This window comes from Aythya marila (genome assembly GCF_965140915.1).
Source record: "Aythya marila genome assembly, chromosome: Z".
NCBI lineage: Eukaryota > Metazoa > Chordata > Aves > Anseriformes > Anatidae > Aythya > Aythya marila.
This window is the reverse complement of record NC_139080.1, coordinates 25,320,455-25,464,633: the sequence shown is the minus strand read 5'-3', so window position 1 is coordinate 25,464,633 and position 144,179 is coordinate 25,320,455. Positions and strand designations below refer to the sequence as shown.

The 144,179-nt window shown below is 40.1% G+C and overlaps 2 protein-coding genes across 2 annotated transcripts; one reads left to right on the top strand and one right to left on the bottom strand.

The window, feature by feature from the left end:
* Nucleotides 1-33,827: 33,827 nt before the first annotated feature.
* On the top strand, nucleotides 33,828-76,048 carry PDE8B (phosphodiesterase 8B). Its single transcript, XM_082783712.1, has 21 exons — nucleotides 33,828-33,884; nucleotides 39,398-39,588; nucleotides 40,719-40,778; nucleotides 41,877-41,934; nucleotides 46,596-46,684; nucleotides 50,548-50,626; nucleotides 51,106-51,246; nucleotides 51,633-51,721; nucleotides 52,375-52,435; nucleotides 60,142-60,193; nucleotides 63,232-63,309; nucleotides 64,195-64,271; nucleotides 65,196-65,360; nucleotides 66,180-66,225; nucleotides 66,653-66,788; nucleotides 68,763-68,961; nucleotides 69,570-69,787; nucleotides 70,198-70,333; nucleotides 73,293-73,460; nucleotides 75,060-75,189; nucleotides 75,746-76,048. Exons 1-21 carry the CDS (start codon nucleotides 33,858-33,860, stop codon nucleotides 75,856-75,858), a joined length of 2,313 nt encoding a protein of 770 aa, XP_082639838.1. The 5' UTR covers nucleotides 33,828-33,857; the 3' UTR covers nucleotides 75,859-76,048.
* A 4,937-nt stretch (nucleotides 76,049-80,985) lies between these two features.
* Nucleotides 80,986-102,362, bottom strand: WDR41 (WD repeat domain 41). Its single transcript, XM_082783014.1, has 13 exons — nucleotides 102,242-102,362; nucleotides 98,758-98,873; nucleotides 94,870-94,918; nucleotides 92,939-93,070; nucleotides 92,515-92,577; nucleotides 91,911-92,022; nucleotides 91,047-91,109; nucleotides 89,734-89,844; nucleotides 88,401-88,585; nucleotides 85,777-85,898; nucleotides 84,730-84,818; nucleotides 83,148-83,281; nucleotides 80,986-82,501 (listed from the first exon to the last, which is right to left on the bottom strand). Exons 1-13 carry the CDS (start codon nucleotides 102,290-102,292, stop codon nucleotides 82,349-82,351), a joined length of 1,380 nt encoding a protein of 459 aa, XP_082639140.1. The 5' UTR covers nucleotides 102,293-102,362; the 3' UTR covers nucleotides 80,986-82,348.
* Nucleotides 102,363-144,179: the final 41,817 nt, after the last annotated feature.

Sequence of the window (144,179 nt, the reverse complement as noted above, 5' to 3'; positions counted from 1 at the left end):
TTCTGGATTCTCCTTCTGTAGTTTCTTGTGACAGCTTCCCTGAAATCCATCTGTTTGCAAAGAGTCTTGTCCTGATGAATCATTAGTGTCAGAAAGAAAAGAGTGACCTAGGCAGCTGTTTAATTGTATTGGAAAATAACACAAGCTTTCTGGAAAAGGTGGTATGTCCCACTTCTGAATGAAACTATTCACCATGTTAAATAGTTAGGGCTGTGTTTATGTGCTGGGCTGTGTTGTGATGGATAGAAGAGCTGAGTAAATGGCACGTAGGACACCTTGTCACAGCCTTGTAGAATCATAGAATATCCCGAGTTGGAAGGGACCCAGAAGTATCATTGATTCCAGCTCATGGCTCCACACAGGACCACCCAAAAAATCCAAACCATGTGTCTGAGAGTGTTGTCCAAATGCTTCTTGAACTCCGTCAGGCTCAGTGCCATGACCACTGTCCTGGGGAGCCTGTCCCAGTGTCCGACCCCCCTCTGGGCGCAGACCCTTTCCTTAACCCCCAGCCTGACCCTCCCCTGTCCCAGCTCCATGCTGTTCCCTCGGGCCCTGTCGCTGTCCCCAGAGAGCAGAGCTCAGTGCCTGCCCCTCCGCTCCCCTCGTGAGGGAGCTGCAGGCTGCCATGAGGCCTCCCCTCAGCCTTCTCTGCTCGGGGCTGAGCAAACCAAAGGGCCTCAGCTGCTCCTCATATGTCTTCAGATTGGTGGTGATTGCTAAGCTCTCTCTTTTCTCAAGATCTCTATGCAAGGCCTCATCCCTCAATGAAGTCAACAGTTCCTTCCAATTTAATGTCATCTGCAAACTTACTTCATATACCGTCAAGTCCTGCATCCACGTTATTTATTAAAACATTAAAGAGACCTGGCCTTAGAATGGAGCCCTAGAGAACCCCATTAGTGACAGGACACCAGCCTCACCAGCCTGGTGTAACTCCATTACTATAACCCTTTGAGCCCAACTTGTCAGCCAATTGTTCACTCATTGAATTATGTATTTATCTAGCTGTGTGCTGAACATTTTGTTCAGAGGGATACATGAGAAACCATACTGAAAGCTTTACTGAAATCCAAAAAGATTTGGTTTCCCTTGGTCAACTAGATGGGTGACCCTGTCAAAAAACGAAATTAAGTTGGTTAAGCGGGATCTTCACCTTGTGAACCTTTGCTGACTGTGACCAATGACTGCATTGTCCTTTGGGTGTTTTTCAATAACTCCCAGAATTATTTTCTCCATAATTTTACCAGGCACTGAAGTGAGACTGACAGGTCTATAATTACCGGGGCCTTCTTTCTTGCCCTTCTTGAAAATTGGAACAATGTTTGCCAGCTTCCAGTCAACTAGGATCTCTCTAGATTCTCAAGGCCAATGAAAAATAATTGAGAGGTGTTGCAGTGACATCAGCCAGGTCTCTGAGTGCACTGGGATGAATCCCGTCAGGTTCCATAAACTTAACATGCATCTAGCTGGAACAGGGGGGTCAGCCACCAATCACCACTTCACCCACGAGACCCTGTCTGTTCACAAACCACAGATCTAGGAGGGCACCTTTCCTAGTCAGCTTCCTTAGTACCCGCACAAACAAGTTATCATCAAGGTGTTTTAGGAATCTCTTGCACAAGCACAGGGGTGGCTGGGAGTTCATTGTTACTACAGCCACAATCCTCCCACGCATGGCTCCAGGGTTCCCAGAGCCCATCATTTGTGTTGAAGATGGGCAAAGAAGGCATTAAATGTCTCTGCTTTGTCTATATCCCTGTTTGTGAGATGACGATCCTCATCAAGTAAGAGACCAGTATTTTCTTTGGTCCTCCTTTTGCTGTTCACATATTAAAAAACAAAACAAACAAACAAAAAAAAACCCACAGTACTGGTCAGCTTCCACTCTAACTGAGCTCTGGCTACATGAATTGTCTCCCTACAAAGGCAAACAGCATCTCTGTAGTCCTCCCATGTTGCCTGACCTCACTTGTAGTGGCCATACGCTCTTTTTCTACCTAAACTCTAGAAGATCTCTGCTCAGTCAAGCCCCTCCTTGTTCACCTGCTTGACATCTGACATTTTGGAACTGCCTGTCCGTGTGCTCTTAGGAGGTGGTATTTAAACATCGACTGGCACTGGTGGACCCTGATTCCTTCAAAAGCAGTTTCCCAGGGGACCTTCCTACCTGAGCAGCCTGAAGTCTGCTCTCCCCATATCCAGGGTTGAAGTTGGCAGGGTTGGCAGTTTTCCTCCCATCACCAAAGAGTTTATACTCCACTACTTAATGGTCACTTTTGCCAGGTCAGCCACCAATCACCACTTCACCCACGAGACCCTGTCTGTTCACAAACCACAGATCTAGGAGGGCACCTTTCCTAGTCAGCTTCCTTAGTACCCGCACAAACAAGTTATCATCAAGGTGTTTTAGGAATCTCTTGGACCTATTTGTATCCTCTGTGTGGTACTCCCAGTTTATATGTGGCAAGTTGAAGTCTCTCATAAGGACAAGGGCAGGTGATCTAGAGGTATCTATTAGTTTCTTAGAGTATATTTCATCAGTGTTGTCATCCTGGCTGGGTGGTCTATAGTAGACTCCCATGGTGACACCCCCTTTATTTACTTGTTCCTTAGACCTTACCCAGAGGCTCTCACATGTGTGAGACAACTACAAGCTCCATACAGACCATCTCCTCCATTACAGACACTGCCACCCCTCACCTGCCCTGCCCTGCCCATCTCTTCTGAAAAGCATGTAACTCCAACACAACACACCAGTCGCAGGCCTCTTCCCACCAGGTTTCACTTATGCCAATGATGTAGCTCTCGGACTGAGCCAAGGCTTCCAGCTCCTCTTGCTTGTTCCTCATGCTGCCTGCATTGGTGCAGAAACATTTAAAATGTACTTCATTGTAGCCAGCACCTCCTGGAGCGGAGTGAAGGATCTCACTAGCATGCAGTCCCTCAAATTTTGGCATACCATTTTGATGGTACTTTGGCTTATCATTGGTGTGCCTGTTTTTATCCCTTTCCCCCTTCAAATCTATTTTAAAGCCCTATCAGTCAGCCTTGCTAACTCCTGCACAAAAATCCTTTTCCATTCCTCTCAGAGAACACAGCAAGAGAGACCAGGATGACAAAACATCTCAAAAGTTTTGATTTTCTAAGTACTTTCAAACTTGGTGAGGTGGGGGCTCTCAGAGGCAGCAGCTGCTGGCCAGCTCACACATCTCAGTAGTACTCCATAGGGCAGCCATAGTGTCCTGTGAGTGCTGCCTTTAGGAAGACTGAAGAACTTGCTTAGATACCTTTGTGAGGTTTGCAAGCATGGAAAGATCAGCTAAAGCACTAAAACGTATGAGGGTGCAGTAGGTGATTAGAAGAGAGAGTGGAGATGTGAGATGTTCTAATTCTTTAATGCCTTTTATTGCCTCGGTATTTAGTGGTAACTACAGATTGTGTGCTGCCTGGATCTTGAAGTTGGAGGACCATGACTGGGGAAACAGTAACTTGCTTTCAGTGGTTGTGGAGATTGTAAAGGAACAGTTCAATGTTCATAAGTTGTTGGGGCCTGACAGGATTCACCCCAGAATGCTGAAGGAGTTAGCAGACATTATAGCGTGACCCCTCTCAACAATTTACCAAAGGTCATGGGAGCCTGGGGAGATCCCTGCTGACTGGAAGCCGGCCACCAGAACACCCATCTACTGAAAGGGCCTGAGAGAAGACCTGGGAAACTACAGACATATTAGTCTAACCTCAGTCCTTGCAAAAGTTATGGAGAAGCTTATCCTGGGGGATGCCGAAAGGCAGCTAAAGAACAAAGCTATTATCGGACACAGTGACAGTTCATCAAGGGAAAGTCCTGCCTTAGTAATCTGATCTCCTTCTGTGATAAGGTCACCGCATACTGGATGAAGGGAAGGCAGCAGATGTAATCTTTCTGGATTTTACTAAGGCCTTTGATACTGTCCTGCACGGCATCCTTATGAACAAATTTTGTAACTGTGAGATAAAAAGGTTCATTATACACTTAGTGATGAACTGGCTTGACAGTAGAGCTCAAAGTGTTGCAGTGAATGGGGTTACATCTGGCTGGCAGCCAGTCACCAGTGGTGCTCCCTAGGGCTCAATTCAATGGCTAGTCCTGTTCAACATCTTTATCAGTGATCTGGGTGCAGGAGTGGGATGCATCTTCAGTATGTCTGCCGATGAGACTAAACTGTGAGGTACTGTTGGCTCCCTGGAGGAACAAGAGGCCTTGCAGAGGGATCAAGATAGATTGGAGCATTGGATGATCATCAACAGCATAAAGTTCAGCAAAGGAAAATGCTGGTTTCTGCACCTGGGATGCAGTAATGCCAGACAAAGGAACAGTTTTGGAGAAAAGTGGCTGGGGAGCAGCTCAGTGGAAAGGGTTTTTGGGGTGCTGGTTGACAGCAGGCTCAGCATGAACCAGCAGCATGCCCTGGCAGCCAAGACAGCAAACCACATTTTGGGGTGCATTTAGTACAGCATTGCCAGCTTGCAGTTCTGGGCTTCACAATATAAAAAGGATGTCAAGTTACTTGAAAGCATCCAGAGGAGGGTAACAAAGCTGGTGACACTGTAGGAGGGCGTGTCCAGTGAGGAGAGGTTAAGGACACTGGGGTTGTCCAGTCTGGAGATGAGGAGTCCAAGAGGCGGCCTCACTGCTTTCTGCAGCTTCCTGAGGAGGGGACATGTAGAGGGAGGTGCTGGCCTCTGCTCTTTGGTCACCAATGACAGGACACATGGGATTGTCACAAAGCTGTACCAGGGAAGCTTCAGACTGAACATTAGGAAAAAAATAATAATTACTGTGAGGATGGTCAAACACTGGAACAGGCTTCCCAGTAAAGTGGTCGTTGCCCCATGCCTGTCAGTGGTCAAGAGGCATTTGGATAATGCCCTCAATACTATGCTTTAACTTTTGTTTAGCCCTGAAGTGGTCAGGTAGGTGGACTAGGTGATCTTTGAAGGCCCCTACCAACCAAGCCATTGCATTCCATTCAAAGCAGGGCATAATTGTACAAAAGAAAAGCAAGTAATCCATCTAGTCTGGATTGGGACACTTCTAAAAGGAGCATCTCTTACAGGGTGGAGGAGGCCTGGATCGAGAAGTAAGTCAGAGGGAGTGAGGCTGAAGAGGCACATGGGTAGCAAAATGTTTTGGGAAAAGAACTTGATGGCACAGAATGCTGATGACACTTGGAAGTCCAATTCAGATATTCCTGTACAGATCTTATAGCTACGCAACACAAATATAGTTTGTGACTTGGTGCTAAAAACTCTGTGTTTTATAGCAGTCTTCTTGAAAATACAACTTCTGAAATCTATTTGTGGTAGTCTTAATGAGCTTCTAAAGCCATACAATTTTACACCTGTTTCACTGCAACAGGGAATGCATACATGGGTCCCACTGGTGCCTAAAGTCATCTAGTAGTCTGTGCTTTTCTTATTTTTTACACACTCCACAACAATATAAGACTACACAGGCTGTATCACCTTATATACATGTATGAGAGCAAAAGAGAAGTATCTAATATTTATCCAGACAAGTTCAAGTCTACTAACCAGTCTTTTTGCAAGCTGTGCACTCTTGAAAGGCAAGTCTTCTCAGCTTCACATATTTTTTCATTTGTCTGGAGTGCTTTTCCAGACAAGCCATACTTGGTCATGATACCTGGGGGAAAAATGTTGGTAGCTGGATCACTGCTTTTATTATAAGACAGGGAATGGAGCTTGCTGGGAGGTCTGTAGACCTGAAGTGAGCTTTGTCAAAAGCGGAGGTGGGGGAGGGAGGGGAGAAGGAAAGAAAAAACAAACAAACAAATAAACAAACAAACAAACAAGTCAGGCGTAGGAATCAAAATTGTTGTAAACATGAAGATACTTCTGGTACTTATGGTACAACTTTGCGAAATGATGATATGGACTCCTGTGTTCCATCCCAAAGGGGATATTCCCAAGAAACCACTAACACGATCTATTTATTAAATCTGTGGAAATTAATTTAATTTTAATGGCAGCTTTTCTTTCAAAAGTGACTTTGTATTAATGTTGCTTTATCTGATGCAAGAGTTTCTTTTGTACATTCTGGCATTACTGCTCATTCAGCAGCAGAGCTACATTTTACTATTCTGGTCATTCAGGTTAGCTTGGAGTGAGGAACAGAACTTGTTTATTGCACCATTAGTACAATTGTTCATATTCCAAAAAGATTTTCTTTTCAAACATGATTGAAAACCACAGGTTTGATTATGAAGGAAAGGCTGGAGACAAGATTTGTTCCAGTCTTAAAAATATTATACTTAAATTTTCATAGTTTTAAGTTAGATTTTTGCTTTCTGGTTTTGGAATCGTCAGACTTTTCCTTCAGGCAGGCGGCAAGTTTAGTTATTTAACTGAAATATGCAGGTGTGAAGTCAGATAATTAAGGAATTAAAATATCTTAACATTAGTGATAAAATAAAAACTAGTGAGACTAATCAGTGTTACACTCAACCAGAAGGCATGAGGAGATTGTATGGCCTCTAGTAAGTTCTTGCAGTGGATTATATTTATACACTGCTCTTGGGGTTTAGGTCCTCACCACTTTATGTGGAACAAAGTTTTGTATTTCTCTGTGTTCTGGATTTCGTCCTAATATTTATTGATTTGTCCTAGCACATCTTTACAGACCTGAGGGGGGAAAAAAATAGCAGGTGGTGAGAAACTCTCTTCAAAAATAGCTCAAACCAACAGTTTTAGGCTTTAGGCTTAAATTTGTTTATTTCTTTCCTACCCTATCAACTTAGAAGGTTCCTTTGTTGTCTCTTCATAGATATGCATTAACTGAAACAGCTGATACACATCCAGATCTTTTTTGGCCCTCTGGCATTTTAGTGGCTTAGGGACTATCCATATAGTTCAAAGAGTTCAGTAATGAATCATCTTCAAAGAAAGGAATCCTTTTCATGGGTTCCACCAAATTCATACAAGAGACTATTTTTAGATCAAGGATTTTTTTTTTTTCCCCTTGGAACTTTAAGGCATCTGTAGCCTAGCCTTAGGTTTGAAAAATCTGCTGTGCTGAAAGTAACTTCTTCAAGGCCATCCTTTCATGTTCACGTTATTGTTATTTTTCATTTAATTGAAAATAGTCTGCAGATAGCTTCAAATGATAAAGGGCTCTGTATTACTATAGCGTGCATGTGAAACCGTATCAGACTAGTTTCCTGTATGGTTAATGTGGATGTCTGCCTTTGAAAGGACAATACTTAATTATCATGCTCATATTTATTTTCTGGTGTCAGTGTATGATGCATTTAACTATCCAAGTCTGAGATACATGTATGTTTACAACTTTGTGTTTTATGATACACATACAGTTTTTTATAGCTTGTTAAATACCATGTGAGTAAAGAATGTCTCAAACATAGCTTTGTTGCATTTGGGAATTTAAATAATGCAGCTGCACAGGATCATCTGGGACAAAACGGAGAAGGTTGCAGGCAACTTCCTCACAGTTGCAGGGTGTTTCATTTGTGTTAATGATGTTTAGAAAAGTATAGTGGAGATACACAGTTTTTGAATTTGGGCAGGAAAGCTACTCCCACAAGATACTGCCATCTTGCACATTTAGAAGTATCCCAACAGCAAAGAAGAGCAATGCATCTCTGTGCTCTTCAGAAAATTAGGAGAGAGATGAGGTTAGATTTGATTGTGGACATACATTATTAAGAACATTTAACATGAAACAGAGCTAACTTTCTAACTGAACACTAGAACATGAAGATGAATGTGATTATTTTTTTAAGGTGCTTACCAAAGAGTAAACTGGAATTTTTGTGTGTCACTTCTATCGTTTAAGGAAGAACAGTATTAAAAAAAAAAAAAAAAAAAAAAAATTGAAAGAGCTTAATATATGAACTAGCATTCAGTGATACAACAGTAAAATCCTTGTGCCTTTTTCACTTCTTGCCCAGTGCAGAAACACGCAATTCACACATGTAGTCTGGAAAGAACAGACAAATATGAGGTTCACCACATATTGGGATACAAATCTTGCTTCTGGAAAGACTCCACTGACATCAGTGAGATGGAGATGTGGTCTTTTTCAGATAGGAAGACAGCAACAAGTGAAAGGCTATCTATATTCTCTGAAAATGTCATTATGTTTTGGTTTTAGTTCAATGGAAATAGATGATGGGATCCTGGTATCTCCTCTTCTGGTTAATGGGCAGTCAGGGTTCAAAACCACTTATCTCCTTAGCTGTTTTAACTGTAGCTAGTTGTTGGAATGGGCAGTTCTGCATCCCCAGACATGTTCCTAACTCTCCCTGATAAGTGTTCTGCATTTGCTGATGAGGCAGTGGCATGCTGTAAGGGGCAGCATTCTAGCTTTGCATTGCTTGGAGATGTCAGCAATACTTCTAGCCACCACTTCCTTTTGTTGATCAGCCTTATAGGATTTTTATTTTTCACTCATTCTTTCAGTATAGAATTACTGGAGAGGGTAGTCTGCCTTTTTTGGATGATGGGAGGTTCTTTCATATGTTTGTATGCAAGCTTGTTTTATGTTTTTCTGAAAGCTGGGTGGGCCATCTTCTGGTATCTCCACTCCAGTTTTTGTGTTTTTTATGTTGTTATTGTTGTTCTTTGTTGGCTTCATTTGCCCAGTTGCAGAGGTGCTTCTCTTGCTGAGAATGGAATCAAAGTTGGATACGTTTAAACATATGGATTTCTTGGTTCTTTCTGGACACGGTTCACATCCTGTACCTACTAGCCTCCAAGTCTTTTCATTCATTCTTTGACAATCAGTCACTTTCTCACTCTGGAGAGCAGTTCTTTCTGTTTATTCCAAGTGTTGTGGAAACCAATGAGTATTTGACAACAATAGAACCAACGAGTGTCTGAAAACAATAGGAATATCTTTTCTCCCACCAGCTTCACACTGGACAGCATCAGACAGGAAAAAATCACGTTACAGATATGTGGCTTTAAAAAGTACTTTCATTGCTAGCCATCACTGGATTAAGCATAAAAGAGGAATGATAATCTTCCATGCATCCTGTCTAAACTCCTTCCAAATTTTTGGTGCTAGTCTGCTCAGAAATTTGCTTGGCAACTGACTTGTGGGCTAATGGGACGTTTGTGGTAAATGGATTTCCTGTGTGTTTGGAAATGTCACTTCAAAAAGAGACATATTTCAAAGATAAAATCCTGGAAATATGTTTCAAATTGATCAGAACTTACTATAGTCAGTCTTGAGTTCAGTTTATATTTTGATAAAAATTCTACCTGAATTACTGCTTCTGCAAAAGGCTTTACTTCTTAGACATGAAAATTTTCTTGTGGAAAAACTTCCAGGTGTCTGGTAATGCTAACTTCACTTCATGCTGCAGCTGGGAGGTCCAAAGACATGTTACAATAGAGATACCCACAGTAATTTTAAACCAACTTTAAATTACTAAAGCTTGAGGGCTAATGACTAGAGCCACATCATCTGCAAAACACATACTGGGAAGCTGATACCTAGCTGAGAACCTGATATGTTTCAGCACCTGGCTGCCCTGTGTACAACAATCTAGAGCCAGCAGTGAGTGTTTTGGAGCTTGGAAGCAGAGGATTGAACTCGTAGTTCTTGCTGGGACACAATCAGCCTTGTGCTAAGGGGTCTGACCAGATGCCTAAGTATCTCTGTTGTGCTACCATTGTGGAGGACAAATGGTATTTGACAAATAGTTCAGATCTACAAAGGCCCATGAACTCCAAAGATAGGATTGCATGACTTGCTGCTATTCCTTTTAATTTGGTAAATAGCTTCATTTTTTATCTTTTGCCATGATGTACCCTGCATCTTTGGTAGAGGTTGAGCTGTTAGATCAAAATTCAGAGTGAAAAATAAAAAGAGTGATTATTTACTCTTCTTACAGTCTGCCATAACATCATTTGTGTTGTTAACAGATTTGGCTTCACTTCTGCGTTTAATGCTATGAAAATATGCTCAGTGAGCAGATATGGGAATGACAAATCCTTCCCTTTGAAAGAAAAGACGAAGTGGAGCACTAAGGTGAAGAATTTAGCAAGCTATCCTTAAATAAATACACTTTCTAACTTGGTTTGCATCTCAGTCTAAATCAGTCAAAAGAAGCCAGCCAAGGTTTTAAATTGGCCTGCTAGGCTTCTGCTCAATCCATTGTTGTTATGCTTCTTTCCATGGAGAACGTAGTCATATAAGGAAGCGTATGAATGAAATGGTTATCTGAAATTACTGTCAGCAACAAAAATGTAAAGTGACTGACAGTCAATGGTGTGTGTTCTGCTGTACATAAAAATTCATGGAGACTTCTGTACTGCTTCATGCTGTACACATTTCAGTGATAAGTAATAATCTCAGAAGGAAATGTCTGCAGTCTACCTTTCACCAGTAGCATAGACAATCATTAAACCAAGCCATCTTAAATAAGATAGACGTTCTTGCAGCTGTTTCATTTTCTCAGAATGAGTCTTTTCACTAGAGCTCATTTATAAGCCCTTGCCAAGTAGAGTGTATTTATTCTGCTTCTGTACACAGTTGCAGCATCTTTACTAGTCTTCCAAGAATAATAAAATAATTTATGGTGGCTACCAATGAAATTCGTTTGTTCATAGTATATTCTAGTTACTTGAACCTGCATACATTTTCATCACAATTTATAGCAAGTGTCTTATGCAACAAAGAAAAACTCAATTGAAGTCACTGCCATGTTTGAGAAATGAAGGAACAGTTCTTATTTGCTGAGACCATAGGTAAGGTTTCCACTCTAATGTCATATTTTCACTTTCTTAATCTTATATGGTGACCAATAACTACAAAACCATAGGTTTTATTAACTGTAGAAATATGGTAACTTTTCACTCATTCTGACATATGTGAAGTCAGATCAAGAATTGTGTGTCCAAAATTCTGAGATGGCCCAATGTCTTTAATGTTGGGGCTTTTGCCTCCTCTGAGATGGCTGGCTGGAAAGAGAGTTCCTGATTTACAGTGAGGATTCCTGAACCATCATAGAAGTGGGAGGAAGATTTTAGCTCACTCCTGCTTGGACGAAAGTATAGTTCCCAGTCCAGAGATGAGGAGCCCGCTTTGGAGAAAAGTAGGAACTGTGGCTAGAGTTGCCTTTAGATATCCTCTGGAAACTTCCAGATTTAAATTCTGTAGCTGTCTCATGCTAAGTGTTTTGAGTCATATTTTTAAAAGTGTGTGATAAGATTTACTGAATCGATAAAAAGGGTATTTATATGTGCATCATAACTGAAATGAAAATATCTGAAATGGGTCAAAATCACAACCTTCTATAAACTCTCTACAGTTCTTATCACCAGGAAAATGACTTCTCACCTTTCTCACCCTTGGTACTAACTGTTTTTGGACTTCTTTCCTAAGGCCTTCTTAAAATCAAGTAATGATCCTAATTTGGACTTGAGCAGCAGTATTCACATTCCTGTAGGGAAAAAAATCACTGGGCAAGATGCACATAAGTGGTGTATCAAGGCCATTTTTAGATTACACCAGGCAAACTCCCATTTCAAGACTCCCACCTCTGCAAGCTAAAGTAATCATTCTGTCTGTTAAATTGCCTTAAAGGCGATTAGAGCTATTGTCTTAGACCAGATGGAAATCTAGAAATATGTTGATTCACACTAACTTTGAAAATATGACTTTATCTACCTTGAGAACTAAAAATGGCTTTGCCTTTTTTTTTTTTTTAATGGAAGTTTTCTGAGTAATCTGTGCCCTGTATATGGTGGTTTCTGTGAAAAACATAATGATTGCAAATCACAAAATGTGCCAGACTGTGCTTTGCTTTATCCCTATAAATACAGAAAGGAGGTAGTATTCCACAAAACACATAATTTGAGTTCATTGGAACACTGAGAAAATAAGTGAGATATCTTCTGAGGATTGATAAATCAAAACTGACTTTCGTATATTTGGGAAACCTCTATGATTTTTGCTGGGGATAGATGCAGGAGGATGCACATGTGCTTGCCCCCATCTTACATGATTATCCAGTGTTGACCATTCTCAGAGATACGATATTAGTTTGGTGGTTTGATCTGACCCAGTACACCTGCTGTTAGGTATTTGCAATCCTGGCCTCCATTGAAGCCTGAAGTAGTAAAACATTCAAGTATGCAAGTGGAAGCATCCAGCTTGACTGGAAAAACCAGAGCACTTGGTGGACTTACATTTCCACAGGGTCATTGCACTCAGAAGAAGCCTAAAACAACCTTGGAGTGGTTATAACCTGTGTCCGGCAGCTAAATATAGAACAGCCGGTTAGCTTTGTGTCACTACAAAGGTCTAAACAGGAGCAGTGTTGAAAAGTGTTATTTCCCTACAAAGAGTTGCATGCGTGAAAATTTCTTTTTCAGATAATGCAATGTGGTTCTGAAGACTTGAGGCTTAAATTCTGTAGTGAGCAGTACTAATATATTTGTAATGCCATAACTGAAATAATCAATGACACTCTTGTTACTCAAAGCCAAGAATACGGCTATCCTTACTGCACTATCAGTTAATCACAGGGCTTCCACAGATGTGACCAATGAGCTAGTCAGACTGTTTTATGTATGGCCACAAATGGGCTTTTTATGTTCAATGACTGTAACGATTACAGATATTTCATTACAGATGTATCTTGTTAGGAGGCCCCCAGCTCAATGTCTCATTTATTTCTGGAGAAGCATTTAAACTTTAACAGTAGCTTGCTATGTGAAGCCAAATGCAATTTCTGGAAAGGATTATCAGGTCAGAGAGCAGGCCCCTGCAGTTGTCAGAAGTCACCTTCTATAATCCCTTTAATTTTGTTAGTTTTAAAAAAGTTTACTTCTGGTCTTCTCTTACTTCACTGATAGGAGTCCTGGAACACCATTTTGAGGAACAGAAGCTTTCTTTCACTTTTTAAGTCTCTTTTTCTCTCCTTGGGTTACCTCTGCTTTTTCTGTTATGTTCAGCTAAGAGGCTTCTGACATACAGCAGCAAACCTAAGCACACAGTGCAGCACTTCATGTTATTTGTATTTCATCCCATTTCTACTACTCCTGCCCTCAAGTTTCTCTGCTACCCTTTTAACTACCTTACCATTCTTCTACCTCATTTTCTGTAGCTTTTTGGATGCCTTTGCCATCCCAACAAAAGCCTTCCTAAGTCTTGAACAAGACCAGTTCTATTAACTTTCCTTTATTTAGAAAAATCACCTTGCTTTTATCAGCACTCACCTTAGACTGACCCAGTGAGTTGAATTGTGTCTTCTGTTCAGTATAACTCAAGGACTTTGGTCCTCTATACAACTCTACACCATGGTATACTCTGCATACTCATTACCGTGCATAACATTATGATGGGCCTATGGTTGCACAAATCGCTTTCCCAACTCTCTTGGCAGCTTGTTTCCCCCAGGTTATGTCAGTGAAATATTTTTCAACTTCTCTGAAAACTGACTTGTGACTCAGCAAGAAATTTACAGAAGTTACTATTTTCTGTTGTCATATGCCCTTGTGAATAAGTAAAATAATAAGAGGGAAAAAAACATTATTTCTCCTCAGAGCCCATCCAAAGACAGCTATAAAATGAAGAGATAATTGAGAAATTTGGCAGTATAATTTTTCTGTAGTAATCTCATGGACTGTAGTGTTAGATTATGGGTAATTTATGCGTAAGTAGGTCTTCAGTGGAGCTGTATGTAATACTGAATCTAATCCACTAAAATGAAGAAAGGATGCTTGAATAGAAGGTTTTTTATTGGTGAAAACTTTGTCAGTGAATTGGAATTAAAATCTTTCATGACATGCAGAGACAGGATTTCTAGATAAAGGTGATTGGAAAGTGTCAGAATTTGAACTGATCTCTTGGAGAGGAAATTAATATTCTCCTATAGTTCATTATATGTATGTAGTTTATGTAGTTCCTGTTGCTTAATAGTTGCTTTTTTAGTTGCTTTGCTAATTCTGAAAAAAAAAAAAAAAAAAGAAAAAGAAAAGAAAAAAAAAAAAAGGATGACCATTTGGATCACACTACCTTTAACCATACCAGAAACCCTTTTTGTCTACAATGATAAACCTCATAAAGAAAAAATAAACAGAATTGAATCTGTGGTGCATAGAATTAAGCTTCTGCAATATAAAGTGCATTGAAAATAGCAAGCTGTAAGTATTGTTTAGGGAGAGGAAGTGTGGTGGTTGTCATTGCATTCAGCAGCCAGAACTTTGTCTTTCAACTCATGAGCATGTAAGTTCACATGATGTACATGTGCTGAGTCTGTGGGAGGAGATAGCTGCTGAGACATATGTTAGAGAATTACGTTTTGCTCTCTGTGGATAATATAATAGTGTAATGTTTTATTTTCTCAGTCTTGCACTGATAGTGAGTTGGGTAACATCCTAATGATGTATTGTGGCATCACTAGGGAAGTGACTATAGTGAAGTGACTACATTCAGCTCAAGTAGATGTGCCAGTGAAAACTGGCACAGCAGTAAGAACTCTCTGTGGAATGCTTTCATGGATTTGTAATGCTGGTTGTAGAAAGTGACACCTGAACATGGTTATGATTCTCCTTTTTAAAACTGGGATAAAATGTCCAAAAAGTCTTTTTCCAGTAAGTTTTTAATGATTTCCTCCCACTAAGGGGAAATACTGCTGGATAATACAGAAACTGTTACTGTTTATTGCATAAGTAATTATTTGCTCTGGTGCAGCAGGCCAGCTCAGGAACTATGTACTGCCTTCTTTCCATACTTTTGCAGAGCTTATTTGGATTGCAGCTGCATGCAAAAGTTAGATCCTCACATTAGATGCTAATCCTACCAGTATTTGCATGAATAGAATAGGGGCAGTGAAATTAGTATGACTGAATTCTGGTGTGTAAGACCAGGTAATTAAGTTTCCAGATTTGTAATACTGTGTAATTATGTTTCCAAGATGATCAGGGCAGTTCTTACTTTTGCAAGATATGAATACTTCAGGTATATCTAACATCTGCTACTCTGTGCTCATCTGGATGAAACTTTCCCCTTCATCTGACCACTTCATTTGCACCACTAAACCCACCTTGTGCAAGTATTTCTTCCACTCTTACCCACGTTTCATCTTTGTTTGGGTAGTGCTTATAGGATCAGTCAATCTGTGTGCACTACTGTATGAGGTATTATAAAAGTTAGAGGTGATCTTTCTCTCTGAGATTTATAACCTAAATAGATGAGACAAACTTCATAAGCACTTTAGTCTTGAATGACAAAATAGAGAGGTTAAAAAATGCTAGTTCTGGGTAACATCCAGGCAGCTCAGTTGGATGATTCACCAGTGAGCAAGGCATTGTGCACTTCCCAGGAGGTGATATCCAGATGTAGGTATCTTACTCTCTTAGATTCATATACTACTGCTACTGTCTGGATTATCTGCAATGGCTTTGTCAAACTTAAAATAGAAACTTAAACTGAAATAAATGTGATCATGAATTATTCAGTCAGTCAAAGCCTCTGAGTTGTTCACTTTGATGAACATTTGACTTTGATATTTGTTGTCTGCACAATTTTTAGTGTGAGACAAGGCAGACTTTCATATTGATAACTTGTAATGCATAATAGAAGGAAGTGTTGAGCTGGAGATTCAATTTTTATGTGAGAGAACCTCACTCTTGATACTTTAGATGATAGAGTCTACCCTAGGAATAATTCTTCTATCTGTATTTCTGTTAAAGAATCAACAGCAAAGTAATTGATTTTGACATATATTTAAATTATAGAATCATAGAATCACAGAATGGTTTGGGTTGGAAGGGATCTTAAAGATCATCTAGTTCCAACCCCTCTGCAGGGACACCTCCCACCAGACCAGGTTGCTCAAAGCCCCATCCAGCCTTGCCTTGAGCACCCCCAGGGATGGGGCATCCACAGCTTCTCTGTGCAACCTGTTCGAGTACCTCTGAGTAAACATCTCATCTAAATCTACCCTCTTTTAGTTTAAAGCCGTTACCATTTGTCCTATCACTATCTGCCCAAGTCATTCTCTGTCTTTTTTATTGCACCCTTTTTAAATAATGAAAAACTGCAATGAGGTCTCCCTGGAGCCTTCTCCAGGCTGAACAGCCCCAGCTCTCCCAGTCTTTCTTCATAGCACAGGTGCTCCAGCCCTGTGATCATCTTTGTGGCCCTCCTCTGGATATGCTCTAACAGGTTCATATCCTTCTCATGCTGGGGCCTCCAGTCCTGGACACAGCACTCCAAGTGGGACCTCACAAAGGCACAGCAGGTGGGGACAATCATCTCCTCCATGTGCTGGCCACTCCTTTGTTGATGCAGCCCAGGACACAGTTGGCCTTCTGGGCTACAAGCACGCACTGCTGGCTCATGCTGAGCTTTTCATCCTCCAGAACCCCCAAGTCCTTCTTTGCAGGGGTGCTCTCAATGAGTTTGTCTCCCAGTCTGTGCTCATGTCCAGAATTGCCCCGACCCAGGTGCAACACCTTTCCCTTGGACTTGTTGAACCTCATTAGCTTCACAAGCTTGTCCAGGTCCCTTTGGATGGCATCGCCTCCTTCTGTCGTATTGACTGCACCACTCAGCTTAGTGTCATCTGCAAACTTGCTGAGGGTGCACTTGTTTCCACTGTCTGTGTCGTTGGTAAAGATATTAAACAGCACCAGCCCCATGATGGTCCCCTGAGGGAGACCACTTCTCATCAGCCTCCACCTGGACAGGGAGCCATTGACCGCTGCTCTCTGGGTATGGCCTTCAAGCCAACTCCTTTTTCACTGAATTATCCCCCTTTCAAATACATCTCTCTCCAATTTAGAGTTAAGGATTTTGCATGAGACCATGTCAAAAGCCTTAGAGAAGTCCAGACAGATGACATTGGTCAGTCTCCTCTTGTCAACTGGTGCAGTCACTCCATCACAGAAGGCCACCAGATTGGTCAGGCACAATTTGCCCTTGGTGAAGCCATGCTGGCTGTCCTGGATCACCTCCTTGTCCTGCATGTACCTTGACATTGCTTCCAGGAGGATTCATTCTGTGATCTTGCCAGGCACAGAGGTGAGGCTCACCAGTCTGTAGTTCCCTGGGTCCTCCTTTCTACCCCTTTAAAAAATGGGGGTGATGTTTCCCTTTTTCCAGTCACCAGTTTCAGACTTCACCTGACTGCCAGGACTTTTCAGATATGATGGAGAGAGGCTTGGCAACTCCATCAGACAGTTCCCTTAGGACTCTGGGATGCATGTCATTGGGCCCCATAGACTTATGTCCAGTTTCATCAGGTGGTCTCTAACCTGCTCTTCACTTACTTTGCTCCCCAGCCCCTGCCCAAAGTTTCAGGGAAATGAGAGACGTGGGAAGCCTGACTGGCAGTGAAGGCTGAGGCAAAGAACCCAGCCTTCTCCATCTCTGTTGTTACCAGCTGTCCCTTCTCGTTTATCAGAATGGGTACACTCTCTTTGGCCTTTCTTTTCTGGTCAATGTACCTATAGAATCTCTACTTGCTACTCGTTACATCCCTTGAAAAATGCTATTTCTAGATTTTAGAGTCAATGTTAGATTGTAATGGAAAAAGTGTACATACACTTTTACATGTGTATATTATCATGGAAACTCAGGAAGATAATGATTTTTGCTTTATTTGGTGATGGTATTATGATTTGAAATTTGGAGGTTTGGATTTTTTTGGAGGGTTTTGTTTATTTGCTTTTATTTTAATAATATCTAGGTATAATTTCAGGGCATACCTTTTGGATGCTGAAATTTGGATTACAAGGCTGAACTAATTGACTCAATCTATCTGTCCCCAAACTCAAACAAGCAAGACAGAGGAACTGCAAAGCAAACACTGCCTGGCTTCATGACAGAGTTGAGAAGAGGGACGAGACAACATTATGTTTTTGAAGAAAGTGAGGAATACCCTATTCTTTAATTATGTTTATTTTGATATTTTTGTACAACTTAGATCAAAGTTCCTATCTATGTTTTCTAAGGGAAAGAAAATTCAGAAAGCTTCAAGAAGTGACCAGCACTCAGCACAACATCTTTATTCCATTTTTGTGTTTTCTGTGTCCCAGCAAGAGGAATATTGTGTTGACTTTGGTCTGAGATAATAAGTGGATGCCTTTTGGTAGCTGGCAAAAGAAAATAGAAATGGACCTTGCTCAACCTGGAAGGTGGTCTTTTCAGCTATGCCCACCTGAGATATGAGATAAGTGGAGGTGATACTAATCAAAGTTCTGATGCTGGTGTTCGCCATGCGTCTCTGAAACAATAAGTCTGCTAATTGCCCAACCTTAATATTGATAGATAGTAGCTAGTATCTGCATTGAATAACACTGGAGAAGAGGTAGACTAAAAGCCATGCATACCTTAGGGGGAAAATGTTGTCTTCCTTTTAGCCTTTGATGTAGAGTTCACAATACCTGTGTGTGCATTTGCAAACCAGTACTTGAGGCTCTGCTCCCAACTGCTTTCCGTATACTGAGAGGCATAATCTTAGTGATTTTGAAGGGAAGAAAGAACCTGTGAATTCTGGTTAATCTGAATTTAATGATTTTCAGTAAAATACTGTATAGTTTACAATAGATGAATAGTGGAAGCCAAAATAGCTGAAATTTTCTCCTTGGGTAAGAAACAAGGTAGGGTATCTACTACTGTAAGAGCAGGGTTAAATTGTTTAAGAACACACTTGTCAAAATACTCTTAAATTAAAAAAAAATCCTCCAACACCAGTAGCCAATGGCAGTGTTACATTGAATTAAGAGAAAAGAGACAGATTTCTACTTTTTTCGTAAAAGTAGAGTTGTGGAAAACCCCTGAATTATATATCATATTAAAATATTTAACTTCCTTCTTTGCTAACTTACAGGAGGAATTTCAAAATGATATCTGTCTTCCAGCAAATTCTTACAGACACTGTAGAGTCCAGTAACACAGCACAGAAACTTGAAATCTGTTTTGATAGTTCAGTGGGAGATGGAGAGAGCAGAACAGGCTCTGGAGCAAATGCTGAGCAGACCACACTTCTAATGTATGCCTCCTGATGTTTTTATCTCTTGGCCAATCTTTGGAAAATTTTTAAAATAATTCTGAGTTGTGGTTATGATCCTACTGTCATGTTTCTTTCATGGCAATACAGGGAACTACCTTTGGTAAATTTTGATCAATTGCTTTTGAACAGCACCCTCTCCACTGGCCTAATAATTGAAGTGAAAGTTTTGTATTTATTGTATTGCGAAGAATATTGGTGAGTCATTTGTCATACAGCTCTACAACATTCATGGTTTTATAGATGCCTATTGTGTTCCTCCTTGGCTACGTTTCCTTCTGGTGGACAAAGACTTGTCTTTTTAGTTCTCTGGGGATGTCTTGGAATGTCCATGGTTATTCTTGTTACTTTCTCTCTATTTTTTTTCTATTTTTTGTTAACTTAAGGGAACAAAAGATGACATACAGTATTGAAAGTGTGGGTTCGCCTTAAATCTAAGTGGAAGTATGAAGTTGTTTGGTTCGGTCCTTTGTTTCCTCGTGGTGGGTGCTTTTTTGACTAGCTGAACTTGCAAAGGTGAATATAAGATTGATTTTAAAATCTTGCTGTGTCTATACTTCTGGAATTTGCTCTTGTCTAAACACCAATGTTTCTCTTAAACATCAGTATTTCATATCATACTATATCATATTTCATATCATATTTCTGAAACAGTTCAGACTTAGTTGCTGTGGTGTTCCGCAAGATTGATGTAATGAGGTTTGACTGGATATAATGTGTGTAACTCATTTTCTTACTAACTTGAGAGTGGACAGTAATAACAAATCAAATTACAGCAAGAAGTCTCTTCATGCTGAGATCCACAAGTCTTGGGCGATTTCTACTTACTTTGACAAACATTTGAAAAAGTTTGTTTTTCCTGTGTCTAGTATCCCCCTGCAAGCACACTAACATAACCTGAAATGTTATGTGCTAAGTACACTGTCGGAGAAACTTATGCTGACAAAGTCAGCATTCAAAATAAAAATGTGATTGTGAACAGTATTCTGTAATTGGTTTTATTTCCACAAGTCTAAAAACTATGCTGTTTGTGAAATGAATTTATTACTTGTTAATTCAATTTATTACTCTTTATTACTTGTGTGCTGCTGGATTAAAGCATGGAATTGTATTACTCTCAAAGAAGGCATCGTCTGTGAACTTGCCCCAGTAATTATACTAAGAGTTACTGAAGATTCATATCTCTAAAGGAATCCATAGAAGTTCACTATTCATTTTTAAAAGGACTTTAAAATGAAATTTGTTTTCATTTTTTGCTAAAGAAAGTGCAAATTTGGTCAATGTTATAGGTAGGTAGAAGGAGTGAAATACAGCGGGACTACATTATGATAGCAGATACTTCTCTCTTACACAGTAGTTCACAAGTTAATGAATGCCGTGTTAGTTTTACCCTGCTGGGCAACTAAACTGTGCCGTAGCTGCTCCCCCACTCTCCTCAAAAGAAGAGGGAGATAAAATGTAATGAAAAAAGACTCAAGGGTTGAGATAAGGACAGGGAGATTGCTCACCAATTACTGTCACAGGCAAAACAGACTCTTATTAGGGAGATTAATATAATATATTACCTATCATTAACAGACTAAAACAGTGAGAAACTAAAAGAAAACTAAAAACATTTTACCCCCATCCACTGTCTCCTACTTCCTCCTGTCAAGTAGCACAGGGGAATAGGGAATGGGGGCTGTGGTCAGTCCCTAATGTTTCGTCTCTGCCGCTCCTTCACAGTCACCCTCTGCCCCTGCTCCACCGGGGGCTCCTCCACCCATGGGGGGCTGCAGCGTGGAGATCTGCTCCATGTGGGACCCATGGGCTGCAGGGGGACAGCCTGCTCCACCAGGGGCCTCTCCCTGCACAGCCCGCAGGGGAACTGCTGCTGCCTGCCTGCAGCACCTCCTGCCCTCCTGCTGCACTCACCTGGGGGCTGCAGGGCTGCTTCGCTCATACTTTCTCACTCCTCTCTCCCAGCTGCTGTTGCACAGCAGTTTTTTCCCCCTTTCTTCCATCTGCTCTCCCAGAGGCTCACCCAGTGTTCCTCCCTGGCTCGGCTCTGTCCAGCAGCGGGTTCCTTTTGGAGCTGTCTGGAGCTGGCTCTGATCTGGCATGGGGGCAGCTGCTGGGCTCTGCTCACAGAGGCCACCCTGCAGCCCCTCACTACCAAACCTTTGCCTTGTGAACCCAATACAAATGCTCTTGGAGAGTCTATGGATTTTAATTCCTTTCTCATCAGTACAGTCTAGGAGGTGATGGCCTGAGCAGCAGTCATGCTGAGAAGGCGTAGACAAAGGCATGGTTGACCTGATCTAGTGTTATGATAGCACCAGTTGAAGCAATTTGATAACCTTCAAAGGTCCCTTCAAGCCAGTGATTCTTTACTCGTTGGGATTACATCAGGCATCTCTAAGCATTAGTTGAGGCCCTTCATTCTATTCAGGTTCTGAATACTGCAAAGGAAGAGAGGAAGTTTCCTCCTGTTGCAGACCTTGAGACCCTGTAGATAGTCAGTGGGGAAAGGTATGCTCCAAATTTTTGTGCTTTGCTGCTCTGTGAACAGGAAAACCTAGTCAAAATTCTTAGTCAAAATACTGTTGGAAAACAAGGCATTAGATTTTTGCCTTGACTTATTCCCTGATAAAAATGACTTGTGCCCGACTCTGTTGCAGGGTAGAGTTGTGGTTTTTTTCTGTTGCTGATGTTTGTTTGTTTGTTTGTTTGTTTTAATGAATTAACAGCATCTGTAGTAAGTAGTACCTTGAAATGACACCTTGTCACAGTCAATTTGGTTTCTCAAATATTGTACTTCTATAGTACAGATATCTAGCCAGTTCTAAGTAAATACACCTTTAAACTTCTACTTAAACAGATGACTAAGAAGTTTGCAATAGCTAAGATCAGTTTAATGTAAGAAGGAAGCTTTCTCATCAAAAGTTAGTAAATTAAACATTGACTTGGAATCCCATTAAGGAATACGATTATTTTTTTTTTAAATCAATGCTGAATTTAGAGCAAGAAAGATAGGATCCATCAAGGATAGAATTTCTTGAAAGAAAACTATTTGGTATCAGAGTGTGATACAATAGTTTGCATTTAGATGTTTTCCTGGCTGGGTATTTTACCTACTAAAATTTATTTATATGAGGGGTAGGTCCTGCCTAACAAATTTGATTTCCTTTTATGATAAGGTCACCCATCTAGTTGATCAAGGGAAACCAGCTGATGTGATTTTTTTGGACTTCAGCAAAGCTTTTGACACTGTTTCCCATAGGATCCTACTGGACAAACTGTCCAGCATACAGCTAAACAAAAACGTCATCCGATGGGTGAGCAATTGGCTGACAGGCAGGGCTCAAGGAGTGGTGGTTAATGGGGCCACATCGGGCTGGTGGATGGTCACTAGTGGGGTCCCTCAAGGCTCCATTTTAGGGACAGTCCTCTTCAATGTTTTTATAAGCGATTTGGATGTAGGACTAGAAGGTGTTTTGAGCAAATTTGCCAATGACACCAAACTTGGAGGAGTTGTAGACTTGGCTGAGGGTGGAAAGGCCTTGCAGAGAGATCTGGACAGATTGGAGAGTTGAGCAATCACCAACCACATGAAGTTTAACAAAAAAAAGTTCCAGGTCCTGCGCCTGGGAAGGGGCAACCCTGGCTATACGTAGAGACTGGGCAACAAGATGCTGGAGAGCAGCCCCGCAGAGAGGGATCTGGGGGTTGTGTTTAACAGAATGTGGTTAGCAGGATATGAGCCAGCAGTGTGCCCTGGCAGCCAGGAAGGCCAACCATATCCTGGGGTGCATCAAGCACAGCATTGCTAGTCGGTCGAGGGAGGTGATTGTCCCACTCTACTCTGCGCCAGTGCGGCCTCACCTTGAGTACTGTGTGCAGTTCTGGGCACCACAGCACAAGAAGGACATTAAACTGTTGGAGAGTGTCCAGAGGAGGGCGACGAAGATGGTGAAGGGCCTAGAGGGGAAGACGTATAAGGGGCGGCTGAGGTCACTTGGCCTTTTCAGCCTGGAGAAGAAGAGGCTGAGGTGGGACCTAATTGCAGTCTACAACTTCCTCGTGAGGGGGAGTGGAGTGGCAGGCACTGAGCTATTCTCCATAAACACCAGTGCTAGGACCCGTAGGAATGGTGTTAAGCTGAGGCAGAGGAGGTTTAGGCTGGACATCAGGAAGAGGTTCTTCACTGAGGTTGCACACTGGAACAGTCCCCAGTGAAGTAGTCACTTCATCAAGCCTGTCTGAATTTAAGAAGTGATTGGACTGTGCACTTAGCCACATGGTCTAAACTTCTGGGTAGACCTGTGTGGTACCAGGAGTTGGACTTGATGATCCTTATGGGTCCCTTCCAACTCAGGATATTCTGTGTTTCTGTGATTTTTGTTATAGTTGTTATGGCATTGGTATAAAAACATCTCTGATAGTGAGTAAGCTGATAATGATAACTACATCTTTTGAGGCCGTCTCCTTCTCAAGCAATGCACATGACTGCTGACAAGTCATCTGAGCCAGCTGTCTTCTGGGCACACTGCTCTTGAGAGACATTGGAGTAGCAGATCTAGGGATGCAAACCTGTTATTGTTCTGCTGTGGGGAGGAGGAGAAGGAGGAAATATTGCCAGGCATATTACAGAATCACATATTTACCCAGGAATTCAGAAGGAACATAAATCTGAAATTGCTGAACTACTAACTACTAACTATGATGTGTCATCTGTTCTTTAAACTGGTGTCAGTGACAGAGGAGTGAAAATTGGATAATAACATGTTAGCTTTCCATAGAGGGTTCAAAAAATCATGTAGGAACTACGTTATGTTTCCATCTGAGCAAGATGCTATGTCTATCTATAAACTGTAACACAGGTAGGTGTCATAGGTAATTGGATAATACGGTGTGCTGGAGAAGAATAAGCATGGCTTTTCTGTAAGGAAAGCATAAGCTTAGATGAGCTATCAGTATTGAGCTTAGAGGTATATAAGGCACAGTGTCATTGTGCTTGCCCTGTTCTCCCTTTCTTCAGTTTGTCATCTCCTGTTGGTCACTTCTAGAAATAGGATGTTGGGGCAAGATAGATTTGGTAGGACCAATATTGGCTGTTCCTGACCAAGCCTTTAAAAGGACAGGGGTATACGTTTAGAAATCTTCCCCCAGATATTTGTAGGTTTTCATTAAGGTATGTCCTAATCAACTGGGTTTAACCGACTGCGGAGAAGTTGAGTCTTTACTTGGACAACAAATCTATTTTTTGCTAACATCAAGAACCAGCATCATGGCGTTAGTAGGAATAATGTGCAGACAACGGGCCTTCAATCCAGAAAGAAAAATGTGTGTGGTAACACATTTTATGTACAAACCTGGGGGATTGGTTTCAGATTCTGATGAAAGTATTAATTTACAAATTATTGTAGTAAATGTGACACAGGACAGTATGGACTGTGGGATTTTTATATCTTGCCTTCCCTTGACAGATCTCAAAGCAACTATTGCTGTGAGCAGTATGTGCTCACATACTGCTGTGAAGAGGGCAAATGGTCAAATTAGCAAAGTAATCACCAAGCTAGGGTGATTTACACTTTATACTTACATGTTCTGCTTCCTCCTATGATAATGTATTTATAAAGAAGCTGCTTACCAATATCTGAACAGAATGCAGAAAGTCCTAATATAATATTCTTGCTTCAGTTTTAATTTTATATCAGTTGTACATTTGTTCTATTAAAGCCCACAGAATTATATCACTAGTGTCACCTTGCTTGTTCAAGAGTTTGGCTAAAATCACTAGCAATTTGCTGCTGGTACATTTTGTCTTCCTCAATTCTTTTCCTCTTAAGGATACAGGTTTTGTGACCTGTTTATGCCAGCTGCCCTCATCCCCCCCTCTCTTCCATGTCTTTCATAGGTTTAGTGCATCTCATTGGTTTGCTTTCCTTCCTTTACCTTGCCACTGATTTTAGATTGAAACAGGAAGATTGTGCTCTCATGATTGTCCATAATTGCTTCAAAATAGATGAATTATTTTGCAGGGGAAAAATAAGCTGAGAGATAAAGAGGAAACAAATCTCTGTTTTCAAATCCTTATTTTCATAATTTCTTATTTGAGATACAAGCCAGGAAAACATATCAAGTGGAATGAGGATGAAGGAAGAAAGATAGAAATCTTAACATCTGTTCCTGAAACTGCCTCTGATCAGACAGATCTTTGTAGCTTTGCACAGGATCAGTTTTAGGAGCAGACTTTGGGAACCAAACTCAAAAAAAAAAAAAAAAAAAAAAAAAATAAATAAAAATCTTAATCATCCAATATATGTAATTCTACAAAATTCTGTTGTAGACATGGGACATGCAGGGACAGCAGCGGGCTGGTGTATCTGGTATATGGTAGCCAGTGCCCAGCCTAGCTTAAACATTTCAAATTCCTCTCTTTGAGATGAGTGCTCACCTGCAAGGCAAGGTGAGAGGGAGGTGAGAGAGAAAGTTAGGCAGTGCTTAAGGTCTCTGTTCAGGCACAGGTCACTGCAAAAAAGGAATGCAAGGATTATGGGTGAGGGAGAGGATGCAGTGAAAGACATGCTGTGTATCCTAGAAGAGTGGTCATGGAAGGGAAGAGTTTTTAATAGGAGGCATTGAGAGGGCTTCACCCTAGTTATGCTTGTGTTGGGAAAGCAGGAGAACCAGCTGCACATTCATGTTCTCTGTATTTGAGCAGGATGCATGAGACTAAGAGAGAGCCTGCCAGACCTACCTGTCTTTGTGGATTTGGGTCTCATTTTATTGCCTGGGTACTGAAGTTTTTTAATGTTGTATGCCTCAGTTTGTGGAGTCCCGAGCTGACGATTTGCCCCACTTGTCACTGAATAGTTGTATGCATGATAGCTAAGTAAGTAAAATATGCATTTTTTTATTTTTATTTTTTTAACTAAGGAAATTTTGAGCTCTGTGGCTTATCAATAAAATCATATATAGTGTCTGTAAGAGGTCAATATATTGTGGATCATGAGTGCTTGCATATATGTGAAGAGTATGTTCAAAACTGCACAGTAAAATGTTCCTGACTTACAGATAAGCTTTATATGATTAAATCATTAGATGCATGAAACGCTACACTATGTGAATTAAAACTAAGTTGCCTTAGTTCTCAGGCCTCCTAAATAAGAGCTAAATTAATAGTAAAAAACTATGCTTATGTTAGTGTTGTGTTGTGAAACTGTTTAATACTACTTTTCATGGAGTATATTGTAAAACAGGTGTTGATATGTTGTTTTTTTTTTATATAGCATTAAGTTATAGGAGGTACTACATTTTAAATAACACCGTCTTAAAAACAAGTGGCATTATGCAATCTAACCAAAAGAATCAGAGGATGGCTGAGGTTGGAAGGGACTTCTAGAGGCAGCATGGTCCAACCCCACTGCCAAATAGGATTGCCTAAAGTACAAGGCACAGGATGGCATCCAGGCAGGTTTTGAACGTCTCCAGAGAAGGGGACTCCACAGCCTCTCTGGGCAACCTGTGCCAGTGCTCTGTCAGCCTCACAGTATAGAAATGCCCTCTCATGTTCAGCCAGAACCTCCTGTGCTTCAGTCTGTGCTCCATCCTCTTGGCACCCTTCCCTCAGCTATTTATACACATTGATGAGGTTTCCCCTCAGCCTTCTCTTTTCCAGGCTAAACAGGCCCGGCTCTCTCAGCCTGTTCTCATATGACAGGTGCTTCAGTCCTCTCATCGTCTTCATAGCCCTCCTCTGAACTCACTCCAGTAGCTCCATGTCCTTCTTGTGCTGGGCAGCCCAGAACTGGACACAACACTCCAGGTGTGGCCTCACCAGGGCTGAATAAAGGGGGAGGATCACCTCCTTTGACCTGCTAGCAACACTCTTCTGAATGTAAAAGTTTTGGGAACAAAAAAACAGACCTGAATTTCAAACAGAAAGATCCCATTTGCTGCAATGTGGAAATGAACAAATGTGAATAAAAAAGGAGATTGTTTCCAAAAAATTCACAAATTCTCTTAAAGAGGTTCTGATTGTATTTTCTGTAGTAATAAGAGCTGAACTGATAACAGAAATCATGGGAAATACCACTTTTGTAAATATTCAGGGCTTTAGTATAGAGTTTTAGTATATCTATGTTTGAAAAAAGTTGGTTGTGTCTTCCATCCTTAATGCTCTATACCAAATATATGTGAATATGGGTTTTGCCTTTTTTTTTTTTTTAACTATAAATTGCATTAACATTTCCTTGGACTGAAAAAGCATAAATTGGGATAATAAATTTCAGTGAAGAATCCAAATATGCAGATACTATTTGAAGAAATAAACCTCCACCAAAAAAAGATGTTACAATAAAACCTTTTTTTTTTTTTTTTTTTTTTTTTTTGGCATATACTGACTCTGGGTGTGTTTGTTTTTCAACAAAGCAAAAAAATACAGCCATAAATATCTGCTGTTATCCTTATATTATCTGTGTGAAAGACCAAGACACCATTGTTGAAGCACCACACAACACAAACTGTAAATCGTATTGCTGCCTTCAACAGAGTATCCTGCAGTTGTGACAGAGTGTTAACAGAGCCAGAGATGAGAGGAGTGAGACATTATTGTAACCTTGTGAAATCTACAAACAGTCTAGCATTTAGGGACATTGCTTTTTGGGTTACTTTCTGTTGTTGTTTGGGGGCATTGTCAAAACACAAAGATCATGAAAACCTGTAAATTTGCAAACTTACTGGTAGACTCCACTGTCTGACATCCCAAGCAAAGGGCAAAGATAGGGTGAAGGATGGGGTGGTAAGAAGTAGAAGGGTTTACAATTACAAGGAGCTGTGTTTTTGAAGATTTTTTCCTTTCTTGTGATCAGGGAAAAGGAGAAAATCTATGTTTTCTATTCCAGTTAAATGGACCTTTTGGTCAGTATTTTTAAGGTACGATCCCTGCAGTGATATGTATGGAGGCAAAAACAGCCTGAGACTCTTTGCCAGAGTTAGAGGGAGGACCTTCTGTGAGGTGGAGAGAAAAGCAGAAAGGGTCTTAGGGTAGTGGAGATTTCTGAAAGCCAGGGTAGGACTAGATTTCAAGCAATACAGTGACAGTGGTGTGAAAGGCAGCAGATGTGGGCTTCAAAGAGGACTGTGGAGTACTGCTGACCTTTGACTCTAAAGAGAGACAGTTAAGAGATTTCTGCTTGAGTGGAGCTCAAAGAGAAGCTGAGCTCAAAATAGCTGAGGAAGGAAAGGCATGTGAGTCTCTTTATGCTGAAATGAAAGCCTGGACAATTTAGTGGTCATTGCAGTAGATGCATGAATTTGTAGTCATTGATCTATACCAACAAAAACTATGGCATACATCCAGTTATTTCCACAGCATTGCCACAAGCAGAAGCCTGTGAATGGGTTATTGATAGATTGTGGGTATACAGTAGCCTTGGTTTCTTGGTTTCAAATACATCATGAAAAGTTGATGCTTGCTGTTTTTGCAAATATTTGTGACTTATGCAAAGGTTATGTCATATATGTTATTAATAGATTAGCTGTACAAAATGTGTATGATTTTTATTTCTTTTTTTTTTTTAACAGTTTCTGTGTATCTGCTGCTTAACACTGAAAAAGCTGTTCATGACATACTGATGTCAGCCATTAGCATCTCTTATGGATGCCTGTAGAGTTTGCAGTTTGAAGTGGCTAATCAGCTAAGTCAACAAGGATAAAACCTAATTTCTTCTAAGTACTATATGTGTTTGGTCATTATTTTCTCTTAATAAAGTGGCACGACCTTACCATTAACCTTAGGGTTGTGCAATCCAAACATTTAATGCTCCTCTGGACTCCGTGGAAAGGTGGCAGCTGGCTGGCACTGAGGAAGGCAGGTTGTGGAGCGGAGCGGTTTTGCAGCCCTCTAGTGGGAGCCAAGGAAGTGCAGGGTGTAAGCACCTGGGGAAGCCAAGCCGCTAATCAACTGGAAGCCACAGAAAAGGAAGAATAAAAAGTCAAGTGGGAGCACTCTGAAAGGCTGTGGGGAACGTAACAACAGAGGTAGCAACTGTGTTGGTGGGAAAAGGAAATTAACTGAGGCAACTGATTGAATGAATGAATCAGGGAAGAATGGTGCTTGGGAAAGCCATGGAGGTCATGACAAAAATCATCTAGCTCAGGACCAAATCTACAGCAGCAGGAACCCTGGGAGCAACATGTTGTGATCTATCCTGTTTATTCTCCCAGCCATTGCCAGCTTATGATTAAGGGACTTCTTGAATCAGAGGCAACATCTTAGTGAAAACAGCTCTTCATTTTTCTCCTGTAAGTTTGCTCCTACTTCAATCCACATAAATTGCTCTGCAGGTCAAGTAATATCCCCTGTAACAGTTGAAGCTCATAAAGGAAGCACATGAGAGAGTCCAAACAGAGAAAGAGTAGCCTAAACTACAGGAAAAAAAAAAAAAAAAAAAAAAAAAAGTGAATGAACCAGAAGAGATTTGAAAAAATAATAACGATAATAGAAGAAAATTTAGGATGTAGTTCTTCTAAAGAACAGACAGATAAAAGAAGAGAAAGAAGAGAGATACATAACACTGGTGAAAAGCAGGAGAGGACCTGGCTGCCCCTCTGTCTCTTAAGGGAATTCAAGCCTCTGAGAGAATTTAAAGATGAGACCAGTGCAGAGGTCACATTTGATTGTAATCCTTTTCAGGGCCAGTGTTTGGACAGGGGGGGAAAAAAAAAAAAAAAAAAAAAAAAAAAAAAAAAAAAAGATTGAAAATAGTGGTATAACAGATTATGGAAATGGTAAAAGCCAAAAGACAGGCTGAGCTATCAAACCTCACCAGAGATATGGATGGGAAGTGAGCTGGAAAGAAATGTAAAGGAGCCCTGATGAAGGGGAGATGGAAACAGAGGGTTGAAGTCATGTGGTAAGAGCTAGGCCTGAAAGAGAGGTCAGTTGAGTAACTCATTAGAAACCAAAGGGACAGAGGTGTGAAAATGAGATGTGAGGGAAGGGCTGTATCAGTATGCAAGTAGGTCCAGTGGCTGATAACGACTGTCAGTAAGTAAAAGTGGAAGAAGACGTAGTGGGTAGTACCTTCAGGACACAGTGTCAGCAGCCCCTAGTGTCTGTTTGATGATATAGGGCATCTCAAGCAGTGCATCCCATGCCTTTCCAGGAGACTGGACTCCCAACAAATATGCTTCACAGCTTGGCTGGCTCCAGCTGCTGTTGTTTCTCTGGAACAATGAATAATTATCCAAGAAGATTTTAATGTGCTAATTAGTTTTTATCTTTACGGTAGTTGTGTTTTTAATTATTGATGATTCATAAACTGCAGGGGCTGTTGGTCTTCAGTCACATGAGAGGTAAAGATTTTTGTAGTGGTGATATAAAAGGATGGACCTTTAGTAAAGTGGTCTGTCCATTTTGCTTAATGGTACTGCTATGATAGTAAGGTAATTGATGATCACTAATTTACATGAAAAGAAAGGATTTAAGAAAATACCATTGACTTTCTTTAATTCTTTGTTTAATATAATTCTTTGATTAATAGTTGGTTCCTCTGGAGGTTACCTAGGAGGTGATAATCATACTGGAAAAAAATATTGAACTGTTTAAAATGTTAGAACAAAAATTTCTTCACTGTTTTTAAGCTCTTGTCATTCTGAGATAGCTGATTTATAATTTCTTTGCTTCCAATCCTGTGTCTGTTCCTCTGCTCACTGAAATTTGGATTTTTTTCACTGACCTCCTTGGAAACAGGCTCCACATGTTTTACCAGGAAAGTTTGTCATGAAATTCTGTACTAATTGATTTAGGTTGCAAGTCTATTAGTAGTCCTTCCTGCCAGTCAATAAAATAATGAGAGATTTATTTAAATTGGAAATCATCAGCAATAAGATACTCACTTAAGCCAGGAAATGAGCGGAGGTATGGTCTATGGTCGTGGAATCGTTAACACATGTATGCAACATCCACATGGTCAGACTCTTCTGGGAGTTAGAAAGTTGTTAAATAAGTTCTTTCAGGCCCAGGAGAGATGTGTGCTACTTTACAAAGGCTAGGCACTCATGTTACATTCCTGCTGCCTCCTCTAGCTGTATTTTGAAAGACAAAAGTGAGCCAGTCATTTGTACCAAAAGCAATTCAGGCATACAAATCTGGGGGGTTGAGTGAGCTTGTAGAACAAAACTCAGAACTCAGAAAAGAAAGTCCAGAAAGGAAGACATACTCTGCTCTATCTAAGGTGAAGGTTCATTAATCCTTCCTATGCTCGGGATCATTACCATTCTTCATCTGAGGGTCCCCTCTGTTTCTATGTTTGGTATAAGGAATGGCTTAAAGGTTATAGATGTCAATCTAGATAGAGCAGCACCATTTCTGCATCCCTCTGTGGTAGTGGTTGGAAGTAAATCATGTCTGCATGGAGCAGGACTGTGACAAGTTCACCTATATTGGGAATCTCGGATTTTCTAATCCTCAGGAAGCTTTCCTATCATTAGCAAAGACAGGAACATGCTAAAATACTGAAGTGGGGGTGGAGAAAAAAATAGGACTCCTTGATTTTCAGGTCCGTCCATCCAAGTATTTTCTATTTATGATGCTGACATGGATGTAGCACAGGGAGAAGTCCCAAGTCACAATTGCATGGATTTTTATTTTGGCATTTTAAATACCCATGTTAAGAGATATGAAGAAAAGAAATCCCAGAGTCAGACGGACTAGCCTGCATAGATCTATCTATTAGGCATAGTTATTCCATCTTGGACACAAAACTGGGTAACGAAAGCTGGATTACCCCTGAAGTGGTAGCAAAGCAGAAAACAGTAATTTACAATGTCAATTCATAAGTAGCATTAATAAATGGATTTAAAAAAATGATATTGGTGTCCTAAGCATCCTTTGTGAAGAATCCCAGGCTCTTGATCAATACATTTGGGAACTGTTGGAGTTGTGCATTTTAAAAAATAAGCTTTTGAAGTGATATAGACCCAAGCCCATTGTGTACCTGTTATTATTCAGCTCACTAGAGATTCTTCAAGTGAGACGACTTAAAAAACACTTATCTAAATCAAAGTAATTCAATATTAAAAATATATTTATATATTTAAAAGTTTCCCATATAATACCACTGGAATGTGAATGTGTGTTGTGGTTTAACCTGTGACACACTTTTTTTTTTTTTTTTATTTTATTTCTGGAGGGAGGAAAGAGCAGTTGGGAGTTTGGGGAGAATTCTGTTTCTGTAACCTCATTCATTAGTTCATGGCCGATATTGTGATAACCCCTACTTGCATAATGTTGCCTTCCAATATGGCAGGAGATCAAGTGGGAAGTGAAGCTTTTGTGTGAGGAAGGGAGAGGTTAACTATGCTTATACTGGAGGCAGTTTTTGCTTTGGAAAACCATGGCATGCTTTGTGGTTTAGTTTTCTGGAGTACTGCCCGCTGCTGCCTTCTGACGTACATTGGGCTCATAAGAATCAGTACTTGGAGATGAGTGAAAGTCCAACATATCAGCTGTATCTGTATGTAATTCCACTGTCTTATACGCAGGCAGTGTTAAGTATTAACACGCTATTGTATTCTCTGAGGAAGAAACATCATCCGTGTTGAACATTTATCCACGGTCCTTTAGAAAAATAATAAACTGAAGAACAAGGAAATACTCGGGTAAAAGGCTTGAACTAACAAGCAATGCAGAACAGAATGGTGCAGAAACAAGGGTCCAGGATTCCTAGGAGTTGAGGAAAGTCCTGAGAACATGCCTGTAATTAGGTTTTTGTTCCAATTTGTAACCTGCAGGGCAACTGTTTTAACTCACCTACACCAGTTTTGTAGAGTAGCTAGCATCAGGAAAACAGAAAATCTGTCCCTACAGAGACTGAGAAGTTGTAAGTAATCTTCTGTAGGGTGAGAGGAGTGATATTTTAAGGGGTTCAAAGACTTTTCCTTAAGTACATACATCTGTGGGAAAGCACAGGTATTGTTCAGTTGCCTGACAACAGTCTTTAATTAATTATCTGAAGTGAAACAAATCAGCTGTGTATAGGAGGAGTGTATTGAAATATATCAGTACACAGAAAGTATGAAGGTAGTCCAACTCTTAGGAAATATGGCAACAAAGCAGCTAAAGCCAATGTTTGCTGACTTTCTTGCCATAGCTTTAAATTACTGTGTGGTCTCAAGTCTTCTGAAAATGATGTGACTCACGTGATAGCAACGTACTGTTGTGTTGTTTTGGTTTTTTTTGTTTTGTTTTGTTTTTTTCTACAAACTAAAAGCTATAGTTCTGGAAAACCATTTTAAATCTATATTCCAAACATGTTATCTTGTATGAAAAGCCACTTTTTTCTAACCGACACAAGTAAAATATTATTACCAAATATCTGTTACAAAACCTTGGAGGCCTGCTTACATTTAAATTAATAAGGCCATTTTTGGTTGAAAAAAATATTTCTCCATAGTCTTAAACATAATACAAATCCTTTTTAATGAAGGTGCTCTGATCTGGGGAAAGAGGAGAAAGGAAGAGTTGTTTAGATTTTTCCCTATCTAAAGCCCTACAATGTTTAACTTAGGGGCAAATAGAACAAAATTGTGAGTTTGGTAAAATATGTTAATTGAAGATACATTTAACCACTTGACAGCAATGAAATAAAGGCTGCTGGTCATATGGCCTTCCTTTGACAGTCTTACTGGCTATGTCTGATCTTTCATTCTTGCTTGCAAAGTGCTACCTTGATAAGAACCAGACTGAAAAAAAAAAAAAAAATCTCTATTACTCTTACTTTGCAGGCTTCAGCTATAGAGGTACAAATTGGGCCCATGAGACTGACACAAGATCCAATTCAGGTAAGATGTTCTTTCAGCTTCTTGATACAGTCAATTCAGTGTTAATGGGTGAAGAAATTAAGGTTCAGCATTAGGAAATTAAGGTTCAGCATTAACTCATTGTTAAGTATAATGTTTTCATTTTACTTGTGTAATGGCAGTGAGATGGATAATTGGTGTTTTGGTTTATCTGAGTGCCTTTGAAGAGACCTGTGGGTAAATTAAATTGGCAAACAAGGTGCTCAAATTTCCATTAACATCAAATCATTTATTTTATATGTCCTGTCAGTACAAGTGTGTGTGTGTGCATTAGCAAGTAAAACAGCTGCCTCTGAATGTTAAAAACTGCCGAGTTCTGATATGGCACAGCTGAGAGCACCATTGTAAAGTTTAGGTACCAGGTGAGTTTCACTGGGTTTTGCACAACAGATCAAAGAGCTGTGCTTTTATAGGTCACAGATGCAAGAAATCACATGTTCCAACAAGAACACTGAACTTTGGCTTAGCAAGCAACAGCTCTTACCCATAGTTGCTACTGTTTCTGTACAACTTGTTCCTGTGTCCATAAACAGATGGATGCCAAGAGTTATTTTTTAGCTTATAGTGTGTTTTAGAGCTCTCAGATGATAGGAAATGATATCATCTTAGTCTTTAATATTTCTCCTGTGAGCAACATTAAAAGTTCATTTGAGCTAACTTTTTGCCTTGGATCAGTTAACTCTCTAAATTACAGAGAAATTTAGTCAGCAGTCACCCTTTCTGTTTTTTGTTTGTTTCTTCTTCTTTTTTCTTTTCATATTTGGCTACAAAAAGAAAAACCTACATGTGGGATATATGCCATTCCTGAGGTCAAAAAATAGTGTATATATATATATTATAAAGCTTTTAAAATTTTCTTTCTGTTTGATAATACAAAATAAAGATTTTTTTATAAAACACTGTATAACGGTGACTTCAGCAAACAAATTTCTTCATTTTTGAAGGAATTTCTAAATAAATATGTGGAACATTTCATGGAAAAATGTTCCATAGACTGTGATCATCATCAGTAAGATGGTCAAGAAAATAATTAATTAAGAATATTCACTGTTTATGGCAGCATTGGTTTGCCTTGTATAAATTGGATTTGCCAAAATATCACAGTATCTGTGTTAGCTATTATGATATGAATTAAATGAAGATTCATCATAGAAGAAGGGGGATAGTTTTGTTTTTTGTTTAGAAACATGGTTGACATTCCTCTTTTTATCTAGTTAGGTGTGGATGTTATTTTGTCCCAGCATTAGTAAAGAGACAAACTGTGCTACGGAAAGCAGACTTTAAGTAAAACTTCTACCTGAAGAGCTTTTCATAAAGACTTTGTCATGCATTAACTAAAGGGAAAATACTTTATATAAAATTCACTTCCTATGTGGAACACATATGTGCAAGGATTGCACATATCCACTCATTTTAAAAATGTGTGCTAATCTTTTTTTTTTTTTCCAGCTTGAAGACAGAGCTACAGCTTTCTCTGCAGTGCAAAGAGCTACTAAACACCACATTTTAAATATCTATTTGTTGGTGCTTAATTGTGTCCTTAATTGTCTGATAAGTTAATTCAGTTTGTTAAAACAATTGTCACCAGAGTTTCTCTTAGCAATGTTCATTCTATGCTGGTGCATGTTTCAAACTGTCATTTGGGACTGAACTTACGCCAGCCAGTAAATCGCCTGTATTTTTTGTCTGGGAGGTGACCTTTGTTGTGACTATGACTTGACATAAACCATTTAATAGATTTCACCCTAGACTTTATGACCATTTGTGTTAGAGGACAAACCTGTTGTGGTTTGTATTAGATCACGACCCAGGTGCTGCAGGACGTAGGAGCGGGGGAGGAGAACAGTCCAAAGCAAACATACCAGCTCCTACCCTGCAAACGCCCTCGCAGTGTGCAGCTTATGTGTCTGCCCAGATTTTGTACCAAGGCTAGGGAATGGGCACAGTCTGGTTGTGAGACCTTAGAAATGACTCTGAAGGAAATACATATAAGAGTGCTGTTTCTCCCAAAGACACAGCAGAAAGGTGTGTTGTAAACAGTCAGTGCACATAAAAAAGCTGTTTTACCCTTTTGCAGAACTGTTTACTAGGGCTGACAGAGGTTTGTATGTGGGCCTTCTTTATACAGTTTTTAAGCCAGTGCCCTACATCATGTAAAGATCAGAAAAAAAAAAAACAGTAAAACAAGCTAGATGATAGCCAGGGAAAACGAGTAGATATGAACAGTCTTGAATCATCTCTTGTGTTTGGCACTTTGATAGAAGATGGTCTTAATGGCCAGGAAGATGACTTGCATGCCATTCAAGCATGCAGTCAAATGGATTGAAGTGAAACCTTTTCTGCTTTACTTGTGAACCAGACCAAAGATTTAAAAAATAAAATAAAAATAAAAATAAATTTTTGTGGAGAACCTTGCAAAACAAGAAAACAATCTATATCTGCAACATTAATAACTGTTAAAATAAGGCCAGAGAGAGAAGGGCAGACTAGGTCATGTTTCAACATCCAATCAAGGTGTTTTTTAAAGCAATGACCAATGGAAAAGCTACTGTGGTTTTATTTTTATGTTGTATTAGGTTGAAGCCATGGATGTGCTGTTGATTTCCCTGACAACCAACAGGTTAGGGGTTTGGAAAAGAAGAGAGAGGTGAGGCAACGCACAGAAATTTAGTGATGACCATTCCTAAAACTTACGTTAGCATTTAAGGTGAAGTTTGTCACCATCTCCTTGCAGCATTTAATACACTGGAAGTGAACTAGATTGTGTATTAGAGTAACTGAAGCATTTTTCTGCATTCATGGGTTTAATGATGAAACTGAGATGATTACACTTCTTTTTCCACTGTACTTGTCTTGCATATTAGTAAGTGCATTTCCTTCTTGTCTTAGCATACACTTCTTGCTTTCCTTTGGAAAACATGTGTAGAATCTGTCTGCCACCTGTGATCATTTGCTCACTTTGTTTTACCACAAAACGCTGTCCCCCAATCAAATACTGTATTCTCTCCCCTCTTAAGACAACCATTGGTCATCATTGCAGCACCATGTTTGTTCTGATGATGATTGTCTTATCTGTTGAGCTGCAACCAAAACATTAAGACGCCCAACATTTAACCATTCGCCATGCCAATTTTAGGTGTCACAAGAGCAACCCCCTGACTATTAAAATTATTTTGCTAGGATGCCTGCAATAACATAGAAATGCTAAGATAACTTGTTTTATGACTACTATTTCTAATTTTCTCCTTGTCTCCTTCTGGTACCATGGATCTGTACCCAGCTGTTGTCTCTTGGCTGTATTTTGAGATATTTAAAGTAGATCTCTGTCCATTTTCTTTGTTTGTGTGATAATGTGGGAACAAGACGTGCAGCAGCTGTGCAAAACAAATACTCAAAAACACTGTAGGAATTCCAGTACATCACCAAAAATGCAAATATCTCATCAGCACAAGTCCGTGGTACTCCTAAGACAGAGCAGTGCTTAATAAAATGTTCAGTTTACAGTGAAACTGACATATTATATGCCAAAACAAAACAAAACAAACAAACAAACAAAAAAAACACTGGTATGTGATTTCCATCAAGAAACAAAAATTAAATTTAATCTTTTCCTTGACAGTGTGTTTTATGTAGATTGTTATATTTTTGTATTGATTTGGGAATATATCTTGCATTTTTTTTGCATATAGTTATGTTATATAACTATATAGTTATTGCTGCTATATAACTATGTTGTTACTATAGTTAATTCTTTACTTTCTATATATTTCTATATATTCTTACTATAGTTTAATTCTTTACTCTAAACTTCATAAAATTTTCCTGAGGAAGTATGGTAGTAATTCATCAATGTTACTTTTTAAAGTTAATATTCTCTGAAGGATTCACACACTGATATTTAGCTGCTGATGGAGGATCAGGTGGTTCAGTTAAGCTCCTTTATTTTACGTCTGGTAAATGACTGAATTTTGTAGTCCTTTATTTCCAAACTGAGAATGCTGAGAGAAGAAGATATCAAAAAAAGCACAATGAAAAACCTGTTTGCTGACCTCATTGTACCAACTAGGAACAAAATAAAACTAACAATAGATGGAAACAAACAGAAGATTGTATCAGGGTAAAGATTTTGCCCAGGTGTCTGCAAAGGTCTACAGCAGAACCATGTAACTGCTTTTGAACACTCCGATAGCTGGAAAAAGATAGGGATTAGATTGAGTGACAACTGTCACCTTAGATGGCAAGTGGCAGAAACCCAAATCTGCTTATCATTGAATGCAATTAAGAATACTCTTTCTAGTAAACTAAAAGTTTCAGATGTATTTCTTAATACCTATGGAAGTTCCAAGCACATAATTTTCTACCACTGCTTAATGAAAACTTGAGTGGTTCCTGCCACGGTAACATTAATGGCTCTGTTTACTGTTTAGAATTAAACAATGTAGACAGCTCAAGATAGAAGAAAAGTTATGGTCACCTTGTATAGCTTCTAGGCCAATGGTACTATATTTCACATGGTAACATCACAGATACACAGAACAGCATAAATAAAAGGTTATTAACCTTTTTCATGGACGTTTTGGGCAACATTTGCCATATTCTACTCAGACAGATTATTTCAGTGAAGTCAGGGATGTTTCTGATTTGTGAAATTAACATAGATTATAAATTATTCCAAGGCTGCAGCTTTTCTGTGCAATGCAAATAGCTGTGGATAAACTTTTGACTTCTTGAGACCTTTCCTTTTCACAGCATTTTTGCATCAAAATAATCTTTTTCTTTATCTGTCACATAGGGTGGCATGGTTAGTGATCAACTGTGATGTTTGAATAATTTTTTCTGCAGCCCAGCCCTGTCCATTCCTGTTGTTCTTTTCAGTTTTGAAAGAATACAGCTTAACTCCATTTTGGTGTACATTGAAGGTGGGGTAGTGAGTAAAACCATATTATGTTAATTGGTTGTCCCTGAAGAGTGATAATTAAGGCTGATACATTTCAGGAAGCTCCTCCTTACAATTAAAAATATGTGTAATTAAAAATATGAGAGTGGTGGTGGTGTTTGAACATTTACTCATCCAGTCTGGGTACTGATGGAATTTGAACACGAGTTAGAAGAGACTCATCATCTGGCAGCTACTTGGATAGCATGCATGACAAAACCACCTTAACATAGGAGTAATGTTCCTAAAGCTGTGATGCTCAAAGAAGGAGCACGGCAAGGTAACCTATCATCACCTAACACATTTACATCCAGAACAATCACAGCTTACTCGAAAGCAGTAAATATCAGTCCTACACAGTTAATGCTCTGTTGATAATTGCGCCATTTATTAATAAAGTTGTCCTACTGTGTCAGTTGTTTTACAATCTGTAGTCCAATATTTCCACTTTCAATGCAGACTCAATCATTCTTAGAGAAGTATTAGTTAAGATTTGCACCATGCAGGGAACTATTTTGTGTTTTTTCAAATTGATTATGCTGTTTTTTGTACTTCTCAGGTTTTGCTGATCTTTGCAAAAGAAGACAACCAAAGCGATGGTTTCTGGTGGGCTTGTGACAGAGCTGGTTACAAGTGCAGTATTGCCCGGACTCCCGAGTCAGCACTTGAATGTTTCCTTGATAAGCAACAAGAAATAATTGTTATAGATCACAGGAACTCCAGATATTTCGATGGGGAAGATATATGCAGGTAACCAAAGGATCTTATGCTTTTTTTGAACTTCAAAACATATTGTACAAAACTGACCCTTACAATTATAAAACCAACCTCCCCCTGGGAAAAAAAAGAAATAGTACAGTGGAAATTTGGACATTGAGAACAGGAATTTTTCATACATCAGTAAGTACATACATAAGTAGATAAGTTTGTACATTAGTACTGCAGCAAGGTTTTAAGCTGCAGGACTTCAAAGTAATGCTATTGTTTGCCCACTAGGTCAGGTATGCTGCACTAAGAGCTCTTTACAGAAGTTCACATCACTCCTCTGGCACACATGGAAATGGAAAATTAGCATGCATTTTGTACCATACACCATACTGTATTAGTCCTTCATGAACTAACAGTTCCAGTCCTTATGACAAGCTCAAATGCTTGTGCTTATGGAAGTACTTCCAAAAGGCAAAAAATGAATATGAAGACTCTTCACTCAGAAAAGCATGACATGTTTGAAAAATAATTATCTTTTGCCAATGAAAGATAAGTGGAGTGATCTTCAGGTGGTCATGCTTTTTTCAGTTCATCAGTAAGTGGTGAAAGTTGTAAAATTTTGTTTGCTCAGCATTTCATAAATGTCTGTTGTAGAGATGTACATTTGCTATACCTTCTTTTCTTTTTACATGCCCAAAGGCTACATTTTGTAGCCTTTCAAAAAAATGTTACAATATCTAGAAAGACAATGGTAAATATGGTAGAAGATGGAAAAGATTCTTGTTTAAATTAGATAATGAGTACTGAAAATGCATTGTATAGACATTGTGTCTCTCAGCCCATGTGTTCAGGACAATCTGCTGCAAATGAACTAGGTAAGCAGGGCAAACCTGTATTAGGTAGACATAAGGAGTTGTGGTTCCTGCCCTATGCTTTTGGAGCTGTTGCCTCTGAGCTGCATTATGTTGTGCAGTACAACATAGGAAGAATCTGGTAGCAAAATGGAAATGGAATGTCGAAGTGAAGGTGGGTAGGTTTTGGCAGCGTGACATCCTATTTTCTAAAGTCAGCAACATCCTTCAGTCCTGGTTTGTGTTTATATTGTCTGCAAAGGTGTTGTGAGTAACATTGAGAAAGCATGTGGTGTAACTGAGAAAATTTTGTTTTCTTAGGTCTATTCGTGCCACAAAGCCATCAGAACACACTGTAATACTTGCTGTGGTTCCACGCATGTACGTTTTACTCTGTTTTGTGAAATATTTTTATTTTACTCCATGAGAACGTTACATAAAATAGTTATCTAATAAGAGAAGGTATATTATTATTAAGCCTTATGGAATAAGGTTATTAGTTATTTTTACCTAAAATGGGTAAGTGATGTATGTGGCCTATATAAGTATTAAATAACCTTCCAATTATATAGAGAAATATATCACCTTGTCTTCAGGGGATCATAATGTAATGGCTTGGATACTAAGGAAAAATAGACACCTATGTGTTAGTTTCTAAAATGAAAGAATAGAAAAAAAATGTATTATTTTCTAAAAGGAATACCTAGATCATGTAACACACTGTGATTATTAGGGAACTTCATAATGGAGTAAACTTCATTAACTTCATTGTACTTAACTCAGCAGAGTGTGGTCCTAAAATCCTGATTGGATAATTCTCACCCTATGTATTCAAGGCAGAATTCTTCCTGATTTAACTACATGGTTTATCAAATACCTTAGAAGAAGAGAGCTTTCCCATCTTTGTTAAAACTCCTATGCACTGCTGAATCCATCCTAATTTTGTTAATTTCCTAGTTAAATTAAAGTATTAGCAAATTGAGTGGCAGAAGAGGAACTATTCCTGCCAAGATTAGGAAATGGATTCAGTTTGCTGCTGAACAATGCTTTACAGCTCATTTCACATTTTACTTAATAACACTATTTTAGATTCTTTCTTGTAAGATATGACAGCATGTCTTTTATTGTCTTCATGCTTTTTTTTTTTTTCTTTGTAACACCTTTTTGCATCTGTGAAGAGACAGGTGTTCTGTAGAATACCTATCAAGTTTGCTATAGGAATTGTTTTCAGGTTGTAGAAACAGCTGCAAAAATTTACAAAAGAAGATTGTGTCATCTTTGACATATTCAGAAGATCAACTTCTGTTTTATTATGCTTTATATTATGCTTTTATATTATGCTTTATATTATGTTTTATATTATGCTTTTGTATGTGTATTTTATATAAGACTGTTATTACTACCTTATGTTTAAATAACTGTCAAACTGATACCATCTAGGTCTTCCACGTTGAGTGACCAACATGTTTTATTTTATAGATCTGCTGATCAAGAAGAGACTTCTGTTCTTCCCCTACTTAATGCAGGCTTTGATAGGGTATGTCTTCTTTGATAAATTACATGTTTAATGTAGTACCTATAAATGCTTTGTAAATTACAGACACTTCTTTTTCCTCAAACTTGAAATGAATCCTCCATGTGAACTAGACGTTTGCTTCTATTCCAGATTTACTGATGAGAAAATAGTGGCAGCTGATTGGGTATTCTTCTTTTCAATAATGTTTTGGAGAAGCATGTGAAATAAGAGACTCTGTGATCTAGCTAGTCCTTCCAGAATAAGCAGGAATGTCAAGAGATTAATTCCATGTGGTCTGGGCAGATGGTGGGTGGGTTTTGTTTATGAGTGCATTGGAAAAAACAATGATGTGGCTCCCTGATTAATGTATGCTGCATGTAACAACATGCTGCCTTGTCATCTGGACATCTCTGTGTCTTTGTGACTGCTAGGATTCCTCTTCCAAAAGGAGTACTAGCGTAGTCGAGCACCTGCTGAAGTGAAAAAGGATTATTTATTTATTTATTTATTTATTTATTTATTTATTTTATTGAGGTTTGAATTGGGTTGTTTTGTTGGCCTGAACCCTCTCTTTTCAAGAGAGCATTAAAAGTTGTTCTGTACAGGAAGCAGAAGGGAACTGTTTCATTCTCTTTCGTTGAACAGCTTTGTAGGTGAGAGCAGGAAGGCAACACTGTAAATATAGCTTCAGTTGCTTACCATCTTCTAGCTTCTAAAGTCTTGTTTTCTCTTTACAAAAAATGCAGGACAATGTATTTAGTGGGCTGTATTATGACTTCAAGTGCAGTATTGAGTTCAGACATGGGAGACACTGTCCTACTGAGGTGTGTTTTAGTGTCATGCTTTCTTCAAAAAAAATAAGTTTGTTGGATCTTTTTGCACCTGACAGCTGTTCTGGCAAGTGAAGAGAGAAGATTCTGTACAGTCTCTAACCATTCCCTCTAGCTGTCCCACATATATCGGGGAGCTTGCAACATATAATAATCCCCTACTTAAATTATTCTCAAGCCTTTAAAACATATCTGGTGTCAGAGATCCTGTTTTCACAGAGGGGAGGCTGTAGGATATTTTTCTGCTTGGGTAGAGATTTCTAGGGCCTAAACTCACAAAACAAGATGAAACTTAAAAATATAAATTGAATAATAATAATAATAACCCCCTTCTCGAAGTAGAGAAACATTACCTCCAGGGATCTTCTCCTCAGAAGTATAATAAAATTGATAACTGATTTTTGTAAAATCATATCTGCTAAAATTATATTGTTCTCTTCACTAATGCTATTTTTACAGTCCATCTTTTCTGGAAGCTTTATTTTGCATTATCACTATTCATTGTATTGGTGTTTGTCATGTTATTTCCTCATCTTCCTCCACCCCTTCTCTCAACAAAACATGGGTCTGTCTGGTGGTATCTGTCTTCTAAATGCATCTCCAACTTGACTAATAAAGTGTCTGATCATGCAGCCAATTAGTCTGTCACTTTTTTCTAGAGTTTTGTAGAAAAAAAAAAAAATAATGAATTTTTACAGCAGGTTTAGGATCTAAAGATTCCCAGGGCTCCTTTAATGTACTTAGGAGATATGCTTGCAAATGCATCAACCCTAATGTTTTTTTTATGCTGTGAATAGCTGATTATTTTGCTTTAAAATGTTCTGTTAACTTTTTTGTGTATGTGTGTTATGGAAATATCTTTCTATGTTTATGTGTATATACATAATATGCCGTAAGTATGCTTGAATAATCACTTCATTACTTCTAATGAAATCAATGAAGATTGATTGCCATCCGCATCTGGATCACTAAAAGATCTTATGACCACTTTCCAGAGAAAGATTTCAGGAATCTTTTGACTTTTTTTTTTTTTTTCATGCTGAGTTTGCCATGTTTTTTTTTCTTCCTTTTTCTCAAGAAAGTAAATTATTACATGTCTTCTGAATGTTTTTCCAGTATCATTAATAGCTTTCATGTTTGCATATTAATGGTCTTGTTAATGCATTACCTTCATTATGCTGATCTTTCCCCCTAAGTCTCATGAATATAATAGAAATGGCCTCTTTAGGATGGACTAAGTTAAGTAAGTGATTTGACTTCCTGACTGATTTTAAACAGTGACTTAAATCACTAAAGGAGGAAGCCTTGATTTCTGCAGTTGCTCAACTGCAAATTGTTTTGCATTTTGAACTTTAGTTCTTTTTCTAAACAAATGTTGATTCTGTTGACCTGTTACTCTTAAAACTTGTTGGTTTGCAACAAAGCAAATCTTTAACACTAAACCTGGTACTTCTTGCTAAGCAAGAAGAATGATGCATTTTTATTTCCTGATTAATTTTGTGGCTTGCATCAAGTTCTGTATGGGATGATAGTGGAATCTGATTAAAATGAAGTCAATGTAATTTAAAAGTAAATGTTAGTTAAATAAAAATGTACTGTATAAATAAGAAACTTTTTAAAAAGAAGGTATTACTGTCAGCATTCTAGTATTTGAGAGGTAATAGATCTTCCTCTTCTAGTGCCTTGTTTATATGCACAAATTAGAAAAAGGAAATGTTTTCTGCTTTTTTTCAGGTCCAAGCGGGTTTCTCAGGTTTGAGTGAACTAGTACGTTTATAATATATTAATATTATAAACTTAAATAAAGAGATTCTATGCACCTGCAGAAAAATATATGCAGCAGTTAAGAGCAGGCTTAACACTTCAAACAAGCTGCAATTCTTGGTTCCTTGGCATTGAATCATACCAACATAATGTCTTCATTTTCTTTTAAATTTTGTCAGTAAATGACAATATGTTAAAAGTCAAACTGAAAAGACCTTTAATATGTTCTAGGAAATTTAGCTTGTAAAATCAGCAGCCATCAGTGCTTAAATAGTATGTTATTGATAGATTTGTATTTTTATTGTTTTAATTTTCCTATAAGTATATTTGAATCTTTAAAACAGCACTCTAAAAGTGAAAATCTAAATCTTCAGTGCTGTAGAAGAAAAGTTTGCAGGCAGTTTGTTTTGCAAAAAACACATCTTCATCTGAACCCTAGCTTCTACCAGCTTTATATTGTGCCTTTGGGTTTCCCAGACATTCACTTAATAAGCAAAGTGACAGTTATAGGAATATTTTAATATCTTAACATTATAGGGACAAGATAGACCAATGTTAATAGTTATTTTTAAATTTAATTTTTACATTTTGCTGGCTACTTGGGATTAAGCTGTTGATCTCCAAAACACAATTTTTCAAACAGGAGAGAAGCACAGATTCCTCAAAAACATTCTTTGTTCTTCAGTTTTGACTGCTGGCTCTTGACTCAGCATGCAGCTGTACTGTGAGAACTAATGACATCACAGAGTATTTTCTGTGAAAAACAAAGTCTGTGCATGTATTTATAAAGCAGTGATTTAGCTCCTTAGAGCAGAAGCTTACTGATGAGCAGTAAACTTTAACTGAAGTCAGAGAATCTACTAGTACTTTTGTGATGAACATGAAGTTTCTGATTTCAGCCCGACCAAGCACAATACCTTTAAGCTTACTGCCTTTGCCTAACAAGTAAAGGACATTCTTTCCATATGAAGTATATAAAAATCTTGTTAGCTGCTGCCAGCATGTTACTTACTTTATATAGTTTTCTGCACTTCTGAATTCAAAAGTGGTGACTCGGTGAGATTACTTGTGGATCAAAGTTACTACAACTTGTGCGTTTTGGATGCAATATTTGCAGAAAAACAAATGAAATGCCAGATGTCATTACATTTTTTCCTTTTTTTTTTTAGCATGAAAGTTTTATATCTCTAAGGTATTCCTTTTCTGTTCTGAATTAAGACATAGCTGTTCAAAAGGAAACATCCAAATTATACCTGTTTTGTTTGAGACTGTGAGTTTTTTTTTAGATTATCTATTTCTAATTGAATACCAAACACCAAGTGACAAAATTCACAGTTGTGGTTTTAGCATATTTTCATGTTTGCTTTGTGTTTAACTAGTGATGTTGTCATAATGACTAGTAATCATTCCCATGGAAAAGATGAGTCCTGAACAGAAAAGGTACAACTAAAGTTTTTTATTTGTACAGGATCACAGAATGGGTGAGGCTGGCAGGGCCCTCTTGAGGCTGTCTGGTCCAACTCCCTGCTCAAGCAGGGACACCCAGAACAGGGTGCCCAGGACCACGTCCAGGTGGCTTTTGAAGATCTCCAAGGAGGGAGACTCCATAGCATCTCTGTGGCAGTGCTCAGTCATTCTCACAGTCAAGAAGTGCTTCCTAGTAGAATCATATAATTATTTAGATTGGAAAAGACTCTTAAGATCATCAAGTCCAATGATCAACCTAACACTCACAACCTAACACTCACAGTTAGTGTCAGGAGAAACCTCTTGTGTTCCAGTTTGTGCCCATTGCCTCTCGTCCTGGCACTGGGCACAACTGTACAGAGGCTGCTTCTGTCCTCTTTGCATTCTCACTTCAGATACCTTGCAGAGATCTCCCCTGAGTCTTCTCTTCTCTAACCTGAACAGTCCCACCTCTCTCAACCTTTCCTCAAATGAAAGAGGTTCTGGTCCCTTAATCATTTTTGTGGCCCTTTGTTGGACTGTTGCCAGATCTCTTTATCAGGTTAGTTTTAGAAACAGGAACAGGAATAACAGATTTAAAAGCTTCCAGTCTATTTCATGCACTGTTGATTTGTTTTCCAGCGTTTCATGGAGAATAGCAGCATAACTGCTTGTTACAATGAGCTGATTCAAATAGAACGTGGAGAAGTGCGATCTCAGTTCAAATTACGGTATGTAGAAGTGTAAGAAAGTGTGGGAAACATAAATTGTTTGGTGTGCATTCCCAGATATGTATGTATATGCTTTGTATCTGTATGTTAGCCAATTCCTATAGCCTTATTTTACTGTTCAGTTAGTTTGTAACAAATGTAAGTGCTTTAGTAACTGGTACCCTCAAAAAGCTTCATTGGTGTGCTTCATTCATTGGTGGTTTAAATTACAACTTTCCTTAATGCAAAAATCAGTACATGTCCTTTATTCTGATACTTGCTTCTGTCCGTATGTCTTGAGGCACATATATTGAATTTGGCAATGTTACAGCAACCATTACTGGTATCACCGCAGTCACAAACTTTAGCAGAAATATTGCAGAACAATTTCTGCTCACTTAGTTGCAAGGGTAGCATTCCACAAATTCTGTCCTGTGTAAGATTTATGGGCTGCAAATGTATAGGACAGGACATTTTCAGGAAATCATTCTTGCTCTCAGATGTGTGAGATGTCATATCTGACAGTTTGAGCTGAGCACCATCTTAAGCTGGCTCTTCATACCCCAGAGTTATTACTTTCCTGTCCGTGCAAGACTAGACAGACCAATATCACAAATTTTTATCTTAGTGAGAAATATCTAATTGTCTAATTATATGTTTCACTAAGGTAAGAAGAAACTAAAGACTTTCATTCCATTATCACTTTAATATGACTAATTTTATGTTTAATACAAGTGCTTATATCTACATGTAAATATCTTTGCAATTCAGCTCTATGAAAAAGGAATCCTTGAAGCTGTCATACCAATAAATTGTAGTTCTCTAGATCTCATGAGTTCCAGTTCCTTTGACATAAAAAACTATTGTTTGTTTACAAGATTCAGTGTTTCTGGTTAAGCAGTAGATTTTTCTATGATCCTGTTTGCAAACCAATATCAAAGAAACTTAATGTTCAAGTGAACATGTTTGTGTATACAAAATATGACTATAGTAAAATCTGTGGAAAAAAAAATAGGATTCAGACTTATACAATGTTTAATAGGTGTTTTCCAAGGCTCAGCAGAAAAATAAAACAACAGTGAAATTTTAGAAGTTAATTAGATGTTATGGTGGTCACAACTTGGTTCAGTAGTAAACACAATGTGAAATGTGTGACTTCTGAATTAAGTCGTCATTGATGAGAAACACCAGTTTATGTATAAGATTAAGATGTCATTCATACATGCAAAACCTGTAGCTTATGTTTAAGTCCAATAAACCAGATTTTGTAATAACAAGGATACTATGGAGAGAAAGGAAACTTTTTCAAGATGTTGGATCTAGTTTTCAAGATTACTCCCAGTTTAACCAGTATTCCAGTTGCAGAACTTTGTCATCTGACAATGTCCAAAGTCAGACTCCTAAGACAAATCAGGTCTGTGCAGATAGCCTCCTTAATTTCTTAGCTGAGAAGTGTTACAGCATTCATTGCTTTTTATTCTGTATGTAGAAGCTTTTTGGCATTCCCATCACTTACTGTTTACCAAAACATACAAGAATTGAAATTATCCTTTTGTTTCTTTAAAATGTTGACAAACGTATCAGTGGTGTCTTGTGGTACGTTTTGTTTTCATTTATTTATTTTTCTAATAAACTTTATGTTCTTCTCATTGAAAGCTTCCTGCTTAAACACATGGAATAATTCATTTCAAGAACTGCATGCCAGTACAGTTTGAACATCTCTATATGAGTGATACTAATTACAAATGCAGATAATTAAAATTCAGAGAACATGATTTGTTATTGGCTGCCATGTTTTGCTATGAGTTTATTTGAAAATGCACTCCTCCAAACAAAACAAAACAAAACCTTAAAATTTGAAGGAAACAGTGTCAGTCCCCAGAAGCATTTCATCTACTGATAAGGACAATAAACAAGTAACATTTATACTAGTGTACTACAATGGTATAAGTAGCGTTTTGAAAGATAAACCTTCTGAAAAAGAATACTTGTAACCTGGAGAAGCTGATATTTTGCAAAAGAGGATTTCTTTCTATTTTTGCCCAGTTAGGCAGAGGCTCTAAATGAATTTTCCATAAAAAAATAACACAACTAGTGTTGCTATTTGGTTACAATTTGTTCTCATCTGTGTGGTTTGATGAAATGGGGGTGAAGAAGTGTTGCTCCTTATGTTTACCCCACTGGGTTCCTAGTCTCTGATCTGTTTGCTGTCTCAATAGGTCTTCAGTACAGCTTTGTATATGTGGAAGGAAAGAGATTATTTAATCAATAGGACTAAAAACAGGGTATTTCAGGTGTTCACATACAAGAGAAACTCTGTGAGAATGTAGGACCAGCCCAAGAAAGCGGTATTTAAGGTCATTTCAGTGGACCAAAGTGTCTCCTATTCCACGCAGAAACTGCTTCTTATCATAGCTTTTCTGCTTCTTCTGTTAGGCAGCTTGGTTGGGCATCTGTAGGAGATGCATTAATCAAAAACAGCATGGCCCATTTCAACTTTTAATTTTGATGGCTTGGTTGCCAGATCAAATGATAAAAATAGGGCTTTAATAGTGCAAACATTGCTGTGTTTCCTTGCAGGAAGTTTGCTTAATGACTGTTGTTAGCTGTTGGTATACCAGATGAGTATCTATCACTGAGGTAAATTAATTGTTTCATACAGCACAAAATCACACCATGGAGCTGGCTTGGACTGCTAGAGCATCCTTAGTAAAACTATACTGAGAGCTCCTTTTATTGTATGAACTGAAATACTACTGTTGTATTCTGTACACAACACTTCTTCCTACAAATCTTCATCCACACAACTGCACGAGTATGTCTTTGTTTATAGTTTTTTTGTTTTCTGTTTGTTTCTGTGTTACTTCCATGATAAGCAAAGCTGGCAATATCCTATATTTCTTAATAAAGAGGCAGAATACTTCTCTGTTAATGATTCACTGGTCATCAGTATTAATTCAAACCCCACTATGCAGTCTGTGAGCAAGATGTTCCTTTTAGGTAATAACAAGGATGTTTATGCATGATGCACTTTATGCTACCTGCAGCAAGAAGTACATAGCAGATAATTTGTTTGTGTTTAGTCCACATCAAAGATAAAGTACTGGCATCTATCGAAGCAGGTATATCTGAGTTGTCTCTTTTTGTATATGCTATATATCCATAGCTTCCTTTCTTATGCTAGGAGCCTACATCAATGTTAATCCCATTCTGTGTGAATTATAAGCAATTTGAATGCTGTAGCAAAAGGGCAAGATTTTTGTTTCTCCTATGTTAGATGATAGTCCTGAAAAAAAGGGGAAGTAGAGCTTAATTCTGCCCTTAATTAAGATCAGGATGTATGGAGATCAAATTTCTGAATTATTACTTGGAGGCAAGAAAAGTGATGTTTTTCTGACTAGGATTTTGACATGGCTTAAATTGTTTCCTCTTACTATGTTGCATTAAAACTTCTTTGACAGCAGAGATCTTTTTTCAGTAACTTTATATGTGTCTGTGCTGTGGTGATTTTTTTGGTTCCCTATCTTTAATGATCACAAAACTTTCTATTGTAATGTAACAGCCATTTGCTATTTTTACAGCTAATTGTTAGTTCCTGCTGTCTAGAGCATGTCTAGAAAAAGCAACATACTATTAAGTTGATGCAGTACTCATGAGCACTGCAGAACACAAGTTACACTGTGAACTGCAGAAAAACACGTGAACAACAGGAATGTCTGAAGATGAATTGCTTCAAAAAGTTATAAGGGAGATGGGTACTTGGTTTAATCATAATGACATTCTGGTTTGTGATTCATCTACTGATAAGTACAGTGTAATAATGCATTTATGGTAAGCAAAATATTCTAACAGTAAAACTAACGTGAATCATTTACTAATTTCAGGGCATGTAATGCAGTGTTTACAGCATTAGACCATTGTCAGGAAGCCATAGAAATAACCAGTGAAGATCATGTTGTTCAGGTATGGAGAAAAAAAAAAGTTAATCATTTTGTAGAATTTGAAGACAGGAACCCCAAAGAGATCTTTTCTCAGTAGTTTCTCTTCCAATTCTGTATTTTAATTTTGTTGCTGCAGTAATTCTGGATGCTGCATGTTGACACTTGCTGAATTTTTAAGACTTTTCTTTTTGTACCTTTATTTAGATGACCATTTCCAGTGAAGTAATATTACTTATAGTAAAACAGCAAAGAAATCCATAGCAGCACTAGATAACCTGTTCAGTAAGGGGTTTTTGTGCTTTCTAATAACAGTTTGTATATCCCATTCTGTGTTCAACTCCTCATGTAAATTAAATGTTTCTCCATTTGCATAGTATTTTTACGTGACAAACACCAAACTGTAGGGCTGTGTGGTTATGGCTTTGGATGTATATCCTGAAATACTTAGACAGTTATGTGCAAGTAACTGTCTTTTAAAAGTGTGCTCTTCTTGTTTGACAGTATGTTAATCCAGCCTTTGAACAGATGATGGGGTATCACAAGGGAGAGGTCATTGGCAAGGAACTCATTGAAATACCAAAAAGCGTTAAAAACTGTGCAGATCTTTCAGACAGTATCAATACATTTATTAAAAAAGGAAAGGTGAGTAAAATTAAGCTTGTGCAATTTTGATTTGGATTTCCAGACTGCTTTGTTTTTAATACTCCAGGTTTAAAAACACAAGATACTGCTTTCATGAGTTGCATATATTTGACCAGAATTCTGTTCCTCTGGTTCCTAAACTTCTTTGTAAATATTGGGTACTCTCTCACAAGAGAAATATATGAAAAAATTTATCTGTCCTTTGGTAAGCAAATATCTGTTAAAGATGGTACTATGTACATGTATTACAACATTTTACACTGTTTTAAAAATACAACCATGAAATAATATGTATTTATTACATAAAATTTATGTAATAGTAAATGAATATTTGACTGCAAGCTAAATATTCTTAGACACTGTCTCTGTTATGTGTGTTTGCTTAGGAATGGCAAGGGGTTTATTACACAAACAGAAAATCAGGAGACAGTATTCAGCAGCATGTGAAGATAACGCCTGTGATCGGTCAAGGAGGGTAACTAACTTGTACAGAGCACAGTTACTTTCTGTTTTTTGGGGGTCCTTCTTTCTGCTTTCTCTACTGGGGAGTCTGGTATGGACCTCTATGTATTTAGGAGCAGGGTGGTGATAGAACTACTGATTTTAAGCAATGCAGAAAGAATAAGCAAAATTAAGAAGGCCATGTTGTTTACTGACGTTTGTCTATTTTGTTGTCTTCCTACACTGGCTAAAAGGACTGTGAATTCATAACAATTGGTAGTGTTGCTCAACTAGGTACCTAAAAAATGATGTTTAGGTTGATGTTACAATACATTTTTTATGAAGTTATTCTACAGTATGCAAACTGTTAACCAGTCAGTTGGAAAGATCATCAGCTACATGATTCTCTTGTGATCATGCTTGTATGTGCTTGCACTTTTACAGTGTATTGTGTGTACGTTGCCAAATTATACTCCCAGATGTGCAGGTGAATTCCTGCAGCAGCAAAAGAATCATGTATCCTAGGACAAAAACATAGCTGTAACACTGGAATGCTTGTTGCTCAATCAGCCATTTGGTGTTGGTTTTGGTATCTTGTTTCTTAAAAGCATCAAGAATTCAGCTTTAAAAAAATAGCAGTGTGTGATACCGTTTGGTGTGGTAACAATAGATTATTTCTGTTGCTAGGAAGATAAGACACTTTGTGTCCCTAAAAAGGCTGCAATGTACTAATGAAAACAACAAGCAGGTAACTGTTTTCCTTCCATGTCTTAATTTTCATCACTTTTACTGATTTTTTGTTTAAGAAATGAATATAGATCACATCCTCTTTGAAAACCATTCTCATATTATCACTGCATGTTGGATCGAGCAAGAAAACTTTTTCATTTGCTTAGCCTTTTTTTGCTGGACTGTTTTCCTTTTGTAGGACTGCTGAGTAGAGAACGCCTTTTATTCACTGGAACTTAGATATGACAGTGGATTTTGTGATATTGTGGAGCAGCACAGACTATAATGCAAAGGGAATTCAGGGTATTTTTTTCTATAACTGCTCTCGCCAGTCTTATCTGACGTACTTAGAGCTGATAATGACCTATGCTCAGCTGTCACAAGGTTTGCAAATGCATGGTTCTTGAATAAAGTATAAATTGAATAAAACGTTACCTGCAAGTAGGACCTGAGATATCATGTACACCACAGAAAGTGTGCTGTGGAGGGGTGTAATCCAAGCCATAGTTCAAAACACCCTCAGTGATCCTTGGCTGCATTAGGCAAAGTGTCAACAGAGGTGATCCCCTCTGTTCAGCACTGGTGAGGCCACACCTGGAGTTCTGTGTATAGTTCTGGGCCCCCCGGTACAAGAGGGAACTGGGCACACTGCAGAGGGCCACCAAGATGATAAAGGGACTGGAACACCTTTCCTATGAGATAAGGCTAAGAGAGCTGGGACTGTTCAGCCTAGAGGCTCAGGGGAATCTCATCAATGTCTACAAATACCTGAAGGGAAGTCGGTGGTCTCCATTAATGGGATACTGCTGTAGGTGTCCCTGCCTGAGCAGGGGGTTGGACCAGGTGATCTCCAGAGGTCTCCTCCAACCTCAGCCATTCAGTGATTCTGTAACCCCAGTGTCTGCAGTCCAGGCACATATCCACCTAAGCAGTTTCTGAAACAAATCTGGTGGCATGAGAAGCCGTTCGATGTGATCTACTCCTAGTTCACTCCATCTGAAAGTGGCTCTGAAGCAAATGGTTATATTTCATGTTTTGCCTCAAAAATACTGTAGTACATGGCTTGAAGGAATTCTGGGCTTCTCTGAGCTGAAGAATGAATTCTATGGTCTGTAGAAGTAAGAGGTAGAAAGCAGTATGAGGTCAGAGCATGAAGAGTAGCTGGCAGCATTTTGTGGAGTGAAGATGTACTTGTGAAACATGATAAATTTCCTATCGTTTCCATTTTCCTTAAAACAATTTTTTTTAGGGATGGAGTTATGTATCTTGTTTTGTCTAGAATTTAAATGTGCTTTTATCTGTCATGGGGGTAAAGGCATTTGTGCATAAAAGTATGTGGAAAGTCACTATAATTCCTAATTGTCCTTTTTTTCGGTATAACAAACCTATAATACATTATTGTAATACATTATTGGAAAACTACTCTTGGAAAAAGTTAACAGGTAGTATTCTGTTAGTTGAAACCATGTCCTTGGCACTGTTTTTTGTGTGGGCAGGTAGGATCAAGTCAACTGAGAAATCTTAGCTTCTGGAAGAACTGAAGCTTTACCACTTAAAGACAAAGCTTGAAATGTTTTAACCTTACCTCATATTTTGATCAAAACATACATTTTATTATTGGCAGCAACGTATCGTTTACAGTAGCAGGATTTCAAAAGTGCTCAGCCTGGAGTGCAGGAGATTTTTGTAAAAGAAGTAGTGTCAATGTTACATTTATTTCTTTTTTTAAAGTCATTAATAAAACCACATAGTTCATATTGTTTCATTTACAGCTGCTTTGACATTGATTTGGGATTGAGATAGCATTTGATGTTTTTTCTGTAACATATACACAGCTGAAAGACTGGTGCAGGACAGTGTAAATGTCATACTGTTTATACAAGATCATCAGTACAAAACAATTGCAGATTTTCAGTCATCTAGGAAAAGCACCAATAGGAATATAGGTAAAAGTGCTTTTGTTTTCTGTTTTTAATCTCCCAGTACTTTGGATTGCTTAAACCAGTAAGCTTAAGACCAAAATTATAGGAACATGTGTCAAAGGCCACATTCACACTCTTCATACTGTTGCACTGTTGGAAAGCACCATCAATAAATGCTTTTTAGTACTGAATCATGAGCATTTATTAGGAAATAAAGCCTGAATCCAATGGGCGTGGGCAGCCTTAGAGTTCTGGGGAGCCCAGGTTGTATGAACTCTGAAGGGTTCTGAACAGAAGTAGAGATCTGCTACAAAGACTAAAGATCACAACCTAACAGAATATATGGTCTATGAAGATTTAAGATACTTAACAAAAATAAAAAAAAATAAAAAATAAAGTGTGGCCAACAAAACTAAGTTTTTGCATTTCTCTTCCATGGTGGAAGTCTCTCCTGCGTATAGCAAGTACAGTATCAGGTATTTCAGCATTGAACAACAGTGTCTTGAGGCTTTGGTTTGGTTTCTTACTCATTTTATATGGGTGGTATTGGTGACATATAAGAATATCTATACAATATTCATAAGACTCTGTACGGTTATTTTTGTAGAGTTACTGTTATGATGGTATTAGTTGTGATCAGCATGTGGACACTGCAGGTTACACCATCTGGTGGCAAAGAGAAGTTCAATCAAAGAGAAAACATTGTGTAGCTGCCAAGCTCAACCTGAACTTTGCAGAAAAGCTTCATTTTCTGTAGCAGTTAATAGAACAGACTAAATGTCCATTAAAGCTTGATTAAAATTAAAATGAAATTTATCGTTGAATTAGTGACAAAATAGTGTTAATAAAATGGCTCCTGGGGTTTTACATTAGCTATTGAATTTCGTTCAGTTAGTTTTGTGGTAGCCTCTATATTTCTAATTCTCAGTAAACTGCAGTATTTTAAGACACAGTACACCATCCTGTTGAAAAGTAGAGAAAAGAGGGCAAATGTCTCACTGTGTAGACTTTCTGCATTTGTGCAATTGAAATAAATGTTTTTAGGGATTGAAGAATTAAACAGTTAATAGCACTCTGTCTGCATCTAGAGAGTTGAGGTAAGGACCATTATTTGAGCATTTGCTGAGATGTAGCCATTTTCCCTGTTCCTAATGCATTGAGGATGTGCTGTCTTTGGGTTAAACGAGACTTTATCGAAGAATAATACAGAACAGTCCCAGAAGTAGTCAAGCCCATCACAGACACTCCTGTTCTTTGGTTTTGGAGCTAGTAATCTCTTTCTTCTATTCATTTAGACCTTTCTGAAGTCATCTTCATGTTCTGCTGTAAGGCAGTCCTTTTCTTTCATCTTCCGTTTTGTATCAGTATGTTCCTGAAAAATAAATTTACCTCTCCCTTGACAATACAGGAGCTGGGTGAGATGATCATGTGCCTTCAGGCACTGTAGATTGCTTAGGGTGCGACAGGATGCTGCTTGATTTTTCCACGTGGTAGGGCTTGAATAAACCAAATAGTTCAGGCTTGACTTGGCATCTCTTCAGGAGACAGGCCACCTACAAACCATGAGACTTCAGCATTTCAGCCACAGCTTCTGGTAGTTGAAAGCCTATTGGAAATATCAGAATATCCTGAGCTATTGCATCTTGCTGAGCCATCTTGTCCTATCCAGATGGTGGTGTCAGTGCTCTTCATGAAGTTTTAACCTTTTGGCTCTCTGTGGTGTGATCCCATGCACTGGTGGGGGCACAGACTCTTTGTGTTGATGCACTGAAATAAGCCTGTCTGCAGGTAAAGTTGAGGACTAAATGCATGGAAGGAGTAGCAAGGGGGAAGAGGAGGCAGTAAGACTGCAAAACCTGTAACCCAGAAGGAGTTGAGGGTGATGTTTGTCATCCTGTAAGCAGTACTTGCTCTGCTCCAGGAACATTTGTTCATCCCCCACAGCCCACTCATGGTCATACTGTGCAATTTCCTAAGTAAAATACCATCAGGAGTTTGAGTGATTGAATTCCAGTGTCAGTTATTTCTTTTAGAAAGCTGGCATAGGTTCACAAGTCAGCATGATGGTGTTATATATTGAATTCTGTATGTCTGTGGTCTTTATTGCCAAGAGATCTGAAGATTAAATGAAGCTTCAGTTCTAAAATAAATCATTTGTTGCATTTAATCACACTTTAAATAGAAAGTGTTTTGTTATAAAACTCCTTTTGTTTTTGTTGTTTTTTATTATTTTGTTATACCTCTAGCCATGGGGACATCTTAAGCAGTGGAGCAAAAGATCACCACATTTCTTAACACTTTTTGTTAACACTTAATATTTCTTATTTTGCAAAATAAATCTGGAAAGACCTTTTTTGTGACAAATACAATGTTTGCAAGGTGTTTTTTTTTCCTCCATCATATTTTTCCTCCACTTCAATTTGTATCCAGCTTTTGCTGAGGATTTTTAAAACTTATTCTCTCAAAAGTACCTTCTGGGGAACATTAGCCCATATGGCAGTCATATGCTTGGTAAATCCCGGAATCCATTTCCGAATACTTGCATCCTAGAACTTTCCTCCACACTAAAAAAAAAAATAAATAGGTTTTTCTTCAGATCAACGGTAATTCTTTATGTAATAATAAAAGGAAAACAAACTAACTATGTATTTAGTTATAGGGTGGTAAAATCTGATACGATTAAAATTTTGATCCAAATTTCTGTTTCACTTCATCAGTGTAATTATAAGTGGCTTGATCTCAATATTCAGACACTGTATACAGGCTGAAAAACATCCTTACATTACTGTATATAGTTTCATAGTTAAAAGTGTAGACATGTTCTTTGGCATTACTGACAGACTCTCTAAGGAATATCAGAGTATTAGAGATTACAGTATAATCAGAAACCACTGTAAAGAAATTTTCATGGATTTCTGTGCCAGATTTATTACATACAAAAATCAACTAGATTTATGTACAGAAAATAATACATCTGAAACTGTAGTAATTTTTTGTACAGAGGAGATCTATGAATGCGAATTGACTTTCATGTGACTATTTGCGTGTGCTGAAGCCTGGCTAATGATTAATTCTGCCTTTATGAATTGAGACCTGGAAGGATAGAGTCCAGTGTTTGCATGTATGTAAATTTATAATGGAGGTGTTGTTTCTCTTCTTAAGAGCATACCAGTTCAAGATAAACCATGTAACTGCTCTTATAACTTATCCTACATCTCTCTTTCAGGTCATGGCTACAGAATTAGTAAGAAAGTATTCATGGATTTATTTATTTATTTATTTATTTTATTGGCGTACTTAGAGGAATGTGCCAAGGTTTTCTTACAGCTGGGGAGCAGAGGTGGATATCCAAGGACTAAATGCAGATCCAGTTTGGGACCAGAATGAGCAGTTCAGATGAGTTGTATCAGTTCATAGAATCACAGAATGGTTTGGGTTGGAAGGGATCTTAAAGACCATTGAATTCGAACCCCCTACCATGGGCAGGGACCCCTCCCAGGCAGGGACTAGGCTGATCCAAGCCCCATCCAACCTGGCCTTGAACACTTCCTAGGATGGGGCATTCACAGCTTCTCTGGGCAACCTGTGCCAGTACCTCACCACCCCCGAGTAAAGATTTTCTTCCTTATATCTAACCTAAACCTACCCTCTTTTAGTTTAAAGCCATTCCCCCTTGTCCTATCTCTACACTCCCTGACAAAGAATCCCCCCCCCAGCTTTCCTGTAGCCTCCTTTAGGTACTGGAAGGCTGCTCTAAGGTCTCCCCAGAGTCTTCTCATCCCCAGGCTCAACAGCCTCAACTCCCTCAGCCTGTCCTTACATGAGGACAGCCATGTGTTCCAGCCCCTTGATCATCTTCGTGGCCCTGATCTGTACTCATTCTAATATGTTCATATCCTTCCTGTGCAGGGGGACCCAGAGGTGAACGCAGGGCTCCAAGTGGGGTCTCAGAAGAGCAGAGCAGAGGAGCAGAATCACCTCCCTCGCCCTGCTGGCTATGCTGCTTCTGGTGCAGCGCAGGGTACGGTTGGCTTTCAGGGCTGTGAGCACACATGGCCGGCTCATGTTGAGCTTCTCATCAACCAACATCCCCAGGTCCTCATCAGGGCTGCTCTCATCAGCCCCAACTCCTCAGGGCTGCTCTCCATCCATTCTCCACCCACCTGTATTTCACCATGTTCACCACATATGACAAGCTTCCACAACCTTACTCTACTGAGACTTACTTCTCTGAGAATTCCTGCTTGATTTTAAGAGAGGTGTTTAAGCTTTTGAAATGAGTTTTCTGAGGGAGAGTGGTCTCTTCTAGTGCTTTGAACAACATTTATATGGAACATTAGTGCATAATTTCCCTTTCCTTTCTTAATTCTTATTCAATACAGTAAACCACTCCTGAATTCTGTTTGCTTTTCCTTTCCATTCACTTCTCTTTCTTTTTCACCCTCTTTATCTCCTGTCCCCAACAGCAAAAAGGAAAACAAGATGGAAGGGGTTCAAGATTGATGGAAAAAAGAATTTGTATGATTTCTTTTCTATCTTTCGTAAATAATTCCTGTAGCAACTCTACAGCATACTGTGTCTCATATGGACACAAAGACTGCACAAGTGCAATCTTGCTTTTCTTTGCTTTTAACTCACTTGTTGCAACCACAGTTTTGCAATCTAGTGCTTTGCTATAGGCAGACAGGCAATGGATTTGGTCAAAGGAATGATCCACCATAGGTTAGGTGACTGTACTGAATTCCAAAATGTTATGTGTAATGTAAAACCTGCAAGTGCAGTACTGCACTGTGCTTATTCACCTGAAGTAGATGATAAATATACTTTCTCTAGAGACTACAATAAAAAATGAAATAAGAGTGATGTGTTGTTTTTAGTCCTTTTCGGTGTCTTTATTAGCTCTAAGTAAGTAAGTCCTGTACTTTCAGAGAGAAGATTTGGGGAACCAAAAGTTCTGTTCAGTTTTTCTATTGACAGCAAAATACTTTATTGTAATCACAAAACAAAGGAATGGGGTAAAGTGATCAGCATGTAATAAACTATCATGTATTGGGCAGACTGTGCTTTGGTTTCTGAGCAGGATGGAAAAGCAAAGAAGCATTTAATCTCCTGTTGTATTACCAAGCAGTAGGTGTAAACTTTAAGATGATGGAAAAGTCCTACTTAAATTTTAGGAAAGACTAAAGTATCTATCAAAATGTTCAGGTGTTTCAGAAGCACAAGATAATAAGATTTTATATTTAACTTCTTCATTCATGGGAGCGATTAAAATTTACTTAGAAACAAAGATCTGATGAATAAGACCTGTCGTCCCCTTAGTGGCTGGAGTGTAGCTTTTGTAACTGCCCAGTGTATCACTATTTCATGAAAGAGTGCGTGCAAGCTTAGCTTAGAGAGAACCAAGGAAATGGTGTTAAAAATACTTGCAGAGTGCAAAAATGAGAAACATCTTAGGATTTTTTTTTTTTTCTTTTTGCATTTATTCATGGAATCATGTGCAATTTGTACTTAAAACTTTATCTAAAATGGAACATCAGTTCTCTTACAGACATGGGTATTAAACAGCAACATGCTGTTAGTATTTAAAAGAACTATTGTTTCTGTGATTTCCTGCATTGAATGTCTGTTTACTTTCATATTATTTCTCCATGTCTAGTTACACCCAAAGAAGAGTCTTTGAGATTTTTTTTTTAATAACTGAAGAGAAAATGTTGGTTAAGGACAGTGTTGAATGTAGCCCTTTTTTAAATCTTTTTGTGTTCTTTTCCCTTACAAACATGTTTTACTCTTGGTGCATCTTCAGCTCTGCAAGAGTCACCACGATAAGAAGTGTACAGGAGACAATTCTCAGTCAGGTTAGACTACTATCATTTACCTTTATACACTTGAATGTTTGAAGTTGTGACTAGGTTCTTTGCTGGTATGATATGTTGTCTCTACCCTCTGTTGAGTCTGTGGTCAGAGAAGATGGACAGTGACTAATGCCAGCTGCTCAAATGTTGCACAATGATTCAGGCTTGTAGCAGGCAACAATAATTTGATCTACTGTAGAGATCTCTTGCATTAAGATGCACTGCTCTTCATTGTATTAAAATACCATGTCTGAACTGAAAGCTGATGTGTCTTGTCACTCCTTACTGTTTGAAATAAATGTGGAACTGTGCTGATTTATGCCAGCAGATCTGCCAAAGTGTTTCAAAGTTTAGGACCTGCCAGCAGGGGCTGTTAGTTTTGGCCCAGCATGAGGCTAAGAAATGTGTCTGTAGTGCCCAGGCTACAAGTAGTCATAGACAGTCAGCATTGAGCATGATGGTGGTGTTGTGAGGTGTCTGCACAACCCTTTCTCTTTGTCTCAGGCAGCTTTGCTTGCTTGCAGACAGCACATTTAAGATCTTGATCGAAAGCTACCTGCAGAAGTTACTAAAGATAACTTTGGGAAGGAACGTAAGGGGATAATTACATCTTCCAGTGCTGTTTGGAGTAACAGTCTTCCCTGAAGAAAGAGACACTAAAGGCCAATTTAAAATTTGTAATGGTCTTCTATTGATCTGACCTAGATGCAGCACTGCTGTCTCATTCTGAGAGAGCATGTTCTTTCAGTCTGTTACCTTTTAGCACCCAAGATCCTTCCCACAATAAAATACTGGGCAACGTTGCTGTGCATTGTTAATCATCTTCTGATTTTCACATACTAAGGGTGTGGGATGTGACTGCTTGACACCCCTTGCTTTTGAAGTAGCATAAGAGTAAGAAGAAGCATTGGAGAACTTTGTGGTGCAGAATAATAACCACCAGAGAGGGTGGGAGTGGGGAGAAGAGACAAAGTTTGCAACTTACTACCCTCATTGCCAGTGTTGCCACTAGAACTGACCCATGGTGTGTTAAACTGCTCCTGTGTCCTTGTAATAAATGCATTTCTTCCTTCCCACTGTTTCTTTTCTGGCAGTGGAGTCCGCTGAAAGGGGAAGGAGAGAATGCCTGTGAATTAAGTTGCAGAACACTTGTTACTAGTTAACATGTTGTTATTAGTGTACTAAGGTGCTTTACAAGTTGTGGTGAGGCATTTAGATTTGCTCATTATTGTGAGGGATTTCAGCAGGACTGGGAAGCCACATCACATGAAGTGAGGTTGATGATTTCAGAGGAGGCAACCTTTAAGTCACACCTATGTGATGCTGGTTATCCTTCTCTGGTGTCCATGGTTATGCTTCAAGAATAGATTTGTAGAACCAGTTTGTGATGAGAGTAGAAAAATAGCCCATGTATATTGTTCTGTTTGTGACGTCGTTTGTAACAAATCTGGAATGGGAAACACTCCACTCATCCAGTGAAGGGTAAATATTTATTTAACTATTTCCAGCAGAAACTAGTGTGATGTAGAGTTGTAGGGTTTTTGTGCCTGTGACTCTCTAGGTGGCACTAGCAAAGTTTGAAACTGGCTAGGCTGGAAGTTTAGGAAGTAACAGAAGGAGAGTTATCCTGTCTGCTACTGCCACTTGCAGCTATGTTAGTGTATAAATGTTTTCTCTCACTCAAGTGCTTTATGTTAAACTTCTGCAAAAGTTAATGCAGAAAAGAGGTTTAAAAGAGGAGTCCTACTAAATAAATTAATAAAATAATTTATCATGCCTTATTGATGCCCAAGTGTCATTTATCAACATCAAGAAATCCTTCAGTTTCTCCAATATGACAATAACAAAATTTAAAAAATCCAAACTTCCTTGTAAATGTGTAGTAAATAATTCTTAAGACAGAAACTGCATTCCAGTCATTTTTAAGAATAATCTATTTTTAATTCTGGAAGACTCTATACTAACATTTTGTTGTGTTACAGACAGGTTGTCTTGAAAAAGGTTATGTGAGTTGGTCCTAATGTTAAGAATATCAGTTTTACAATATTTCTGATTCTTCACGCAGTGGTTACCTCCCTTTGAAAGCTTTCAGTGATCTCTGACTTTTGAGAGCCATATTGTGTACTCTATGAGTAGACACTGTGGAGATTTTCACAAAGAGGTGCATAGATACAGGGTTGTTGTTTTGAAGCATAAGGGAGAGTGCAGACCATAATGTTTTGGAGAAAAACGGATTTTTACTGAGCCTTTTTTGTTGTTTAATCGAGACACTGTCCAGGCATTTATATGGGTTGGTTTCATTTCCCTTTTGCATTTGTCTGGATATTATGATTTCACTTGTTTTTAGTAAATGGAAGTTTCAAGAATGACAGCTTGGTGTGTGGTTATTTTTCACAGCAACTGAATGGATTGGTTCTCAGTATGTTGGATTTTTCTTAAACAGTGTACAAATAATTATTGAAATTAAAAGAAAAAGTTGTCTGAGCATGAAGAGGGAAGATTAAACCTCATGCTGGCTTTTTAAGAGTGTTGACTGAGATGGGATTTCTCCTCCTTAGCTAAGTTTCTGAGCAGCTGAACTGACCTTGTTCAGTGGTCAGTGGAGAGCAGAGGGAACTTGCTGCAGGGGTTCAACCTGCCTGCCTTAGGCATCGCTCCTAAAGCAGAATGACTCATTCTGCCCCTCTCTATCCCCATTAATGGGAAGGGATCTTTGTCAGCTCCCTTAGGCAAACACAAGCTGAAAGCCTGCTGCTTTTAGGCAGCTAAGGCTAGGTGAAGCAAGTTCCCTGTTCCATAAATTGTTTTGCCTTTCTTCCAAAATAGCTTCCCAAGTGACCTTAGGCAAGTTGCTGTAACTTGATGTACTCTGAATTTATATCAAAGTCCCTTATTCTGACACGTAGAGATTACAATATTTCCCCCCACTTACACGGTATCATGAAGATTATTTTATTAATGTTCAGAGTTTTGGATGGAGAAGACTCTGTAGAAACATTTATTACTGACACATTTTTAAAGCTTTTGTTTTATATTTACAGAATCCCATTCCTTCAAATGCAAGAACAGAAGGAAAGATTCGGTTGATGTTAAGTCAATAACTTCTCAAAGTGGTGATGGTAAGAAAGTAAAAAACTGTCAAGAATAAGGTTAGAAATAAAGAACAGACTTACCACAGGCAATGAAAGCAGAGAGTGAAAGAGGAAGCAGACAGGTTCACAGGTGATTAAATAGAGATTTCTTCAGTGTGTTATAACTTCTTTAAAATTTCTTAATTCTGAATTGCAAAGCAGTGCCCCAACAGGAGCATCCATGTAGCTGTGTGATGCATGGCAGAGCTTGGTGCCCTCACGGGGAGGAGCAGTGGCTCTGCCACAGGATGGAGGGCAAACTGTTAAAGGCGTGTGTGATGAAGCATCAGGCCCTCCACTAGCAGAAAGCTGCAGGTTCTGTTCCCTAACCAGTGTTTTGGCTTCATTAGTTTGGGACATGATGGGATTTGTTGCTGTTGGTTACTTGAGAGCAGTACTTCTGTGCCTAGTCCTGCCTGTGACTGCCTGCCAGGCCTGGGATGGTGGTGGCAGAGATTTCTTTCTGCCGCAGTAAGCAGTGAGAAGCACAAGTTACAGGGTGCAGTAACGTGTTTCCTCAGAGCAGCAGCTCTGCTGAAATGAGAGGAGCACGTACAGTCACAGCAGAAGCTGTCTGACAGTAATACATTGGCAAGCAAGAGGGCAGGGGGAGGTGCTGGGCATGAAGTTCAGTACGGCTTAAGTATACAGCAAATGGACAGTAGCAGTGAGAGGTGGCTGCAAAGCAAATACACAGTGCTGCAAGAAAATAATCAGTAAAGCAAGAATTTGCAGGAGGGGAGGTACAGGAGAAATGGGAGTCAAGGTTGGGGTCTGTCATGCTGTTCCCTAATGACAGCCTTTGGCGCTCAGTAAAGAGGGTCGGATGATTCACACTCTGCAGCATGTAATCAGTGCTCTCTTTAATGACAGCTCCAAGCTTACAGACCCGATGGTACTCCTCAATGGCAAGGATCCACTCAATGACAATAGAAGCTCCTATCACAAAGGTGAGCCCTGAGCCTTTTGCACAGACTCAGGATTTTTTGTTGCGCTTTTAGGGAAAAACATAGCTTGTGGCAGTACAGCCAGGAGTTTACTTTCTATTTAACAGAATATTTTAAATCAGACTTTTTTCATAAAACTTTATGCATCTCATCATCTCATTCCAAGTCCTAGTCATGAAGAAAAAGGTAAAAAGGGGAAAAGGGTGTCCTTGCTTGTGGCAGGAAGAGGACCCTACTTTGTTGGTCTGTGCATGTATTTCCAGTCTCACCTTGGCTCTTGACATTGGTATTTATGAGATAGCATGCAGAAGAGGTAACATCTGCATCACATTTTGTCTCTTGCTTTCCTGCTTCACTGTCTGTGTTACACATATTCTGCTATCACAAACCAGATGCATAATCAGTTGTACCACAAACCATGGTGTCCGCCAACTCCCATCCTCAAACCATTTTCTCTTCTCTCCCCATCTTCTCGTCATCAAGCTCTTCACTTCCCAGCACTATCTGCCCATTACAGCAGCTGACTCCTTTCCTTTTCCTTCTCCCCAAGAATAGCCTGTAGTGCCCCTGCAGAAGCTTGTGGATAAAGCAAGGGCTTTAGCCTTCTCAGTCCTGGCAGTGCCAGGAGCAGTCCGTAGTGCTGCCTTAGTGTCATTGCTGCTTTCCCAGATTGCAGCTGAAACACATTGTGGAAGGCAAAGAAAAGCCATCCTCTTCTCCCTCAGCCACAGCCCAGCTGTTGCTGCTCTCTGCCTTTTTTTTTTTTTTTTTTTTTTGTATTTAGAAAATGAATTGCACAGGATTTGGGGAAATTACACAGGATTTGGTACATGGGAAGTAACAAAATCTAGCCAATAGTGTTTTGTAGCAAGAAAACAAAAATGTGGTATTCACTCTACCTTGCCTGCCTCCCTACACTGCTTTCAGGTTATTAACATAATTAATGCTGCCCAAGAAAACAGCCCCATCACAGTAGCAGAGGCCTTGGACAGAGTTCTGGAAATCTTGCGGACAACAGAACTTTACTCCCCCCAGCTAGGTACCAAAGATGAAGATCCTCACACAAGTGATCTTGTTGGAGGTCTGATGACTGTGAGTAAAATTAGTAGAGATGAAATTACTGTTACCAGTGTCCTGTATCACAGCTCAGTGCTCTGCTGAGCTAAAATTTCACAAGGAATGGGAAGGGGAATTGTAATTCATCATTGTTTCACTTAAGTGTTTGGCATCTCTACCATCAGTAAGCACTGAGATGTTGTAAGATATGGCTATGTCTCAGTCCATTGCATGCATTCATCCTCATATATAAGTGAACGTGGTCACCACTAGAAACTATATCATCCAATCTGCTTTGTCTCAAGGAGGTACTTTTTAGAAACCCTAGAAACTTAGATGGAATTAGAGGGATTGCTCTACAGCTACTCTACCTGACAACTAGATGACAATAGCAAGAGTAAGTTTTACTTTCATTGGGTTATGACTTTGGTCCCATAATGGTAGCAAAACTGTCTGCCAGAGACAGATTACCCAGATTTCATCATGGATTACCTCATTTTTTTAACAAACAGTGAGCTAATTCTTGTCAAAATAATGTAAAGGAAGTGAAAGATAAATGGTGGTGGTTAATGTGAATGATGAAATGGTGCAGGTACCAATAAAAGGGTCAGGGAGGTCAGAACACTGTATGGTTAGTAATATCCTTTCTGGAGATCTCATACTAGTGTCCCTTGAAACCTTTCGCATCTGTTTTGAAATACTTTAAAATATGGATGGTGTTTATGATGCTACAGTAGGAGCAGTACTTTCAGTATCCAGGAATAGGACCTACAGAGAAACTGTAGGTAATATTTTTACAAATGATGCACAGGTGCTGTTTTTGCCTAAAGCTTATAATAGACTTGTTTATTTCAGGATGGCTTGAGAAGACTGTCAGGAAATGAGTATGTGTTTTCTAAGAGTAAGCCACCATTTTAAAATTTTCTTTGCATGTGTTATTTCATTTGTAGATGCTAGTGACATAGAACTTCATGCTAATTTGCAGTGAAATATTTGTCTTTGGAAATAGTCATCTAAGTGACTGGAGAATAAGTGCTGTACTGCCTCAATTTTGGACCTGAAGCAGATCCAAATAATTAAAATAATGCATTTCAAAAGGTAGAAAATCAGACCAGAAAATAATAAAATTGTCATTCAAAGAGCTGTTCACTGATCTTTCTGGTTTATTTCCAAACCGTTGGTAGTCATATAATATTACAGGCTTTTACAGACTTTTTCATGTAAGAGAAAGAATTGTTTTTCTTTAAAAGAGTTGTTTTCTAAACTGAATTCTGCATGTTAAAAAATAAATCCATAAATGTTGTAATTGTCAAATTCCATTTCAACAGATATGAACCTGAGCCATAGTCACCTTTCAGTGCCAAACACTATCAGTGATGTTCCACCTTGTATTGCACAGCTCCTGGATAATGAGGAAAGCTGGGACTTCAATATTTTTGAACTGGAAGCTGTTACAAATAAAAGGTACCTGACTCCTTTTTCTGGGTGCTGGTAAAAGTGTTGCTGAGGCTCTGTAGCTGAAAGTGCTCTGCTCTAGAAAAAGTAAAGAAAGACACTGAAAGTCTGTGAGAGCTGCCTTCCTGGCTTTTGTTGTGTGCTCACTTCTATGCCTTGATAGCCCACGTAGAAAGAAGCCAGGCACACACCAGGGTCAAGATGCATGTGCAGGCCATGGAGAACCCTGTGCAGTCTGTCCTCTTCCCTGACAGCATCTCCAGCCCTCCAAGATTGCTTCCTGTTCAATTTCTACCTCGTTTGACTCCCATCTGCTCTACTCAGGTCACACTGTTTGGCACAGTCCACTGTTGTTACATTCTGTACGTCCCAATGATGCCCTTTTTCTTAGTGCTGCACAAGTGGTCAGGCTGGAAAAAACAAACCTCTTCCCTCCATCACCTCAATCACCCTGTGATTTTGTAAGCTGTGAGGCAACTGTGGCTTTTGATTATAGCAGTAAAAATCTGGGATAAAGGATAAACCAGCAACAGGATCAAGGATCAACAGGAAAGACAAGGATCAACAGGATCTTTCAAGATTTTGAAAGATTTAATGAAAGAAGGCATCAGGAGATTTGATGTCATGTAGCCCACAAAAATAAACATGTTATTCAGAGAGAAAAGTGATTTTCATTCCAAGATGCAAGTGAGTGGGAAGACTACTGATTCTCTTGTACTCTGTTTAAAGAAAGTAGCCATTGTCTGAATTTGCATTTGCCTGATTTTAATTTGCAGATGTTGGCTTTACTGTGTCACACACTGGCTCATCACTCCCCTGCTCAGCATTAATTCACTAGACCTCAAATTCCCTCCCCATCTGGGAGATGGCTGCTGGTACAGGGGAGGCAGGCAGAAGGCTGAGTTGGTTGCAGCAGCACGGTTACCAGCCTCTGCCATCACTGTCCCTGGTCCCCAGGGACATCCTGTCATTCATCTCTGCACTGCTCTCTGATCTCTAGCATCTTCCCCTGCTTCCAGGATCTTTCCTCCAGCCAGATTCTTCACCCACTTCTTTCCAGACCCCCCTTCTTCTTTCGAGACCAATGCTATTTTGGGGGAACCACAGTCTTTCATCACTAGCTCTTTTTTTCAGCTGCTGTTTTTCCCAGTTTACATAACCTATATGTGGAAGCACAGCCTCCTAACTGGTGGCTTTGTCTCGTGCCTCTTCATTAGCTGAAGGATTCAGGACATGACACTTCTGTTTCGTCCATCCCACACAACTTGGAGCTAGAAAGTGTGAGGCTTTTGGTGTTGTGTTTTTTTGGAAAAAAACTGGCAGGCTCCTGTCTATTCTAGAAAGTGCTCCAGTCCTCCTAAGCTGGAGCAGGTTATGTGAACTAGTGACCTGATGCTAACACCTTCCCCAAGAAGCGCTGACATGCTTTGCGTATTGCCAGCTCCAAATATTCAGGAAGTAGGAATCTGTACGCCAAAAGTCCTAAGATAATTTGAACCTGTAAATGTTTGGCACTTTGTCATTTGTGCCTTGGTCGCCTTTAAGATGTGCTTGTGTAGTGTTCAAAGTGTGCTGTTTCTCCTCAAAATAAAAGATATTTTTGAACGGTTGACAGATAATCAAAGCTCAAAAAAACCGTGCTTTTAAGCTTTTTTTTTTTATATATATATATTATTTGTGGCTTCTTGAAGGCTAAGATAAAATTATAGGAATTGGTGAAGCTATAATGGAACTGTGCCATTTCTGCAAAATGTATTAAGTCTGAAAGGATGGTAAAAGTAGTAATTTGTAACCTTGACTATTTAGAGACTATGGAGTCTGGCCAGGCTATTTAGAGATTATAGATGTGCAATAAAGATGTTTAATATTCCTCCCACCCTTTATTTCTAAGGTCTTGTTCATTTCTTTGAAGAAAACATCATTCTTTAAAACTGTAGAAGTTCCTCTTTCGCAGCAGTGCTATTTTCTAACATTGTTTTCTAGGCCATTAGTCTATTTGGGCTTGAAAGTTTTTGGCCGGTTTGGGGTCTCTGAGTTTTTAAACTGCTCAGAAGCAACACTGCGAGCATGGCTGCAGGTGATTGAAGCCAACTACCACTCCTCCAACTCCTACCACAACTCTACGCACGCAGCCGATGTCCTGCATGCTACCGCCTTCTTTCTGGGGAAGGAGAAAGTGAAGGTAAAGCTGTCACCTGGGAGCTCTTTGGGCTGGGATTTTGGTGTGTTTGCTCAGGTGTCACTCTGGAGTGCCATTTCATATGTGTCATCCAGCAACGCGTTTGCTTAAATAATGGCCCTGGCTTCATCAAGTTGCTCTGGCCTTGAGGTCTTTTCCTGTCATGCCTGCAGCCCACACAGTTTCTCTGAAGTAAGGGATTTGCACTTGTAGCTAGCAACAATAGGGGAAAAAATCTTTTCTATCTGTTGGTAATTGACTGTTAGTTCTTTGTAAGCTTTGCAACACACACAAGGTCTGTAGAGTGGAGTCAGAGCAGAGTCATTCAGAAAAATGCACCAAGTGGAAGAACACCTACAAGAGGACCTAAAGCAAAGACAATGCTTAGATGACAGCACAATAAAAAGCTGCATTAATGAAGCAGGTTTTGGGTGAGGTTGGGAAGGGGTTTTGTACTAGGTTATCCACATGCACAGTGAGTGGAAAATGATCACAAGGAGGTAGGGTCCCTACACTCAAGCTTACAGTTGCATATTTGTGGGTACACAGAAATGAGAAGAAATTGGTTTATTTTATTTTTTCTGACATGTCATGATCTCTCTCTTCTGTAGGGAAGCCTTGACCACTTAGACGAGGTGGCTGCATTAATAGCAGCCACCATTCATGATGTAGATCACCCTGGACGGACCAACTCTTTCCTGTGCAATGCAGGCAGTGAATTAGCTGTCCTCTACAATGATACTGCTGTGTTAGAGAGCCATCACACGGCACTGGCATTTCAGCTTACAGCTAAAGACAGCAAATGCAACATTTTCAAGAACATTGATAGGTGGGTTTGCTGGAGAGAGGGAGCACGTGTGTGTGTTTGTGTGAACTGGTTGCTTCAGGACTTCAGTTTGGGGACGATCGAGAGCCTACCTTCTAAACCAGGAAATATAATTTGAATTGAGACATTAAATATTTAACCTCTTCCGGAAAAAGGCTGTGATATTTTTCCCCCATCCTCTGTTCTGTGTTTTGAGGCATCCAAGTTTTGTATTGCTAGGAAGCATATAAAGATAGTTGCTAGTGTTTTATGTACTGCATTGGCATGGTCTGGTTGGCAGCCCCTCCTCCAGCCAGACCTTTCATAAGATGCCTACTCCATTGGGTGAGTCCACGAGCTGTGTTTTGCAGTGCTGCCTGGGAAGGAACAAGGAAAGGATAGGCTGGTGAGCAAGAACTGTTTTTCTTTCCTAGAAATCACTATCAGACGTTGCGCCAGGCCATTATTGATATGGTTTTGGCAACAGAGATGACAAAGCACTTTGAGCACGTGAACAAATTTGTGAACAGCATCAACAAGCCAATGGCATCTGAGGAGACCAGCTCACATGTAAGTGCCTTCAGGACTTTACGCCTCTGGGCGTTTCAGTGAAGTTTTTCCCCGATAACTTTAAGTATCATTTTCATTTGCATTATGGTAATGCCCAACGCAATCCACAATAGGATTTATGACCTCACACCTCAACGTGTGAAAAAATACTTCCTTAAACTTTCCATGTCTGGGCTCTGCCTTTAGGTCATTTAAACACCTGTCCACCTTGTTTTCAAAGCTATTTTGTGTTCATAAAACGTGGAAGTAGATGTTTTTGTATATGCAGTACTCTGTGCAGGGAGCCAGGTCAGCACCTGTGCCTGCAGTTATGTCTCTGAGCAGTGGGATTTGCCTAAGCTTGGGGCTCTGACTGAGGAAACCATGTAGTTTTGTTCCTCTATGATCGGGAGGAACACCTCTGTTGTTTCATGAGATCTCTCCCCATTCCTGGTGGTGCCAAAAGATATCTCGGCCATTATTCCTGTCAGTTACATGCACCCTAGTGCTGTGTTTCCCATCCAGGCCCCTCATAGCCTTCTTTTTTTTGCTTCTCAAAGTCATCTCAAAGCTCAGCATCTGACAGGGTTCTCTACAGCAGTGTTACCTAAACAAAGGTGATCTTATCACTACTTAGTGATAATAGTGCTTTATTGCAAGCGCACACACACACAAAATCAGACCAAAGTGAAGTTCAGTGGTACTAAAAAATAAAAGTGTCTTCTGTTACTTCTCCACAACTCAACCTTTTGCTCTGTAGACTGACATGGATACAGAAACCAGTCAGGACTGGTGGGGCTTACGACTTCTGGGGCAGCATCATGTTGGTTTAACTGACCTGCCCTAGGGACTGCTGAGCTCCATTCTCCCAGCATTTTGAGCTGGAAATCACAAATGCAGCAGAACTTCACCGGCTCTGTGGGCACTTTGTGTTGTTACTGCCCAACACTTCCATCTCTGGAGGGCTTGCTGGAAGTGGCACTGGATCTGAATTTGCCTGATCTATCCTCAGTGCCAGCACTCCCATGGGACAGAGGGATGTGATTTGGGCACCAGTGGGGGCCTCTGTTGCTGTTTCTGCTCTGTGCTCCCATCCTGACACCTCAGGAGAGTATTTCATGGGTTTGCCCTCATATACTGGCAAAAAAAGGACAGCAGAGATCCTACTTCAGTTTAAAGCATGCAGGAAAGTAACATCCACACCAGCATGCCTCGCTGTGTAGGATTAGCTGCTTTCAGATTTCCCTGCCTGTACTTACCTGTGGGCCAGACAGCCACTTGCTCTGGACCCAGCAATTACTGAAATGCCCCCTGAAGTGGCACAGGGAAATCTGTGTTCTCAAACATCATTTCTCCCTCTGACAGGTTGTCTTCTGAATTTCTTCCTCCACCTCCCCTGTTTTGAAACCTCTTGTGTTCTGGTATCCCTGCCTTGTGCTGTAGGACTTAGATTCACGAGTGTCACTGAAACCACAGTGTTTCCAAGCTCTGGATGTATTTTTGGGGAATCTCACTTTTATCACATGCATTTCTTCTAGCAGTTGCTAAAGAGCTTTTAAAAGTTCTCCATACGTTTTGTTGCAGCCAATATTTTTTAAGCTACAGAAACCATTTTCTTTGATTCATTCTCCTTTATCTTACCATCTTCTGGCAGAGGCTATTTCAAAACTTACAGGAGTTGGAGAGTAATAAAAGTGCAGCACAAATCACATGTATTACAGATTTGTTTTTTTCACTAATATGAGGTTATTCTGTTCGCTATTGTTAAAGGTGGCTCTTCCTATTTTTGATCTTGAACAGCAGTTTAGGAGCAAGTCTAATCTGGCAGCTCATTGTGGGCTACCCATGCTGAAGAAAAATTAACTGTTAAACATAAAGTTGGAAGATTAATGCCTGAATTGGCAAGAGTCACTGCGAAATATCTACCCATAAACCTTCAAAGACATTAATTTAGCAGTGGTGGTAAAAAGTATTTATGTTCAATTTTTGACTCAGAGTTGAATTTAGCAGTGAAGGGAGGCCGTAATTACACAAATATATTATTTTGAGAATAGTGTTAATGCCATGTTGAGCTGAGGTGGAGGCTTTTTATTACTCAATAAGGAATATAATATACCTGTGCCCTTCTTTAAACTACTCAAGACCCAGATGATGTCACAGCAGACTTGTCACAAATACTCTGTTCTCTGCACCCATTCTCCATAGTGGTGAGTAAGTAGTTCAGCATTTGACTGCAGAGCAAGCAGAGACATTCTGGAGTCAGTATGCCACTCCTGTATTTTCCTACTGTTCATCTCCTAGATTAGCTGATACTTAATTTTAGCTGGTAGCAAAGACCAACAAGTATTCCAGGCCTAGGGTACAAATCCAGCACAAAAAAAAAATGGCAATCTTAATTAAAAACATAATGGAACCGAGTGGCATATACTTGGTTTTCTGCCTCTGTTAAGAAATTTCAATTGTGCAAATCAAATCACCATTCTGTTCCTGCTTCAGTTTTCTCATCTGTGAATGAAAAAGTGAAAACTGCACTGTAAAAACTCACCTAAATCAAGCAGTCCCCTACCACTCCTGCACCAAAGTTTTAAACACTTAGCAGAGATGATGCTGGTTTATCAGCTTGTAGTTTGTGGATGACTCCCCCATCCTGGTCCTGTTCCCTAAAGGCAAGGCTGGGATGCAAAGAAGGATAACCTACCCGAGCTGATATGGAGCCGTGACTCCTCTGTTTCACAAACTTGGCTATTAATGCTGAGAATCTCCCCAGCTGCCATGTGGTGGCTCTACCATTACCTACTTCACACGGCTGCTGTTCTCAGCCATCCCTTTCTCCTCCAACTTCCTGGAACACTGCGTGGAATGAGAAGGCATCAGGCTGGGTGCCCACTTAGTGTATAAGCACTGCAGAGCTAATAATGATGCATTTACTTCTGATAGCAGGGATGCTGGCCACCAGCCCTCATAACCAACTCTGTTGCAGAGTGAAGGCAGTGACTATGAACGTACAGCCAACAGAAAGAATTTTCCAGATAACCAGACACTGATCAAGCGCATGATGATCAAGTGTGCAGATGTAGCAAATCCGTGTCGCCCCCTAGAGCTATGTATTGAATGGGCAGGGAGGATTTCAGAAGAGTATTTTGCACAGGTGCGTATATTTTTATCATTTGATTATTATATTATTTAAGAAAGTGCATGTCAACTGGTCTGCTGTTCTACATGGAGTCTGCCTGGCATCGCCATGCAGTCCAGAAGCATAATTTTATTCCCCAGTCAGAATGGGACCTCTTCATGCAGAATAATTTTCTCCTGTCAACACTAGCCAATTTGCTTACTGGGAAGCTTGTAGTACAGAATGGTGGAAAGCTTTTACACTTTTAGTTTTCTCCATCTAAATGAAACAAAGTGACTTGACCAACTTTTGCAAATTTATTTAGCTAATACTCAATCAACATCATCGTTCTAGCTTCTAGTTCCAATCAATACCTCCCTTGAACAGAGCTTGAAAAAGCAATTCCATTCCTGCTGAACCCCTCAACTGAATCATTGGGCTGGCCCTTCCTCTTTGAAGATGGCACCTAAACAATCATTACAGTTGGCAGATGGTGGAGCAGCTCAGTACTGCAGAAAAATGTTTATCCCATGGGACCTTGAAAAACAGAACTGGAAGCACAACATCCTTTCTTAAAACTCAGTTTTTCTAACACAAACACAGCAATGTCTGTAAAGTGAAACACTCTTCTAGTGATCTGAACAACTCAAAGCTTCTTAGCTTTTATTTGCCACTAATGGCATGAAAATCTGCACTTTGGGCTCAAAAGACAGGTGGGTGTTGCTTGTATGCTTCCCATCCAAATTCAGATAAGAGACAATTTTTACTGGGGAGAAAAAAAAAAAAAAAAAAAAAAAAAGTGTAATGCCTAGTACATATCTTTAATTTCATTTCAATCCTTGCGAATAAATTTGTTCACTTGCTGAGTAAGATCAAGGCTCACTTAGGACATACCTCCCTAGCAGTGAAGGTACCATGCAAGCAGTCAAGCTGGTTTTAAATTGCCAGTCTTGGGCACTAGCCTACCTGCAGCAAAATGAGGTGCTGAGGACGGCTCTCCTCTTCATTCACCTCACCTGGTAATTTTGGGACTGCTTTGCTGCCACTTCCAACATTAGCTGCTGCCTAAACTACTTCAAATGTATGTTTTAAATAAAGTCCTACTGAGTTGGTTGGCTCTTCCAACATACTGACAGCAACACAATCAGCCCTCTTCCATTTGTGGTCACATAGTTAAAGGACATACTCATACTCCTGTTAGTCTTTTTACATAATACAAGCAGAGAAAGTAGAGACAGCAACTTCCCTCTTACTTAAGAGATAAATGGTTTGGAACATCCTCCAGAGCTGTGGAAAAGATGAGTCTGACTGTCCTCTGCTAGAGGACTCTGAAGGTCTGTTTTCCAGTTTTGGCTGGTGTGCCCTAATCACCAGGTTATGGAGTTCTGTCTCACTGGAACTAAGAACAGTCACAGCAGTGCAGTAGCAGAGTACTTGTGAAAGGGAAGAGATGGTGATTTCAGTCCCAGTTCCAGAGGAAATAAAGCACAGGAAGCTAAAGCCATTCACCTCTGGGGTTCTGAGTTTTGGCTCAGTTTAGCCCCCTACTGCAATTCCTCTAATCCCCGGGCCTTTGCCATTCTAACATGAAAGCCAGCAAAGCTTCAGGGGCTAACTGGAGTTTTGTTTTCTTAGACTGATGAAGAGAAGAGACAGGGTCTGCCTGTTGTAATGCCAGTTTTTGATAGAAACACCTGCAGCATCCCCAAGTCTCAGATTTCCTTCATTGATTATTTTATAACAGACATGTTTGATGCATGGGATGGTAAGTAGTTCTGCTTCTTCTTCCTTGCAGACTAAAAATGAAAAAAACCTCAAGCTGGCCATTAATCCATTTTTCTCAGGGACAATACCTGTATTCAGTACACAGTACCGCACAGGACCTGAAGAATGATGCTGTTGAATCTGGTTTCTTTCACTGTACAGTGAAACACTTCCTACTTTGCAAAAGCTCAGTGCTTACCACTCTGTGTAAAGAAGGAAGGAGCAAGGCTTAAACTAAGCTTTTTCTATCTAGGTCTTTTGCTCCTTTAACAACGTATTTCTTCTATAAAGCAGAAACTGAGATCACAGGGGTTATGTGCTAGGCCTAATTGGCTGAACTCAACATACTTTAAGAAATGGATTTGCTTGAAAGAAAGACTGGAAAGAAAAAATAAAAAAGAAAGAAAATAAATAAAAAAAACTTTCCCCTTTTAGTATTCATTAGCTTACATCTGAAGGAGGGAAGGAATTAGGTGAATGCTAATTTCAGACAAGGCTAGGCTGTTCTGCTGCACATTCTGTGTATGTAGTACAACTGATCCTCCGCTTCATTTCAGCATTTGCACATCTGCCTGTTTTGATGCAACACTTGGCTAATAACTACAAACACTGGAAAACACTGGATGAGTTAAAGTGCAAGAGTCTCAGGCTCCCATCAGAAAACAACTGACACAAAAGGAAGAAAACAGACCTCTTGATCTACCAGTTTCACTGTGAATCTCCATGCTAATTTGGATACAAGAGGGACAGTGTTTCCTTTCATGTGAAATTAAGACTGTGTGGCAAGAAGGAAATATTTTATCCATCACTTATCCAACACAGACTAAGAGTCTCTGAATTCCACAGAAAAAAATGTTTTAGCAAAGACTATGTAATCCACATATGAATAAGAGCTCTTTGGAAATATCAGTTTGTGGCAGAAAAGGTACTTCTGAAACTAATTTCTAGTACTGAATTTGCATTTGTCAAATCTTGTAGCAAATACAACTGCATTTGCTAACAGTCCACACAATGGTTTCTCAGACATAAACATGATCTATTCACCAGTAAAAGAATAGGTTGACAAACCCATAAAAACTTCCCAATTATCTCTCACAAAAATTGTTCCAGTTCTGCTGATGTTCTTTAGCTCTTTCAACCATAGTTCTGAAGACAGCATGCAGAGTAGAACAAGTAAGCCTCAAGAACACATTAAAAACAAACCCCCTCTAGAGTATAAAACTGCTCTCACGCCCTCCTTTTCTATATAAAATTTCGGATTGAGAAGTCAAATTCCTTTAAAATTGGTTACACAATTGGAGAAAATAAGCACGTTCTGTATAGTTTGCGTCATCCACGTTTTTCTATGCCACCTTAGAGCCATTACCATGTGACGTTTTGTCAAGTTTTACATGTAAACCATTGTGGCACTGGCCAACCTCCCTTTTATATAAAGTGGTGTTTGTACACACGGTCATCAATTTTATTAGACTGATCTAAATTTTATGACAAGGCCATATATTGTGCTACTTACAGAAAGAACCTGTAACTTTTTTAAACAAATGTTTTCAGGTTATAATTTGTAACAGCATTATAATTTGTACTGCTCTTTCCCTCCTAATAAAATGCTGTTTGATGATGTAAAAAAAGTATTTCAAAAGTTGTAAATAAGTAAGTTAGAAATCAAACATAGTTTGATTAGTTTTATTAGTTTTAAGATACAAAATTTATGCTAAAGCTTCCAAAGCACAAATGCATATTTTTGTACATCTCATTTTAATCACATGCAGACCATGAACATGCGTTCAAATTTTAAACTATTCTCAGATTATTCAGTTAATAAATACTAGCAGAATTGCAGATTTTTTAACACTGTGCACTCAAGGCTGCAGGCAAGGGTGTCAAATCTGTGACTTCAGTTGAAGTAGTCCATTGTTCATTAAAAGGAAAGGTCCTGAGGCAGACTCTTTACCACCCCCCTATACTGTATCAAGAATTGAACCAAGTAAAGTAAATAAATAAATAAATAAATAAAAAGCTTAGATTGCTGTGGAAGAAGTGACAGTGATTGTCATTTACTGCGGGTAGCTTGCATAATGTGCCAACCTTTTTGTATGTTTTGTACCAAGTTCTGAAAACAAAAGGAAACATTCGTAAAATGTATGTGCAGATAAATGTATATAAGCTATATTTTTGTTAGACTTGTAATAGAACCTTACTTTTGTCATAGCTATGGCAGGTTGCTTGCTATTAAAATGCTGCACTGTGTATATTTGAAGAATGGTGTTTCTGGTGAAGTACATATATTCATTATTTCTTATTATATATTGCAACATTTCCAATGGATTTTTATTCATATCCGGTGAACCTCTGATTTTGACACAGGAAACTGTCCGCTTTTACTATTACTTTATTTAGAACTAGTGCTCTCAGTGGTTGTATCTCATCTATTCTGATGACTGAATGCTCACTGCAGCTTGCATTAGAGAAAAAGAATTTCACAAGTTTCAAAGCTTTGGCATATTAATTTATTTTGTTAAATACAGCATCACTATAAGATCACAGCCATGTAAAACATTTCAATTCAGTATTTTTGTCACAGTACTGTCACAAGGAGGAAAATATCAATGGTAGAAGAAACCTTAGAAATAAAGTTCAGCCTCAGTTCTGTTACACGAGTTAAGGTGTTTGTGTGGAATCTGTATTTGTTGCAAGATCCTGTGTTTCTTCCCCCAGCCAGAGACTAAGTAAAATAGTAATTAGTGTGAAGAGATGTCCTGTTTAAGAGCAGAGGAAATAAGAATCTTCATGTACCGCTTTTGTCAGACTTCTACCTGTCCAGCAGGCTCACAGGCTGTTGTTTCATGCTACTGTCAGTGCACAGATACTTAAACAGCTTTCTCTCCCCTGTATAGATATTAAGGATATTTCTGATAGAGATACTTATTTTCATGAGGTGAAGATACGCAATTCTACTTTATTGAGCTGGAAAAAATAAATTTAAAAGGAATCATAGAATATCCCAAGTTAGAAGGGACCCACAAAGATCATCGAGTCCAACTGTTGAGTCTACATAGGACTCCCCAGAAAATCAGACCATGTGTCTGAGAGCATTGTCCAAACACTTCTTGATCTCCATCAGGCTCGGTGCTGTGCCCACTGCCCTGGGCAGCCTGTCCCAGTGTCTGACCACCCTCTGGGTGCAGACCCTTTCCCTAACCCCCAGCCTGACCCTCCCCTGTCCCAGCTCCATGCCGTTCCCTCGGGTCCTGTCGCTGTCCCCAGAGAGCAGAGCTCAGCGCCTGCCCCTCCGCTGCCCTCGTGAGGGAGCTGCAGGCCGCCATGAGGCCTCCCCTCAGCCTGCTCTGCTCGGGGCTGAGCAAACCAAGGGGCCTCAGCTGCTCCTCATACATCTTCCCCTCCAAACTATTCACCATCTTTGCTGCCATACCTCAGAGGCTCTCTAATAGTTTTATGTCCTTTGTATACTGTAGCACCCAAAACCACACAGAGTGCTAGAGGTGAGGCTACACCAGCACCGAGCAGAGCAGGACAATCCCTTCCCCGATGCACCCCAGGGTAGGGTTGTCCCTCCTGGCCACCAGGGCACACTGCTGGCTCATGTTCAGCTTGCTGTCAACCAGAACCCCCAGATCCCTTTCCACGGGGCTGTTTCTCCAGCCTCTCATCCCCCAGTCTGTAGGTATAGCCAAGGCTGCCCTGTCCCAGCAGCAGAAATCCGCACTTGCTCTTGTTAAACTTAATGCAGCTGGTGATTGCCCAGCCCTCTAACTAGTCAAGATCTCTCTGCAAGGCCTCTCTGCCCTCAAGGGAGTCAACAGTTCCTCCTACTTTAGTATCACTTGCAAACTTACATAGTATGCATTTGAGTCCTGCACCCAGACCATTTATAAAAACACAGAAAAGTACTGGCCCCAAAATGGAGCCTTGAGGAACTCTAGACAGTGGTGGGCCATGATGTAACCCCATTTACTACAACAATTCAAGCCCAGCTCATCACCTAATTGTTCACTGTATTATGTATTTATATTATGTATAATATACGGGCATTTTGTCCAGAAGGATACAGTGAGAAAGCCTAAAAAATTGCTGAAACCCAAGAAGATCACATCAACTGGCTTCCCTGGGTCAACTAGATGGGTAACCTTGTCATAAAAGGAAGTTAAGGTAGTTAAACAGGACTTTCCCTTTGTGAGCCCATGTTGGCTATGACCAATGACAAAGTGACAATGACAAAGGACACTAGATGGAAGTACAATTTCTAACCTGGTCTCCAATTCTGCTCACTGCACTTATCAGCGAGTGTCAAATTCTTATTTAACCAGAGTCAGCCAGTATCGCCCTACAGTGTTCATCATTACTCTCAAAGTTCATGTGAAAAACAACTGTTCAATTCTTTCAACACAAAGAACTCTAAAGGAGGAGTCCCTTAGGAGATCTATTACCAACAACGCCTAAGAACAATGGCACTTTTGGTAGATATAAATATTTATACATGCATGTAGGACTATTTAAGACTGAATTACATCCCTGTAAAATGCACAATGAGTTTTGTGACTAGAACTGTTCAGTGAAATAAGTTTGTATCTGTACCAGGCATTCACTCAAAAGCAGTCACATAAAGATGAAATAGTTCTCATGGTAAAGGGAGAAAAGGTAATAAAAGATTATGTTCATCCATTCTAGTTGTAATTGATGATAGCAGTAGCCTCTCAAAAAAAAGAACAAGAAAGTTTTATAAGCTTTCACTGTAAAGTTTTAGTAACAACATATATACACACTTTATGAACAACTAAATTATTTCCCAGTGGAAATGAGGAAAAAAAAAAGCCAGAGAAGCTGCTCTCCCCCAGTTTGTACCTTTCACAGAGTAGCTAAAAACACAACACTTGCCAGTGAAGACCAGCTAAAACAATGCATTAGATAGAGACCAATGGGCAGACCTGATGAACTGGTATTGTCTACTTTTCTTTCTTCCTCTAACCCTTGGTGTAACTTCACATGCAAAAATTCTATGAAAACTTTTTTTTTTTTTGGTAGAAATTTAACTATGAGCCATCAGTGACTAAAGTCTTTCAGACTTCAGGTGTTAAGAAATAAATTACATAAAGCAGAATCACAGAATCATCTAGGTTGGAAGAGACCTCCAAGATCACCAAGTCCAACCTCTGACCTAACACCAACAAGTCCTCCACTAAACCATATCCCTAAGCTCTACATCTAAACGTCTTTTGAAGACCTCCAGGGATGGTGACTCCACCACTTCCCTGGGCAGCCTGTTCCAATGTCTAACAACCCTTTCAGTAAAGAAGTTCTTCCTAACATCCAACCTAAACCTCCCCTGGTACAATTTCAGCCCATTCCCCCTCGTCCTGTCACCAGGCACATGGGAGAACAGACCAACCCCCACCTCACTACTGCCTCCTTTAAGGTACCTGTAAAGAGCAATAAGGTCGCCCCTGAGCCTCCTCTTCTCCAGGCTGAACAAGCCCAGCTCCCTCAGCTGCTCCTCGTAGGACTTGTTCTCCAGGCCCCTCACCAGCTTCGTCGCCCTTCTCTGCACCCGCTCAAGCACCTCGATGTCCTTCTTGTAGCGAGGGGCCCAAAACTGAACACAGTACTCGAGGTGTGGCCTCACCAGAGCTGAGTACAGGGGGACGATCACCTCCCTAGCCCTGCTGGTCACACTGTTCCTGATACAAGCCAGGATGCTGTTGGCCTTCTTGGCCACCTGAGCACACTGCTGGCTCATATTCAGCCGACTATCCACCATCACTCCCAGGTCCTTCTCTGCCTGGCAGCTCTCCAACCATTCCTCTCCCAGCCTGTAGCTCTGCTTGGGGTTATTGCGCCCCAGGTGCAGGACCCGGCACTTGGCCTTGTTGAACTTCATGCAGTTGGCCTCAGCCCATCGGTGCAGCCTATCCAGATCCTCCTGCAGAGCCTTCTTGAGCAGATTGACACATGCATGTATCTTGGTGTCATCTGCAAATTTACTGAGGGTGCACTCGATCCCCTCATCCAGATCATCGATAAAGATATGTAAGAGGGCTGGCCCCAGTACTGAGCCCTGGGGAATGCCATTAGTAACCGGCCTCCAACTGGACTTGGCTCCATTCACCACGACTCTTTGGGCCCGGCTATCCAGCCAGTTTCTAACACAACGAAGCGTGCGCCAGTCCAAGCCATGAGCAGCCAGTTTCTTGAGAAGAATGCTGTGGGAGACGGTGTCAAAAGCCTTGCTGAAGTCAAGGTAGACCACATCCACAGCCTTTCCCTCATCCACCCAGCGTGTCACTTTGTCATAGAAGGAGATCAGGTTCGCCAAGCAGGACCTGCCTTTCATAAACCCATACTGACTGGGCCTGATCGCCTGCTTGCCCTGCAAGTGCCGTGTGATGACTCTCAGGAGGATCTGCTCCATGAGCTTCCCTGGCACTGAGGTCAAACTGACAGGCCTGTAGTTTCCCGGGTCTGCCCTCTGGCCCTTGTAGATGGGCGTCACATTTGCTAGCTGCCAGTCAACTGGGACCTCCCCCGATAGCCAGGACTGCTGATAAATGATGGACAGTGGCTTGGCCAGCTCCTCTGCCAGTTCTCTCAGTACCCTCGGGTGGATCCCATCCAGCCCCATCGACTTGCGTACATCCAACTGCTGTAGCAGGTCAACAACCATTGCCTCATGGATTATGAGGACCACATTCTGCTCCCCACCCCCTTCCACCAGCTCAGGGTAAATAAAAAAAAAAAAAGCAGAAAGCCTTCCGTTCATTCTTGTGCCTCTTTTCCACACAGAGCACTGTGGAATAGCTCCAGCTGCTTCAGTTATCACCCAGCTAAGTATTTTTAACAACTCTTAATTTTGACATCCACCCATGAATTTTTTAAACATTAGGAATAATACTAGAAACTATTTAATGAGTTGTCGTTATCTTCAGTCGTTTAAGGGAACACCATTTCTGCTGACAGATAAAGCCAAGTAAGTTTCAACATGCAAAATTCTCCTTTGAGAAGAGTAGTAGCCATAAAAATTCCAATATAATACATGACATTAAGTGTAAACCTTATTGATAGTCACATTTCCAGTAGCTCAGAGTTTCCTTTACACTCACATTTAATGCACATCCAGTTTATGGATATTTAGCCTGTATTCAAGCTATTTAAAATTTGAGCTGCAAATCACCATTCTGTGCCAATTTTTGAAATAACGTTAAACTCCGTAGTCTAGATTCCCGTTCACCATCCTTCCACAAGATAATGAGGTGGTCAGCAGAGCATGTAACCAGTCCCAGTTCACCAAAGTACAGGAACATCTGCAAGAAAACCATTACTATTAGCATGGTATTCACATGATATTGTCAGCTGGCTTAAACATTCAGTGTAAAGCTGGACTAAACAAGTACATGTATCTGAAATGGTTCTGTTTGAACATTAGGTATCCAAAATTATAGCATATACTTTCTGTATGTTTGAGATGTCATGAAATGCCACATTAGGCTAAAATTCCTGAATAGTTTTCATTTTTCTATAAGCCTATGTTTAGATTGCAAACTTAAGATGAAATTTGGAACAAACATACAGTTCCCAGTTGTAGTGTTTGCAGACTACAAAAAAAAACAATATGCCACCAGATTTTCTGTGGTTTTTACACGTACACCTATAGACACAATCCTCACGCATCAGTCATTGTTTGAGTTCTCATTAGAACTGTAATTTACTGTTTTCACACTGTGCTATATATACCACATAACCAATGTGCACATTTACTGGTCACCTCGTTTCTGGTGAAGTTAGAAGGACCTAAAACCCAGTTATCCCACACAACTCCACAGTGTGACAAACATATTCCCAGCCTCCAGAGCCAGACAGCCGAAAAGTTACAGCTGCTTACGGAATATTTTGAAAATTACATCAGTAAATGGAATTCACTTTTTCTTCTTCTTACTAAAGCTGACCAACCTGCACAGCTGATGAATGACCGATCAAATCACCAACCAGCTCCAAAAAATGCATAGTTGTGTTCTCCTGTGTCTTCTTAGCAGCTTGGTTTGCCTGTTTGTTTGCCCTTCCGAATCCCCACATGTTGAAAAATCCTGGGGGTTGGGAGGGGAAGAAACAGCTTTTATTTTGGAAAAAAAAAAAAAAATCACGTAAGATGTGTATCTTCTAGCTAAGAAGAGAACTATGGGAGTCAGTTAAAATCTAAAAGCAGGACAGTCTGCATGGCAAAATAACAGAAGCATTTTACTGCACAGCATTTCTGCATCAGAGTTATTCATCCTGAGGGTGGAGGGAAGCATAGGTACTTTGACTCTTGTTCTTACTTGCAATATGGCAAATATTAAACTACTCATCTGAACAAGATGATATGTGCATTTAGCAGGAAAAACAGGAAATGCTTAAATGAACTAACTATTCAGGGAAGGCAGATGCAGGACCATAATGCTCTGTCTTCCTAAATTGACTAGCTGTCTCTTGTCCTCAGAAGAGGGACAAGACGTGCCAATCTTTTCCCTGCATGTCCTGCACTAATGCGTTGATTACTGCATAGAGGTAGCAAGTAAGTTTCTGGTATTGTTCATTTGTACAAACTGTCCACTGACTTCTCCTTCAGATAATTCCACAAGAAAACACTTATCTGTGCCCCAGCACATGAACAGCCGGGCAGACTAAATACATCACCAAAATCACTCACAGCTCTAATAAAAATATTTGAGAAGGGAGAATCCAGGTTGGATGGGGCTCTGAGTAACCTGGTCCCTTCCTGGGAGGTGTCCCTGCCCATGGAAAGGAGGTTAGAATTACATGATCTTTAAGGTCCCTTCTCAAAACTATTCTACACTCTATGAGAATAATCCATGAGAAAATAGCTCCTTACTGTTCCCAATCCTTAATACCAATTATGTTGTACAGACCACCTCTCCAAACCCACAACTACCAGTACCAAGGGAAGCTGCTGGCCTGGTCAAAGAGAAGCAAGCACTAAGCAAGCAGTGCCTATGCTTAGGAAAACTGCTTCCTAAAATAATAGCAAGTAGCCCTGACGACTGCAACTAGAATGCAAGTGAGGTTGGGTACAGTCTCCAAGTGAGTGCCAATGTCCCTGCAAGTTCAAGGAGAATTTGTGTGTGTGTGTGTGTCGGCTGCTCATTTTCAAGTTTGCCTTTAGCTTTCCTCTTAAGATCTTGCAACTACTTACTCTTGCCTGGTAGGGTACCCAGTACAAGCAGAAGTGGATCAAAGTTTCCAAGGAGACGTAATAATTTTTCACCAGCTAATACAACAGGAAACCCTAGATAAGGTTTATGGCCCATAACTGCTTCAGAGGACCTTCTAAATTCTCAAATCAGACCTTGGAGGGCTTGTATGCCTGATGTCTTCTCTAGTTTCCCTCCCACACCTGTCTCAGTTGTTTGAACATATTGACTTTATCGCTTCTTGCAAAGCCTTCAGAAGCCTCTCTACACCTGTATAGAGTTCCCTGCTTTTCCTCTTCTAAATGCTCTTTTCACCCCACCTCCCAGCCCCACTATAGACAAACCTGTTGGGACTGGTTCAGCTGGCACCTGCTGCTTTTCTCGGAGCTCCCAAATGCGAACACTGCCATCTTCTGAACAGGATATCAGCTGCCTGTCAAAACAGTTGATAAGCAACACTAGCATGGATACTTATCTGCACAAGTCACCTGGTGAAGTTTTTATAAAAGACACAGGAAGTTTGTCAGGTGTCTCTCCTATGTAGCAGGACATCCAGATGTTCCATACAAAATAAACTATTTGTAACAGGACAAAACATAATGAACTTGCAAAATAGGTGGAAAATAAACACATTTTAAAACACATTTTTAAAAATAAGTACCACTCTAAAATGAAATACACATCTAGACTCTGCAAACAAAGGCACACAGACTGACTTTCACTAAGCAAAACCATATTTTTTACATATGGAAAAATAACAAAAAAGTCCTTTTCGTTACATATAAACAATATAGAATAGTACATGCATTTACAAGATCAAGACCCTAATTTTTAGCTTCTACTACATTTTTGCTTCATAGAACAAGACTATAAAAGGATCTAAAAATACTACGATTGGATTATTAACAAGTTGTTCATTTCATTTTCACGAATTTCTAACTTAGCTGTCACAAATAAGTTCAAGCCAGAAATTCAACACTAATGAACAAAGGCTTGAAGTTATTATTTTGTGTTAAAACATTTAGACAGTGCTGAAATATTAAATGAAAAATATTTTCTGAATCTGCCATAGGTCTTTGCTTTGTAGAAGCAACATGACGTTAAGCTGTACTTTCACAATGCAGACAAAAGTGTGTTTGAGTCTGATTTGCAAATAGCCAACACATTTTACTTACAGTCTGTGCATCAAGCATAGATTAGAGTTGTTTCACATTGAATTATAATTATTTATTTTCAAAAACAGATCAACAAGCTCTACATTATGAAAACAGATCAAACTAAAGATCAAGTCCCTGCCCTAGAAATTATATGCAGCTTTGCAGACTGTATCTAGCCACCCTTCCAAATTTTGCATTTCTTTATTGCATGATAAAACGTATCATGACTTGTACCTGTTTGGAAGCTTCTCAATGTGCAGTACAGAGGAGTCATGAGCAGTTCTCTGGCAGGCAATCACACGCTTCATTTGAAGATTATATACGTATATGCCTTTCCCAACAGCAGCAAACACACACTGGAAAGAAAATTCAATGGAACAACTTACAAAAACAGACACTGAAATATCACCCTGCATGTTATTGATTTCCAGCAGTGCTATGATGTCATCTTGTCAACATTATCTGGCTAGTTTCTGTCCTCATGTTACTGCTTTATGACTTACAGAAACAAGTTATAGAAAAAAAATATAGATTTTTTTGTGGAAATGAGAGAAACCCATCTACATTCTACGCAATTATTTCATTTCTGTATTTTCATCTTATACTTTACAGTATAAATAGAAACCAAGAATACCAATATATTAAAACATTTCTACAATTAAACATTCTTATATTAAAATAACAATCAATGTTTTGACAAACTCTTGTTTTATCACAGAAATTCCTGAGAATTCAGGAAGCTGTTCTGTGGTTTTGGCTTTTTTTTTTTTTTTTTTTTTTTAATTTATCTGGAGGTTCACACAGGAGTCTTGCCCAAGGGCATGGGCTCCACTAAGAGAAGTGTAGAAAAAGAACTCTCTCACAGAAAGGTATTACAATACTGTGAAGAGCTGGAAGGATTTTACATTCAATGCTCTCCTTCAGCAAAGCACAACAAAGTGCAACTTTGAACATACAATAGCTCAATGCTCTGTCCAATTACATTTTTCTTCTCATGTACACCCGTGTTGGGAGATCTGATACCTCTGAAATTAAGCACAGATTTCTAATAGCATTCTGACAAATCAAGGAGAAAATGCTAACCCCATTTTTATTCTTTTCCTAGTTTTGTGAAAAGGTCAATTCAATGTCCTTTCCACATCACTCTTTCACTCCTACATCTCAGCCTTTTCTCCTTTTGTCTTCCACTTTGAGACAGGTTCTTTAGTTTTATATAACATTTTAACTCTTGAAAAGGTGCTCTTCACAGATCATGTTTCTTTTTACACAAACCTTGGCAAAACCCTGGCCATGTTCAACCCCATGAAAATAACAGATGAGGAAGAAATGAACTGTAAACTGATCTTAACTGGGAAGTTAAAAACACACATATACATATTAGGATAGCAGATACACTCCTCAGTATTGCCAAACCTTTACCAACCCATTTCCTTCTGAATGATGCTATGCCTACAAGCCCAGTAACAAATGAAACAAGTTCTTCTCTATCTACCTAACTACCACGCCTGCCAACAAGGTACCTTGACAGACAGATCTCCCCTAAATGCACATTCTCTTTCAGGATGTAGTACCACCTTTCCTTCATGTAGTCTGAAATTCTGCAGCAATTTGTGTTTAGTTCAGTTCCACGAATGCAAGAAAGTCCTCAATAACCTCAGTTTCCATCCCATTCAATGTTCTTAACTACTTCTGAACTACTTCTCAAAATTCCTTTTCCCTCGTAGACCCTATCTTGTGTAGCTTTCAAGCAATGAGTCAATGGTTTGAATGAAGCTCAATCACAGAACTTCTCATGAACAGGACTGACGTTTACTCTTTCAGGACTAAAGCACCCACAAAAAAAAAAAAAAAAAAAAAAAAAAAAAAAAAAAAAAAAACAGGAAATCCTACCTTTAAAGACATTAAAGACAACTACACTTACTTTCCCTCATCCCCATTCAATGTTTCTTTTTCTTTTTTTTTTTTTTTTTTTTTTTGGGGGGGGGGGGGGGGGGAACCCTCTTTTCATAAACATACAAGTACCTCAAGTGACTACTTGGCCCTCAGACTATGTTGGGGCTTTTCCACAGCTTTTATTCTGTTTTAGCTCACATCTTTGAATCTATTTCCAGGAATTTCTTTCTTAATAATTACTCAGTAATGCACATACAGGCTCCAGAACAGAATTCCACTGTACCACAACAATGAAACATCTTTTCTTTTCCCATTAATAGTTGGTACATTTCACAAACATAAATAATCCAAGAATTTTACTGCTGAAGCAACAATACCGCTGCACAATAACTGGGTTCTGCCTGAGTATTCTGACTGAACACTCCTAGGACAACTCCTAAGTATGATTACAGGAGACTAATACATTTTGGACCCATCTTTGTGCTATTCCCAATTAAGTATAGCCTGCCTGAACAAAAGCAGTGATATTTATTTACTTCTGTACACCTGCACATGCCAATTCTTTGATTCATTCCACAGTGCTCTTAGCTGTAACTGTTCAAGAGATGCATTATTTTGGAAGCTGCATGTTCAGAATCATGGCACACAAAATACATATGCCATTGCAACGCATTCTCTTATTTTTCTAGTGGTACTTTAAACAGGTAATAAATTTTCATTTGTTAGTCAAAAAAGCTGTTATGTTAGCTCCAACACCACCTGCACCTTACAACCTTCAGTTACCTCAATGATTAAAATTTTGTATAAAAACTGCTGATTGCATAAATACAGCTGTGTACATTTTAAAGAAGCTTTTTTCTGTTACTTAGAACAACAACCAAACTAAAAATGCAAAGCACTCAGATTTCTATGGTAAGGTCATGCTAGCTCACTTGAAATAGTATACTCAGTTTAAAGCTTTTTACCTCCTCATCACATGTTAAGTGTTGAACTGAAGTTTCATTTGGACTTTGGGATAACTTTATTTCTGTCTGTGAATCTGGATGGACAGAGGAGTCCCAGAAGTTGCACTCAGAAGCTTGCTTTGTCCAGTCAATTGCATCCCAAACTATTAACTCACCCACATGTGAACCTGTCACAAAAGTCAAATCTATAGGGGAAAAAAAGAAACACACAGAAATCATACTATATAAAATAATACATCCATTTCACACAACGTCAGAACCCTGTAGAGTAAGAGAGCTCATGTTAAGAGTGAAGCTACATAAAATGTACAGTTAGTAACTGACAGAACAAACTGAGTTTGTTCTCACTCTTTGAGAAGATACTCATTTGATCACTTAGAATAGCTTAGGTGATCAAAAGGAGATGAGATCTCTCCTGTAAAATTTTAACTACCATAGAGAATATTTATCAGACACAAGGCACAGTATGGCAAAAGCAAGGATCACCACCAGAAGTGTGTACAAATATTTGAAATTCATGCTGCCTATATGTAAAAACCTTCTATTCATTGGATAAGTTTATCAGTACCTCTCAGACACAGCAAACCATGTCTCAGCCTCAACCAGAAACACTAATGAGAAACGAAACAGATGAATTCATGGAAAGACTGAAATAACTGCTCATGTTTTGTTCTGTTTTTTTTTTGTTTGTTTTGTTTTTTTTTTAATCACACATGGAAAGGAATTGCTTCAGAATACTTAAAACAGGTAGAATATTGTCTTTTTCTGCCCATTATTAACTGAATCCAAGTTTTCTTCTTTCCAGCTTCTTACAATCTCTATACCACAGATCCCATGCAACAGACAGGCCAACAAAAGAAGACAAAGGACAAATATCCACTCTCTATCACAGTGGGAATACTTTGTCCTGGGCTCAGAGGGAACTCCAAAAAAAAAAAAACATAAAAAAAAACAAACAGAGGAGACAACAAAGTAAAAGGGATGGGTACCTCCAGTCTTTGCCTAGACAGAGCTTCAGATCTGCCATGATGAGCAGCACAGATTGCACCACCATCTTCCAAAGCTTGTAAATAATGTACCTAGGTGCCAGCCTATATCTGCTTATCTTTTGAGCTTTTTCTGAATCATAACCTTCCTGGCTTCATTTCACCATTAATCCTTAAATAAAGCCGTTATATTTTCACATTTCACTACCTTCACAGCTACACAGAAGGTTCAGCTACTATTTTTGAAGTTTCGTTACAGTTATTTGTTTGGTCCCAACGAAAACTGCATAGTTGAAATATCCCACCGCTAACTAACAGAACAAGTAATACTGTAAAACCCCTCTTACCATTGACACTGACCAATGACAAGATGTTGTCATGATGGTCAACAAGGCGTTTTACTTCAAGGATATTCCAACCTTCAGACTTATCACTGGAAGCAATCAACCTAAAAATGACTTCCAAGATAGAGAGAAATTGTCTAAGTAAGCTTTATCATTTATCAGAGTAAAATATAGATAGGCTTAAGTAAAACACATCATTTTCAGACAGACTCAAATTAATGAACATTAAAAATGAGTCAGTGCAAGATCTGCAAAGCTACTTATGACCATCTCTTTAACTGCTTTTCTTATAACACACAAAATTGGAATAATTTATTACAGTGTTATTCTTCAGGTCTCTAGTTACAGCCACTGTAGAATAAAACATTTTAACCTAGCAACTTTGAAATTGAGAAAGTTGGTCAACATCAGAAGTTGTAGAAAGCAGAAGTGAAAAGCGTTAGATAGCTTTATTGATACGTAAGCCAAAAGAGAAATATTTGTCTTTAAGACTTATCTGACTGAAAACTATTATTCAAAAATACGCAACAGTATCTAATGAGGCAAACAAAACTTCCAGGGATTAAGACTTTCTTTTAACCAGTCTTGATATTTCTTTATGCTAACTCAAGGGCATTTCTGAAGATCTATGGGAACTTCAGAAGGAAGTTTACATTGTATACCTAAGTCTAAATACAAGAAGACCATTTTTAATTTGCTCCTGATTCTTTGATCAGAATTTTTATCTACTGTTTTGTGAACTCAGTGCTATGCTTTTTCTCTTGAAACCTTTTCTATATTTTGAAATTTCAATACTTTCATAAAATACTCTTAGTAAGAAACTCCCTACCAACAGCTAGCAGATGATTTAGTGTTTGCATACCTAGAAAAGCCTGTCTCCTAAGTGAACATCAGAAACTATCACATTGTCTCATTATAGGTCTGCATATTATTTCATTGGCAATATTGCACGGTCTTGATCTTGGGATACAGAGGCTGTAGGGAAGCCTAGTATTTAGCAGCTCTGAAAACGAGTTGCAAACTTTCTCCAGGACAAATGTTGATATCCACAATCAGATCTAGACAGATGACTTTAACAGTAGGAACAAAGAATTGAGAAAAAAATTATCGTGGCAGATCTCAATGAAATTCCTGAAGGAGATCAGTACTGTCTGCTTTATTGTCACATTAGGGGAAAAGGAGGAAGATCGCTAATCGCACCTTGGTACCACTCACTTGTCCAATACAATTCCAGCAGTGTGCTCTTTACAGATATCTCTGATGAACAGTCAATGACAGAGGAACATGAAGACTTAACATAAAAGCAATATACTCACTTAGTTCTTTGCCAACAGCAGCCGCAACACAATTTTTAGGCAATTCAACCAAAGTACTAATACCTTTGAAAAAAAAAAAAAAAGAAAAGAAAAGGGAGAAAACATTTATTGTATTTATTGACCAGAATAAAATACAGTTAACTGATACATCAGAAGTTATTAACAGAATAAAAACATAACTCACTAAGTCAAACAGCACTGGAAGTGAATAGATTACCTCACATGGAGGCAGAGGCAGGAGGTTTGGTCCAGAATATAGCAGAATTCTGAACACTGAACTTGAAATAGGAGTGGAAGCTGGGAACCAATAATCTTTTTATTTTAAGTAGGGCTGAGATGTCTATGTCCTAATACAGCCAATATTAAGGATACTGTGGTAATTATTGAGACTCTAAACACATGCAGAGCTAAACTTTAATAAGTATACTTATTAAAGTTATTATTAAAGTAAAGGTACTGATACTACCACAGTAGAAATATTAATTTCTCTCCTTCCCAGAGAAAGCAAGCAAAGGATCACCCCCCACTACAGCAAGCATGTATAAATCAGTAACTAAGGTCTGTAATATACCAAGTTAATCGGAACACACATTATTGTAAAATATTATAAATACAATGTTATAAAATTGTAAAATATTACAGTTACTGAGATTTGACATACTCTAAAATTCACACAGCACAGGAGATTAAAAGCAGTCTTAATTTTGAAATGGCTGAGTTTGACATTTGAAAAAAAAAAAAGAGGCTCTAATACATAATGTTATCATTAGAATTAAAGAGAATTTGTCAAGTTGGTTTTGCATCATTATACAGATCCATTTTACTTGCACTTTAACAGCTATAATGAGTCATTTACATTTTTACCTGCATCAGTAAGATGACTGGTCTTACACAAGAGATCTAATTTTCGGTTCCAAACACATAGATCACTCCCTCCAGACAACCATACATCCAGTCTTTGAAGAACTGTCAAACACTGCAGAACAAAAATCAGATATATGTCCCCTGCAAAAGTTCTACAGGGAATTTTTCAATGAAATTATCATGATCTTTAGTGGAATAAAGCTGTAAGTACTAAGAAATGCAGTATTAAAGTGTTAATTTCTTGAGAAGTAAAGAATTAACTACACATTGCTTTTTTTCCAGCAACAATGCAAAACCTAATTTTTCAATGAATCTTTCTAACAGCATTCAAGAACTAGTTTGACTGTAGGTTGCTTTATCCAATCCAGTAACAAAACTAAGCCATAAAATGACCTTTATTCTATAGACTTTCAAAAAGAAAATCAAGGTACTAAGAGTTCCAAAAAGAAACTACAATTTGTGCCTAATTCTCAGTCATTCACTAAGTCACTCACTTAAACCAAATACTGCTGCTCATTTTAATGCACCTGCCCATATGTCTCACGATCCATACAGAAACGATTGCACACAACAGACTGACCAGTCTAGGGTTTCCTTGGCTTACCTTTACTGTAGAATGGAAACATGACACTTTTTGAACCTGTCTGCCAGTAGTGCAGTCCCAAACCTGACTTAATTCATTAAGGAAGCCAAAACAATATTATATACTATAAATGTAACTGCTGCGTTCTTAATTAAATGAAAGTTTGGGATATAAGAATGTGGGGAGACAGTCTTACAAATCCTGATAGCCTTTTCAATATTTGGCCAAAATTACAAATTAATAATGGCCTCTCATGACCATGGATCATTATTCTAGTAGGGCTTACATCTGATTAGATTGCACTAGAATTCTTCTAGCCGCAATTATACCTACTGAATATTATCAGCCAATAAATTTAAACAACCTGCAGCCTGTGTCAATGCTAGCAGTAAAAACAAACAAACAAAAACATTTTTTTTTTAATCCTCTCCAGATCTAAGGATACAATAACTGTTTTATCAGCTGATGCTGTTAAAATCAAATTACTTTTTTCTTTGGAAGCATCTGATGAAGAAAATGGAGCTATAGCTGTAATTTTTTGTGTATGTCCATGAAGTTCAAAAAGTTTCTCTCCAGTCTGAAACATAAAAACAGAGGAAATTAAGGGTAAAATTTGGAAAATACCTACTGTAACACATGACATAGGTGCCAAACTACTTCTGAAAGCAAGAACTTCTAGGAGTCTAATATCCCAATTTCACAATCAAGTGTGGATTTAATTCTTCACTAGACCTTTGACACACTTCAAGATCTTACCTTAACAACATATTAAGTATAAATACAAATAGTGCTACATAATAAAAGTTACCATAAGTGTAAAAAGTCTCTGGAAGCACTTAAAAAACTGTATATCATACTAATTTCACTTTAATGGAAATACTGGCCATTCATCCTATTTAACCAATACTATAGTAATTCTGATTTTTTGACAAAGCCTCTCTTAGAAAAAGTAATTTTTAACTTATTTGAAAAAGTTAATCTACCTTTACAGCAAGCGCAGTACTGTCAATTTGCTGATAGATTTATTTACATTATCTATAGTTTTACGCTGGTGGTTTGCAGCTACTTCTGCTCCATTTAGTTAGATAGCAGAACCTAACAAATATTCAGAAGCATATTGGTGCTTCAATCATGCAACTAAAATACAGGGTAGTTACAACACAGAAGTGTAAAGAAATTAAATTAAATTAAATTAAATTTTAAATTAAAACTACAGAAAGATTTGTTTAAACAAAAATGTAATGAAGATCCTACAGAACCAGGAAATAGAACTCTGTTCCTAAATGAGTTCTACATCTATAAACTGCTGACATCTCTAAGTACATATATACTCACATACGTGTTTGAATATTCAGAAATTATCTCCTTTTCCAAATTGCAGAATCATAAGAGGCCTTCAGCAAAGCACTAACAGAAACCACTCAAAAGAGACAAAGAGTTTCCAGTTCCTCCTTCCTTATTTTAAATTTACACGACCATGTAACATAAATTCTTCAGAATGTTTCCACAAAAGTTTACAATCTGAGATTTCTGTCTTCCTTAACTAGGATGCTTGATATTTACAGTTTAGTCAGTACATTATGCCCCCCTTTTCAATTTCCTAATGAGCATCCTAATGAGCTTGCATACTAAGACTCCTTGTGTAAGACTAATGCTCATCCCTTCTCAGTAATTTTGTCAATGATATGGAGACATAGAGCAGAGGAGTACAAAGGTGGTTATCATACTCACAGCACATTTTCCATGATAATTCTTTTATCTTAGAAGGTTTTCAAAAACTATAATAAGATTTTTATCACTGCAAGCAAGTAAGGCCTGGTTTTGGCACTATGTGAAATGTTTAACTTTCACGGACTTTGATGTCTTTCCAATGCAGTTTTGCATTAGCTCTCCATTTAGTCTCTTCAGTTATACTGCAAACAGTTATTGCAAATAAAGCTTCTAAGAGATAGTTAAAATTAAAATAGATACATAAGCCTTGTGAGCCCAGGGACCTTGCTACATATTTATTGTTTCCACGTTCAGCATCTTCACATTTACAGTGAAGACCCAAGACATTTTAAATGAAGCATTAGTCACAAATTCATACATACTATACATACTTCTGCTTTCATGTCCATATTTCATCCCTGGTATCTGTAAAAACGTTACGCCTTCCCAATACACTTTAATTTTTAATTTTTTTCTCACATTTACTTTCTTAGCTCTTCTTTGCAAGTGATGACAGACTCCCTCCAACTTTTACATTTTCAAATAGCAGTTCTGATTTGAAACCATACCGCAGTTCTTTTTCACTAGTAGGCAATTCTAACTCCTCAACCTTTACCCTTTCTGAAACACCCATGCTACCCTTCCCCCCCCCAAAAAAAAGCCAACCTGAGCATTCCACAGAAATATGATTCCATCATCCCCTGCAGATGCAAACCTGATAAGGGGGGGAAAAAAAAAATAATACTGAATACAGAATAATGTAATGGAACAGAAGAAAAACAGCTACATAAGAAAAATATTTATAGAATAATATTTATATGGTATTGTACTCTGATATAAAGAATAAATACATAAATATATATCCATAGATCCCAACTAGTTTCTAGTTTTTAAATTCAAATCTTGAAGTCGGGACATAATGTCAACACATACTTAATAAAGAACAAAGTTTAAGAATTGCAAGACATATTACTATAAATAGAAGTCCACTTTACAGAACCAATTCTCTTGTTTATTAATGATAGATCTTACATACTCAGTAACACTACACCTTAAAACCAAATACTACCAGTCAGAGCCAACTGACTGCAAGACATCAAAGAAATTACAAATCACAGGTTGAGTTCAGCACAGGAATAGAGGAGCCAAGTTTCTACTATGACACAAGTGGCTTAAGAAACTTGCAAAGGACCTACATTTTTGGTGCTAAATGTAGCTTTTGGTAAAAATGCAGCTGAAGAGTGCACCACAGAATTGAAAAATAGTAATTTTATTTTTAGTGTTATGACTGCTAAATTCACATTAACAGAATCTGACCTAAACTCAATCTTTTCCCCAAGCTGGAGTGAGTATCTGTAAGTATCTTCCTACATTTGCATCTTTATCAACGCCACAGCTACACTGAAGCTGTAGCAAACATATCAGCTTTCCCAGTAAAGATGTAATATGCGTTAAGAAACCTTAAACCAGAAGTAAAATCTTCCACAGAAAATTGAATTCAGTTGTTAGTTGCAAATACATGTGCCTTCTATTTTTTCCTTTTGTTTTAAGCCTTTGACAAGAGTTGAACAGTTAAGACACCGATAACTAAGATGTGTATTGTATGCAAGAAAGTCATGAAGTTATATCAACTACATTTTTTTTTTTATGTAGCTGTGAATGGTTTCATTAACTGAAAAAAGTCCTTTCTTTTAGACTCTTACTTTGCAGTTATGATGTTTGTGAAATTTGCTGAAAGATTAAGTTTTCTATCATAAAGCTGCATTCCCTTCCACCCCACTTCCTTTCCTCATTTTTTTTGTTAAAAAGTGCCAACTGTACTTTTCCCACATCTTTTATTTTACATCCAATCATGTCTCTTTAAAAAGGTCCAAGCAAAAAACAACCTTTCATGCACATCTCTGATAACAATAATTTCTTATCTTTACTTGCCATTTAGCTGAACTACACCTTGTTTTGTCACAAGGTCAAGAACTTGCTATATTAAGACTCTCACATTTCAGCAAGACCCCTTTTATTACAGTTCCTTTCTTGACTAAAGTTGGAACTGTGTGTCACTTCACAAATTCTGAGAGAAAACTGGTGTTTGAAAGAAGGTACAAGTATGAATCATCAGCACACAAGTTCAATGAAGCCCTGTTTTGTATTTTTCCTCTTCTTCACCTAACTAGGGTTTCTGTCTAAGTATAGAAGTATATTGTGGAGTCTGTTATCCTACAGATACACCCTGTTCATGAAAGTGGCGTTTCATGGGTCACCTGATTCTTTTCCAGTCATGATCACCATCCTCTATAACCTTGTCTGCTTCCTGACAGAGCTAGGAATGGTCAAATGAGCAAGCAAGAAAGCTATTCTTAAAATGTTTTATGAACTCTGTTTAGTTTAATGTGTCAAATGCTAGAGTATTACATGCAATTTTATCTCAGTCCATTTTTTGGAAGACTCTTGCTGAGGCTTAGCCTTCTTCAGTGATCTTCCAATCAATACAACCCTCACTTCATGTTCAAAAAGTACAAGAAAAGAGAAGAAAAAAAAAAAAACAGCTTTCTGTTACATTTATACAGGATTTATTTAGTATCTTCAAAAACCAATCTGAGAAAATTTTCCACTCACTGGTTTTAGCTGAGCCACTGAGAAAACAAGAAAATCCTTCTGCAAAATTCTCAATAAGATGATATTATCTAAAGACCTGAAGCGTGAAACTTGGCTTACAACAGTTGACAAAAAACACACAATGGAATAGCTGCAGATACTAAATAAAAACATTTCAGAAGCTGAGTAACAATACTAATTTTATTGAAAAGAACCAAGTGAAAAATATTATCAGATGCTTAACAATCCATAAACTACCATATTCTTCATAAATAAACCTTTGAATTACTGTCCAGTGAAGCGACTCTATTAAACTCCTCAAACTCTCAGAATATTAACCAGCTATGCAACTTACTTCTTATCCGTATGCTCCTTCATAACCTATCTTCAATGTAGCCATTCAGGCCTTAGCTTGATACTGATTACTATTAGTTTAGCTTCAATAATTTACCTGTTACATACAATGCTGCCCAAAATAGTACAATATTTCTTTACATCAGAAAATGCCTGCAATCTAAGAATACTCTGGTATTTCAATAAAGACCAAGCAGATTATTCATTGTCTGTTTTCAGAAAGGTATAATCTGAAGAAAGTTTATTTTAGCAACTTCTCTGAAAAGAGAAGGATGTGGGAAAAATCACAACAATATTCCATTTTTACATGAATCTTCTGGTGGATTATTTTAATGTAAAAATAAATTTTATGGAAATGCATACAACTTTTATGGTATATGTTTATGGCATTAAGACTAAAAACTGAAAAGCTCAGAATTTATATACATCTTGGAAATTATGTATCCTGTAGATAAATATTTATACAGAATGCCTGCTGGATATAGCATGGTTATAGCCTGCTGGATATAGAATCCTGCGAGGATATAGCATGGTTAAGAGTTTGGTTTAAATTTGTGTAGTACATTGAAGAGCATGTTAGACATATCCTTTTGTTCCTCATCCATACAAGATAACAAATTACTGCGGCTCCTTAACAAAGAGTCTCCTGACTACTACTTATGTTCTTAGTTCTCAGAGGTTTCCATTTAATTTTCCATGTCAGACAAGAGTCACTATGCTTATTGACTAAAAGCTTCACAACCTCACTTTAAGGTAGTTAATTATCTTCTCTCTTTCAGGATTAGGTTAAATGAGAGAGCATGTAAGGTTAATTTTACACTAACATAAAAGTATCTTATCTCATTCTCCTAGTCACACTTCCAAAGTGACAACGGTAAATCTAATGACTACCTCTGTCTCATAATCAGTTTTCCAGTCTTTAGATGACTCCTTCCTCAGAATTTGCAGGAATGTTGTAACTAGTTACAAGGAACTAAGACAGAACAGACAACGACTGTCAGGGAATGTACAAAAAATGCACAAAGCTAAAAACTGGACAAGTAAAACAAATGAACTGTATGGTTTCAAAGAAGTACAGCAAGTTGAAAAATGGGAAATTGGAGGAGGTATGTCTAATTGCCATATTACATATCTTGAATTTTAGTAGGTAGGCATTCTGCACAGAATTAAAGCACTGAAAATTTCAAGATTGGAGAACTTCAGAAAAAAGTTCATCAACCACAGCTTAAGTGAATTAAGCACTAGAGTTTCAGAAGAAAGTATAACAACCACACAGCTTTAGGCAGTACTAAAAAAGCAGTTTACATTCCTTTGTAAAAGAAGGTGAAATAACAGCTGTCCAAAGCTCATTTGGACAAGTTCATTTGTTTGGAACAAATCAAGAAGCATAACTCCATCAACATTCTCTTCTCATAAAAGTACAACTTACAAAAGATGCCAGAAGATGTAATAACGTAGTAAAAAAAGTGTTCACCCCTTGCCTTTTTAATTCCAGTCCCACCCTCCCCCAGCAAAAACAGAAAACTAAAAATATGTCTATGTTTTCATAAGTATTCTCCAAAGTGTTCCAAAGAATGTTATAAAACAACTTGGAATGCAATTTCATACCTGCAATCATCTATTTGTACTAGAAATCGTACTATATCTTGATGACCTTTCAACACAAGGAGCTCCGTGTAAGGATTTTGTATTTGTTCTTCACCAATGGTCTGTACAGATGATTTCTAAAATTAAAAAAAAAAAAAAAAAAAAAAGCGAATTTATTTTGTACTGACATAATTATTTTCATCAGGTCTTTGTAATGTTTATCAATCTACATTTAGACTCCTACTTAAGTGTATAGATATACGTGAAGTTAAATTAGGTTTCTGAAATTTAATTTTGCTTTAATGAAAATCATTACAAAGGATCATTTCTTATTATTTCCAGTTAATGATATCCTTCTACAGCATGTATTTCAAATCATAACATACCATTTTCTGTTTAAAAAATATTTTGTACTGCTTTAATCATTGATACACCAACATGAAAATCCAATTTAGGCTCCAGCTATCTTGTGGAGCCAACTTCAGAACTCTGTACATACACATTCAAATTTTCATTAAATTACACATCCTCCTGGGAGGTTTGTGAACTTCTCATGTCTTTCATCTATGATTCAAATTTAAAATTCTATATAATCCTATATTATCCCAATACCTTGAAAGTAAGTGTGAATAATGCTGTTCTGTTACATAATATATAAATCATCCACTGGTACTCTGTTCATGGAATACCAAAGGCAACAGCTTAGAAAAATACAGAGAACAATTAATCATTTTATAGAACAGCATCTGCAATTACCCCAACTAGACTATTAATTAAAAGTACTATCAATCACTTGGAGCAAGCTGATCACCAGGCAGGGTCAACAAAACATTGTATAGGACTGCAGTTTCAAGGTATCATAGTTCTGCTAATCTCAATCATCAGTTTGTTTCAATATAGGACAATATTTTTGTGTTTATGGTCTTCTGCATTCTGGAACAACTTGCTATTAGACGTAGGTTTTTTTTTAAATGCATATAGGTATACCTAAGTAGAAACTCAGTGGCAGAACTCTCCTGCTATCCTTCCTTTCTTACTTCTAGGATTGTCTATAATTCAAAGACATCCACAGAAACTACATGGTAAAACTGCAATTACTGAACACTGTAGCAGAAATGAGAAGTAATGCTACATGAGAAACAAACATATCTGCAGGAACGTCAATATTTTCTTGTAGGAGTAATATTTTTTTTTCCTATTGCTTCTGTATTGTTACTATGATGCTGTATTTCACAAGTTAAGAATGACAAAATTAATAAGGAAGGAAGGAAATCTGTGTTTATATTTAAAATGAAGAGGTTGTCAAAATGCTAGATCTCATGATTTCATCTTGGTTTTGTGTTATCTGATGCATTTCATGAAGCAACTGTTCCTCATTTTAAGCAATTATGTGAGAATAGCAGGTCCAATTTAGAATAATGCAAGTATAGTCCTCATAGTTATAAAGAAAAGTTGGACAATTATGGAAACTATGCGTTCAGCTGTCAAAAGCAAATCAAAACATCCCTTAAAAGAATTCCAGCATTCTAAAAATTCTGAGAAATCTCAGTAGCACTTAACAGCTGACATAAGCACTGCAGTGGTTAGAAGACTTCCATTTCTTCACTTACTAACAGAAATATAAATTCACAAAACAATTGCAACACTACTTTGAAAAAGTCATAACTCGTAACATTCACATCCTAATTCTATACCCTGGCATTCTTCCTCTTCATTATAAGACAGTGATACTTCTTTTGAACCTGTCTAACCTTATTTTTTTTTAATTCTGTTCTAAGAATGCCTGTGAATATTGACAGGTACCGTGCTGCAATGTGTTACAGAGAACAACAAAACAACATTTTTTTCCTCCAGTTCTTTCACATAACAAGCCATTCTCTCCTCAGATGCTCATTAGTATTTTCTTGTGTTAGATTACATGTGCATTCTTTCTCTAAAGCAGACTGTTTAGTAAACATTATTTATTAATAGAACTTGCAGCAATACCAAGTTTTTAGAAGAGAAAAATTAGATTCAGATGCTAACGGAATCTATTTCCAACTTGAAGTTTTTCATGCAGGACTTGTAATCACAACTACAATAATTGGTAAAATAACACAATGCTCAACTTAATTTCAGAGCTTCATATAAACCTAGCGATTTGAAGCATTTAAAGGTTGTATTTTCTAAAGCAACTTACCAAAAAATATGGGTACGAAAGTATATAGGCATCTCTCCGTACTTACCACGTAGCACAATAAACCATCTTACATGGACTAGGATGCCGCTGCAGTTAAGACTATTTCCATTACCTGAGCTAGTCAGCTTACAACATATATCATGGCCATCAACTCAAGAGCTTCAGAAGCTTAACTCTAAAAGATTTTCAATTCCATAGTAAAGCAAGAAATGGGTAACGAGAAATTTATGTTTCCAGAATTTAAAATCAAAAACCTTTCCTGGAGGTTACTATTTGCTCAGCACGCTGTCAGACCTGGCCTCTTCGCGACTGACTAACTGAAGCCGTAGCACATGAAATGAACATAATCAGTCCATAGGCTACTACTCACTCTTTGGGACTTCCTCATCTATACTGTAAGAGCACAGAAAGAATGAATGGCTACAGAGACTATCTTTAGGTGAAACCATTTTCCAAAACTCAAAAAAGGATTTTTAGGGCAAATCCTTACAAATATTTATTTTTCAGTTTTTCACAGAGAACCAAAACACCATTGTTCAGCAAATGGAATGAGTATTGCTACCAGCTTCATGCTCATTATGCTTAATGCTCATGCTTTATCAAATGACTGTGTAATTAAAACACTGCTGAAGTTTAAACTTTGGAGAGGAACAAACACCAGTGGAGCTTTCTAGCGTAGAATGCTATTATTTATTTCCTGTCTTCTTTTTAAGAAATGCTGCACGCTAAGTTGGTAAATACAACCATAATACAAACAGCGTTTTGGCTGATGACACAGGTCAGTGCCATTCCTGACACAACACGCTGGTATGAACTCAAATTTCTGTTGAAGTAAATACTGGTGTTTCAAGCTGCTTGTGATACTGCCATGGCTTGCTCACGTACAGAAGCTGAAGAACTGCTTCCTCATACCCGTCTGGTTTACAAAGGGATTCATTAGAAGAACACCAGTAACTGCTAATTAACTCCTGTTAAGTCCAACCTAAGAAATCCAGCAGACTCGGGGACAAGGGAACTGCGACGCCGTCTCCTTCACACCCAGGGAAGGCACCGTGAGGGACGCCTGAGCTCAGCGCCCCACGTACGGACGAGAAACCGAGGAGAGAAGCTGGAAGCAGGGCAGAAATCACCCGGGCTGCACCAGCAACGAGCCTCCGCCCCAAACCCTCTATCGACAGGGGGAGCCCAGGGCAGGGCTCACAGTGCTTGGCCCACCGGCACCCAGCGGGCAGCGCCGGGCCGAGCTCAGCCAGCCCGCCCGCCCCGCCAACGGCCCTAACGGCCATAACGGCCCCAACGGTCCCCCGGCGCCGCCCCCCGCCCTACCTCCGCCAGGCCCTGCGGCTCGCGGCCGCCCCCGATCAGCCAGCGCAGCATCGCGGCGCCACGGCACGGCCCGGCCCGGCCCGGCACGGCACGGCACGGCGCTGAGGGAAAGGCCGCCTCAATCGAGCCCCGCGCCCGCGCCCGGGGGGGGAGGCGTGAGCAATCCAGCGCCGAGCGCGGATGGGGGCGGTGTTGAGGTGGAGGGAGGCGGCGGGTCGGTGCCGCCTGGGGGGCGGACATTAAAATAAATAAATAAATAAATACATACATACATACATACATACATGCATACATAAATAAAGTGTTTTCCTTCACGAGCGCCTCGTGTGTCGTCCTTTCGCTTTCAGGGGGAAATTTATGACAGAGAGGAACAATCCCGTTTCGTCCTGACCCTCTTGTCTGTTCCTCAACGCAAAATAAATAAATAAATAAATAAATAAATAAAAATAAATCCCATGTATAACAGTCTTCCCTTGGCTACCCTCATTCCCCTCCGCTGAGCCTCCCTCAGGTCCACGATGCCCGTGTCGAATGCAGGCACAAATGCCCTATGTGGCCTTCGAAACACAGCTGTCCTGTCAGGTTAAACCCAGCGGCCCCAACCATCCACGATCCTACCCCTCACCTGTCCTCGTTGGCAGCCCTTCTGGGTCTCAGGCACATGTGAGGTGAGATCACAGAATCCAACCCAAGCCAAAAGGCTTCGCAAACCGTGTTCTTGAGCAGACGCAGGTAATGGAGAGACCTCCAATGTGTGCAAACCCATCTGCACAGGCGCTACCTTGTGCCCCCCAGCACCACACTCCACTTGTTGCCTGTTGCCCAGATTGATCAGCACCACACAGTACCATCAGACATACCTGAGGCTGCCAGAATGCCTGCAGGTAATGCAGGAATGCACCAGGAGGTAATGGTGGTTATAGGTACCTTAAAGGAGGCTGTAGCGAGGTGGGGGTTGGTCTGTTCTCCCATGTGCCTGGTGACAGGATGAGGGGGAATGGGCTAAAGTTGCACCAGGGGAGGTTTAGGTTGGATATTAGGAAAAACTTCTTTACCAAAAGGGTTGTTAGGCATTGGAATGGGCTGCTCAGGAAAGTGGTCAAGTCACCATCCCTGGAGGTCTTTAAAAGACGTTTAGATGTAGAGCTCAGTGATATGGTTTAGTGGAGGACTGGTTAGTGTTAGGTCAGAGGTTGGACTCGGTGATCTTGGAGGTCTCTTCCAACCTAGACGATTCTGTGATTCTGTGATTCACTCAAACCCCAACCTCCAGCAGTGGCCAACCTGCATCTGGAAACTGCGGTTAGGTCTAGGGTGAAATGCCACTGTGTCGACATGTTTGACACACATGGGTGGCACGCAGCCTGTATATTGCCATTGCATACCTTCTGTGAATTCTTTGCAACTTCTCAGCAAACTAAAGCTGATCACCACCATATACGAGTTTGAAAGTAGGATATGTTCACTCCTCCTTTAGCATAATTCTGCTCTTCTACTTAGTCACTGCAAAGCTCCTGCCATTTCAAAGGTGCTATTCCTAAAGACTAAGGGCACAGCCACTGGGATTACTTTGCGACTGCAGCTATGTCTGCCAGGATTTCCATGGTAATATTTTCTAATCACCAATATGATCTATGACAGTCTCCCTAAATAATTTGGTATCCTCTCCAAACTGGCAAATATTGACTTGTTTCATTGCAGCTAATTGATTGAAAGGAAGCACTGCAGAACATAACACTACATACAGTTGTATGAGCTGTAATCCTCAAATATCCATACCCAACACTCCCTCCACACTCCTCCCTGCCACCCCAACCCCCCAAAGAGAAAGAGAGAGAGAGAGAGAAGAAAGTACTTGAAAAAGTAGAAGCAGGGGAATGAAGCTTATTCAAAATAGCAACATGTGTGAGGATCTTCTTTCATCTTTAATGCAGTGAGGAGAATACATTCCTCATCTTCACTTTTACTTTCCACCATTTTAACTTACCTGCCTATTTTAACTTATGTTGCTGTATCACTATTCACACATCTTGAAGGGGCAAGATTGAAAAAACACTGAGAGGAAACCCATGCTGTGCAATGTTGTGTGGACAAATACAGAGCCTTGAACTTCATGGCAGCCAGTCTAGACAGTTGTAGATGTTGCACAGTCTTTGCAAAGACTGCAATGGAATACATTCTTCAAACCACGAGATGGAAGCACTCCAGGTTTCTGTGCGGTACAAATAGACCCAAAAGCCTTGCAAGGCTTTGGTGGACTTCAGGAGAGTGCCTTTTGTCTTGCTTATTAAATCTGACTTCAGAACTCTGCTTCTGAGAATCTTTGAAACCCTCCATTAAATGAACAACACAGCCTGCTTCCAGCTCTTTTAATCCATTTTCCGTTTCTCTATCTTTGTATGTTGTAGGAGTTTCAGTGTACCTTTTTTTAAAACTCTCTTTCAATCTAAAAAAAAAAAAAAAAAAAAAAGTGTTGGTTTTTGGTTCAGGATTTTCTGGGGGTTCTGCATGGTATTCCAGACATATAACATATTGTACAATTTCTGGAAGCAGAAACATTTTCTCTATTTCCCAGAGCAGTTTGTATAAATACTGTGTTTGTAGTGATGTCTAGATAATGAGTGTACTCCACTAGTGTATCCTAGTTGCCAGGCTGAGATGCACTGTCTTCTTAAGTTTAATGGCTTATTGCTGTCAAATGTTGCCTTTTGGTGGAAGGTTCTGTTAAACAATATGAGAATGATGATCAGTTTGAAGATGTCTGCCATAGAATCATTAAGGTTGGAAAAGACCTCTAAGATCATCTGGTTCAACCATCACCCTACTACCCCACGAAACCATATCCCTAGGTGCCAGGTCCAACCTTTCCTTGAACACCCTCAAGGACACTGATGCTACCACCTCCCTGGGCAATCCATTCCAATGCCTGACTGCTCTTTCTGACGAGAAATGTCTCCTCATTTCCAACCTAAACCTCCCCTGGCGCAACTTGAGGCCATTCCCGCTAGTCCTATCACTAGTTACCTGTGAGAAGAGGCCAACCCCAGCCCCCCACACCTTCCTTTCAGGTAGCTGTATAGAGCAATAAGGTCTGCCCTGAGCCTCCTCTTCTCCAGACTAAACAATCCCAGCTCCCTCAGCTGCTCGTCACAGGACTCTTGCTCCAGGTCCTTCACCAGCTTTGTAGCCTTTCTCTGGACATGATCCAGGGCCTTGAAGGCCTTCTTGTAGTGAGGGGCCCAAAGCTGAACACAGCACTCGAGGTGCGGCCTCACCAGAGCAGAGTACAGGGTGATGATCGCGTCCCTGCTCCTGCCGGCTGCACTATTCCTGATACACCTGGGCACACTGCCAGCTCATGTTCAGGCGAGCATCAACCAACATCCCCAGATCCTTTTCCTCTGCACAGCTTTCCAGCCACCCTGCCCCAGGCCTGTAGCGCGGCATGGGGTTGTTGTGGTCAAAGTGCAGGACCCGGCACTTAGCCAAGTTGAACCTCATCCCATTGGCCTCTGCCCATTGACCCAACCTGTCCAGGTCCCTCTGCAGGGCCTTCCTGCCCTCCAGCAGATCGACAGTTCCCACCAACTTGGTGTCATCTGAGAACTTAACCAAGGGTACGCTCAATCCCCTCATCTATATCATCAATAAAGATATCAAACAGGATGTGCCCCAACACCATCTCCTGGGGAACTCCACTGGTGACCGGTCACCAGCTGGATTTCACGCCATTCACCACCACTCTCTGGGCCCAGCCATCCAGACAGTTTTCAATCCAGCTAAGAGTGTGCCTGTCCAGGCCATGGGCTGCCAGCTTCTTCAGGAGAAGACTGTGCGGGACCGTGTCAAAGGCTTTGCTGACGTCTATGTAGACTACATCAACAGCCTTTCCCTCATCCACCAGGCAGGTCACCTGGTCATAGGAGGAGATGAGGTTGGTCAGGCAGCACTTGCCTTTCATGAACCCATGCTGACTGGGCCTGATCCCCCAGTGGTCCCACATATGCTATGTGATTGCATTCAAGATGACCTGTTCCCTCACCTTTCCTGGCACTGAGGTCAGGCTGATAGTCCAGGTCCTCCTTACGATTCTTCTTATAGATCGGTGTCACATTAGCAAGCCTCCAGCCATCCGGGACTGCTCCAGTTGACTAAGACCACTGATAGATGATGGAAAGCAGTCCAGCAATCACATCCAACAGCTCCCTCAGCACCCTGGTGTGGATCCCATCTGGCCCCATGGACTTGTGACAGTCCAGGTAGAGCAGCAGGTCTCTGTTTCCACCAGAACTGTGGGGGGGTTTCTTCTGTTCCCTGTCCCAGACTTCCAGGTTGGGAAGCTGAGTACCCTAAGGATAAGTGGTCTGACTAATAAAAACAGATGTAAATGAGGCATTAAGAACCTCAGCCTTTTCCTTATCCTCAGTAGCCATGTTCTTCTCTGAGTCCAGTAAAGATGGAGATTCTCCTTGGCCAAATGCCCCTGTAGGAGAACCAAGAATATATTTCACTGCAAGAAATTTACTGCCTATGTTCCAATTACACTTGAACAAGGAGACTCTCTTCCACAAGCATGCCATTTCTTGATCCTGGTCCTTTGTAGCTGAATGGAGGAATATATTTTCTTTCCAGCTACTAGGATGGTGGCTTCCCTCTTACTTAGTCTGATGAGATTGTGTGGCCTCTGCTGTAGTGATTAGGAACTGAAACTGGCACTGGGTTCTCTCTTCTTCTTTCAGCTCTCTTAATTGACATATGTAATATGTCACTTGTATGGGGGGTTTTGTGGGCACTTCTCATTTCTAATATGTTAGAGAAACCTCATTTTTAACGGATTAATTATTTATCTCTTCCTGCTTCCCTGGCTTCTCTTGTTATATCAACCAAATACACCAACATAAACCTTTAAAAAATCCCAGTCCTTCAGAAACAGCCATTTTACAGTCACCTTATTAGACTGATAATGTTAATGTTTCCGTGAGTTTTGTGTAGTGAGAGTATTGTGCAGCCATACCACTGGGTCTGGGTGTTTAACACTGGTTACTCTCTCATACAAATACTGTCACTTTTGTGCTATAGTTGGATATGGCATTTTCATTTTCCCATAATTTTATTTCTCAAATAATCATTAATAAGAAGCTTTTCACACAGTCATCTGCAGTCTCCTGTTAATAAACTGCATAATGGCTTAGTTTGCTGTAGGCACCAAGACATTTAAACAAATGGATCAATCTGTTTGCTGCATGAACATGCATTTAGATATAGGTGTCCAAAAAAAATACATGCACAGACAAAATGTACAGAACTGTGTAGCTATACCTAACATATATGGACATCAGAATTTAATTTTATATAGAAAAGGGAAAAACTGATTATTGCACTAATGTTTTTTCTCTGATTACTATTTACTGAAGCATATCACAATTCTCTCAACTTACACAATTTAATTTTCATCTGTAGATTATATTTACTGAATAGAGTAGCTAGACACAGATAAACAGTTTCAAATATATTATTTTAAGAAGCACTTGGTGAGATATTTACAAAGAAAGTAACAGGGCTTTTTTATTATTTTTTACAGGTGAGTTCTCTAAATCAGGCAATATACCTTTGAGATATAGTCAGATGTGCTTCAGTTCCAAAATCCATGCCTAATCCAGACAGTATTTTCCCTTATGCCTAATAAATATATCAGTTGAAAAGTGCCTGCAAGGATTTCACACTCTGCCAGAAACAAATATAATCCAAAACCCTTCACATATTAAAGAAACGGAGTTAGAATCAGTCCAACCAACACATGATATTTTAACAGACACTGTGTATTATACTCCTTCATGACCTTAAAAATCCATTCTACTGTCCTTTATTCTTGATTTCTGTTAAATCCATTCTCTTAGGAAACAACTTACAGGTCATTACATGGCATTCCCAAGATCATGTGAGTGATACAAATGCTCAGATATCCACTGTTCTTGCAGAGAAGTTATCCCTTCTCTGAGCTTTGAGGTGAATCCCTCAAACTTGCCTAGGAACTTGCTATGGAATGGATGTTCAACCATGGGTGGTAATTAGTTTGAATCTGTGTACCTCTAGAGGGTTTCTACATTGCCAGTCAGTGTTGCCCCTGAGGGAGAAAAGTTTCTCCCTTGAGGAAGGGGTCAATGATTTCCATCAAGAGTAGATGGTGTCTCCCATGGACCAAAGAAGTGCATGGATTCAGATTCATAAATGCAAATATATAATATTGAATTTTACCACATCCAGGAAAGAAAAAGCTTTGTCTTCCCTACCAGTTAACAGTTCCTGCTACCCTTGAAGGAAATTAGAAACTCATGTTTTGCCCATTATACATGGGATCCCATTTGCACACTGTCTTCTTTTGCTATTCAGGTGATGAATGATGTAGGCAAATACAAAAGGCACCCTAGAGGCAGAAGTATTTCATGGTCCACCTTGTCACAACGACAACATAGAATAGGACAGCCAAATTCCAAGTTCTTTAGCTTATGTGGTGGAAGTAGGTACCTGAATGTTTTTGGGTCGTATGACTGTGATGTAGCTCATCATATAAGCTGTAATGGAGTAAGGTAGTACAGTGCTCCCATCCATTTCTTTGAGGAGAATCCCAAGGGACTGGGAAGAGGAGAAGATGGGTTTTGGACTTTCTATCTGAAACAAAATGAAGTAAAGACCTAGTTAAATTTGCAGGCAAATGGGACTACCTCTCCATCTCTGGCTTTAGGTTTAAGGTCTAACTGCAAAATTTATACTTGGTTCTCCTGTCTGGTCTGAATCATAAGGAAAGATATAAAAGTTCACAAAATTTCAGATTAATGCTAATACTGGGGAGAGGTTACCCACATTCTTCTAACAGCAAGAATTTTTGTATACAGTTGTAACTTTTGGCAAAGACACTTTTGCTACACTGGGTTCATGATATCTTAATTTAAAGTCAAATAAAGACTTCCTTTTATATTAATTCTATTGATTAGAAATGTGATTTGTGTATTTCCATTTTTAATGTTTTGATTTACCACATTACATATTTTATTTGAGCTTGAATGATCACTTTTTTGCTTTCAGGAACTCTGTGGACTTTTCTGTTGTATGGCTATGTATGTTAGTGTTTTCTAATGCAATCTGTGAATAAATACACTTATTTTTGTGTGTTTTGTGTTTTCTTACATTTATTTATGAAAAGAAAAAGATTTTGTGAAAGATTTTTTTTTTGTGAAAGATTTTTTTGTGAAGATTTGTGAAAAGAAACAGATCATCCTACATACTGCCATACAGCTTTGTTTTCCTTTGCAAAGCATATTGGTTTTCTTCTTCAGTGCCCATTTCTTCTATTATATTTTTGCTGAAAGACTAAGAAGGCAGATGCCATAAAATGGAATAATGTCTTTTTGAGTTCCTAAAAGTCTTACCATGCTTCACGAAGAAAATGTAGAAAACATTTTTTTTTTTTGATCTGACAGAATAAATCACAAGATGCTCTGATCTTAAGTGGGGTGTGATGGCAATATAAGCCCCCAGGTGGCATTCTAACCTTGTTTTTCTAAATCATTTGTTTTCATAAGGAATGGATATGATTCTTTTGTTTAAAAAGAAATTTTCTTCTCCTTCATGGTAGATTTGAAGAAAGAAATTAAAGTTGTGCTCTGTTCCATTATTTATTTATTTTGTTTACATTTCCGATTTGTATATGTTTTGGTAATTCAAATGCAGTAGCCTTAAACCCAGCTTGAAATCTGATAGACATGTAATGGAATCATGTAAATTTTACTATATTCCAGATACTAAAGTCCATAAGCTAATGACGTCCTGCACAAACTATTCAATAAAAGATACCATTCAAATTTTTAAGATCACAATTACAGTAAAATTAGTTACATTTCAACAACTTTATGAGAAAAGTGTAAATCCAATTATGACTAATACTTTACAAGACATGGGTATTAACGGACACTGGGTCATGAGGAAATACAGACAGAATTTGATATTATGGCTGCATGAAGCCAAAGAGATTCTGGTAGGATTTACATTCCCAGATACAAAAACAGGTAACCCTTCACAAAAGGCAGAACTTGCACCTCCTAACTTAGGAACCCAGTGTAAGTGCTGTGGGCACTCATGTCTCATCTTCAGCTCCCTCTGCCATCAGAGGAGGGAAGGCTGCCTTAGAGACTGACTTAGGCCACCCCAGGTAGATCCTCATCTGTTTTGCTCCCTGCCAAAGCATTTCTCTCCATCAGCTTCATGGTTCAAACAGAGGGCCTAATGCTGAACAGTATGAATGCCCCCTTCTTGTGTTATTTTCCCTTTCAGCCATCTCATGCCCTGTTGTTACTTTGCTGGTGAACACTTATGTATTTTCTTTCACACTTTATTGAACCTGTGAAAGAAGTGCCCCCCGCTAATCCTTTCTTCCAGTTCTCAGCTACAACTTCCTTAGAAGCCACTGGGCTGGTGTGCTGCAAGTTCTCCTTATGACACTGACCAAAACTGTCACCTAATCATGCACTCCATGTGCTGCCCCATCTGTGTCTCTTTATGTTCTTCTTGCTTGTATTTGTTTTATAACCTCTTTGAAATATGGGCTGTTTTAGTTTGTCTTTGTGCAGCACTCGGACAAGCGGGATCTTTGTCCCTGCTTAGGATGCCAGTGGGATACAGCAGCACAAATGCACAGTAATCATATTTAATATAGCAAATGGAGCTAATTTAAATCACTGCTTAAAATACATTGGAATGTGTGTCATAAATAAAAACAAACCTACACAGTGCCCTGGAAATCTTTCAAAGTGTACTTCTGAAGGAGAGACTAAGTCAGAGTATTGTCAGTCACACATCCTAAAGCAAAACAGCTGCAGCAGTGTAAGGCTGTTTGTAGCCAGGAGATGCAGAAGAAAAGTGTAAAGTTCAAACTTTCATCTGTTCTGTTGTGTTGCATCCCAAAAACTCTCAATAGCTCATCCAAAAAGTCATTTTACTATCTGTTTAGGAGCTAAGCTTCAGTCCATTCTAGTCGCTTGCACATGATATTACTGGATTTGTATTGGGCAAATGAAAATCCCATTTGTATTTGAACAGATCTTGAAACAAAGCTATGTGTACTTGTGTAAAAGATTTACAAATGACCCATTCTTTTTAGACAGTCTTGTACTGTGAATGTGACATTTCTGTTTAGTTATCCTCCTATTTGTCTTCAATACTTACACCACCATAAGTAACCACGATGAGAGTACTGGTCACTTCTTGTTGTCCTCTGGGGTCTTGCTGTCTTGCCACAGAAGAAGTTGTTGAATGTCCTTGACTGCTACTTCTTGAATTCACTTTGGGTGACACTCACCTCTTGGCGATATGAATACGTTGGCAATGTGAAGCAGCATAGATACAGATCTACAAAGACCAATGTACAGGATGCTAGCAAGACCTCACCTGCTCTGTTAGGTACCAGTCTGGTCACACAGCCAGAAAACATTAATAAAACACCATTATGTGAACAGGTAGCAGTCACCATAATGCCTAAGGCTGATCACACCAAATGACACCAAAATTTTGGCTGAACCAGGCATGAATGGAAAGGGGAGAACAGTTCTCCCTAGGCTATCATGGAAGGGGGAGAAAAAGCTGATGTTGGATCAGAATGAATGGTCATACTTCAACTTGCTGTGAATAAATTAAGGCTGGGTTATGAGAATGGCTTTTAAACAAAAACAAAATTTCAGTGGGAAAAGCCCTAAGGAGCTGTGAAATGGCACATCAGCAGCCCCAGAGAGGGCCTGTAGAGACAGAGGTGGTTGCTCTGGGGAAGTCCCTTCCTATGCTCCTGTCGTGGCACACTAGGCTGGGACAAGGCCACTAGATGCCAACCTCAGCAACACAATTGGATGGGGACAATAGATGCATATACCTTGCTCTAATCTCTGAATGAAGGAGGGGATAATGTGGACATTTCACCATTTATTTGCCAAGGTCCAATCTAACAAAATATTTCCATCATTTTTCCAATGTGTGCTGTCTGAATTGTTCTACTGAAATATTAGAGGGCAAGTTTGTTTTCAAGTACATTACCTGATCTGTATGTGAGCCACACACTGATACAGATTTTCATGTGGCACACCATTTCTCCCATTCAAGAAGAGTCTTCCTACTTAGGACAACAGATTAAAGCCAAAGCCTTGAAAATATTTCAGTATTTCATCCAGTCATTCCAGTCAAGCTATAATGAAGCAGGTAACCAAATAGCCAAAGGAGTAAATGCTCAGTCGTAACAGTCAAGTCTGGCTGTTAAAGTCCAGCATTCTAGTTAAGAAATATGCTGAAGTATAGGATACATGTGCACCATACACTGAGCTTTTTTCTTTCACATTTCAGTCTACAGTCTTTGAGATAAAATGTCATTCGACTTTACATAATAAGTTCAAACAAAATTATAATTGATGAGCCATAATGATTTAGAAGATTAGCTAGGGAACAGTTCTTTTCTACATGTACCATGGTTAAAAAATATTACTATATTAATTCATACTATGTCATTAAATAAAATGGTTTTCTCATTCTGAGTCCCTTCTCTGTATGAAACCACTGAAATGCCACAAAAAGACAGCAGTATTAGGCCATATCCTTTGCTCCCTTTTCATAGAAATTCCCCCTTGAAGTAATGAGTAAGGTTAAGCCAGGAGAGGGCCTCATTTTATTTGGCCTTGATCTCATAAATCCTTGCATGATGTACAACTGGAAGTTTAAGAGTGGTGCTTTCAAGGCTAATTCTTGTGTTAGAAAAATCTGGGTGGTGCAGCACAGTGTGTCCAAGTGCCAGCTAAGTGGCTATGTCACTTACCAAGTTGCTGTGCTGGCTTTCCTTGCCTCCTTCCATTTGCCTTTGTTATTTTGCAGTGCAAGAGAGGCAGATGCTGTACCTGGGCAGCAAAGAGAGGTGATAGCTGCAATCTTCCACTTAGTGCACAAATGATTCCCAACAGCATGATGTTTTGCAGTGTTTCTTTCATGACAGGAGTGGCAAGAAAACGGCACAAAACCATTAAGATAGGTGACTGACGGTACTGGAAACCTTAGTGAAAAAGATCAAAGCTGTTTTAATAACAAAATGAGTTCCAGGAGAAACAGTTCCATTGTCTAGATGATAATCTAAAGACTCATACTTCTCTCTTTCCTCTTAAAATAGGACAGACTGTGTTGATGTTACCACCAAGCCAGGTTATGCCTTCTTTTAATGTTGCTTTCTTGAGTAATGCACTGGTCTCCAAGGTGTCCTGGCTCTGAAGGACATTTTAAGAGGCTTTTGGTCCTTTCTAAATGTTTCATAGAATCAGAGAATATCTTGAGTTAGAAGGGACTTATGAGGATCATTGAGTCCAACTCCTGTCTCCTGTACTGGGTCGGGCTGGGATGTTAACTTTCCCTGCAGCAGCCCATACAGTGCTGTACTCTGTACTTGTAGCTGGAACAGCAGTGTTATCACACCAGTGTTGTGTCCACTGCTGAGCAGTGCTGGCACAGCATCGGGCCTCTCTCTAACCCTCCTAAGGGGTGGGCAAAAAAGTGAGAAGAGAAACATCACCAGGGCAGCTGACCTAAACCAACCAAAGGGATATTCCATACCAGATGATGTCACACTCAGCAATAAAAGGTGGGAAAAGGAAGAAGAAGAAACAAGTGTTAAGCCAAGAGTTATTATGTTCAGTAACTCCTACCTTGCGCATGACACAGACCAGAACATTACACCCAAGCATTTCTACGGCAAGCTTCCATGCAGGCTGCAACAACTCTTCCTAGCAACAGTTTCTCTCCATGTAGGGATGTCATGTGACAGAATCTAGCACATTTGGTCAAGCTGTTCCAGGATTGATTGAGCTCTCTGTTTAAAAATGTCTAAAAACTTGATATTTGTCTGGCTTTGACATCTATCCACAGGGATTATGGTGTGTCTTTTTCTGCTAGGCTTCAATAGTTAATTCTTTCATTCCTAGGAAAGTCAGAAAAATGAGCACCTAAGTACCACTATGTGCTCCCCTGTACTTCCTTTTTTTTTTTTTTTTTTTTTTTTTTCTTTCTCATATATATTCTTGCTCTCTGCCTCTACAGCTGTGCTGTCCTTCCTCATCTCTTTAACATGCTAATGCTGTGAGCTTGCATACCTCCTTATACCTTCTGTCCGTAGACCTGCAGTATAGGGTTACCCAGTTTCACTATTATCTGTAATTACATAAGGAATCAGAGGACAGTGTCTACCAGCCTTCATCCATGCGGGTGAAATTTTGTTAGAGGGTTGTACTTTAGGGAATCCACATAAGTAAATAAAAATTAACTTCTGCTCAGTAGAGAACTTATGAAATGAACAAAATATAGGCTCTGAGGATTTCTGAGGCCAGTTTATAAAGACCAAAGCTCATATCTCAGCTGAACATAAGTTTCTAAAAATGATGGCCAATTGTTTTGGTAAAATCTTACATATCAAATTCAACAGGAGATAGTTTGACTCATGATTCATCTGGGGGAACTCAGCCATGATAAAGCAGAACCAAATTCAGATATGATACTTACATTAAAACCATCAAGAAACATTCGTGGACGCTTCTGAGTCTGATGTTTCTTTAATATTGTGGTGCAGCACACAACAGAAGAGACAGAAAGCCCAGTTACCACTGTTCATAGGTATGAGCTCCTTCTTTCCATAAAGCCACAAGATAGCTAGCCTCAGCTTGACTGAATGAATTAAGGAGCAAAATTCAAGAATTCAAGATGAACAAAGGAAATGGGTGAGAGAAATTATTTTTCCTCTGTTCATTACCGAGGAACAGCCAGACTCTCCTGTCCATGCTTCCATATATCCATATGGACTTCCATGGATATCCACCTGGATATCAACCTGGATGTCTTGGTATTGTCTACAATTGATGGCGCAGATATTTTTTCTTTCAGTGGGGCCAGAAATTCACTCAAATTCTTAATAGTGAATGCATTCCTTGGGGACTGAATTTTGTCTTCTTGTTCAAGGTATAAGAATCCCAGCTGATATGCATAACTCCAGAAACAGCCGTTGCACCAAAAAAAAAAAAAAAAAAAAAAAAAAAAAAAAAAAGGTATAGTAAGTATAGGATAACCTTTCTTAAGAAGAAGACTGGCTTCTATGTGTGGTCCTTGGCAGCACAAAGACATGCAGTTCAGCCTTCAGACTGTACCAACACATATAGTTGACACCAACATTGCCACTGCTTGCACCCCTGACAGCCTTTGGGTGAGGTCTGGATGAACAGCTTACTGGATGACCTTTTTGCTTTCTCCGCTCTGGATTAGAGACGACCTTTGTGATAAAAACAGTTGTGAAGCAAAGCTGACTTGGTGGATTTGTGATTTAAGACACAATGTGCCATACTTTGAGATACTCACTCCCCTTAGCTACTTTCTCCTTTTAGCTGAAGGCAATGGTGGGTGTTTTCCCTGGTCCCAGGCAGCCAAGAGGTACTAACAGCTAAGCGAACATAAAATTACAAATACAAGGCTTGCAGCTCCATGTAGACAGATATCCCCACCTTTGCCAGACAGCTCAGCTCCTCTTGTCATGTCCCAAGTTAGACAAAGAGCCTGTCAAAGCCAAACAGATTGGTACATTCAACAAAAGCCCCTCTGACCCACTCTCTTCTCCCAAGAGGCTTCAGCTACTCTCAGCTTTTACATCATTAGCACTCTCAGGGCAGGCAGGGGGTCATTTCTAATTTGTGAATGCCCTTGGACCGCAAGCTGGGATTTTTAATTTGTTTACCTTGCATATTAAAAAGGACTTTCAAAGGTACTGTCAATAAATCCTCTATGAATAGGGATCTTCATTCCAAAGCTAGTTGTTACTTTAACTTTTTTGATTTGATTAGACGAGATGCAAAAATTTCCTTGAGGGCAATCTCATCTGCCAAACACAGTGCCATCATGAAAATCCCCAGAGCGCTGAGGGCAAGCCTCAGGCTTTGTGGTGTTAGGGAAGAGTGCTTCTTTGGAAAAGAAAGGTCAAACCAAGCCCCTACTTCAGACCCAGAAGTGGGCACTCAATTTATAGGCATGTGGCAGTGAGAATAAAACCAAAGGGAAGGAGGCACATATCAGTTCCCTGACAGGCCAGCTCTGGGTGGAACAGCTATAGTCACAGAAAGAAGTATTCCCAGCTATCTTTTGCGCTTCTGTTTTCAAGCCCTGCATGTCATTCATTTCATGATATCCTGGTTGTATGCTTCTCCCTCTTGTTTCTTCTCCAGAAGAAAGTAGGAGATTTTATTTGCTTCTCAGATTTCATTTCCAAAAATACTTTTATTAAGCTTACAGGGCAAAAAGGGGAATGTTTCCATATGGCTGAACATAAAACAATGCATCACAGTCAATCAGTAGCACTCTCTCTCTCTCTCTGCATGATATGTGGTATTACAAGGCTATTGAGCTGTAGCACTGGTGTCATAAATAGAGCCTTGTGGAACTCGACAGTTTTGGTTCACAGAGTTTGTGCTAACCTTGTTCCCACTTTTAGCTCCTGGGAGGTTTCCTCACATATACAGACAAGACTGGGTCTGAGGTTGAGGAGACCTAAAAAGTTGGAGCAAAACTTAGCTGAAGTCATCTGTACTCAGTTTCTCATGGAAATCGTGGGAGAGACATCAAGTGTTTAATAATACATCCTCAAATGGTTATTCGAAAGAGGGGTTGTCAAAACTGTTCCAGTTTTACTCCTTCTTAATTGCAAAGTCATTCAAAATGTTGCCCATGTCTCCAGAAAGGTGTGGGAACCATAGCAAATACGTGAGGACCCAACAGATTACCCATAGAGCACAAGCGAGCTTAAGGTAAATAGGCCTCTTGTTCCTTCTACTCAGGACCTCTCAGCAAATTTCACTCAGTGCTTCACCAATAGCTGCAAAATGGAAAAAGAAAGGAAAAAGGAAAAAGGAAAAAAAAAAAAAAAAAGGAAGAAAAGATGGAAAGAAAGGAAAGGAAGAAAGAAGGAAGAAAGAGAGAAAGGGAGAAAGAGAAAAAGAGAGAAAGAGAAAGAGAGGAAGAGAGAAAGAAAGAAAAAAAAAGAGAAAGATAAACGGAAGGGAGGAAGGGAGGGAGGAAGGAAGAGAGAAAGAGAGAGAGAAAGGGAGAAAGGGAGTAAGAAAGGGGGAAAGGGAGAAAGAAAGAGAGGGAGAAAGAAAGGGAGAAAGAGAGAAAGAGAGAGAGAGAGAGAGAGAGAGAGAGAGAAAGAAAGAAAGAAAGAAAGAAAGAAAGAAAGAAAGAAAGAAAGAAAGAAAGAAAGAAAGAAAGAAAGAAAGAAAGAAAGAAAGAAAGAAAGAGAGAAAGAAAAAGAAAGAATAAGGAAAGTAAATTAGAAACTACTTCATACATTATCTTCATTTGACCTTCTCCCTGGGCAAGGGTAAACTACCTTTCAAATAACTGTATGTAGAGGTTGACATATCTTGAATTGTCAAGGATTTTCTGTAACACGGCACAGGAGGGAAAATGTGTGTTGAAAAATTAACAATCTGAGCAAACATTGCCAGCTGAGGAACAATGAGAAATTTAAAAGATAGTTCCCATTTTCAGGGAAAGATGGGGCTTGTGGCAGTGGCTCTCACACAGGCAGTCCTGGCTGTGGACACATGCATCTCTTGAGCTCCCCCACTGCCTTACCACAAGTGAGGGCCTATCTGCCACCCTTGCTGGTGGCACCAGTGGCCCAGGTAGGGCTGCTTGATGTGAAAATATGGTTTCATCAAACAGCCTGTCCAGTGGAGTTAGCAAGAGAATGAACAAGAAAACAAGGGAAAAAAAATACAAGAGACAAAAAAGACAACAATTGACATGAGAGTTAACGGCCCAAGAGCACAAAGGGCCACCTTTGCTTGCAGAATGACTCAGCATTCATCTTTCCAGCTGGATCTTCTCTCCACCACTCCCCACCAGTGTGTCTATTACTGTGTATGGGTTCAAGAGGCCAGGCACAGGGATCATGTCGGGACTGTAGACTTGGTGTGCATGTTCTTCCATGACATGCACCACCACTGCTCTGTGGAAAGTCAGTGAAGGCAAATAACTCTTTGGCTATCACGGCAGCAAAAGCCATGTAGTAGGGCTTCCCTGGTTTGGGACTGGGGCCACCTTGGTGATGAGAGCAACACCCTGAGGATCACAAGTGGGGGCCCCTGCAAAGTAATGCACTGGAGTGGGGAGACTGGCTGCACCACCAGGGATGGCCAGCCCAACAGACCTAGCACGCTGAAAAGGAGATAGGGAGGCCAGAAGAACCCCTTAGACAATGATTTATCTAAATCAGGCAGTAAGATGTAGCACTGATTGAAAAGCTTGTTCAAATTGCTTTCACTGTGATTCATAAACTCTTCATGCAAATTCATGTGATAGGATAAGCACAAAAATTAGAAAGCTGGAATAAGATTGCTTTAATTTAAATAAGAGACATGGTTGTGAATATTAGGCTTTTACACTGTTAGCAGTAACCCATCAGATGTTAACAAAATCTGATATGCAACAGTTTTACATATCCCCTTGTGGGAGAAAGATCAACTTGCAAACCGCTTTATAAATCAGCCACACTGTTAGAGTTAGGCTACTGTATCTAAATGGCTTTTAGATATGCTTCCTGTTTTAAGCTACCATATTTACAAATGAAAGCTTTTTCAAACCACGTCTTTTAATATAATTTGCATATTTAGTAATACATTGATTAACATTAAACACGGATTATTGCAATTTATTTCAGAAACAGATGGGATGCATTAAGTGAAAAGCCAGAGCATTTAAACACAGCACGCTCACAGGCTGACTCCTGATGAGTGATGAATACAGAAACTTTATTAACAAACAAGAAAAAGTGAAAGGAAAAAAGGAAAAGACACTTTTTATGCTGCCTGCTTTTCAAGTGCCTTCCTCATTGGTGAAAGAAAAAAAAAATCTAAAAATTACCCTTAAATAGGCTATAAAACAAATAATATAATTCATAGATGCACATGTGTTCATTCACAGCTCTGTCACAGCAAAGACAAAATCGGGCCCTTTGGGCCCACCTGGAAGGAGCCAAAATCTGCCCCGAGAAGCAGGAGCCTCTTCCCTGCCTCGGGCTCGTCCCCGAGTGCCACCAGGTGGCAGCCGCCCACAAGGCACATTTTTTCCAGCATATTTTGTGTTTTCTGCCATCCCGTGGAACTTCTCGGGCTGGGGGAAAATTCAGTTTGTTTTCCCTCTCTTCGGAAGGGCCTCAAAGCACCTGCTTTTCACATGCACCGCCTTGAATTAGTGCCCGATAGCCTGGTTTCTGCTGTAGGTTGTGAAGCTCTTGTTTGTGTTTGTGTCTGCAATTATATACATATAGATGATATATGCAATTCTGACACACACAAAAAATAAGATTTACATAAGCTACATTAATCAGCCACGTGTTCGTGGATGTGCATGGCTTTTTAATAGCAAAATGAGCATTAAGAGCAGCAGTGCTATTCATGTTCACAAATACTCTCCTCTGAGAGAAACCTTTCTTTACTAAAAACAATCAGCAGTTTTTGTTTGTTTGTTTGTTTTCCATTTATTTGGAAAAAAAGCACACTGAAATAGTTTCAGGAAAGGAACAGACTGTCTCATGAAAGGTAGGTCCACTGGTGGTTATTAAACATGACGGTTCAACATCTGGCTGTGCTTAATTCCCACAGCCACGGAAGGACAGTGAGGGAGGGATTGCTTACATATGTGCCAGCTTCCCACAGCCTTCTCTTAAGAAAGTGTGTCCACCACTGGGCACCAGTGAACTTGTAGCCTGACCCAGTGCCTTGGCTTGTATCTTATTTAAATTAGCTTTCTGTATAATTAATGACGCAGCCAATTAGTCTGTCAAAGTCTGAAGCGCCATAGTTAAAATAAGCTTTGACACTTCAATAGATCTGGTCATGTAGATTACATAAATGTTATTTCTATATATCCCATTCCTTTTGGTTTAGGCATTTGACACTTCTAACAGAGTTTCCCAAAGCAGCATGTTGAGATCTCTAAGGGGGAGAGCAGTTCTGCCTTCCTGCCCTGGTCGTTTGTTTCCAAGGCGGCTTCATTCTCCATTCGCACAGTGGCACAGGAGCCTTGCAATTTAGGACACTGAAGGAAAGGAGACCTCTCTCACATACCCTGTATGCCACACGCAGACATGCAGGCAACATATCTGTATTTCTTCTTCCTTGCTACAGAACATAAGTTATTGTAGAGATGAGGAAATGCAGACTCCATTCATCAGACCACATAGTTCACATTAAGGGATGGGGAACTCTGTTCATCCTTGGGGCCCTCACTACAAGGACATCGAGGCCCTGGAGCATGTCCAGAGAAGGGCTACAAAGCTGGTGAAGGGCCTGGAACACAAGCCCTGTGAGGAGCAGCTGAGGGCACTGGGGTTGTTTAGTCTGGAGAAGAGGAGGCTCAGGGGAGACCTTATTGCTCTCTACAGGTACCTCACAGGAAGGTGTGGGGAGCCAGGGGTCGGCCTCTTCTTGTAGGTAACTAGCGAGAGGAATAGAGGGAATGGCCTCAAGTTGTGCCAGGAGATGTTTAGGTTGGAATTTAGGAGGCATTTCTTCTCAGGAAGTGTAGTTAGGCATTGGAATGGCTTGTCCAGGGAAATGGTAGCATCAGTGTTCCTGGGGGTGTTCAAGGAAAGGTTGGACATGGTGCTTAGGGACATGGTTTAATGGGTGATATTTTTGGTAGGATGATGTTTGGACCAGATGATCTTGGAGGTCTTTTTCAACCCTAATGATTCTGTGATTCTATGAAGGGCTCCCCTTGAGCAAAACCTGAGGGAACAGTCCTGGGAAAAGGAAAGCATTTTACTCTATAATTCACTTAGAAAATAGTTTGCTCCTTTTTTTTTTTTTTTTTTTTTTTTCCAAATAGAAGGGGCTAAATCAGTGGAACAATGCTGGAGTTTCGCCCACAAATCCCCAATTTTCCCCAAGCTCTCTATGAGCCAAGAAGAACTGGCAGAAGGCCAGGGTACCCCAGAGAGAAACGTGTGTGCTCAGGTCTGTCTGCCAGCCTGCCACCCCAGTGTCTCCCACAGGCTGGGGAGGGTGATGGGCCAGCAGGAGGGACATATTTCTTTTTTCACCATAATCATCCTTCTCTACCAGCTGGGACATGTGAAGTCCTTTAGAGGGGAATGGTTTTAGATGCCACTTTCTGTGGAGGACAGTGGGAAGAGCAGCGCACAACATAGGCAGTTCCTGCACAGACCCAGTGAGAAGGTCACCCAGCACGTGTCCACACCAGCATGAAGGTTCATCCTCAGCCCTGGCTCCTCTCCTGCAGCCTGACTGCGAGAAGGCACATGCCTTTGTAAATTGAGATCCTGCCCATATTTCTTCATCTCATTTCAGCTTAGGCAGGAGACTACCTTGACTACCTTGCTTAAACCTCATAATCTCCCTGTCCCTCTACCACCTTCCCTGCATTTAGCTTTGTGCTGCTGTTGCAGCATGCAGTTCTGGGCACTGCTATGGGTTACATTTCTCAGGAAAGATGTTGTTTGCAAAAAAAGCTGTGCTGTAACTTCACTTAAATCTCTTTCAGACTAACCAATCATTTAAGGACACTTGGATAAGCTTCTTAGAATTCAAAAGAAAATTATTCTGAACAGGGATCATGTACTTCGGTGGTGGGAGGGGTGGGAGGTGGTGGGGAGGATACAGAGAATTAACTCACGAGCTTTCCGAAATGTATGAGCTCTCCCAGCACTGAGAGATAAATTCTTTGTTAACATTTTGGTTTGCTGTGGCACAGATCCAACGTTTCAGTTACAATATAAAAAGCACCCAAAAATTACCAACACCTCCTTTCCCTTGTCTTCAAAGTTTTATTAAATACTCAAAAGTATTTAAAAGGTCAGTTACCCATTTTGCTGCTATCAGGGGATTACTCTAACATGAAGTGTTTGTCTCCTATTGTGAGTAGTGAAAATCCCCCTGTATCCAGCGTGTTTTGTTTGGATTGAGATGGCATGCAGCTGATGGCTGTGACCTTCATGGTGGCTTAGATCCCTGGCTGGCACTGATTTTTGATTTAGTGCCGATCTGCTGTGCTTGTCACAGGCTGCAAGGTGCTTTCCATGCACTAATGGAACAGCTCAAGGGCAGAGGGGCCCTGTAAATGTCTATCTTTCACCAACACTGTGCTAAATAGAGAGCTGAGTTTTCTACATGTGAATGACAGACCCTGAGATTATATACAGTAGTGAACTGGGAGTTCTTCTGCCTGGGCTGATGCTCAGCGGTAAATAAATGCCACTGTAAAATGGGAAGTTTTTATTATTCTGAGTGGTAATGAATATAAGTGTACAGCTTTAAACAGAATACTTAATATTGTCTATATATCCACATCGAATGGCAGGAACTAGCCATACATAGACCACATGCCCCATAAGCAGAAGTGTATTTCCCTTGAATCCTAGAGGATTTGCACCAGAGCTCAGTTTGACTCTGTCTGCATTAATAAGTCATTAATAAATCCTGTTCCTTAATAACATATTCAGCTGAAAATGAATTCACCCTGAGCTCTCCCTTGAAGGAAACTGACACACTGGATTGCAAATGGCAGAGGCTTCCAGGTTAACTCTTTGCTTATTCACCAATGCTAGGAATAGATCAAGGGCCAACCCTACAGTGTCTACATAGGGAAAACCTCCTGTTATGCTTGGTGGAAGTTTCTTCTACAAATGGATGCAGGGAGAAGCCATTAGGTTTGTCATCAGTAGAGAGAAACACAGTCCAGCTTTCTGACCTATTAATGTCATAATTCTGCCGTTTTTTTTTTTGTTTGTTTGTTTGTTTTGTTTTGTTTTGTTTTTTATTTTTTTTGTCTTTGCAGGATAAACATATTCCTTGTACTCAGAACATTGTATCTGATTTGTAGCTTCCATATATTAAACACAAGCTGGAATATTCAGATTATACAAACAAATGTGGTAATAAATACATGCCCTCTTAAGTATAATGGAGCAAATCATACCCTCAGCTTCAGCACACAACTCCCAAGTGAAATCAAAATGCAGAAGAGCTCTGCATTGAGTTGGAGAGGAATGAGGTATTCTGCTTAAAGGCGAGAACTGTCTCTCTCTCAGATGATACGGTCTCTCCTTGTTATTGGAAAATGATCTATTTATTAACTACTTAACTGCTTTCTAAAGTTGTTGGTTTAATGATTAAAGTTGCCATCACTAATTTCTAAGGTGAGAGAGGAAAGGAATGAGACTGCTGCTTCCCTGTTCTGACTTATGTCAGTGAAGTGTGACCTCAAGGTTACTTCAAACCATGTCTTACTGTCCATTGCCCCACGGAGAAGCAAAGGCTAACTGACCTGGGAGCAGTGCTCGGGAACAGCTTTGCTGAATTCAGTCCGGATCCTGGATGAAGCTACATTAAGCCAGTTACCCAGACAGAGGGACACAGACAAGCCATGTTGGAAGGAAACAAGTCAAATGTTTCAACACCGATTTTCCTACTCATGAAAAACAACAACAAGAAAATGTGTAATTGAATTAAGATAATTTGGGTATGTGAATTATAAAAAGATCCAAGGAATTTTTATGGTGAAAGTAGAAAGACTAACACCTTGGAATGTTGTAATAGGGGAGTTTTAGAGTCATTTCCACAAGCCCTTTATTTCCAGCAGTAATACTGTGTAACTTCAGTCTATAGAAATCATTTCCTCCTTTGGGCAAGGACTGTAGTCTTCTCATTTGGTCCAGAAAAGTATTTTCAATGGTTTTGACAGACAGAGGCCAAGCAGGAGCTGCCTACTGGCTGCAGAGCCTCAACTTCCTCCTCTGCAACAGAGGTGAAGTGTTTTTCTAATGGGTGCTGTTGGCCTAATCAATTACCATTACCACAGTGTAACAAGAGTCTTAAATGGCTAAAGGATGCTGTGCTGGGGCAAATCCCTGACCCTCTTCCATTGCTTCAGGCTGAAGATATGAGGGCCACCTCTCCTGTCCTGGCACCTTGTCCTGGGGCTGTCCCCAGTTCCCCATGGTCCAGGATCCCCAGAGATCTGAACTTCTGTCCATGCCTGCTTGAAGGTGTTGGCAGGAAACTGGCTCTGGTGGTGAAACTGGGACTTCTGATCCTGTAAATAACCACTGTGAGGGAGGACTGAACATCAGTAGCCAAGACTGTACAATGAGACTCTAATTAGGGCGAGCCATAAAATGACCCAGTTCACCTTTTTGCGTCTTCTTATACTATGAGAAGAAATCAGATATAGAAAGTAATTTTATTTGCCCCAGTTATAACAAAACTATCATCAGAAATTCAAGACGTACATAGAAAGCACAGAATAGTGTGGGCTTACCAAGCTCATAGCTGAAACTGTTTAAGAACACTCCATCTTTACATTAACTTTTCCCGTGTAACGTTGCCAAGGTCAGTAAGACCTTCATTTAGCTGCTGCAGGTTGTGGAAGTCAGTGCTGCTGTGGGACGAGTCTTCCCAAACATCCCATGCTCCCAAACCAGTGAATTGGTGGAGACCCTCACAGAAGCTTGTCAGATCCTTTTCCACCTCTCCTTGTCCCCTACTTCTACTTACATTTTCTTATGCAGCATGTGCCTCCATGCTGCTCTGAACATACCTGCCTTCTGGGTGAGAAAACCAGTGAGAAAATTAGTTAAAATTGTTAATTTACCAGCATCAGGTAAAATTTGCCTTAGCAAAATGTGTTGGTGGCATTCACTGCTCTCCCTCTTGTTTGACTGAAGAGCAGTATGTACGGTACTTACTGCATGTGAACCATAAATCCCTGCAGCTGATCTGCTCTGCAGAGGTATCGATAGCTGGATAATGCAGTCCTTGCATCCTATAAAAGACCTTCTTTTCTTCTTGCATGTGGCTTTTTTAAGTATTTCGTTCAGACTCGTATACTTAAGACCCAAATTCTGTGGGAGTCTCTGGGCCTGTGGTCTGAAGGCACATTTTGTGTGTGTGAAGCTGAGCACTCAGTCCCTGAAATGGCCAGAGATTCCCAAAGTGAAGTATATTAAAACCTAATTTTCAGTCTTAATTTTAGAAAAAGCTGCTTCAGTGTTATGTGGTACAGAGATATCTCATTAGCTCTTACCAGATCCCTGCCTTTGGAGGGCTCTTTCACTGTGCTAATGGCACTTTGACATTTTGTGGATTACTCTTTCAGGTTCCATAATCAATTTAACATTAACATTCATGTAAACTATTAATGAAATAATATTAAAAAAGAAAAATGTTCCTACAATACTGCAACATTTTAATGCCTCATTAAAATCATTAGTAATGCTAATATTAAAGAACTTACTTCATCTTTCAGAGAACCCCAAAATAAATCATAATCAAATGTTTGCTAACGTACAGCCAGAGAAATAATTTATACATTGCTGGCATATAGGCATCACGTACACTAACGATGACACCGTAAGGTCATATTATTAAGCACTACCGACTAGTTCTGGCTTTGGAAACTCATTGTATGCAGTATTATTTTATAATTATCATTAAACATACTGAATATAGTTTGTGTTGTGATTTTTTTATTATTTTTATTTATGAGAAAAATATATGGTGTGCCTCTCAGGCAGCCTGCGCTTTCATGGAATTCAAGTTGCAAACAATGACATGCTTCACCGACCTCAATGACTTACAAAAGCCATTTATATTCAGTACTCTCATTTATGCTATCTTTAAAAATGAGTAAGAGACATATATTAATAGCAAGAAACTGGTAGAATGATTGCATCACGACCCATCTCCAGACTTATTGCAACACTTCATTCTCCATCAGTTGCACTGACATGGGAATGTAAATGCCGTATATAATAGTTATATACATTTTTACTACATGTGTAAGAAGAGGAGGGAGGTGCTGTGGCCCCCCTTTGCCCACCAGCTTTTGCCCCCCATCTTGGAGAGACATGGCCACATGAGTAGCCTTTGCTCAGGACATCAAAAGGGTGAACCCAAGAGTGTGGCCCCAGTCTGGGGCACACCAGAGCTTCTGCTGTGTAATGGGACCTTCATGAGGATGAGCTTCATAAGGGAAGTTGGTGCCAGGACAGTTCAGCACTGTGGGGCTGCAGGCGCTGACCTCGTGCTGCACCAGCACCCTCTGAGCATATGGTCTGGGCAAGGACAAGGCTGAGATGGAAATGAGCAGACCTGTGACATCAGGGGATGTGCAGGTGGGTAACTGCCCATCAAAACCCATTAAATCAGAGAGAGAAATCCTACAGCCCTGACCCCAGAGCCTCATCCTGCAAACCCAACCAGTACCCCAGGTGCCAGGATTCATCCTGGCCTCTCTCAGGGCAATGTCAGACCTTTCCGATGCCTACTCACTGAACAAAAGTCCCCTTTACAACAAGTGCAGCTTTCACGCCCTCGCAATATTTTGAGATTTGCCTCATCCAAGCCTTCATTGCCTAATGGGTTTTGCTTTGCAAAACTCATCAAGGAAGCTCGACAAATAACTCTAGCAGCATGCCGTCGTGAATTCAAAATCAGAGGACTGATTCTGGCATTGTTTGCACTTTCTGTTTTAATTTGTCATTTGGTTTAGATGAAAGGTTAATTTCGTTTCCTATTAATATATTTAATACATTGTGGTAACAAGCAAACTCTAGAAATGATAAAACCATTTGTTAAAAAATTCAGCTACATCATCTTTTGCCATTCATGTTCCCTTCAGAGAGAAAATTAATTGTTCCAATCTAGTAAGCTACAAAAGAAATACAGTCGACAAAGGGTGAAATATGAACATCAATGGTAAGTTTTGAATTTACCCTATTTATTTTGAATGTAAGATCTCATGACCCACTAAAATTCAGTTCACAGTGTTTTATGAAAAATAATGGCTGAAATTGAATGTCTTAATTTACATTTAATGCAATTAAGAATGGTTTAAATTATGACTGATGAACAGCACACACAGATGTCAGTCAGTTTCATCAGAATAAATTGAAGTCAGTGTCAATGAATGCTCCACTGATAAATCCCACTTTACATAAAATTAATAAAAATAAGGAAATATAATCCTTAGCTAATTGTAAAATGTTCTGGAATTCCCCTGAATTTTGGGGGAAAAAAATGTGTAACTAGAGAAAACCACAAAGTAGTGTCTGAAAAGTGATTTATTTTCAAAGGTGCCCTGTGTGAAATTGCCAAAGGTGCCGTTTGAAAGGTCTCAAAGTTTACTACAAAGGACACTTCTGTGCCGAAATACCTCACTGTACAGAGGCGAGTCACGGCAGAGCAGGGTAGGTGCCTGCAACATGCAGTTATGCAGGGTCTCAAGAGCGCTGTGCTCCTTGCAACTTTCTGGGAGGGGAGATGAACCCTACCAACAGGCAGTGTACCTGAGCTGTGGTTTTTCTGCATTTGCAGCTGACCAGGGACCTGAGATACCTTTGTTAAAACTGGAGGCAAAGCTCCCACTAACTTCACTGGCACAAGAAATGCAACAGACATTAAATCCCCAGACTTAGACAATTTTTCTGTCTAAGAGCTGCAGAGACTGCTTTTTATAAACCTAAATTCTCAGAATAAATACAAATCCTCTCTGTGAAAGACAAGGGAAAAATATTTACATGCAGGAAAATGTTAGTCTTCCACATTCTGAAAGCCTTCACGTATTCATGATGATAACAAAAGCTTTTTTGCCTTTATGCATGGCCATGCAAGAGTTTGACATAAATTCAGATCCTCTGGCTTCTGGATCTCAAGCTCCTGTACCCAGGATAGTTCTGCAGGACAGGTTTATAAACACTTCCCTGGGTAGAGGCCATGTTACTGACCATTTGTTCATGTATATATAAAAAAACAGTCTCCAAGATACTTCTGTCTTCATGTCAAAGAATTTTTTAGCCAAGATACAACTGATCTTTTGTGTGTGGAAAGCCATAGTCATCTAAGACCGAGACAGCAGATCTTCTATAATGTATGCAAAGGGAATTTACGATGCTAGTATAACTAAACTCCCAATGATATTGTGCAGTTAGAAGATTCTCCTTTCATGGGGCAGCTTTAGAACAGGTGGCAATAGCCCAAGTTTAAATTGGCACTTAAATGCATGTGATATGGATTTTGCATAGGTAGATAATTAGTCTTTACCTCTTTTAGGATATGCCTATTCCCCCTTGTATCTCTGCTCTGTGATATCAGATTAATCAGGATGCCTTAATTGTGTATTCTCCCTGGGTGCAGGCATTCATTGTCTGTATGTTAAAGAGCTGAGTGTCCTACCTGTCCTTACACAACATGGCCACTGGGCCAATCTGTGCCCTAGAGAGGTCATTTGCAAAGCATGCCCTCCCGGACGAATCTGAATGATTTATGCAGCCCCCTTCTGGTGCCCACACACAAATTCCAGCTTAGGACACCCCAGTACCACATAGCTCCCCTCTCACTTCCTACCCCAGATAAACATTTGCCTGCTGTGCCAAGCTCAGACCACTGGACCTGCATTTCCATAGCCCTGTGCAACGCAAGTTGTTGAGCTGAGATCCTTGGGAAGGACCTGCCACCAAGTGATGCTCAGCACCTCCGCTCCCCCATCAACCCACTGGTGACCATGGGTGTCCCACACCTATTTTTGTGGCACCTGTTGATGCTTAAACCATGCTTGGAGTGTACAGAGTGAAACACAGCTCATTCATTTCTTTCCAGAGACTGTACAGGTATCAGACTAAGATGCTGTCTAGGGCCAAATTCTCAAAACGGAGATGCCCAGGACAGCAAATCAAAAAATGAGGTATGTTCGAAAGTGCACTCAGAATTGCATGCAGTATTAGTACAATGTGTCTTTGCTATGCCCTTATTATCTTGTAGATATATAGCATAATTTATGCTAATAGACTGACTCCCAAATTTACCCTTGCTGTGCTAGGTACTTCTCTAGAAAGTGCAAATGGCACATTGTTAGCAAAGAACCACAAAAAAAATAGAAACAGAGGGAAGGGGGAGCAGCCCCCTTTTTGCCAGACCAGCCTCCATTTGTACAGAAATGGGCCTTATTATTTTTTTTTTTTATCCTTATATTTTCTAATGCTTTTCCAATTTAGTTTTAAATGCATAGGGCTTCATGTGATGGGGCTTCTCTGCTTCCCAAGAGAAATTGCTCCAGAGCTGTATTATATATTTTGCTGTCAGGAAGCTTTTCCTGATTCTTAACCTAAATTTTTCCTTTGTTAACTTCATCCTATTACTCCTACTTATATCTCCTTTGTCAGCCTAAATAACTTTCCCACCCTCATTTGATAACTGTACCCTTCAAACATTTGTAGCATGCCATCCTGTCCTCCCCACTTAGTCAAGCTACACATATTTTGTTTTTTTAACCCTTTTTTATCAGCTATTCTTTCCTTGCCCTTACTCACATTTGTTGCTGTTCTTCACACAGTTTGCTCTTTTGTTCAGAACGGAAAGCAAATGATATTTCATATATACGTTTCTTCCAAAAATAAATACTATGCATTTTGCAGCTTACCTCCTGTGTCCACAAATTTTCCCCTGTGGAAGCTAAACATATAGATGGAAGCACAAACGAAGGAGACAGGATTTGCATAGGCATGGTGACTGTGTTGAAGTGACACAGAATGCTAATAAAAATGGCTTAAGGTTTTTTTTACGTACATTTTTTTTTCCATTTGACTTTAAGAGATCATCATTCAATGTTATTTCTTAAACTGAAGAATCTAAGGCGAATGCTTTGACTTGATTTTAAAGACATTGAATTTTTTCTGCTGGTATAAATAGTATGGACACAGTAAAAGTACTTGAGAGAGCCTAATGAACCATTTCTTACACCCCATTACCTTTAGTCTGATATGACTGAGAGTACGGGCACTAATTATCCTCTCTTTCACAGGCACCGACATAGATCTACAGTAGGTCTTAAAACACAATATTCCATACAACTCTTAGCAGTTCCTCATGTAATACATTTCTGTATTTTTTTCTAATCGAAATTTAAATTAGAGGCATGCCACTTCCCATCTACCTACCACTTATGTATGTTTTATGAACAATTCTTTAAGATGATTTCCTACCAAAAAAGGGCAGGTAGCACGCGGCCAGTCACAGGGCAAGTCCTAAAATATTACAGGATTTTTGTTTGAAAGGAGCCAGGCAACCACTGTGCTCTGACAAGGGGGGATCTCCGCACGGTGGAGGCTTGCAGAGGGAGGGAGGCTGCCAGGCCGGGGAATTAGGTGAGTGCGAGATGAGTGCAAGATCAGAGCTCATCTCCCCCGGGTCCCTCTGGGAACAGAAAATTGCTTTTTCAGGTTTGGCTCATCTCTTCTCTACAAAATCAGGGTGAGGAGCAGGGCTAGTCCAGGGGGACAGGGAACTGTGCGTGGCTCTGTGTTGCTTTGCGCTTCACCCACAGCCATGCCAAGTGGCAGGCGCACCCCAATGCCACCAGTGGTGATACCTTTGCACATTATCTGTTCTCCAGTTGAATTTCCCAGGCTTGTCTCATGCCAGGAAACCTACTAGCATGCTCCAAGTCCTGCCCTTGTTCAGCCAGTCGTAATGCAAAGCACAAGGCACACTCATCTCACTGCCCTGGGATAAACATTGCTCCCAGAGGGGCAGTGGATGTGCACCGCTGTAGCTGGGCTTGAACCTTTACCTCATGTCAGAGGGAAGATGAAGTTTTCTGCTGGTTAACGAGGAAACACTTGGAAACATATGAGCTGCATATTGGGATGCAGATGGTTCTATAAGACAGTACATACATTTATAAACGAGACATGTAAGGTCATTGGGAACCATCTGCTTTAAATATTTAAATGTCCTTACACTAAACGTATGAGTAGTTTTGCCCTGGACTTGTAATATTAGCCATCCACCAATTTTTTATAATAACAGTGAAACAAAAGAAAAATGGGAAGGTGGGAGACAAGGCATGGCAAACAATTTACAACATCTGGGCCCTACACGGCTAGCTTGGAAGCAACTCAACCTGTCCAGGAACAGTTTGCACTCTTTGCAGTGGTTCACCCCCATGTACACACAACTTTTGGGGTGTCCTGGACATAGAGCCGCTACGGCTCCAGAAGGAGGCACTAAGCTATCAAGATACCAGGGAATCTCAATGATCCTCCTCGTCCTTGTACTGGGGCTTTCTGCAGAGCGTGGGTTTGGTGTGACTTGTCTCCTCTGAACAGCAGGACCTCCACAGCTCCCTTTGTTGCAGTAGTTGGCAGTCCAGCACTGAGGCAGCTATTGCTTTGGAAACCCCCACCTCTGCTCACTCTGCACTGATTTCCCCAAGTAGACAGGTTCCCAATTTCTTCCAGATACCTCCAGTAACATCCATAATCAAGCCCATTGTCCTCTTCTCACCATGTTGTCCTCTTCTTGGAGAGAAACATCCCTTGCAGGCTATGGCAAGGGCACTAGCAGAAAGCTGCTATCCTCAACTGGTAAGGTCCAAGCCACGCAAACCCATGCTGTTTGTGAAGACAGATACAGCATCAAGTTGCTTTGGTCCTCCTTTTACTTTGGAGCAGCCCACACAGAGCAGGGCCCCCACCTGGAGCAAGAGGACCTGGAGGGAGCACCGCAATGCCAAGCCCTGGTGCTCAGATCCATCTTGGGTGATGGGGAAAGGAATGCCCACAGCCCACCTGTGCTCCCAAGAGCCTCTCAAGGACCTGTGTCCCAAAAGAGTCCAGGAACACTGGGTTTAGTTCCTTCCTGCGGCTCCTGGCACTGATATGTGAAAGTAAAGAGCCCTTCCATCTCTGAGTTTCTCATCTGGGTCCATCTAAGTCATGTGTGTTTGGCTTCCTGGGCCAGTGCATCCCTTAGGGTTGGTCAACACCACTGAATGCCAAGCTAGAACAGACTGGATACATCTGCCGTGGCTAGCAGAGTTGTTCATGCCTGTGCCCTCAGCAGACTAGTGTCTTTATACATTTCATGTTCCTTTATGTCCCCTCTAAGTCTGAGGAGCAGCATCCACTCAGCAGCTATCAAACTACTCTTTTAAACAGTCATCGGATCATACATATGTATTGTATATATTTATGATACATATAGCAAAGATATATTTCTTGGGATCACACTTTCCCTGAGATGTGTCACCGCTCCACACCAGGTGCTCTAGAAGCCACTTTAGGGTTTACAAACTCTCTGGGGCAGTCTGACTGCTTTTGTTGGCTAAAAACTGTTACAGGAAGAGGGAAAGCTGATGTGTCACTCTTCCCTGGAACAGAAGGGGGAGCAAAACTGTGAAATAAACCATTGGTGGTTATTTTATTTCTCTGACTGCCCTGGACTGTAGGAGCCACTGTGCCTGCAATTGCAGACATCTAGGAGTGGACTGATACAACCTCCTTCTGCAACATGAAGCCTTAGATCATTCTATTGAAAATAACAGTCAGTTGCTGTTGCAATTGCATGTCTCTGATATCATTTTGAGCCTCATCTCACACATACTGAAGAGAAAGAGCAAACTCCACCAGCCTTCTGGGAGCCCCCATCCTCTTCCGAGTTCTCTCTGATATTGCATTCTTTTTTTTCTTTTTTTTTTTTTTCCCCAGGAGTTATTAGTCTATGCCATTACAGATTCACTACATCTATCTTGTTATCTTCATTTCAGTATTTCTGTCCTTTTAAAAGATCCCTTTACAAATATCGTTTGCAACATCTTGACAGCAGTTTTCAATTCACAGCAACAATGTGACTTTTTAATGAAATCTGTGCATCCATCTATTCTTGGATAATATTCATAACGAGCCCCAAATGGCTACCGAGAGAAAGAGTGAAGAATCTGAAGAGAAGAGAAGCAGCAAAAATAAAAGATGAAAAGCAAAACTGTGAGAAATAATTGCACCGCTCTGTTCATGCAATTAAGAAGCATATCAGAGGAAAACAGTTAAATTAGCTTACTGAGTGCTTACAGGAGTTTTAAAGCTCTACTGTCAGTTCAATTAGAAAAATATCCTAACAACAGCACACTGGTTTCTAAAGGAGATGACATTCTCCAGCAGCCTGAGATGGTCTCTGTGACACTGACAGCCTCCTCTTCTCCTTGTCCTTTGGAGTATTATAGCCTACCAAGGATGGTTTCAGACTGTCAGGGCTCAAAGACAGCTGTTCCTTTTCTGGAAACCAAACAGCCCAGCCTTCCACTTTCTATGGCAACAACAGTGAGCCCTTCGCAATCTGACCTGCCGAGGAAAACCTGCTGTTAATTAAATGTTAATTACCTTAATGCAGTCTGCATTATGTGGAAAAGCTCAAGTTATTTTAATCTGTATTTTAAAGAAAACATCTGAGGCTTAAAATGCCAGGCAGAGGCAGCTTATAAATCATCAGGTAGATATTTCTCTTGCCCCTTTGGTGTTGGGAGAGACTCCTATCAGTTTAATAGATGCATTGGTCTATTTCTGCAGACATTTAGGAAGAGACTGTTCCAAGCAAATTAATTTGATTTCTGTGAAAAACACAAATGCAGCATTAATACCTAATTTTAAATGTTATTAAAATGTATCAATATTTTTATTACAACAATTATTTATTTCTATTTAAAGACACATCAGAACTTGAGTCCTTTGAAGTTTCAGCAGAGTGTGTGCTTTGATTGAAAGGTCCTGACCCCCAGGTGCACATGAAAACGTCCACACTGTCCCCTGTGTGGATGGATGTTGAATGTTGTGGATGAATCCATCCTCAGAAAGATCACACCACACCAGGAGCCACTACCAGCATCCACAAGGAAACAGCACAGACTGGTTCCCAACCCTGAGGGTGTCTCTAGAGCATCACTCCTGCAACCTGCTGCCTACACACTTTGCTTTCTCTTCACGGCTCAGCAGTGGGCAAAGCTACCTCACCACCAGGATTTCTGCCAGTTTTGACCAGCTCAAATGCACCAGGAAAGAAAAACTGGCCCAGATTTATGGGTCTGCTCCTCTTGTGGGCCTGGAGGAAGCTGGCTGAGTTTATTACACTGCTTCTTTTCTGGACTGAGTTTATTATCGTATTTTACCTGACATGGATCACTGCAAATGCAGAGGTGGTTTGTGTGGAGTGTTGGTGGGCACAGTGTTGGTGTTGTAAATGCAGAGTGCTGTGAAGACTCTGGCATTTACTTAAGGAGCTGTTTTCCTTGTGTTTGCTGTACTTAGACTCTTTTTTTTTTTTTTTCTTTTTTCTTTTTTGACCTAACACCAGCCTTGGTGATATCTGAGACTGATTTCTAAGATTTCACTGATAGATGGCTTAAACTGTTCTGTACATTCCCTTCCACTCTCTTTCTTGTTAGCAATGTCAACAAGAACAGCAATAAAACTAAAATAAATAAATAAATAAATAAATAAAATGTTTTTTGAATTTGGTTTGTTCTCATTTGCATTTTGCTGACTGAAGAAGCTGTGTGGGTTAAACAAGGTATACCACTACTGATGCTTGAGTAAAATCATCTTTTGGAAAGAATTTGGTTAGGGTTGTAAAAGACAGATCTGGCAGCACCAGCTTCAAGCTGCATTTCTCTCTTCTTTCCTCTTTTACTTACCTGCAGTTTCCCAAAGGAAAAACAGCAGGGGTAAATAACAGTGATGGAGAGCTGGGTTCTTTGCTGTTGCAAGCTGGTGTCACACACCAAAGCTGGTGAGGTTCCTCCACTTTGCACCAGCAGCAAAGTCCATTTATTATAAGCTGCATCTGTGCTACAGTTTTCTCATGGGTATATGGGAGTACTGCTTCTGCAATTCAATGCAAAACTATTTATAGCCTCAGAATTTCACCCCTGGGAGAGACAGCTGCCTGCGGGAGGATGGCAGTGAGGGCGAGTGCCTCCAGGTCCCCAGCCAGAGACCCAGTCTCGGCAGGGACATCCATTCCCCAGGGACCCACCCTGGTCCCTGCCACACTTGGGTTTGATCCCCTGTGCTTACAGAGGTGGGGAGTATGTCAGTGGGTTTAGACCGTTATGTGCATTATTTTTCTCATCTTAAAGCTGCCCATGTAGAGAAAAATACAGGACTTCAGTAACAGTTACCAGCATGATTTGCTTTTATTACCTTTCTGTTCAAGACCCTTGTTTCCCCTTGTAGCATGTCAAATTGCCCCCAAAACCATATTATACAGCAGAGAAATGTCGTTCACACTTCACTGGCTATTGATTTACTTTATTTATTGGCACAAAATCAGCTTGAGATAAACATTTTGTCCCCCATTTCCACTATTGTAAGCGATATAGTTCACTGCAAGATAGGCAAACCCCAATGTGCTGGGTCACAATTCGACATGGCTTTCTAATCAATGTGTGAAAAATTACCTAATGAATAATGGGTTGCACATTTCCACAAACAAATTAACCAGGGTGAGACTGAAACTAATGATTATATTTATCTAATGTAATTTCACATCTGTTACTAGTGCTAGTAATTTTTTTTTCTTCTTTCCATGGCATTCTCAGAATTACAGCCCAGCTTCTGAGAGCCGGACATTTTGCATCCATTTAAACAGATAATGTTCGGATTTATCAGATACATATTCTTAAAGCCATGAGATATTTGGGAAGGGGGTTGTCATTCTGCAGTGCTTTGTTGGGGCTGAACTGCCTGTTGAAGCACAGGGAGGTGTCACTCAGGCCCACCACATCTCTGCACCAGGAACACAAGGAGTGGGTTTTTTAACCAGTATACAACCAGTTGAGATAAACCCTGATAATTTTTTCAGACTTACACTGATGTCATCTGAGCAAAAAGAAGCATGATGATGGGAAGGAACCTCCCAGGCTTGCATTCTATCTTCTTATAAGGTGGTAAATATCCTAGGGAAGGGTGTCAAGAGGATGGAGCCAATCTCTTTTCAGTTGTGCCCTGTGACAGGATGAGAGGCAATAGGCACAGACTGAAGCACAGGAGGTTCTGGCTGAATACGAGAGGGCATTTCTGTACTGTGAAGGTGACAGAGCACTGGCACAGAGAGTCTGTGGAATCTCCTTCTCTGGAGATACTCATAACCTGCCTGGATGCCATCCTGTGCCATGTGCTCTAGGTGATCCTGCTCGGCCAAAGGGTTTTGACTAGGTGATCTTCAGAGGCCCCTTCCAGCCCTGCGTATTCTGTGATTTTGTGGTTCTGTGATGATTCTATGATGACACCACCACTTCAGGTAAGCAAGAGATGCTGTTCATTTCTACCATCCTTCTTGGAGAGCCAATAGCTGATGATGTTCCTTATATTCTTTAAACAACTCTTGATTTATCATGCATGTTCCCACTTTCTGGGAGCAATTCCCAGGCCAAAGGCCAAGCTCCCGGCCTGGACCCCAGCCTGGCAGACATTGCTCCTGTCAGCGTGGAGCAGCCATTTCATGTCAGCATTTTATCAGAAAAGTCACATTAATTCCCTAAGTGCTGCCATCAGGGGCACCATGAGACCCTTTTGATGTCACCAGAGTCACTGTCACCCGACGGCCTCACAAAAGGCAGCTGGCCATAAGAGTCCTGAGCGTCCAGCCTGCGTTGAGTCTTGCTAGTGGCACTCGAGAGATCGAGATCCTACTGCTGAAACGTGACAGTTGGAGGTGGTGTGAGTGGAAGGCGCAACGTCGCCATTCCGGTGGCACACGAGACGTTGAGGTCCTTCCTTTGGCACAAGAGACGCGAGGCCTTTCTGGGTGGCAGGTGAGGCACCCTCATCCTTCTGGTGGAATTCAAGATGTCAAGGTCCTTCTTGTGGCATATAAGATGTTGAGATCCCTCCCTCTGGTTGCAGCCAAGGCATCAAGGTCTTCCTGGTGGAGCACAAGGCATCAGGGTGCTGTTGGTGGACCACTACTCTGAGATTCTGCCAGCGACCTGCGAGGGAGGTGCTGAGGACCAGAGGTGCTTGACACCCGCTAGTCATCAGAGCAGCGTCCCGCAGACAACAAGCATCTCCACACCAGGACAGGGGCGGGCACCATGAGCCAACCACGCCAGGAGCTGCCAGCAGAGGTGCCCAGAGAAGAGTCATGCACCATCTGCCTGGGCCCGCTGGCTGACGCAGCCCAGCTGAACCCCTGCGGGCACTCCTTTTGCGTGGAGTGCATCGAGCCATGGGCTGCCCACAGAGCCACCTGCCCGCTCTGCCAGCACCCCATCCTGGCCATTGTGAGGCTGGTGCTGCACTCCGTGCAGGCTGCCTCAGCCCGCCAGCCCCGGGGAAGGGCCCAACGCAACGTAGGGCCAGCACGGAGGCGGCAGCAGCAGCGGCGAAGTCCCTCCAGCTACAGGTCCCGCAGCATGTCACCCAGGTGCAGGGACCGCAGCCCCTCCATGCCACGACAGCTCGTCCGAAGCTTATCGTGGCACTGGGAGCAGGACGGGCGCAGATGGCCCCAGTCCCCGCTCAACACCAACCCCAGGGACACATCGTGGCTGTGTGGGGCCCAGCAGGAGGAGTCAGGGGCTGGCGACCGCACAGGCCACAAGCCCAGGCCCCGCATTTAAAGAAAAAATAAAGAAATCCTAAAAAACAACCCAGATGGAAGTCATTTGCGGGATAGGAGATTATCATGGGGTTCAGTAACCAGATGAGGGTAGTAGCCATAAAGGTGACCATGCGCTAACTGGAAAAAGGCTGACAGGAAAAGTCTCCTGAACCTGGGGCAGAAGAAAATGCCTGCCAGCCTGAGAACTGCCAGCCCAGGAGACATACCACAGGGTGCAGTCCTTCGGGAACAGACTGCTCCAGCATGGGCTGCTCTCCAAGGAGCAGCACAGGAAGCTTTTCAGATGAAACAAGCTCCATCTGGGGTAAAAATCAGATCCGTTTTATACCATTGGTACCCCTCTCCTGTAAGAAGGCATGGGACAAGGAGGAATGGTCTTAAACCAGAAGATGATAGACTAGGCATTAGGAGGAAATTCTTCTCTGTAGAAGGGTGGTGAGGCACTGGAACAGGTTGCCCGGAGAAGCTGTGAATGCCCCATCCCTGGATGTTTTCAAGGCCAGGCTGGATGGGGCCTTGGCCAACTTGATCTATTGGGTGGCATCCCTGCCTATGGCAGGGGGGTGGAGTTAGATGATCTTTAAGGTCCCTTCCAACCCAAGCTGTTCTTGGAAGCCTGTTGCTAGCAGCATCCCCTAGGTTCAGTACTTGGAGTGGTCTTGTTCCACTTATTCCTCAATGACCTAGATGATGAAATGATGGAGTGGAGTGCACCCTCAGCAAGTTTGCTGACACAAAGCTCAGAGGAGTGGCTGATACCCCAGAGGGCTGTGCTGCCATTCAGAGGGACCTCAACAAGCTGGAGGGTTGGGCCGAGAGGAACCTCATGAAGTTCAGCAAGGGCAAGTGCAGGGTCCTGCATCTAGGGAGGAATAACCCCAAGCACCAGCACAGGCTGAGGACTGGCCTGCTGGAGAGCAGCTCTGCAGAGAGGGACCTGGGAGTCCTGGTGGACAGCAAGCTGACCGTGGGCCAGCAATGTGCCCTTGTGGACAAGAAGGCCAACGGGATCCTGGGCTGCATTCGAAAGAGTGTTGCCAGCAGGTCAAAGGAGGTGATCCTCCCCCTCTACTTAGCCCTGGTGAGGCCACACCTGGAGTGCTGTGTCCAGCTCTGGGCTGCTCAGTGCAAGAGGGACGTGGAGCTACTGGAGCGAGTCCAGAGGAGGGCTACAAAGAAAATGAGAGAACTGGAGCACCTGTCATACGAGAACAGGCTGAGAGAGCTGGGCCTGTTTAGCCTGGAAAAAAAGAAGACTAAGGGGAGACCTCATCAATGTGTATAAATATCCAAGGGGAGGGTGTCAAGAGGATGGAGCCAGTCTCTTTTCAGTTGTGCCCTGTGACAGGATGAGAGGCAATGGGCACAGACTGAAGCACAGGAGGTTCTGGCTGAATATGAGAGGGCATTTCTGTACTGTGAGGTTGACAGAGCACTGGAACAGGTTGCCCAGAGAGGCTGTGGAGTCTCCTTCTCTGGAGACATTCAAAACCTGCCTGGATGCCATCCTGTGCCATGTGCTCTAGGTGATCCTGCTCAGCACAGGGTTTGGACCAGATGGTCTTTAGAAGTCCCTTCCATCCCTGCCCATTGTGTGATTCTGTTCTTCTCAAAGTAGATTTGCATCTTCCTGGTGAAAACACCAGTTCTGCCAAGCGCATGTTCCTGGAGCCTGGCTGCTGCCTCCACACAGGACCAGGAAGGGCCCAGGGCCAGAAGTTTTGCAGGACATAGAAAGCACTCGTGGAAAAGGGCTTACTTTCCACTAGATGTTTCCATTCTCCATGCATGTCAAAATGTTTCACTTGGGCATCCTCCCTGCTCTCCTTAACATGTGACATTGACTTTCCTGTCCCTGTCCTTCTCCTAATAGAAGCATTTCACAGAAGGACTTGTCAGATGGGCCACCAGGGAAGGAAAAAGGGAACAAAGCTGGGATTTCTTCCCCTTGATCCTGGCTCACCTTCATCCCCAGGGCTGGTAGCACGGTTGATGGATCCCCTTCTTGCCTGCTCACTGGGGGTGCACTCTTCTTGCTTCAGGCACCTGTCTTCTCATTGCCAGGAGCTGTATCTGCTCTGTCACATCCAACAGCTTGCAGTTGTCTTTAAAAAGATGTTGCAAAAAAAAGCAAAAGTCTCCAAATGATGTCACTACTTGAGTCAACATTATTAAACAATTTCACAACCTGTCTCTGTCGTGGTGGCAGCTTTCATAAGGATTTATTATCCAGAGAGAGAAGAAGGGGGGGGGCTGAGAGCTTGCAGAGGTTTGAAAGTCATTGTACCGAGAGTTTAATTATTGTATTTTTCACTGAAGTTGAAAGTATTGAGGAAAATCTAGCCAACTTCATATTACCTCATTTGATTAAAGAAGTTGTATGATTGTTCAGAATGTGTAATTGCCATTCGGCAATTCACAGCTGAGCTGAAAAAAAGCTTTTTGACTTCACATCCTTAATACTTGGCTTTATTTAGTAGCCTCATTGGATTATCCCCCCCAAAAAAAGAATTAACAAAAGACACAGCTTAATTCTGAAGACATTTTGATGATTGATAGATGAAAAATGTGGGTTACTCAATGTGTATGTCTGTTTGTTTGTTTGTTTGTTTTTTATCTTTATTTTTTACTAGTACATATTTTTTCTTAGCAGCATTACAGCCATGCCAGATGTAGCACAATATGTAACTTCATGGGTGAGATTTTCAAACCACAGGTAATAAAGTACAACACATTTTCAAGTTTATTATACATAGAAATACGTGCAGACACCCTGCAGTCATGTGCCTCATAAGTCTAAAACAGCATTTTATACTTAGGTTCCTTATTGAGAAGGGAGGCTCTCAGTGTGTACCATTACAAGTATTTTTTAAACTGCAAGTAGCCCTCACACCCCTTCAGCACTGGTGCCAGAAATAAATGACCTTGTTCTCTTCAGAGGTTTGCAGAATAGCTGAGGAACGTTTTGTCTGGGTCAGTTTTCAGTTGTTTTGTTACCTCTGGGGCCCTTGTTTTGGAGAGCTCATTTCCCAGGTGGTAGAAGAGCTGGTCCATGTACCAGCACATGAAGAAGCAGATTCCAGAGAGTGTCGGACAGCCTGGCAGTGGCTGAGCTCCTCCCTTCTGTGCTGGCACCTTCTGCAGCTATCTGTTAAGCCCTGTCCATGCAGTGGGTGACCCTGGTGTAGCACCTGAAGAGGAGGAGTCCTTCTGACTTCCATGGTGGAGGAAAGCATGAGAGACATCCATCCCAGCTTGAGCTCATGGGGACTAAGACACATGCTGCCACTAGGGAACTTAATGAGGTGTCTCCATGCCAATGTGGCCGTCCCATCTGTCTGACAGCTTGGCTGAACCATTCTGCGGCCACAACCTGGTTCAGAGGTGATTTTGGTGGGGTTCTGGGGCACATGGGACAAAGTTGGAAAACAGGGGGAAAACAGGGGGAAAATACCAAGCATCATCCAGCATATATGAGGTCATCTCTCATACAGCCAAGCTGCTCTGAAGAACTGAATGCCAAAACTTATCATTCTTCATAAAACATCTCATCTCCCCCTGCCCTGAGCGTGATGCCATGGAGCAGTACAGCCTGCAAAGGCCAGGCAGCCAGAGGGCCCTGACAAGGCACTGCAGACCCTGCCTGCATCTTTATTCCCAAGGACCACCATGACAAGGACAAAGCAGCTGTGAGCAGCTGCAGGTGGAGCTGTCTGGGGCGGAGCTCAGGGCAACTTTTGGCTACTGCTGGTAACAAGCTCTCCACTGAACGTATTCACTTGGTTATTTTTGCTTCTCCTTTATCCAGTGCATCTAATTCAGTTATACCCATGGTATTTAAGTCATGTTGGTTCATTTCTGGAGATACGACTCAAGATAAGTAACACCTGTGTTTGGAATAATTCACTGATCACTGTATGGATATTTGTTGCTGAAGAGAGTAGTGAATGCTGTAGACCTTAAAAAAAAAAAAAAAAAAAAAAAAAAAAAAAAAAAAGGAAATGATGGAAATGCAGTATGGAGCTGTCCAGAGGGACTCAGACCAAACCTCAGCAATTGTGCAAAAAACACACATGGCAAGCTAAACACACACACCAGCTTCTTTAAGACATGTGGTCTGAGTGTCTCAGCCAGCATACAGAAGGAGGTCACACTGAGGAGACGCTGTGGCACTTCAATCTCTGCGCCTTTTCATGGTAACCACTCCGCACCACTTGCGTTTTTCATTTTCCCTCTGGTAGAAAATTCTCACTGAAGGTTTTGACAATTTTCAAATAATGTCGTGGAGAGTGTGACAACATGAAATGAGAGTAGAGCACAATGATGCAGTAAATAGTTACATTATTAGAAAGGCAGATGCTGGCACTGAAGCAGGGTTGTTGGCCTAAAAAATAGATTAGGAGGGAGAAAACAGAAAAAAAAAAATCTGTGAAATATCAGATGCAGCTGATAGAATAATAACATTCATATGCAAGCAAGGGTTTTCTATGGCAATGTGAGTCAGCCTACATGCTAATATGACCAGTAAATAAACCATAGTAAGGTTCTGGAATTGATATTATTACTCACCAAATACAACTCCAGGCCAGTGAATCATGTCTGGGATTGCATTTTGGACTCCAAGGCCTGCTGAAACTTGTGACTGCATTGCTGTGCATAAGACACAGACCCTGAGGGTTCGCAGCAGTGCCTGAGCCACACCAAGCTGTCTGCAAAAAGCCTAAATCCAGCATAAACTCTGTGCTTTGTATCTCCTACTGGCTTATTCCTGGCACTCTTTAAAGTCCTCAGAGATATGCCCCAAGAGAGCACAGGGATATTGCTGAAATTTAGGACTTCTGAATGTGAGCTCTGCTGTAGTACCTAAGTCAAAGCCATCAAAGGGTGATTCCCAAATGACTACAAAATGCAGTCTGATTGCAGATCATAAGAATTAACTTTAAGGGTATTTGAGGAATTACGTTTCTCCAAGTGTCCAGAGAACCATTCAACCACATAAGAACCTGATCTTCAGAGAACCTGAAGCCTCTCCAGCCATTCCAGTTTCATATACCATCAACTTGAGAATCAACCCCAGCTGCATTGATGCAAGCATATAAACCAGCTGGGAATACGTGAAAATACAAACCCACCTTCAGCAAATGCAGGAGTGCACACTACTAGTTTGGAAATAAGAAGACCTGGGCATAATACAAAAGTATCAAAGTCATTTCAAGGAGATTCACCAGTGAAATGGCACACATAGTGGTGGCTGAAGGTGTGGGGAAAAAGCGTAGACAGGAATGGTGTGCTGAATCCTTTCTCGGCTGGTGTGAGTCATACAGGTAATGAGAATTGTATCTGGAGTGTCAAAATCCTGGAGGCTTCAGTGCAAGCAGAAGCAGGCAGGTAGATAATCTTCCCTGTGGAGAGTGCCACACTGCTTCACTCAGAAAGTCATTCTGAAGCTGGAGATAAAATACAAGGATCAAAATGAGATTTAAAGATGAGATGGGGCTTTGCAGCTTGGTAGAAAGAGCACTTTAAGAGTGACTGGACAACTGTGCCATCAAAGGTGGTCAGGATCAGAGCAGCACCATTAATGGTAAGAGGAAATGTGTGCATTGGCTGAGCCCTTGGGCAGAACAAGTTCAGAGGATGTTGTTTGATAAAGAATAAATGTCTAAACGAGATGTGGAGTGTTTTAAGAAGGATGTGGAGGTAATGAGGATGAAAATTGATGGAGCCTGGCAGCTTACAGTAGTTTAAAGAGGAGACTTGTGTACTAAGACAGTTAGACACTTTTTTTAAAAAGTACCCGCAGTAGTGAATGCTTTCATTTAGGAAGTAATGGTGTAACCATCCACTGTCAGAGTTATAACATAAAGAAGGATGTGTATGGAAGGCATCAACAAGTAAAAGACTGGCTTTATATTTTGGGTGTAATTGATTGACTATAAGGTCCATGAATGAATTGTACAGATTTACACCCCACTGGAGAGGCTAAGAGAGAAGTGGGTAATGAATGAAGGACTATTAGGGCAATTCATTGTAGAAGGGGCAGGAATCATTTCCAACAGAAATGAGAAAGGCCTGATTTAAGTGAGAAAACAACCAAGTGGTGAGTGGGTCAGATGTATGAGATTCTGGAGTAAGATACTAAGAAAGGCCAGAGCAATCAGCAAACAACAGAGGGCCCCACTTTCATTATAAACACCTTCTTTGTAGCTGTCTTTATACAGAGGTACAGAGATGAGAGTCCTCAGAGCCCAGGAGGACTCCCCATTTCTGCAGTGGTGAGTCCCTGCAGCCATGGTTTATGGCAAACCTGGGCTTAAAATTGCACAGAAGTTAAAATAGAAAGGGCGAAGTGACAGTACTATAAAATATAGTGGAATTATCATCAAGTATTCCTTAAAATATTTAAAATTTCAAGAATA

Coding starts and splice junctions, on each gene's coding strand:
- PDE8B (XM_082783712.1), top strand. CDS start 33,858: ATGAGACTGACACAAGATCCAATTCAG. Junction 66,226..66,652: donor TGAGTATGTGTTTTCTAAGA/GTAAGCCACCAT, acceptor CCATTTCAACAG/ATATGAACCTGAGCCATAGT. Junction 73,461..75,059: donor CAGAAGAGTATTTTGCACAG/GTGCGTATATTT, acceptor TTGTTTTCTTAG/ACTGATGAAGAGAAGAGACA.
- WDR41 (XM_082783014.1), bottom strand. CDS start 102,292: ATGCTGCGCTGGCTGATCGGGGGCGGCCGCGAGCCGCAGGGCCTGGCG. Junction 91,110..91,910: donor CAGTCATCTTACTGATGCAG/GTAAAAATGTAA, acceptor TTTTTTTCAAAG/GTATTAGTACTTTGGTTGAA. Junction 88,586..89,733: donor GTCATTGGTCAGTGTCAATG/GTAAGAGGGGTT, acceptor TTTCCCCTATAG/ATTTGACTTTTGTGACAGGT.